The sequence below is a fragment of the Lycium barbarum genome, chromosome 4 (assembly GCF_019175385.1).
Source record: "Lycium barbarum isolate Lr01 chromosome 4, ASM1917538v2, whole genome shotgun sequence".
NCBI lineage: Eukaryota > Viridiplantae > Streptophyta > Magnoliopsida > Solanales > Solanaceae > Lycium > Lycium barbarum.
The window spans coordinates 39,485,591-39,629,769 of record NC_083340.1 but is presented as its reverse complement, the minus strand read 5'-3'; the positions used below and the strand labels follow the sequence as shown (position 1 = coordinate 39,629,769).

Sequence of the window (144,179 nt, the reverse complement as noted above, 5' to 3'; positions counted from 1 at the left end):
GTGAGGATGGATGGATCAAACGGGTCCACAAACTTACTGAAGAATTCTGGCGGATGGTCTGCTATTCTGGATGGACTAGCTCCTGATGAGCTTGCAAGCATGAAAATGCTGCTAGTTAGCCGCTTCTGCAGCTTGGCTTGAAATCTATTTGAAAACTCATCTGGCCTGAATAGGAAATCCGCTAGAATATTATCTTTCCCTTTGAGGTGCTTTACTTGGAATTTGTACGGGGAGAACCATTGTGCCTATCTGAGAATCTGTGGATTTGGGATAATCTTTGGATTTATGTGGATCATCTTCGGGAAAGCCTTCATATCCATCTCGATAAGAAATTCTGTGTGAATTAAAAAGAAATTAAACTTTTTAATGCCATTTTTGACGGCAAGAATTTCCTTGAATGTGGAATGGTAATGTTGTTCAGCATCTTTGAACTTTCCACTTGCATATCCACATATTTTCAGTTGGTCATCTTCAACTTCAAAAAGTACAGCACTGCAATATTCGTTGCTGGCATATGTCTGCAATATCTTTTTCCCATCTGATGGAATATGGAGGGCTTTAACCTCTTTTGAGATTTCTTTTATCTTCTGAACTGCTTCATCCTGTTCCTTTCCCCAACCTTGGGCATTCTTTTTGAGCATTTTTGTAAGTGGAGCAATGTATGTAGAGACATTAGGGATAAAATCTCTAACATAATTAATCACACCTAAAAACTGTTGGAGCTGCTTCGTTGTAAAATTGGTGTCTGGGAATTTGAGCAGTTCTTGACAAATATGTGGCCCTGGGATGTATGCTCCATGAACAAAATGCATCCCCAGAAAATCAATTTCCTTCCTAGCAAGAATCATCTTTTTCTGTGAGTGCATGATTTCATTTTTCTCCACTAGGTCATGGAATTGTTGCAGCAACGTGAGGTGTTCTTCCATAGTGTCACTAAAGAGTAAGATGTCATCAATATAGACTAGTGATGTATGGAGGATGGGTTGAAATAATTTTATCATGGCCTTTTGGAACAATGAGGGTGCCGTTTTCAACCCAAAGGGCATGACCTTTCATTGAAAGTGGTGATCGGGTATACAAAACCCTAATTTTTGGTCTATCTCCTGGCTGTATTCCCAATTGCCAAAACCCCGATTTAAGGTCAAACTTGGAAAAGTATTTAGCTTTGGCTAAGTGTGAAAAAAGGGTGAGTTTATTTGGGATAGGGAATTCATCATCTTGGAGGAAATAGTTAAGAGGTTGATAGTTTATGACTAATCTGAGTTTACCTCTTGTTTGTTCTGCCCGTTTATTGACATAGAATGCCTCGCATGCCCATTGTGAATTAGAGGGCTCGATAAGTCCAAACTCCAAGAACTCTTCGCATTCTCTTTTCGCAAGCTGAAGATGATCTGGATTCATGCCAGAGTGACTTGCCTTCGTTGGATTAATGCTTTCATTCTTCTTGAAGGGGAGTTTAATGAAAAACTCCTCATTTAGCCATAGAGGCTTTTTGCATTTGCCCATAAACTCCTTGTGAGAATCCGCACATGAATGCTCCACTAACTGCTTTTCTATCTCCTTGATCTGTTCAGCATCTGTTATTTGGAATAATCGTAAAACATCTGTATATGGATTGAATTGTTTTTTTAACGTTATTCCATGGGATTTGATCTGGAGCTGATCTTTTAAGTTGGCTGAAGATGTCAAATCCGACAATGAGATCTTTTCTTGGGACATCTGATCCAATCAGCTTTGTTTGAAACTTCAACAATGGGAAGAATTCAATTGTGACTGGATGCTTTGTGATGACTGTGGTGGTTAGGACTTCAGTCCCAGCAGTGTTGAAATCTTTGAAATGTGGAATCCATTGATCCTCAGGAAGGACGGCTGGGTTCATCAATGAACATGCCGCTCTAGTGTCCATGAAGGCAATAACTTGGATTGGTTTATCCCATTTGGATGGATAAACTTTAAGCTGGACCTGCGGGATCACCATGATGATGTTGGTATCTTCTTGAGCCCTTCCCTCTGGTTCTGAAATTTAGTAATATTCATCGCCATATTCTTCGTACACATCTATGGAAAAGAGGGTCTTCTCTGTGGGTTCGTCCTCTAATGAGAGTACAGATTCAAGATCTCCATCTTCATCTAGATGGATACCAGTGTAGTCCTCTATTTCAGTAAGAAGCTTGATCGATCTTCTGGATTGGGGACAATTTTTTGCATAATGCCCAATCTTGTTGCAGATGAAGCATCTATCATTTTTTCGGGACTTACCTGGGCTCTTCCTCCTGAAATATTTAGTGCGCCTCCTAAACTGGGATCTTTCTCGTGAAGGCCTTGGCCATTTGAATCGCTTGAACCTTCCCTTTCGTCTGGGGACATGGCACGAATAGCTTGACCCAGTAATTAGGTCAGACTTTCCGCAAGCTTTATCAAGGGCTGGATTGTTTTGCATGATCTGCTTCAAAACAGATCTGTTTGTGCAGATATCATCCAACGCTAGAAATATGGCTTGCCTGATGTAGCTGATTGGTGGGATCGTTATTGATTGAAACTTCTCCTCGACGATCGTCATGGTCCGGCTTGCTAACATCTTCGGAAGTGATGAAACAAAGGCTTGCTTGAGACTAGCTTCTCCGCCTAACTCAAAGAACATTTTAGCCATCTTCTGAAAATGGATATCGATGGCATCTCTGTCAAATGCTACGCATTTCATTTCAAAGAAATGTCTCCTTAGTTTTTCTTGCCTTTGGCCGGTATCTCCACAAAATACCTCTTGGAGTATTTTGATGTTGTAAGCAAAGTCTTGGGATGTGAGGAACATATTCTTGTTTTGTGTCCCAAGTGAATTCCACCAGTCTCGGAGAACTCCAGAGAACCTTGAAGTGAATTCTGACAGGAACATATACTTTTCACGTTCGACAAGGTTCTTTGTCACCATCCAAGTGAAGAAATCTTGGATCCTTTGGGGCCATCTTGATACTTTGACATCATCCAGACTGAAAGTATGGAATCCAGTCCTAACGAATTTTGCTGTTGTTGGTTCTGGCCTTCTTTCTGGAATCGGCTCATCTGTCATCCCGTCCCGATCATCAACTACTTCAGAGATTTCTGGTTCTCTGGGGTGATTCATGAATATTGGCGGGTTATTTCTTCCGAAGAGTCAACTGAGGAATCTTCGCTTGTCTCAACGCTTGCTTCCGTAGGATCAGTATCACATGAATCTTAGTCACTGGATCCTAGGGTATCATCCTCCTCTACATCCTTTGTGGGTCGGGTCACGTAGAGGTTAGGAATATTATGGGCCGAGATCATCAAGTTTTCCAGCTTGGGTTCTTTTGAACCTTCCCCGAGTTCTTTATTTCGTTTGGACTACTTTTGGGCCGCCATAGAGTCTTTCCTTTCCCAAACCATTTTTGCAATGTCAAACGCAGGTTCATTATTTTGTTTTTGGGCAAAAGGCATAGGGTCTCGCTTTGTGGATGGGAGCATAGTGAAAGAATGGTCAAACTTTGGTAGTGAGTATGTTTGTGAGGACATGGGGGAAAGAGGTGGCTTTTGATGGGCAGCTTTGTGTTTTTTGTGGTTCAAGGTGACCATATCTCAGTAGCTGTATTTGTTCTTTAAGGTCAGCCATTTCATTTTGTTGTTGGTTAAAGAAATGGAAAAGGGAAGTGCCTGGTGGACAAATCTCATACTGCATGTTTGTCATTCGCAATTCCAGGGCTTTGATCAGTCCAGCATGCTGAGAAGATGCTTGTTCCACCTTCTTCTCAATTGTCTCCACCTTGCTCATCATCTTATTCTGTGTGTGAGAAACATTTCTGATGGAAGTACTAATATTAGTTAATACTTTGTTTTGGCAAATGGCATTTTCGGATTGCCAATTGATTGTCGCTTCCACTTCACTTGTTGGTGGCTTTTCTCCCGTGGGTAGCATAACATTTTGCCTTGGAATTTTTGGGGCATGGCTTGCACCATCCTTTTCAAAAGGTTGTTGTGGAGGAAATTCAGTGGTGTGACAGGAGCTGGAGGGGTTCATCATGAATATTTCTGGCTTTGGGATACTTGGGTTTGAAGGTTTGTGATGTAAATTTTGGTTAGGGAGAGATGGCCAATTTTGGGGTTTGTACGAAACAAGGAATTCATATTTTCCTGGACGGCTCAGTGAACCGATAGATGAGTCTCCTTCTCCATACCTTGTTCGGAACTTTCTTTCAGAGTTTCCCCCATTTTTCTTTGATTTGGCTCTTCTTGTAAGGTGTTCATCCCATTCAATTTCATCGTCAAGACATTCTTGACAGTCACATTGGATATCCCATGGGCAGTGTCCTGTGAAAGGACATTTGAACCACCATACTCCATGACCTTCATTAATGCGCTGCTTTATCCAGTCATGTTCGCTCATGATACTTGGGAGATGGTAAGCGAATGTTTCAAGGTCATCTTGGCGTGCTTGGTTATGAGTGGGTTGGTACATCTGGAAAGAGAAGGTTGTTTTGTTGGGTTTTTTAAGGTGAGAGTGGTCAAAGCTTATGGCGACTGTTTTATCGGGTTTTTTGGAAAAGGTGGGTTCAGATGATTGGAGAGGTTCAACAGGTTCTCTCAACTTTTCATAATTCGTGACCCATGTATCTGGAAGGACTTTGATAAGTTCTTCTCTAGAAAGCTGTTTTGGGATTTGGGTGCACATGGTAGTTCCGTTGGTGGCATCCACTTTTAAGAGCAAAGCATTTTCTCCACCTGGAAGAGAGATATCCATAGCATGTTTCTGAACTCGCCAAGCTATTTGGTAGTGTAAAGTAGCCTGAATAGCATTTTTAGCTTGTGGAGCACCTTGAATTTGGACTTGGAGCTTTAAAGCCTCTTTTAGATATGGATCATACAGGGACATGTTAAAATTTGGAAATATAGTGACAAAAACTTTCCCAGCATTTAGTGTGACTTCTGTGGTACCCAAATTCGCATGTTGGTACTCGTTATATCTGGTATCAAGAAGGGCAAGGCGAGTAACAACTGGTTGGACCTTTCGTCCATGATATGTTAATGCAATTGTAATAGCACCAAAATGGACATGGGTGAAACCATGATGTTTCCACTGTCTAGGAAAATCATCTGGAATCTGCAGAGTGATGAATTGTTCCTCCTGAGTTGCTAGAATATGGTGTTAGTCAAGTTTTGAGGCACCAACATATTCTTTGGCTTCTTTGGGCTTTTGTTAGACCAGGGAACGGATTTGTGACCACGGGGAACATGTCGTTTTAGCAAAAGCAGAGTATGGGTTTATGAGGGGTAGGTCGGTGGGAGACACTTTGTTTCCGTCAGGTAAAATATCAACTTCGTAAAGGTAGTCATATTTCCAAGAAAGGGTTTTATACAGAGTAGGAGACATATTTATTTTTGCTAAGGACTTACAAGGGTTGGACGCAGATGGTAACGACTCAGACATATTTTTACTGAACTGCTCCTCTCTCCGAAAGAGATGGACTGACTCAAACATATTTTTACTAGAATATTATCTTTCCCTTTGAGGTGCTTTACTTCAGTTGCTAGATATACGATCCACTTTTACGGATCGTAAATATTATACGGTCCGTATAACCTATCCGTAAAATCCTCTTCCCTTTAAGACTTCACTGGAACGAATCTATGGTGGGATTTACGGACCGTAAATACTATACGGTCCATACTTCTGCCTTGACTTCCTCTTCAGGTCTGAGGCCTTACTGTTAGCGTCTACGATGGCTTTTACGGACCATGAATATTCTACGGTCCGTATGTTTCTCCGTATAAGTCAGGCTTCAGTTATTTTTCTTTCTTTTAACATCTTTTTACTCCTGCAATACGTTAAACACCTGCAACATGTCACAAACACATCAAAAAGACCAAAACTTGCTCAAAAATAAGTAAAACTTATAGCCAAAGAGCATTGAGTGTGCCATAATTTCACGGTACATCAATCGCCTCTGACGTAAGTTCAAGTCCTTCTGCTTAAAGATATACTGAAGGCTCTTATGGTCGGTATAGATATCAACATGAACAATGTATAAATAGTGCCTCGACATTTTCAAGGCATAGATCACTGCAGCTAACTCAAGATCACGGGTTGGATAATTCTTTTCGTGCTTCTTCAGCTGTCTAGAAGCATAAACAACAACCTTACTGTGTTGCATCAATACACACCCCAACCCAATACCTGAAGCATCACAATAAATCACATCGCCATCTGTTCCCTCTAGAAGAGTCAAGATGGGTGTTGACGTTAACTTGTCCTTCAATATCTGAAAACTTCGCTCACACGCTTCCGTGCACTAGATCTTAGCTGATTTCTGAGTCAGCTTGGTTAACGGGGCTGAAAGAGAAGAAAATCCCTCTACAAACCTCCTGTAATATCCTCCCAAACCCAAGAAACTACATATCTCTATTGCTGTCATGGGCTTTGGCCAATTCGTCACAACTTCAATCTTCTGAGTATCCACCCTAATGCCTTCATCTGAAATAATATGACCAAGAAAAGCGACCGAGTTCAGCCAGAACTCACACTTAGAAAACTTCGCATATAACTCTCTATCTCGAAGAACTCTAAGCAATACGCGTAGATGATCTACATGTTCGGCCACTGACGGTGAATAAACCAGAATATCATCTATAAACATAATCACAAACAGATCTAGAAAGGGTTTGAATACACGATTCATCAAATCCATGAATACAACTGGAGCATTAGTTAACCCGAATGACATAACACGAAACTCATAGTGCCCATATCTAGTCTTGAATGCCGTCTTCGGTATGTCCTCCTCCTTTACCTTGACCTGATGATATCCGAATATTAAATATATCTTTGAAAAATATCTGGTACCCTGCAGCTGGTCAAATCAATCATCAATCCTCGAAAGCAGATACTTATTCTTTATAGTCACTTTATTCAACTGCCTATAATCAATATACATTCGCAAAAATCCATCATTCTTTCTTACAAATAATATCGGCACTCCCCACGGCGATGTACTAGGTCTAATAAAGCCCTTCTCGGGTAAATCCCTCAGTTGCTCCTTCAATTATTTCAGCTCTACAGGTGCCATTCTATAAGGAGGAATGGATATTGGCCGAGTATGTGGTAATAGATCGATAGTGAAATCAATCTCCCTCTCTGGCGGAGTGCCTAAAAGCTCACCTGGAAACACCTCTGGGAACTCGTTGACTATAGGGATAGACTTAAGGGTCGGAGACTCTGCTTGCACATATTGAACCCTAACTAGGTGAAAAATATACCCTTTTTTGATCATCTTGCTTGCTTTAATGTAGGAAATAAACCTACCCCTCGGCGAAGCAGCATTACCTTTCCACTATAAAACTGGCTCATCTGGAAACTGGAACCAGACCACTTTCATTCTACAATTAATATTACCATAGCAAGAAGCCAACCAATCCATTCCTATAATAACATCAAAATCAATCATATCTAACTCAATCAAATCTGCTATGGTGTGGCAATTGCAAACTATGACTACACAACCTCGATATGCTCGCCTAGCTATGACTAGGTCACCAACTGGCATAGACACCTGAAAAGGTTTAATCGATTCAGGCTTTATCCCAAACTTGCCAGCAACAAATGGAGTAACATATGATAAGGTGGAACCCGGGTCAATCAGTGCGTATACATCATAAGAGGAAACTGATAATATACCTGTAACAACATGAGGAGAAGACTCACAATCCTGTCTACCAGCTAATGCATAGACGCGGTTCTGAGGACTGCTCGAATTAAATGCTCTGCCCCTTCCTCTACCACGTCTTGCTGGTGCCTGAGAATAGTGCCCTGAAGAGCGTACAGATAAAGAAGAACCAGCTACGGACCCTGTAGGCTAAACAATACCTATATCACCCCTCGATGGACACTCCCTCATCGCATGACCTGGCTGGCCACAAGCGCAACAAGTATCTGATCCCAATCGACACTGTCCAGCGTGTAATCTACCACACTGGGAACATTGTGGCAAAGATGGTCTCACCTGGCCTGATTTCGATCTGTACTGAGAACCCGAAGCTCTAGAACTCTGACCCCCTCTAGAAGTCTTTCCAAGAGGGTCTAGGGACCCAAGTGAACCTTAGTACGGCATTTCACCCGCAGACTGATGGACAAGCCGAGCGTACCATTCAGACTCTTGAAGATATATTGCGGGCATGTATGATAGATTTTAGAGGAAATTGGGATGATCATTTGCCACTCATTGAATTTGCTTACAATAACAGTTATCATTCTAGCATTCAAATGGCACCGTATGAAGCTTTATATGGGCGAAAGTGTAGATCCCCAATCGGGTGGTTTGAAACAGGAGAGGCTAAATTGATAGGGCCAGATTTGGTCCAGCAAGCTGTAAAGAAAGTTAAGCTCATACAAGATCGGTTGTTAGCAGCCCAAAGTCGCCAAAAGTCCTATGCGGATAATCATCGAATATACTTGGAGTTCAAAGTGAAAGACTGGGTATTCTTAAAAGTGTCGCCTATGAAGGGTGTAATGAGATTTGGCAAAAAGAGGAAGCTTAGCCCCCGATACATTGGGCCGTATGAGATTGTACGAAAAGTGGGCAAGGTAACCTATGAATTAGATCTACCTCCGGATTTGGAGTCAGTCCATCCAGTTTTCCATGTCTCGATGCTACGGAAGTGTGTAGGAGATCCTACTAAGATCGCGCCAATAAGTGATGTACATGTGACAGAAAAGTTATCTTATGAAGAGATACCCATTTCCATAATAGATAGGTAAGTACGGAGGCTTAGAAACAAAGAAGTGGCCTCAGTTAAGGTTTTATGAAGAAGCAGCAAACGAGAGGAAATGACATGGGAAGTGGAAGAAAGTATGCGATCCAGATACCCGCAGTTATTTCAGCCCGTGGAAGAAATCCAAGATGAGATGTGAAGATTTTAAGGTATATATGTTTTCCTTTTATGCTTTTTGGGTCGTGCGTGGCCAAATTTGAATGCTATTGTGTTGTGGCCCTGTGAGGCATCGCTATTATGGGTTGTTGTGACAGGATGGTAGTGCCATATCATAGGGGAAACTCTGGCGAAATTTTTATAGGATTCCAGAAAACTTTAACATTCGAGGATGAATGTTCTTAAGGGGGGAGAATGTTACACCTCGAAAAAAATATTCCTTTGTTTCTCAATGAATGAACTAGTGAGGAGTACGAGTATCCGATGTTTTCCTGAGTAAGAAATAACATTTGACGACCCTAAGTAAGATTCCGAAGGCAATTGCAATAAGAGATAGGTTATGCTCCATAATGAATAATTATAGGTTTTGGAAATGTGAAAAGTTGCAAGTTTGCATTCTGGCCAGTTGGTCGTAAAATGAAATACGGACTGTAAAGTGATATACGGTCCGTAAATTGCCATGTCGTATTTTGGCTTCCAAAACTTCAACTTTCTGCCAAATGAGCAAATGGTTAAATACGACCCAAAATACGGACCGTAAAGTGGTTTACGGCCCGTAAACTGCGTCCGTAAATCACCACATCTCAGTTTGAGTTTCTGGTTCTGATATGATTAAATACGACCACGAAGGACAGTCCGTAAACTGGAATACGGACCGTAAACCAAGTTTACGACCACTGTGCACTTCAAATCAGATTTTTAAGTCATTAAATAAGGGGACCAAGGCTTATTTCATTTCACTTCTACATCACACCCCTCTCTCTAGAACGTCTCTCTACATATATTCCACAAGAATTCAAGGATATTTGGTGATCAACAACATAAATCAAGGGAATCAAGTGTAAGAAAACCATTAAGATCATCCAAGGTCAAGAAATCCAATTGGAGATAAACTAGGGTTTTGCTCAAAGTGGAGTATTATCAACTAAAGCTTGTTCCTACAACATTTAAGGTAAGATTCATGATATTTATATGTTGTTTAAGGTAGTTAAGAGTTGAAATACATGGATTGTAGAAGAGTATAGAAAAATGAGTCATGAATATGGAATAGTGTCATTTTGAGAAATAGTATGAATTGAGCTATGGGTCTTGATGTATTGTGATGTAAATACGATATAAATGATGTTGAGAACATGAGATGAACAATGTATGTAAATGGACGTCGTGTGTGTTATGGCCATGGTTATGGATGAATTGAATGTAAGTCTAGAAATATGGATAATGTGAATGAGTAATGGCTATTGTTATGGCATCGTGAATTTATTATTGACGTTTGGGAGTTGAGATACGTTATGGAGGAGATGCTGTCCGATTTTTTCTAGCTTTAGTCATACATGCTAGCTATCGATTCTAACGATAGTTTGACTTCAATGAAGGTAGAAACGCTAGCATTGGAGGAGAACGCGCAAGTGTAGAGTAATGCAACGGAAAGGTATGTAAGGCTAATCCTTCTTTCATGAGGCATGGTTCTTTGGCCAATCATCTAAATCTTCTACGAGCTTATGATGTTCTCCAAATGCTTCTACCTTCAAAGCTACTAAGCTTATGATTCTCGATATGCTACGATTGTACTAAATTCCTCGTATGACGAGTAGGCCTATTAAGGAAAATGTGACGAATGACGATAATAGTGATGATGATATCGATGAAGATAATGATGACAATGATGATAATGATGTTAATAAAAATGATGCTTATGAGCTAGTATATGTATGACTATTATGGAACCCCGAGCTTATGAGGCTGGGCACGATATGTAAATAAGCATGTATACGATTACGAAACGCGCTCACACCTCTGCAGATGGTACGGATAACCCTGACGCCTTGGTAGGGCCAGGTAGATGTAACCCTGAAGCCCTGGGTAGGGCCAGGTATGAGTAAACTTGAGCCTTGGTTGGCCAAGTATGTATGAAACACTGATCCTACGTGGTCGGGTATGCTATGTAAATGCTATGTATATGATATGATTATGTATATGACGTGAATATGAATATGATATGACTATGTATATGAATGTGAATAAGGGCATGTATACGAATCTGAGCACAAATATGGTACGAGTACTATTATGGAATACGGATAATGATGTATGTACACAAATACGTATTAGCAACGGAAAGTTCCTATGAAAGACAAGTAAGTGCATATGACGATGATATTGCCATCTCCCATTCTATGCTATTTCTTGTGTTGCTATTTATGCTTCTATATTGATATTGATCATGCTTTACATACTCAGTACATTCTTCGTACTGACGTCCTTTTGTTTGTGGACGCTGCGTCATGCCCGCAGGTGCACAGGGAGACAGGCTTGATCCATAGCTGCTTTCTCAGAGATTACATAGCAGAGCTCCATTTCATTCGGAGCCATAGCTTTTGGGTACTTATTCTTTTGTGTACATAATTATGGGCATAGCGGGGTCCTGTCCCGCTCATGTGATATGTTATACTCTTCTTAGAGGCTCGTAGTCACGTGTATATGGTTAGATATGTCCGGCCTTGTCGGCCTATATTTTGTATATCTTTTGATAACCTCGTCGGCTTATGTACATTGATGTGGCATAGATGTCAATGATGATTTAAAGATGTTGCTGTCCAATGGGACTAGCGTGATTAATGAAAGGAAATGTATGTTTAATCGTATGGCTCACCTAGATGTAAGTATATGTGTAAGCCAAGGGTGCTCGGGTGGGCTAGCACCGGGTGCTCGTCGCGGCCCTCTAGACGGGTCGTGACAAAAGTGGTATCAGAGCAGTTCAGTCCTATGGTGCGTCTACGAGCCGTGTCTAGAAGAGTCTTGATTATGGGTGTGTTGCGCGCCATACTTATAAACAAGAAGCTGCGAACATTTTAGGAATAAATGACGTTTTTTCTTCGTAAGAATCGTGTGATAGAGCTATGATGTAAGAAATTCTTGTTCCTTAATCGTGTGTTATGTATTTCAGAAATGCCTGTAAAGAGAAAGGCTACAGCAGCCCAAAAGGGCAAGACGGTGGCAGAAAAGCGGGCTGAAAGAGCACCGCCACCGGTAGTAGAGGAAAGTGAGTCCCAGAGTGCGGCTCAATCCCAGTCCTCCCGTTCAGTGCCTATATTAGAGGAGCGTGAGGGAGCCTTAGCCCTAGCTCCAGCACCTCCAGCTCCTCCATCGGATGCTTCGGGCCAAGATGTGAAAGAGGCCATTAATTTGCTGACTCAGTTGGTTGCGGTCCAGACTCAGAGGCAAAGTTCAGGGCAAGGTGATAGGGCTGTTAGTGCAAGGGTCCGTGACTTCATTACTTTAAACCCTCCGAATTTTTTTGGGTCAAACCCGGAAGAGGACCCTCAGGATTTCATTGATGGTATGTTGAGGACGCTTCGATTGATACATGCTTCGGACACCGAATCGGTGGAGTTAGCGTCATATAGATTGAGAGATGTCTTGATCCAATGGTATACAATCTGGATGGCTTCACGGGGAGCCAATGCACCTCCCCCGGTATGGCAAGAATTTGTTGATAGTTTTCTCCGACATTACATGCCTCCAGAAGTTCGGCGAGCTAGAGCCGATAAGTTCTTAAATTTGAGGCAAGGTAGCATGAGTGCTCTAGAGTATAGTCTCCGTTTCAATTCCTTAGCTAGGTATGCTTCGGCCATGGTAGAGGATATGGGTGACCGGGTACACCGATTTGTGAAAGGCCTAGGGCCACATTTGATGGATAGATGCTTGACTGCGTCCTTTCAGGACGATATGGATATTGCGCGCATTCAGGCCCATGCTCAGAACTTAGAAGAAAGCTTGCAACAGCAAAGAAGTGAACGTGAGCAAGATAGGGTCCATAGCAAGAGGGCCAGATCTTCAGGCCCGATGAGTGAGTTTAGGGGTGGACACAGGCAGCAGATGTCCAGGCACTCAGGCTATTCTATGTCTAGCGTGCCTCCACGGTTTTCAGGTCAGGGATTCGACAGATCTACTCGTTCCGGGCCGAGTCAGAGTTATTTGGGGTCTCAGTTCAGAGATGATTCGGGTCAGGCAAGGCCACCCGCACTACGATGTTCCCAGTGTGGGAAGTTGCATTGGGGTCGATGCCGATTGGGTTCAGATGTTTGCTATTCATGTGGTCGACCAGGCCATATCATCGTGATTGCTCCTCAGTACATGGTAGAGGTAGGACCCAGCCATTAAGGTCGGTAGCTGGATCTTCAGCATCTGCACGCCTTACGGGGCCAGGTTCACATGCGCCAGTAGGCCATGGTAGAGGTAGAGGGAGAGCTCCCAATTCTAGTGGTCCTCAGCACCGTGTTTATGCTTTGGCTGGACGGCAAGATCTTGAGTCTTCTCCTGACGTGGTTACAGGTCTATTATCGGTATTCTCTCATGATATATATGCTTTGATTGATCCGGGCTCTACATTGTCATATGTTACTCCATATATTGCGGGTCGATTTAGAGTTGAGCAAGAGTCGATCAAACCTTTTGAGGTGTCTACACCCGTGGGTGAATCGGTAATAGCTAGCCGAGTATATAGAAATTGTATAATTATGATTTGTGATCGTCGTACCATGATTGATTTGCATGAGATAGAAATGGTGGATTTTGATGTTATTATGGGCATGGACTGGTTGGCTTCTTGTTATGCCAATGTTGATTGTAGAATGAAAATGGTTCGTTTCCAATTTCCGGGAGAACCAGTTTTTAAATGGAAAGGGAATACGGCGTCACCAAAAGGTAGGTTTATTTCCTATCTAAAGGCAATAAAAATGATCACAAAAGGTTGCATTTATCATCTAGTTCGGGTTCAAGATGTAGAAGCTGAATCGCCGACTCTTAAGTCAGTTCCCGTAGTAAATGAATTTCCGGATGTATTCCCGGAAGAGCTTCCAGGCCTTCCTCCCGAGTGGGAGATTGATTTTGCTATTGATGTGTTGCCGGGCACTAAGCTGATATCTATTCCTCCTTATAGAATGGCTCCCGCAGAATTGAAAGAGTTGAAGGAGCAATTGAAAGACCTGCTTGATAAAGGCTTCATTAGGCCTAGTTCATCCCCATGGGGAGCACCAGTATTGTTTGTCCGAAAGAAAGATGGCTCTTTGAGAATGTGCATTGATTATCGACAATTGAACATGGTGACGATTAAGAATAAATATCCTCTTCCGAGGATTGATGACTTATTTGATCAATTTCAAGGTGCCAAGTGGTTTTCAAAGATTGATTTGAGGTCCGGGTATCATCAAGTTAGAGTTAGGGAGAAAGATATCCCTAAGATGGACTTTAGAACAAGGTATTGTCATTTTGAGTTCCGGATGATGTCATTTGGGCTAACTAATGCGCCGGCGGCATTTATGGATCTGATGAATAATGTGTTCAGGCCTTTTCTGGATTTATTTGTGATCGTATTTATCGACGATATCTTGGTGTATTCTAGATCCGAGGCTGAACATGCGGATCATTTGCGTACTGTCCTCGGAGTTCTTCAGACTCGAGAGTTGTTTGCAAAGTTTTCCAAATGCGAGTTTTGGTTGAACTCAGTTGCATTTCTGGGGCATATTGTTGCAGCCGATGGTATTCGAGTGGATAGTCAAAAGATTGAGGCCGTGCAGACTTGGCCAAGGCCCACAACTCCTACGGAGGTTCGTAGCTTTCTGCGCTTAGCAAGTTATTACAGGAGGTTTGTTGAAGGCTTTTCTTCTATTTCTGCACCGCTCACAAAGTTGACCCAGAAATCAGCTAAGTTCCAATGGACAGATGCTTGTGAACGTAGTTTCCAAGAGTTGAAAGATAGATTGACTTTTGCCCCAGTCTTGACACTCCCAGAGGGATTGGAAGGATATGTTGTTTATTGTGATGCTTCAGGTGTTGGGCTAGGCTGTGTATTGATGCAACATGGTAAAGTGGTTGCGTATGCTTCAAGGCAATTGCGGAAACATGAGAAGAGTTATTTGACCCATGATCTAGAATTGGCCGCAGTGGTTCATGCGTTAAAGATATGGAGACATTATTTATATGGTGTCCATGTGGATATCTACACAGATCATAAGAGTCTCCAGTACATCTTCAAGCAGAAAGAGTTGAATTTGCGACAACGACGATGGTTGGAACTGCTAAAGGATTATGATGTCGATATTTTGTATCACCCTGGAAAGGCAAATGTTGTAGCTGATGCTCTTAGCCGCAGATCGATGGGAAGTTTATGTGATGTATGACCAGAGAAGAGGGGAATGGCCCGTGAGCTCCAGCAGTTAGCTTGCCTAGGAGTTCGAGTGGTGGACTCAGGTAGCAGGGGAGCTACTATTCAGAATTCAACAGTCTCGTCGTTAGTAGCAGAAGTGAAAGAGTGACAATACGAAGATTCCATGCTAATGTAGTATAGAGATACACTCCCCCAGAAAGAGGAGTCATCATTTGATATTTCAGGAGACGGAGTTCTCCGCTGTCAAGGCAGGTTATGTGTTCTCGATGTGGCAGAGTTACGCCACCAAATAATGAGGGAAGCCCATTGTTTCCGCTACTCTATCCACCCCGGAGCGACGAAAATGTATCATGACCTTAAGTCTATATATTGGTGGAAGGGAATGAAGAAAGATATAGCGGAATTCGTAGCTCAATGTCCAAATTGCCAGCAAGTGAAAATCGAGCACCAAAAGCCGGGTGGATTGTTGCAAGCTGTAGAAATCCCGACTTGGAAATGGGAAGTGATTAACATGGACTTCATTTCAGGCTTACCCCGTTCTCGACGTAAGTATGATTCCATATGGGTTATTGTGGATAGACTCACAAAGTCAGCTCATTTCTTACTGGTCAGAAGGATGTACGTGGCAGAAGATTATGCAAAGCTTTATCTTGAAGAGATAGTAAGACTCCATGGTGTTACAGTATCTATTATCTAAGACAGAGGAACTCAGTTTACAGCTAACTTTTGGAAGTCTTTCCAAGAGGGTCTAGGGACCCAAGTGAACCTTAGTACGGCATTTCACCCGCAGACTGATGGACAAGCCGAGCGTACCATTCAGACTCTTGAAGATATGTTGCGGGCATGTATGATAGATTTTGGAGGAAATTGGGATGATCATTTGCCACTCATTTAATTTACTTACAATAACAGTTATCATTCTAGCATTCAAATGGCACCGTATGAAGCTTTATATGGGCGAAAGTGTAGATCCCCAATCGGGTTGTTTGAAACAGGAGAGGCTAAATTGATAGGGCCAGATTTGGTCCAGCAAGTTGTAAAGAAAGTTAAGCTCATACAAGATCGGTTGTTAGCAGCCCAAAGTCGCCAAAAGTCCTATGCAGATAATCGTCGAAGAGACTTGGAGTTCAAAGTGAAAGACTGGGTATTCTTGAAAGTGTCGCCTATGAAGGGTGTAATGAGATTTGGCAAAAAGGGGACGCTTAGTCCCCGATACATTGGGCCTTATGAGATTGTACGAAAAGTGGGCAAAGTAGCCTATGAATTAGATCTACCTCCGGATTTGGAGTCAGTCCATCCAGTTTTCCATGTCTCGATGCTTCGGAAGTGTGTAGGAGATCCTACTAAGATCGCGCCAATAAGTGATGTACATGTGACAGAAAAGTTATCTTATGAAGAGATACCCATTGCCATAATAGATAGGAAAGTACGAAGGCTTAGCAACAAAGAAGTGGCCTTAGTTAAGGTTCTATGGAGAAGCAGCAAACAAGAGGAAATGACATGGGAAGCGGAAGAAAGTATACGATCCAGATACCCGCAGTTATTTCAGCCCGTGGAAGAAATCCAAGATGAGAAGTCAAGATTTTAAGGTATGTATGTTTTCCTTTTATGCTTTTTGGGTCGTGCGTGGCCAAATTTGTATGCTATTGTGTTGTGGCCCTGTGAGGCATCGCTATTATGGGTTGTTGTGACAGGATGGTAGTGCCATATCATAGGGGAAACTCTGGCGAAATTTTTATAGAATTCCAGAAGACTTTAACATTCGAGGACGAATGTTCTTATGGGGGGGGGGGGGGGGGGGGGGGAATGTTACACCTCGAAAAAAATATTCCTTTGTTGCTCAATGAATGAACTAGTGAAGAGTACGAGTATCCGATGTTTTCCTGAGTAAGAAATAACATTTGACGACCCTAAGTAAGATTCCGAAGGCAATTGCAATAAGAGATAGGCTATGCTCCATAATGAATAATTATAGGTTTTGGAAATGTGAAAAGTTGCAAGTTTGCATTCTGGCCAGTTGGTCGTAAAATGAAATACGGACCGTAAAGTGGTATACGGTCCGTAAACTGCCATGTCGTATTTTGGCTTCCAAAACATCAACTTTCTGCCAAATGAGCAAATGGTTAAATACGACCCAAAATACGGACCGTAAAGTGGTTTACGGCCCGTAAACTGCGTCCGTAAATCACCACATCTCAGTTTGCGTTTCTGGTTCTGATATGATTAAATACGACCACGAAGGACGGTCCGTAAATTGGAATACGGACCGTAAACTGGAATACGGACCGTAAACCGGAATACGGATCGTAAACCAAGTTTACGACCACTGTGCACTTCAAATCAGATTTTAAAGTCATTAAATAAGGGGACCAAGGCTTATTTCATTTCACTTCTACATCACACCCCTCTCTCTAGAACATCTCTCTACATTTATTCCACAAGAATTCAAGGATATTTTGTGATCAACAACATAAATCAAGGGAATCAAGTGTAAGAAAACCATCAAGATCATCCAAGGTCAAGAAATCCAACTGGAGATAAACTAAGGTTTTGCTCAAAGTGGAGTATTATCAACTAAAGCTTGTTCCTACAACATTTAAGGTAAGATTCATGATATTTCTATGTTGTTTAAGGTAGTTAAGAGTTGAAATACTTGGATTGTAGAAGAGTATAGAAAAATGAGTCATGAATATGGAATAGTGTCATTTTGAGAAATAGTATGAATTGAGCTATGGGTCTTGATGTATTGTGATGTAAATACGATATAAATGATGTTGAGAACATGAGATGAACAATGTATGTAAATGGACGTCGTGTGTGTTATGGCCATGGGTATGGATGAATTGAATGTAAGTCTAGAAATATGGATAATGTGAATGAGTAATGGCTATTGTTATGGCATCGTGAATTTATTATTGACGTTTGGGAGTTGAGATACGTTATGGAGGAGATGCTGTCCGATTTTCTCTAGCTTTAGTCATACATGCTAGCTATCGATTCTAATGATAGTATGACTTCAATGAAGGTAGAAACGCTAGCATTGGAGGAGAATGCGTAAGTGTAGAGTAGTGCAACAGAAAGGTATGTAAGGCTAACCCTTCTTTCATGAGGCATGGTTCTTTGGCCAATCATCTAAATCTTCTACGAGCTTATGATGTTCTCCAAATGCTTCTACCTTCAAAGCTACTAAGCTTATGATTCTCGATATGCTACGATTGTACTAAATTCCTCGTAGGACGAGTAGGCCTATTAAGGCAAATGTGACGAATGACGATAATAGTGATGATGATATCGATGACGATAATGATGACAATGATGATAATGATGTTAATAAAAATGATGCTTATGAGCTAGTATATGTATGACTATTATGGAACCCCGAGCTTATGAGGCTGGGCATGAAATGTAAATAAGCATGTATACGATTACGAAACGCGCTCACACCTCTGCAGATGGTACGGATAACCCTGACGCCTTGGTAGGGCCAGGTAGATGTAACCCTGAAGCCCTGGGTAGGGCCAGGTATGAGTAACCTTGAGCCTTGGTTGGCCAAGTATGTATGAAACACTGATCCTACGTGGTCGGGTATGCTATGTAAATGCTATGTATATGATATGATTATGTATATGACGTGAATATGAATATGATATGACTATGTATATGAATGTGAATAAGGGCATGTATACGAATCCGAGCACAAATATGGTACGAGTACTATTATGGAATACGGATAATGATGTATGTACACAAATACGTATTAGCAACGGAAAGTTCCTATGAAAGACAAGTAAGTGCATATGACGATGATATTGCCATCTCCCATTCTATGCTATTTCTTGTGTTGCTATTTATGCTTCTATATTGATATTGATCATGCTTTACATACTCAGTACATTCTTCGTACTGACGTCCTTTTGTTTGTGGACGCTGCGTCATGCCCGCAGGTGCACAGGGAGACAGGCTTGATCCATAGCTGCTTTCTCAGAGATTACATAGCAGAGCTCCATTTCATTCGGAGCCATAGCTTTTGGGTACTTATTCTTTTGTATACATAATTATGGGCATAGCGGGGTCCTGTCCTGCTCATGTGATATGTTATACTCTTCTTAGAGGCTCGTAGTCACGCGTATATGGTTAGATATGTCCGGCCTTGTCGGCCTATATTTTGTATATCTTTTGATAACCTCGTCGGCTTATGTACATTGATGTGGCATAGATGTCAATGATGATTTAAAGATCTTGCCGTCCAATGGGACTAGCGTGATTGATGAAAGGAAATGTTTGTTTAATCGTATGGCTCACCTAGATGTAAGTATATGTGTAAGCCAAGGGTGCCCGGGTGGGCTATTACCGGGTGCTCGTCGCGGCCCTCTAGACGAGTCGTGACAGAAGCCAACTATACTGACTCAACGTCATTAGCATGCATAACTCTCAGAGGCCTTTGCATGCTATTAATAAAGTCATGGGGGTCTTTATTCTCCCTTAACACGGGGAACTCTGGGGGATCTAAACCAAGAAAATGCTTAACCCTCGTACTACTAGCTTGGTCTACCTGATCAACACCAACTCCCTGACGCTGAGCCAGAACGGCTACCAATCTAGTTAACAACTTATCGCATCCCGCATATCCTGACCCGGTGCATCTGGCTGAGGGACAGGGGGCACTGGGGCAGATGTTGGAGGCGGGATATTCAAAGTCTGAGATAGGGTCTCATTCTGAGACTCGCCTAGAGCCCTGGTAGTCCGCGAAGTATGGCTAGTAGTCTCACCAGCCACTCCCTTGCCCTTCTGGGCAGTTGTACCTTTCTTTTGATGCATCATTGAAATCAGAACAAATTATTAGAAAGTGAACTCTTAACACACGGCTCTATGCACGATCTAATAGAGAAAGAATGACAACATCCTGAATGTCCCATAGCCTCCTATCTACGAGTGTGGTGCACAACACACCCATAAATAAGACTCTACTAGACACGGTTTGTAGACAACCCTAGGACGAAACTAATCTGACACAACTTCTGTCACGATCCAAATCGATGAGTCGTGACGACTTCCTGACCTCTATTGACCAAGCACCCCTATACTCGTACCTGGAGCTCACATAAAGATAGGGTGGCCCATATATGACTTATAACTGAACCATATTGACTTGAAAGGATGACATTATGAACTCTGTATCAAGAACTCTCAACCATCTCTCTCTCTCTCTCTCTCTCTCTCTCTCTCTCTCTCTCTCTCTCTCTCTCTCTCTCTCTCTCTCTCTCTCTCTCTCTCTCTCTATATATATATATATATATATATATATATATATATATATATAGTGCAAGCTGACTAGGCCGCTACATATGTTGTACACAAAAAGAATAGAAGCCGACAAGGCTACATCTATACGACTGTCTACAGACATCTAATGGAGTACAAAACTATAGAAAGGATGGGACAGGGCCCCATCATACCCATATATGCATGTCAGAAATAGCATACAAAAAATGAATTGCAGCTCCGGACCAAGTGAAGTGCACTGACGATCGCTGAGTGATAGTCCTAGTGAGCTGGACTGCCTGTCAGTCTACCTGAACCTGCGGTCATGAATGCAGCCTCCCGAGCAATAGGGGAGTCAGTACGGATCATGTACCGAGTATGTAAGGCATAAGAACAACAAGCACATCAGAATCATAAAAGAAATCTGAAACATGAAAGCTAATCTCAATATCTGAAAGTGCCTTTACGGCGTATAATATGCATGCTCTCTTTAAAAATCATATACATATATATACTGTTAGTGCTGAGGAACATAAAATCCGATCCATGAATGTTAGTACTGCGGAACGTACAGCCCGATCCATATATCATGTCATCCCGCGTCCGAGGTAAACTCATAATCTGCCCACTGCAGTGGTGTGCACATCTACGTGCCTACCCGGCCGACTATAGTGCGGCGCGGTTTGAGAGAATAGCTATACATATATATAAATGCATGAAGGACTCATGAAAGGATACTCTGGAAGCTGTAGATATGAAACACATGAAGTCAATGATACAATGAATCCTATACCATGTAGGAGTAGAGTCTTTGGAACTCGCTCGCTTACTTCTTTCGTTCATATGATAAGGATCATGCCAAAATAATAGAAGGGATAGCCTTAACATACCTTGGAGCGTAACTAATCATCCAACGTCTACTTCTCGAACTCGTAAGTCTACAATCAAGATAATATATGTCACCATTAGACTATTTACCTCACTTACTAACCAATTCAAGTACGAAAATAGCTTAACGAATTTCGCACAACATTTCCTTCGTAAACCTAACAATCCCTTAGTTTCCAATTCATCCCAAACATCAACAACAACATCAACAAAAACAACAACATCTTATGTTAACATAAACAAGTAAGAACCTCACCAAAAAACCTAATCAAAATCAGGCCACAAGGCAACCATACTAACAAACTATTTTATACCTCCATAACACCACCTCCTTCACCTTAAATCACTACAACTCTTGATAATTAACTCAATAATAAAGATAAGAATCATTTACATACTTTGAAGGAACTAGGACTTCCAAAATCAAACTTTAATTCCAACTCCTAAGCTCAACAACTTCAATAAAACCCTGGGAACAACATTTCCTTCACAAGCTTGGGTTCACGAGGCTCGAATCTTGCTAAAACTTCACCGACATATAGGAAAATGTTGAGAGGAAATATCTTAGGGTTTTCCCTGATTGGGGAAGTGAAAAATGAGGAAATAAAACGTGAGGGGTGTATATATATATATAAGTTGAACAAAAAGTTCCTGCGGTGCGGGTTGACGAAAGGACTGCTTGTCGACATATCGATAGCCTGTCCCTTTGCACCGTCGATGCGGACTGGTTTCTACAGATTCCCTGAGTCGTTCTGACTCACGTCGATTCTATTCGCTTCACTTATAAAACTATTTTATTGCAAGGAACATATACTTGTACTTTGGTATAAGCGAGGGAAGGCACTTAATATCTCAAAAACTCGGGTATGAATCTCCGTTCTAAGGGTATCAACCACTAAGAAGCAATGGACTTTCTTACGACAAAAACGAGAGGCGTAACAAAATCATAACAACAATACATAACAATAGATAAGTACGGTAGGTAGCAAATTAGGCAAAAATAAGTAGAATAGTAAAGGGAAAAAGGGAAACCCCACCAGCACCTGAACCACAAGAACAACCAACTAAATCAACTCTAACATCACACCGTTACACCCGCACTCTCTAAGGAATAATCTACCCACACCAACCATAATAAGGCAAGCTTCTACACAAATGGACCCCAACCAAAAATAGGCCTCTTCGCCATCTAACACTCACAGACACTACCTTAACTTCTGCCACAAAACCAATGCAAAGTAATACTACCCTCCCCTATAGAATGCACAACTCCTATTCACGTACTACTAATCCTTCTAACAACAATCTAGCTACACCGTCCCAATCAACCAATCAAGACGTCACTAGGGCACACTTAATGTCATGGTTTCCTCACTACCCAGAAGTTAAGACTAAGCCAAAGTCCCAAGTACAGTCTACCTACTCCATAACCATTAAGACACCAGCAAATAACCCAAGCATCAAATAAAGTCCAAAAATTATGATAGCGGTACCTATTCCAACATCTCACCCCAAATCCTTAAAAATCTGGAACGTAGCCATAATAATCACTTTTTAGCTTAGAACATCATTGATATGCCAATACCAATCCACACCAACAATATGAGAATGTGATATGGATGCAAATGCAATGATACACACACGCTGCGGGCGGACGATGTCTACGCTCCGACAGTCATAACCCATAGGGGACTGCTAAGTCCATGTACCTGCTGTGGTGCAAAACCTGATCCAATAGTCAGTGTTGCGGCGCACAGCCCGATCCAAATATATAAGAGCCACTGAGCAGATTCATGATAATAATTACAGCATGGATAAATGAATGAATGTTCGTGCCACACATAGACACATATCATGACAACGACAACAACATCAATATCATAACTTTCCTTTCCTTCTAACTAGTCTCCCATAATGTATAGAATCCTCCAAATCCTATATTAATCATTAAGCAGGATTCCTAGAGTACTAACAGGCCACAGGCCCAAACACAGAAGGCCACAATATCACATAGAACACAACAAGGAGACAAGCCACAATCAACAGTACCAACCTAAGAATTTCACCCCAACATCTTACCCGAAGCTGCACATGATGCCTCTTAATTGAACTACAATCTTAAGCACAAATACGAACCTAAAATAACAGTCCCAATTCCTTGTCTGAAAACCTAGGCATGCTTTCTCTATCACTTTCTATTGCAGAATTATGAAATACTAACCGGAGTCTACTTAAGTAAGCCGTAATATACCTCGAGGCCGAGCCGGTGCCATGAACATCCTACTGATCTTTAACTTCGTATTTTTGAATCGTGGCCCATAATGAAGAGTCTTGGAATATCAAGGAACCCCAAAGAACAAGAGTTAATATTATGGAGATCTATTCAGGCCTTGGGTTTTGCAAGGAAAGATTGGATTTTATTCTCAACTAGATTTGCTAGGTATCCATGAACTAATAATTCGGGTTTTATTGTTAACTAAGTCACCTAAGTCATAAAAATATTCCACCTCTTATAAAAATCCCAATTTCAAGAACTAAAGTTGAGGCCCATTTACAAAATAGAGGAAAGATTAGAAAATAAGGGTTGGTTAATCTTCCTAGAGTAAGAATTTGAAGGATTCTTTCAAGAATAACCAAGGTTTAAGCTTGGAAAATCTATTTTATCATCTTAGACTTGAATAGTTAAGAAACCTCCATTTTTATTATCTTAGAAGATGAATTCTTACTGAAATGGAACATTTAATAAAAGGAGAGATGAAACAAATGAGATAGAAGGTTACCTTCTTTATGAAACCATGAAATTTGCTGTCCAAATTCCTTAGGTGGCGCCTATGATTTAGGGTTTTGAGAAATAGGGGGTCAAGTCCCGAAATGAAATTTAAATACTAGGTAAAATCTACGATGTCCACCGCAGCAGTCGCACTATGGCGGAGAAGGAGGCCGATGTGGCGGGCTTTGGGAAAACAGACAAACCGCTATAGCGATTGAGAAGGCAGCTATAGCGATCATGCCATGGCTATCTTTTAGCCCACTATGGCGCATCACTGGCCCCAATGTCCCTTTTCGATTTTAATTCTTTCCAACATGGTTCTAGATTGGTTTTACTAGGACAATTTTCCCGCATGACTAGGTTGCACTGATCAAAGAAGTTTTGGGACGCGAAACTCAAGAAAATTAAGGTAACATCTCGACGGGTCACTTACGGTCTGTAAAACCTATCGTACTTCACAATCAGAGATGGCCTGATTCTGTTGCTTATTTACGGTGAAGAAGATATACCGTAAACCCATGTCCATAAAAACTACCGTAAAACCACACTTGTGGTTACTTTTGAAAATCTAAAAATGCCACTTTTGGGCATATTTGTAATAATTATTCTAAGACTATAAATAGTTGGGAATAACCCTTTAGTGCTTAGTTTATGTTGAACATTGATTATACTCTTTTGAGATCTTGCGAGTGCTTGTTGAAGCCTTTGGTTTAATCTTTTTTTGGAAAGGTGGGTTGCTTGGGAATCCAATTCCCTTGAGGTCTTCCTAATAGGTTAGGTGCTTTGTATGGTTAATTCAATTGAGGTACTTAGTTTAATATAATTTGGGTTGCTTTTGATTCAATCCCTTGTGTCTTTCCTTTTACGCGAGTGCTATTTTGGCTTGACCGCTGGGGAGGTCCAGTTACCGCTATAGCTGTGACGGGCAGTGACTGTTTATTTAATAAGTCTTAAATGAGTCTTAGACCCTCATTATTTCATATCTCGATGTTGGGGCTAGGGAAAGCTGTTCTTGGAGACAAATTGATTGGAGACAAATTGAAGGAAATCTTAGAGGTAAAACCTTGTCTAATCCTTTACTTCTCTTTAATCAGAATCATCTTAGACTTTTTCCCCTTCCCTTTTCAATCCATTAGAAATGGAATTTGAATGAGGGTTTTGGGAGATTTTTCTCTAAGAGTATACTTGATAAATTGACGATGTTAATGTTAAAATGTGATGAATCTAAGCTTAGTAATCATATATCATTCACTTTTAACGTTGAATTTCGGATTTGGAGAATTAAGGTTCATACCTAATTTGGGGGGTTTTTACTAGAAATCAGATTAGGGGATAATTCTTGAGCTAACTCAATAATTAATAATGGGGTTATGATTACCTAGGATTCAATTTGGTATTTTACCCGTGAATTTTCCGTTTCCCCCTTGTGGGCCCGTTCCCCCAATTTCTAGGGTTAAAATAGACCTAATTGATATCATAGCAATATTAGTATCATTATTCATGATTTCTAATTTAGAATTCGATTATGCTTAGATTACTTTGGTTCTGAGCTTTAGAGAAAGGGAAAGGCGATAGGGTGACTTGTTAGTGTTGCAGTTCGGCAGTCCAGGTAGGTTATGATTTACCTTTGGTGAGACTTAGTATAGTGAATCAATTTAGATTATGATGTCGGAGACAACATGTGATCCTTCGAGTGTGAAGTTGAGATGGACATTGTCTTAGGTTTGGTCCTGATCTGTGTTGGGACTAGCCACCCCGTTATATGTGTTTGATTATTTAATTGTGCTGGCTTGATGCCATGTGTAGTTGGTAGATAGTGGATGTCGTTTGTTGTGTTGATTCGGATAGGATTGACATACCCGTTGTTGGTATTTGTACTTTGATACATTATTAGCGTACCCACTGTTGGTACTTGAGTTATTGATCTATATATATATATATATATATATATATTAGCGTACCCACTATTGGTACTTGAGTTATTGATGTATGTTGGCATACCCACTGTTGGTATTGTGCTGTGATACATTGTTGGCGTACCGCGTTGAGGTTCTTGTGATATTGAGCTTGCTTGTTGATGATTGACATATGCATTGCACACATTCTCTCATATTATCATGCATGGACGATATCCGGTGATGATCCGGTATCGTTAATTGAGCGAAACTGATATTTGATAAACTCTTTTACTTGAGTGATTGTGAAAAAGGCCAATGTCCGAAGATCCATTTCGGAATCGTTGTTTGTATGAAACTGATACTTGATAAACTCTTTTACTTGAGTGATTGTGAGGAGGCTGATGTTCGAGCTTCAATTTCGAAATCGTTGATTTATGAAACTGATAGTTGACAACTCTTTTGAGTGATTGTGAGGATACCGATGTCCGATGATTATATTTAGGCATCGTTATTGCATGGCCGATTCCGATGTTATTCCGGAATCGATTGTAGTGCATGGGCTCCACAGGCCCCCCAGAGTGGTGCCGATGAGACTCCCTCTGTGAGCAATTAGCCAAGGTCCCGTCTGTCTGTTTGGCAAAAATCCGGGATGGGTGACACTAAGAATTCGCGAGTCACACTGGGTTGTACTGCTGAGACGTCGATATTTCCGTCTGGAGTACATGTGTACATCTCATTTGTATAGCATGGCATGGAATCACATTAAGTGTGGGGGAGGGGAAGAACCAATTCAGTTCTAAGATGACCTACAATATTCCCAAGCTCAAAAGAGGGTAATGTACTGGCTTGAAGGAGCCAACATTCGAGATGAACCAATATATCAAGAATGCGCTAAATTGATATCTGACTGTTATCTCTTCTCTCATAGATGGTGAGGATTCAAGCTACTTTGGCCCGAGGTCAGGTGCCAGTGCTCGCAGCTACGGCTGGCACCTGAGGGCGTGCTATAGTCAGAGGACGCGACAGAGCAAGAGGCCTCAGTGATGCCCCAGCCAGGGGTAGAGCTCCGAAGGTGGGCCAGCGATGAGAGAGGTCGCCATCTCAAGAGTCCGAGTACCAGCTGGGTAGATACCATACTGTAGGGGATGGCATGACCCTAGCACGGACACAACCGAAGGTTACTTCTGACCAGACCGTGCATGACATTATGGCCAAGATCATACTTCATCTTGATGCCCAGCAGGTGGCCGCCGGTGTTACTACTCCCGGCGGGGGTTCACAAACTAGGGTTGGGGCATTGACCCCTGAGCAGGGATCCACACGGGTAGCACATCTCGCTGTAGCTATGGCTCCCCGCATTGATACTATACCCGCCCCTGGTAAGGATATTAGGCCCATGGATGGTGCCGTTATGATTGCTGCTAATTGGGACCTAGTGGGGAGGTTCAGGAAGTTAGAGCCACTGAGGTTCTCTGGTACTTCGCCTGAGGATACCTATGAGTTTATTCTTGATATGCATGAGTTTCTGCACCGTATGGGGATAGTGGAGACCCACGGGATTGATTATGTATCCTACCAGTTTTGCGGCCACGCGAAGACATGGTTGAGGTATTTCGTGTCGTGCAGGCCTGAGAGTTCTACTCCGTTGACATGGACTCAGTTCTACCGGGCCTTCCTTGAGAAGTATGTGCCCCGGTCTTTGAGAGAGGCTCGTAGGGAGCATTTTCTACACCTTGAGCAGAGGGGCATGTCCTTGGAGTCTTATGTGGCCCGTTTCCTCTATTTGGCCTGATACTCTACTCCGTTGATTCCTACCGAGGGTGATAGGATCAGGCGCTTTGTTAGAGGACTAGTGGGCTCTTTACAGATTCCTTGCCATCAGATGGAGACTATGGGGGCTTCCTTCTAGTCCATTATTGAGCATGCTTCGATGGTTGAGGGCGCCTATTACACCTTTCACTTTCAGAGCATGAGCATGCTCTGTACTTCACCATATTAATGGAGTATCGGAGACGTCCCATGAGGTTTTGGAAGGTACAAGCCATGGGAAGTACGTAACAATGAAGTAAAGGATGAATTACGATCTCGTAAGTCGTAACCGGGAAGGACAACCTTGGAACCAAAGGAAATGACCATTATGAAGTATGATTAATGATAAATATCATGTATGGCGAGTTTCGGAAGATTCCGGGACCAAGCAAATCGAAGAAAATAAGTTTGTCGAAAATTTGAAAAAAGTTGGCAGAAGTTTGGGTAAAATTTGGAGGGGTATATCTCCGGGTATATCAGGATTTTTAGGGTGTTTCAAAATCCTAAAATGAAGTTCATCGAGTCTAATTTTCAATGCAATAAACCGTTTATCAATACAACATCGGAGTAGGGAGTTATGAGCATTTTAAAATGGACAGTCAGAGGAATACGGACCTGAGCGGAAAATTCGGAAAACTCACTTAAAAGCGCACTGATGTGGTGGCCTAGCCCAATCCGAGTTTGGGACCTATAAAAGGCCTCTGCATTTCATTTTATTCATTTTTCTTCAACTCCACCACTCTCTAGAAATCTCCTAACATCTCCCTACCTCTCTAGAACTTCCTACACTTCTCTTTCCATTATAAAAGTGTTCTTGAAGGTCCTCCACCATTCCAAAACATTTTGTACCATCACAAAAGATAATCAAATTCCAAAACCCCAAGCTAATTCATGGAGAAGGATTGTTCTTGTCTCTACTTAATGTTGTGATGAATTTGGTCTTGGAAGAAGTTGAGTGGGGTGGAGTTATTCTAGTGTAAGGTATGTTCTCCATCCTATTTCTCATGATTAAGTTAATTTGAAGGTTTAGCAAGTCCTATAAAAGAAGAGAATCATAGTAGAGAAGTTCCAAAGTTTTAAAGTGAAGATGATGACTATGGAATGAATTTGAAAGGAGATTTTGGATTAATTTGAGATTAAATTGAATATAATTCTTTGATTATGGTATTGTGGATATTGTTATAGTTTGTTGAGAAATTGGGAAAAACATCGTGTGGATATTTTATGGAGTATATTTGTTTTGATGATAATGTTGTTGATATTAGCATTGCTATTGTTGTTGTTTTGTTGGTATTGTGATTTCGGGCTAGAGATTAAATAGGAGAGATGCTGCCCGAATTTTGGCAGATCCTAAAGGAGTTTAGTTGAAGGCTTAAGATAGGCATATGACAATAAGCCTAACAGTAGTATGATTTCTCTTGAATGTAGATTTACGAGTTTGGGAGGATAAGCGTTTATTAGTAGGAGACCAAAAAGGTATGTTAAGGCTAGTGCCTTTCTTTCTAAAGGCATGATTCTTTTCTTATAAATCCACACATGTTTTTCATAATATCCTTATTTCCAAAAAGCTAGAATTTCGTGATTCTCAAAGTTCTTATGATGCTAAAGATAGATGTTTTCTATGATGATAATAAGGATGAAGATGATTCCATTCTTGGAGATTCCAAAGCTTATGGATTTGATGCTAATACGAGATTATTGAGCTTATTTCATGATTTCCTTGATTTTACCCTTTGTTGTTGATCTTACCTCAAAATACTTGTTCCTTCGAGGTGAGATATAGCGACGATGATACTCTCATGACACTATTGATCTCATCTTATGATAGTTGATCCTCTAAGGAAAGATAAGGTGATAATGAGATTTATGATGATGATGTGCTTTTATTATGTACCCTTATGTATGTATGTATATATATATATATATATATATATATATATGACCGAGTCCCTAAAGGTCCGGGTACGGATATGATCGAGTCCCGAAAGGGTCGGGTACGGGTATGGCCGAGTCCCGAAAGGGCCGGGTACGGATATTGCTGAGCCTTACTATGGCCGGGTACGGATATTACCGAGCCTTACTATGGTCGGGTACGGATACTACCGAACCTTACTATGGTCGGGTACAGATAATACCGAGCCTATATGGCCGGGTACTGTATGTGTGGTATTGTATTGTATTATATTGTATTGTATGGGTACATATGTGGATATATGAAATGTTTCTTTTAAAAAAAGGTTAGGTAGGCATGATGAATGTCTTAAAAGGTACCATGAGGTATAAACAGTTCTTTTATCTTTCGTTATTTTTCGTGCTTTTATTGTCACACCCTAATCCCGCTAGGGTGTGATGGGCACCCGACCCCATATCTGAAGCCGAGCGAACCCACAGACTCTTATCTTACACATAATATCCTCGGACTCTGAAATTAAATAGTAGTGAAATATATAGTAAGCTTTCAAATCTTTCTTTCATCAATGTTTTCGAATCAGACAAAATATGTAATCCTACAGAGTGTTTCACATAATACAAAATAACATATCGGCTGATGGAGCCGCTTACAAAACTGACATACTATACCCACAACTCTGTCTGCAAAGTCTCTAACTTCGAACAAACATCACAGCACATATACTCTGACTCGGCAACGGTCCAGGAGCGAATGGAGTTGCCAATCCAGCTGAAGCATCTTCTAGCAAAGTCCTGTACTCATCTGGGTGTACCTGCGTGGCATGAAACGCAGCCCCCGAAGAACAGGGGGTCAGTACGGAATATGTACTGAGTATGTAAAGCATGGAATGCAGCAAACAGTATTATAATCGAAAGAAACGATACAAAAGTAAGTACACTTTCAGAATACCAAAATACTTATTCTTCAGAATGCAAATCGTGTATACTGATGCCATATGTCAGAAGAAGTACAGAAAGTAAGTAAGTCATCCAGAGTATCAAAATGTGCATTTTCCAAACACAGACCGCGCGTTCCAGCAGCGTATGTCATCATATATGTTTACACATAACTGATTCATATGTAACATGATAATGCCGAGGAATGTACGGCCCGATCCACATATATAACATATTAGTGCCGAGGAACGTTCGGCCCGATCCACAAATGTATTTGCTGCGGAACGTGCAGCCCGATCCATATACACATATTATATTGCTGTGGCACGTGCAGAAGGTTAGTACAGACATTAAGCACGATATGCAGAATAACAAAACACTTACTGGGAACACGAATCATGCATGCCAAGAATGGTATCCGACCCCTTACGGGACCCGGGGAAACGTGGCGCCACCCTGCCTTTGGCGCCACACACATCATACTCCAGAAGGTTTGCTCCGTAATCTCCGTCACACATCATAATATCATATCATAAGATTAGAACATACATATACACATATATGGTTCGGCGAACCATGAACACATCATAACACCGTAACACATCATACTCCGGAATACATATATGGCACCCGGCCCTCAAGCAAGGGACCTGGCGAACCATGCGCACGATATATACCGGCCCGGGACTCGGCGAAAGAAGTGGGAAACTAAATGCACATAAATCAAGACTCGATATATACGTACCTATACCGACCTTTGAAGGATCATGAACATGTTTCAAGTCAATCGGAGTTAGAATGTGAAAGTTACGGACATTTTTACCACAGAAACTATTACGAACGTTTCAAAGCAAATCCAATATCTTTTACAAAAGTTAGGGACATTAAAATTTTCAGAACTTTTTGAACGTTTCAGAAGCTTTCCTTTGAGAATCAAAACAATAGTCATATCAAGAGCTTTTCGCATCTCATTATGGATCAAACCAGATAGGTCTTTTGGAGCCATACATACGTATCAAACATAGAAGACTATTTCCAAAAGTTGAGCACATTGATTCCTACAGAATTCCTTTAAGAACATGTCAAAAGTGCACACGAATCATAAACAAGCTCGGAATCACAGAATAGAGTAACCCCAATGTACATATCAATATCTTACCTTACTTGGCTCTAGGACATGCCAAAGAAAGAAAGGGTAAACCTTACATACCTGTCCCACGACCACTAGCTACACTTATTTGTCCAAACTTGCTAATCTACATTCAAGAAAATTGACATAATTATTAGACTCGTCGACATACACTTGTCTTAGTCTTTCAAATGAATTCATTTATACTCTACCGAAATTTCGGCAGCATTTCCCCTGTAAATACACCATCCCCGAGAATCTAACTCGGCCAAAAATACAACAACCAATCCGAGAATTTAACTCAGCCAAAAATACAACAACCAATCCGAGAATTTAACTCGGCCAAAATATCAACAACAATACCAACCATCATACTAACAATTTCAACAATCAATTCAAAATATATTCTAATATTAACAACTCTAGTCGCATCATTCCACGACATTTTATCTATATTCAAGTCCATCACATATATTCAAGGATACTTCAAACAATTCAACTAATATTCCAAACAACCCAACCAACATACCAATTCACCCAAAGCTTTCCAAATTCAACAAGAACACTAACTACACTTCTTTCTTCCAATTTCACAAACTATACCAACAATTCACACACTAACAACATTATTTTTCATAAGTGCAAGAACACTATATTCAATTCACATTAGCTTCTAAAACAATTTTTCCAACAATTGCAACTTGAACTAGAATTATTAAACTTCCATTTCTCATCATAGATTCCATTACAACAACAATTGAAATACTAGATAAAATTAGCTCATCGTCCCTACACACTACAACACCTATACACGGCCACACACACACTACACATCCTTATTTTCACAAACGATTACAACTTCATTTTCAACCATTAAATCCTCATTTGTACATCATAGAATCCACAACACAACAACAATCAAATTACTAAATAAAATAATTGGTTTACCATTCTTACACACACACCTATTCGGCCAAGCACCAACACCCATAATTTCATGAATTTCATCCATTTCCACACTCCACAACATACATAATCACCCACAACATATAAGAAAAGGATTAAACCTTACCTTTTTCTCTTGATTTTTCACTTGGCTAGAATTTGTAACTTGTATGAATATATGTTTTTCTTGCTCCGCTAACCACTTCACTTTGCTAAGGACCCTTCAATGGATTGTTTAGCTAGAAGAGAATAATTTTTTGATAAAAATTTTCCAAGGTTCTTGTTGGATTTATCATGGCCGAATGGCCTTGGTTCTTTTTCTCCTTCTCTTTTGTTCTTTAGTCTTCTTGAAATTTCTAGGAAGGGAATGAATAAGATGACTAATAAGTCATCTTTTGGACTTATAAATTTTGTCCCCATATGGGCTTTGGCCCATCTATTATGGACGGCCCAATGGCCCCCTTTAATTTCCAAACCCATTTTTTTTTTTTTGTTTTGCACTTCATGATTTTTTTTTTAAATTCCAAATTTTCCCTTCGCCTTCCTCCATATTTCCACGAGTCATTTTGCGAATTTCCCTTTTTACCCTTTGCCTTTCTTAATATTTTCACATCAAACATTTTCATAAACAACTCATTCACTAAAATAATTTTGGAAAATAGTCCTGACTTTAATTTCTCGCAATCATCTTGAATTATCCGAATGTACGAAATGCAGGATATAACATTTATCATGTTACTATTTATGCCTTACATACTCAGTACATTGCTCGTACTGACGTCCCTTCTTGTAAACGCTGCGTTCATGCCCGCAGGTAGACATGTTGACGGATCTGACCCATAGGATCTTCATCAGCGGAATCTCAGGAGTGCTCCATTTGCTTTGGAGCTGCAGTCTATTGGTGTTGGTCCTTATGGTCACTTGTATTCTATGTAAAGGCTCATAGACATGTGTGTACAGTTAGATGTTTCATAACCCTACCGGTTCATATAGTTGTATAATATTTTAGTAGCCTTGTCGGCTGGTGACGATAGGCATAATTGTTGAAGATTATATAGAGATGTGCCATTATGTTGTGATATATGTGTCCTTACGGATTATGATATCCATGATCTATCTTTATGGTCCACCTAGAAATGTTTATAAAATGTATGTTTAGAGGTGCTCGGTGTGTTAGCTCCGGGTGCCCGTCATGGCCCTCCAGTTGGGTCGTGACAAAAGTGGTATCAGAGTAGTTCGGCTTAGGGAGTGTCTACGAGCCGTGTCCAGTAGAGTCTTGTTTATGGGTGTGAAGCGCGCCACACTTATAAACAAGAGGCTGCAGGGCATTTAGGAATGATTGAACTTTCTTTCTTATCTTAGACCGTGCCGTAGAGCTAAATTATATGATGCGATGTCCCTTGTTCTAATCCTAAATGTTTTGATTGTGGATGAGCAGTTGATTATGCCGTTATGAGGTAATTTATTAGAATTGAAGTTGTTACTCCGAACGGTATGTTTCCTGCCTTATCGATATTGATAGACCTTGATATAAGAACTTGAGCTAGATGTTACGGGTAATTGTGATCGCCTTGTGAGGCATTGGATGTGTTTTCTGGGCTGTGTGCTGGAATGAGGCAGTAAGAAGTCTAGAAGAAACTCTGCCAAAATTTTTACAAATTGAATTGTTTGAATGTCTATGCTATAGAGAAAGAAAGAAGGGAAAATGTGACAATCGAATGTTTGGTAAGTCATGATTGAATGAACCATTATGAGATGCTTTCAAAGAGAAGGTTATGATATCATGAAGGGGAGAGAAACTTGGACAAGGAAAACATATAGCCATTGAGGATCAAGTAATATATATTCATTTATGTGGGGAAAAGTTTAAGATGAAAGCAGGAAAGCAGACGATAAGATCAAATTTAAATAAATCAACGGGAGATAGAGTAATGTTGTACGTGATAAAGGATGAATGCGAGGACCCCAGAACCAACTTATGCATTTTCATAACCAGAACCAAGAAGGTTGTAAACAATGGACAAAGATGCATCCTTGAGAAGAAATAAACAGGTCTTATTAGAGCGACGAGGAAATTTTAAACTCCTGAGATTTAACCACGAGAATGGATGTGAACCCGTGATTGGTATACCTATTTAAGGGAAGAAAGTACCTCAAGAAGAGATTTTCAGCGTCAAAAGGGATTCACACTTGTAACAAAGCACTCCAAAGTCTTCTAAGCTAAGAGTAAAGAATGACTAATGGAAACAGGCGTTTTACAAGTAAAAGAAAGCAAAAGAAACTATGAGGACTAAAGGAAGGAGGAGGTGTTAACGAAATGGTTAAAGGGAATTATGTGGCCGCCTACAACAAAGAGAAGGTTAATGAGGCAGTAGGCTTGCCCAAAGGAAAACAAATTGAAATTATAAGACAATGGTTGTGTGAAAGATGCGATCATGAAGAAAACCAAGAAAATTCGAGATATAAGTCTATTTATGTGTGTATAAGTTGTAGCATCATAAAGGAAGATGAAGACTCGACGAAAGAAGAAAGGAAAGGGTGTACTTATGTAAGATTTCCTGATCAGAACAAAAATCTACAGAACACTAGAAGGACTATGATGCATTGTTGTGATGCAAATAAGTAGTTAAGAAGAATTACGGGACAAAATGAGCTAAGCTAATGAAAGGACGAGTCGTGGGAATGGATGGTATGGAATATCAACTTTTAATGGTATAGTACAGACATAAATCAGAATTGGGAATCTAGAGCAAGGAGAATTTCAATGATATTAAGAAGATAGTCGTGGAGGAAGACTAAGGCTAAAGGAGTGTGGTATAGTGGGACACTCCATAAGGGGCTTAATGAATTTTAATTCATTAGCCTAGAGGATTACTAGTCATGAAAAGTAGAAGTGAAAACACAATAAAGAGCAAATCTGAATTGTATCAGGTATGTATAAGCATTTTGATTTGATACAAGAACTCAACTAGCAAAAAGGAAAATAAGTTAAACTATGCGATGAAAAGAACTCCGGCATTATAAGGTATAGAGGAGTTGAAGGATCGCTAAGGCCGGCTAGATGACTTACACGACGGTTAATACTCGAAGGTTACTAGTATATGAGAACATCCTTTAAGGGAGGGGGTGGGGGAGGGGAAGAACCAATTCAGTTCTAAGATGAACTACAATATTCCCAAGCTCAAAAGAGGGTAATGTACTGGCTTGAAGGAGCCAACATTCGAGATGAACCAATATATCAGAAATGCGCTAAAGAAAAAGTGATAATGGACTAAATGCAAGTATATTATGAGACAAATGTGAAAAGGAAGGAATGACAAGATGATGAAGGTTTAGCGAATCAAAGAGAATAAGTTTCACCAATGCGATACATTGTATTCCGGAATATAGCTCGAATCACTCGCGCTGATTTTTAGGTACATTTAGATATGCAGTAAAGTACTCCAAGGGGTAGCAGAAAGAGTAATAAAGGTTGCATGTCACCAGGGATAATTATAAGGGACAATCGGGTTACAAAAAAAAAAGAACTTGTAGCACTATAAGAGATGAAAGCTTTAGAAGAGGAATATTTATAGGAAGTTCAATAATCTTCAGAGGAAAGGAAGATAGTGTGCCTATAAAACAAGACAGTAGTATTGCCTGACATTAGGGAGTACCTCGTAAGTCATGAAATTCCACACTGCTGGTTATATCAATTGTGAGAGTGCATGACATAGAACCATATAAACAATCGCCATGATGAAATGGCTAACAGAATGGTGCAAGGATGACGATAAGGAGCCGAAGAAGAATGGAGGTTAGTTTAAGTCTCAATTAGTAACTGGTATAAGAGAGCCAAGGACTTTAGGAGGGAAGCATACTCGTATTGGGAGGGAATATGATTAACTTGGATTTTATCTCATTTTCATGTTCATGAGTTTATTTTGTAATTATGCAAAAACTGAGGGGAATAAATTAGAGGAAAAGTCAAATATGAACATGATGATATTGTAAGGAATTAAGGGGAGTCCGACTAAGGAATTAAACGGAGATGACATGGTATGTATATAAGATCGACTAGTATAAAAAGGAATAATCTAAGATAGCACCAAAGAAGCAAGCAAGGAAAGGTTCCATATCTGAACAAGAGAATTTGTTTACTAGTAGATAAATAAGGAGCAAGGCAAAAGAGTACAACAATTAAGGGTTCTCACAAATCTGCAGGGAGCTGTAGCAATCATGACTTAAGACCATCTTAATGGCAACAGGTCCCAGGATGGTAGCTAGGTATCAGTTGACCACTGGGTACATACATAAGAACATGAGGATATAGAACTAATGAATGAGTTTGAAAAAGAATTGGGAGAATATGAAAGAAGATAATGATCCCATAGTATAATAGCATGGAGATCAGGAACTTAAGGAGGACAACCATTTCAAGAAACTAATGAAAGCGTCGTAAGCTCGCAAGCTACAAATTTTGAGGACGAATGTTTCTAAGAGGGGAAGGATGTTACACCTCGCACTTTCAGAGCATGAGCATGCTACGTACTTCACCGTATTAATGGAGTATCAGAGACATCCCATGAAGTTTTGGAAGGTACAAGCCATGAGAAGTACGTAATAATGAAGTAAAGCATGAATTATGACCTCGTAAGTCGTAACCGGGAAGGAGAACCTTGGAACCAAAGGACTTTACCACTATCCAGTATGATTAATGATAAATATCATGTATGGAGAGTTTTGAAAGATTTTGGGACCAAGAAAATCGAAGAAAATAGGTTTGTCGAAAATTTGGAAAAAGTTGGCAGAATTTTGGGTCAAATTTGGAGGAGTATATCTCCGAGTATACCAGGAGTTGTAGAGTGTTTCAAAATCCTAAAATGAAGTTCTTCGAGTCTATTTTTAAACGCAATAAACCGTTTATCAATACCACATCGGAGTAGGGAGTTATGAGCATTTTAAAATGGACAGTCAGAGGAATACGGACCTGGGCGGAACATCCAGAAAACTCACTTAAAAGCCCACTGATGTGGTGGCCCAGCCCAATTCGATTTTGGCACCTATAAAAGGGCCTCTACATTTCATTTTATTCATTTTTCTTTAACTCCACCACCCTCTAGAAATCTCCTAACATCTTCCCATCTCTCTAGAACTTCCCACACTTCTCTCTCTATTATAAGAGTGTTCTTGAAGGTTCTCCACCATTCCAATATATTCCATATCGTCACAAAAGAGGATCAGACTCCAAAACCCCAAGCTAATTCATGGAGAAGGATTTTTCTTGTCTCTACTTAATGTTGTGATGAATTTATTCTCGGAAGAAGTTGAGTGGGGTGAAGTTCTTCTAGTGCAAGGTATGTTCTCCATCCTATTTGTCTTTATTAAGTTGATTTGAAGGTTTAGCAAGTCCTATAAAAGAAGAAAATCATAGTAGAGAAGTTCCAAAGTTTTAAAGTGAAGATGATGACTATGGAATGAATTTGAAAGGAGATTTTGGATTAATTTGAGATTAAATTGAATATAATTCTGTTATTATTGTATTGTGAATATTGTTATGGTTAGTTGAGAAATTGGAAAAAACATCGTGTGGGATGTTTTAGGGAGTATATTGGTGTTGATGATGATGTTGTTGATATTAGTATTGCTATTGTTATTTTGTTGGTATTGTGATTTCGGGCTAGGGATATAAACATGAGAGATGCTGCCCGAATTTTGGCATATTCTAAAGGAGTTTAGTTGAAGTCTTAAGATAGGCATATAGCGATAAGCCTAACAGTAGTATGATTTTTCTTGAATGTAGATTTACGAGCTTGGGAGGATAAACGTTAATTAGTAGGAGACTAAAAAGGTGTGTTAAGGCTAGTCCCTTTCTTTCTAAAGGCATGATTCTTTTTTTATGAATCCACACATGTTTTCCATAATATCCTTATTTCCAAAAAGCTAGAAGTTTATGATTCTCAAAGTGCCTATGATGCTAAAGATAGATGTTTTCTATGATGATAATAAGGATGAAGATGATTTCGTTCTTGGAGATTCGAAAACTTATGGATTTGATGCTAATACAAGATATTGAGTTTATTTCATGATTTCCTTGATTTTACCCATTGTTTTCGATCTCACCTCAAAATACTTGTTCCTTCGAGGTGAGATATAGAGACGATGATAGTTCTATTTCTAATGCTATCCAAGTTCATCATTCTTGATACTCTCATGACACTATTGATCTCATCTTATGATAGTTGATCCTCTAAGAAAAGATATGGTCATAATGAGATTGATGATAACGATGTGATTTTATTTATGTACTCTTATGTATGTATATATATAGTCATATATGATCGAGTCTCAAAAGGGCCGGGTATAGATATGACCGAGTCCCGAAGGTGCCGGGTACGGATATGACGGAGTCTCGAAAGGGCCGGGTATAGATATTACTGAGCCTTACTATGGCCGGGTATGGATATTACCAAGCCTTACAATAGCCGTGTACGGATATTACCCAGTCTTACAATGGCCGGGTACGAATACTACCGAACCTTACTATGGTCGGGTACGGATAATACCGAGACTATATGGCCGGGTACGGTATTGTGTGGTATTGTATTATATTGTATGGGTACGTATGTGGATATATGAAATGTTTCTTTTAAAAAATGGTTAGGTAGGCATGATGAATGTCGTAAAAGGTACCATGAGGTATAAAGAGCTCTTTTATCTTTAGTTATTTTCGCACTTTTATCATGTTACTATTCATGTCTTACATACTCAGTACATTGCTCATACTGATGTCCATTTTTGTGGACGCTGCGTTCATGCCCGCAGGTAGACAGGTAGACAGATCTGACCCATAGGATCTTCATCAGCGGAATCTCAGGAGCGCTCCATTTGCTTCGGAGCTGCAGTCTATTGGTGTTGGTCCTTATGGTCACTTGTATTCTATATAGAGGCTCTTAGACATGTGTATACAGTTAGACGTTTCATAACCCTACCGGTTCATATAGTTGTATTTTATTTTAGTAGCCTTGTCGGCTGGTGACGATAGACATAATTGTTCAAGATTATATAGAAATATGCCGTTATGTTGTGATATATGTGTCCTTATGGATTATGATATCCATGAGCTATCTTTATGGTCCACCTAGAAATGTTTATGAGATGTATGTTTAGAGGTGCTCGGTGTGTTAGTTTTGGGCGCCCGTCACGGCCCTCTGGTTGGGTCGTAATAGCGCCAAGGCCCGTGCTTTTAGTGGTGGTGACAAGCGGACATATCAGACTGGCAGCTTTGGGGGTTCTGGTAAAAGGGGCGCCGGTCAGTTTTCGAGGCCACCTCAGCCCTATTCCGGTCGTCCAGTGAGCCACCTAGACAGAGAGCTCCTGAGAGCTCATTTTCTAGACCAGTGGACAGGACGACTTCATCCGGGTCTTCAATTTCCGTGTTTCAGCATTCAACTCCTCTTACATGTTTCTCTTATTGGGAGGTTAGCACATTGCTAAGAGATATCCCCGACCTAGGTGAGATTATCAAACGCTGAGGACTCCTGTATTATCCGGTGGTCAAGGAGGGACTTCTCAGAGTGGCAGTGCTCAGTCAGGCTGCAGTACTTCCCATGGTTCTAGAGGTAGGTCCCAGCCAGCTAGAGGTAGTACTCAGAGTTCGAGAGGGGGATCCCAGACTAGGTGTGGTGGAGCTCGTTGTTACTCATTTTCTGGTATGCCCGAGGCAGAGGCCTCAGATGCTGTGATCTCAAATACTATTTCTGTCTATCATATAGCAGCATCTGTGTTATTGATCTTAGATTCACTTACTCATATGTATATGCATTTCATGCCGTTGGTTGGGATTTACCCTATGATAGGATAGATATACATGTTCATGTGTCTACTCCGATCGGAGATTCTGTGGCTGTTGATCGAGTTTACCGGTCTTGTTTAGGTACTTTTATGGGGTATAACACCTGGGTAGATTTGATGATTCTAGATATGGTGGACTTTGATATTATATTGGGTATGTCCTGGCTTTCTCCTTACCATGCGATCTTGGACTGTCACGCCAAGACAATCACTTTAGCTATGCCAGACATCCCTAGGCTTGAGTGGAGAGGTACTCCTAGTCCCGCTCCGAAGAAGATTATTTCCTTCCCTCGGGCGAAGAAATTAGTAAGTAAGGGGTGTTTAGTGTATTTGGCGCATATTCGTGATACGATTATTGCATCTCCACCCCTTGAGTCTATTCCTATTATGAGCGAGTTCGCGGAGGTATTTCCGTCAGATTTGCCTGGTATGCCACCCGATCATGACATTGATTTCTGTATCGATGTGGACTCGGGTACTCGTCCTATTTTCATTCCACTATATTGGATGGCACCTGCAGAGTTGAGAGAACTTAAGGAATAATTGCAGGATTTATTGAGCAAGGGGTTCATTAGATCGAGCGTCTCCCCTTGGGGTGCTCCAGTGTTATTTTTGAAGATGAAAGATGGGACCATAAGGATGTACATTGATTACCGCCAGGTTAACAAGGCCACTATCTGGAACAATTGCCCTATGCCTCGTATTGATGATCTATTTGACTAGCTTCAGGGTGCTGCATTGTTTTTTAAGACTGATTTGCGTTCCCTCTATCATCAGTTGAAGATTAGGGCGGAAGATATTTCAAAGACAGCATTTCAGACGAGATATGGCCACTATGAGTTTCTAGTGATGTCTTTCGGGCTTACCAATGCCCCAGCTGCATTTATGACCTTGATGAATGGCATCTTTAGGCCATTCCGTGATTCTTTGGTGATTATGTTTAATGATGACATCGTGGTGTATTCCAAGAGTAAAGTGGAGCATGAGAGCCATCTTCGTACCGTCCTTGGGTTATTGAAGAAACATAGCCTATTTGCGAAATTTTCTAAGTGTGAGTTCTGGTTAGAGTCTGTGGCATTCTTGGGTCATGTGGTGTCCAAAGAGGGAATTATGGTTGACCCACAGAAGATTGAGGCTGTGAGGGGTTGGGCGAGGCCCACTACTGTTACCCGGATCCGTAGTTTTGTGGGTTTGGCCAGTTATTATCGTCACTTGTGAAGGGTTTTGCTGCCATTGCTTCGTCCTTGACCAGATTGACTCAATAGGATGTTCCCTTCCAGTGGACGGATGATTGTGAGGAGAGATTTCAAAAGCTCAAGCTTCTTTTGACCATAGCCCCGATCCTAGCCTTACATGTGGAGGGAAAGGACTTTGCGGTCTATTGTGATGCTTATCGTATCGGTTTAGGTGTGATGTTAATGAGGAGGGTAGAATGATAGCTTATGCTTCCCGTCAGTTGAAAGTTCACGAGAAGAATTACCCTACCCATGATTTGGAGTTGTTGGTCGTAGTCTTCTCTTTGAAGCTTTAGAGGCATTACTTGTACGGTTTCCATTGTAAGGTTTTTACCGATCATCGTAGCCTTCAGCATGTGTTTTCCCAGAGAGATCTTAATTCTAGGTAGTGCCAATGGATGGAACTCCTGAAGGATTATGACATCTCTATTCTGTATCACCCTGGTAAAGCCAATATGGTGGCCGAAGCCTTGAGTCGCAGCGCAGTGAGTATGGGGAGTTTAGCTCGATTGGTTGTCTCTGAGCGCCCGTTGGCCATGGAGGTTCAGACTTTGGCCAACAGTTTCGTCCGTCTCGACATCTCAACCCAGGGCAGGATTTTGGCTTGTATAGAGGCGAGATCATCGTTATTGGATCGGATCAAGGCTCATCAGTTTGAGGATTCTCAGTTGAGCAAGATCCGAGATAGGGTGTCGAGAGGTAAGGCCAAGGAGGCCGTGATTGATTCTGAGGGAATTTTGAGGATTAGAGGATGCGTATGCATTCCTCGTGTTGGTGACCTGATTCGGTTGATCTTATCTGAGGCCCACAGCTCTCGCTATTCCATTAATCTGACAGTGACTAAGATGTACCGTGACTTGAGACAGCACTATTGGTGGCGCCGTATGAAGAGGGATATAGTTGATTTTATGGCTAAGTGTGAAAATTGTCAACAGGTAAAGTATGAGCACCGGCGACCCGGTGGGGTGTTTCAAAGGATGCCCATTCCCGAGTGGAAGTGGAAGAGAATTACCATAGATTTTGTCACGAGTCTTTTGAAGACCCTTGGCAAGTTTGATTCTATTTGGGTGATAGTGGATCGATTGACTAAGTCCGCTCACTTTGTTCCGGTTTAGGTTTCTTATACCGCGGAGAAGTTAGCCAAGATGTATATTCGGGATATTGTGAGATTACATGGGATCCCTATTTCTGTTGTATCCGATCGGGGTACTATCTTCACTTCCTGATTTTGGAGAGCATTTCATGACGAGTTGGGTACCCGATTGGACTTTAGTACAGTTTTTCATCCCCATACTGATGGACAGTCCGAGCGGACTACTCAGGTGCTCGAGGACATGTTGAGAGCGTGCTTTATCGACTTTGGAGGTCACTGGGATCAACACTTGCCCGTGGTGGAGTTTGCATACAACAAGAATTATCATTCGAGTATTGGTATGGCACCTTTTGAGGCCTTATATGGTAGGAGATGTAGATCTTTGATTGGTTGGTTCGATGGGTTTGAGGCTCGACCTGGGAGCACGGATCTATTGAGAGAGTCCCTTGATAGAGTGAGAGTTATTCAGGCCAGACTCATGGCGGCTCAGAGCCGGCAGAAGATGTATGCGGACCGAAAGGTTCGGGATTTGAAGTTTGCTATTGGTGATCAGGTTCTATTGAAGGTTTCACCCATGAAGGGTGTTACGAGCTTTGGTAAGAGGGGCAAGTTGAGCCCTAGATACAGTCGCTCGTTTGATATCGTGGATTGTATAGGTGATATAGCTTATGAGTTAGCATTGCCGCCAGGCTTGGCGGGAGTTCACACAATCTTTCATGTTTCGATGCTAAAGAAATACCATGCTGACGATACCTACATTACACGCCTGTCGTTGATTTTTACGACAAGGTTAACGGATCGTAAACTTTTTGACGGTCCGTCAAAAGTGTCGTCAAAAGTCCTCAATAGACATGATGTATTGGTATAATTTGACGGTAGGTTTGACAGACCGCAGAAAATTCTGCGGAGCGTCAAACTTCATCGTCAAATGATTGAACACAAACTAGTTCACTGTAACCATTTGACGGTAGGTTTGATGGACCGCAAAAATTATACGGAGCATCAAACTTCATCGTCAAATGGTTAGTTGTAAAAGTGTCGACAGTTCCCATTTGACGACCAATTGTGCGACTAGTAAAAATTTATACAGCCCGTCAAAACATTTGACGCTTTATTTCTGTGTAGAAAATACATTACATTTAAAACATAATTTGAAGGTGATACTGACATGCTTTCCATAGGTAAGCCTCCCAAGGTTCGAGGAGGTTCTCCAACTACTTCCAGAGGTAGAGGTAGGGACAGACCGTAAGGTCGCAGGGCGCTCCATGATGAGCTTGAACAAGGGACCACTGGCACAGGGGATGACGAGCCGCTGGCAGCAAGAGTCACCCAAGCTAGGGGTGCTACTCAAGTACAAGTATCCTCCCAGTCTGAAGAGAGGAGCACTTCTACATCCTCTAGCAGCTCGGAAGATGAAGTGGAAGCTGCTAGGCTGCAGGAAATCCGAATGAAAGAAAGATCCGAGCATAGCGTCAGCTTTTCTGTGTTAGGCTCCAAAGAAATATATGATCAGGGGCTTGAAGAGAAAGAGGGGGGGGGGGGGGGGGGGGGGTCTGAATAAAAACATCCTTGAGGAGAAAAGAATCAGTCTAGACAAACTGGAGGGTTTCCCACGAATTCTTGCTATTATTGACCACCATAAGTAGAACTTCATTAGCTACCCTCCAGGTGAATACATCTCGTTTCTAGTGCGGGAATTCTATGCTAATTATGCTGCGGAGGTCAAAAATGCCTACAAGACGGTTCAGCTTAAAAAGAAGAAACCACCCCCATTGGAAGAAGTGACAATCCGAGACCGGAGAATTAATATTTCTAGCTAGACAATCAATTGTTTCTACTTTGGCCCCGACTATGTACCACCACCAAACACAGATGAGCTTAAATACAGGTTGGGTGGTGATCGGAAAGACAAACTGTCTGAGTTATCTTGGGTTGCTTCAGTGATAGCAAGGGGTTCCCCTGAGTGGAGTAGAAACACCTCGTTACTGGTGAAGAAAAAGGATTTGTCAGCTGAAGGAAAATTTGGTGGAGTGTGTTGATCCACATGTTGTTCCCCACTCAGTTAGATAACACGTTGCCAGTTGAGCAGGCCAGACTCGTAGCTGCCATCATGTCGAGGTACAACATAAATTTGGGGGAGTTGGTGGTCCAACAAATTCATCAGAGAGAATTGACCAAGAAGTTGTCACTCGGATATCCTACCTCATTACAGCATTATGCTTACGGGAAGATATTGATCACTATGCACAACGGGATCATCGGTTACCAGCCAGGAGTGTGTATGATCTCTGGAAGAGCAAAGATGGGGATATTCATACTGTTACAGATGCTCCAACAGAGCTCACAGCTGGACAGCCTGCTCCAGCATCCCAGGGGAATGAGCAAGTAGCCCTCGAGACATCGCAGGAAGGGCCGACCGACACAGGTACAACAACTCAGTCCATTTCAGGCACCCTGATTACATCTATATGGCCCTCTACCCATGCTGCTCGGGTTGTTCACAACACTCCGACCTCTCAGAGCAGCCATGTGGCCCCAACATCTACAGCCTTTCCTGGAGGCGTTATGATACAGTTTAATGCTCAGAACTTCCATGGTGCGTTTGTGAAAGCAGTCAGAGCAGACCACCAAGTTGCTAACTTGATGGTTCTGCTGCTGGGATATATAGATAAAAGTGTGGCAGCAGCCTTGGAGCCCGGCAGGAAGAAGTGGGAGGATTCCCATAACCTTATCCATTCTCAGATTGATGGACTTGAGCGGCGGATTCTTGAGCTTGAGAAGGTAAGCCCCGCAGTTAATTTGGAGACGATGCAAACAGAGTTGATGCAGTTGAAGACAGATGTGCTAGCATTTAAGGTTAAAGAGGGACTTGCGTTTGCAAACTCGCCACAAGCACAGACTTTTGACTTGGCCTCTCTGTTGCCAGTTGTTAATTTGCTGGGAGATGATTCCCCCACCCCGGGTGACAAGCAAAAGGCCTAGGGAGGCAGGAGAGGATGATGATGAGGAGGAGGACAGTGAGGAGGCCGGGCAATTTAGAAAGGTTCAGCGACGCTCTCTTGAGGAGACCCATTGTACGGGGGCATTATCCAGGCATGCCTCTTCTGTTGAGATGACAGTGTCTAGTGTCGTGATACCGGCAGAGGCTAGTACCACGAGTCTCGAGGAGGAACCGCGCTCTCAGAGTGAGATAGAGCCATCTGTTGGTACCACAGTTGCAGCAGCAGAGCTGACACTGGATACCACCACTGAGGCGATCATACCTCAGGACGTGCAGAATGCCTAGAGTATTTCAAGTAGCCCTATCCCTTTGCTTTGCTTATTTTCATGCATAGCGGACAATGCATGCTCTTTAGTGGGGGGCGAGCTATGTGTTTCTTGTGAATATTGTATATATGTGTTTAGGACCCCCTCGGCTTTTCTTTGCCAAAGTTCTTTTCCTGAGAGGCGTCATTTTGTTAAAACGGGCATGTTTAGGATGTTGCTTAGGTTGAATAGAGTAGTTTTGACTTATTTGGTATTGTTCTGTAACTGATAGCATGTCGTTATCATTTGTTGGAAATGTTGCACCACTCAAAAATCTGAAAAATGCATACTTAGAACAGTTATTGGTTGACATAATTGATTCTTTGTATGACATTATGATTTTTGGGGCATTGTGTATGACTTAGGAGGTTACATGGCTACTCTGAGAGGTTGGAGTGATGTGAACAACCAGAGCAGCATGGGTAGAGGGCCTTGTAATTGTAACTGGGGTGCCTGAAATGGACTGAGCTGCTGTGCTCGTGTTAGTTGGCCCTTTCTGCGATGTCTCAGGGGCTACTTGCTTATTCCCCTGGGATGCTGGAGCAGGCTGCCCAGCTGTGAGCTCTGTTGGAGCATCTGTAGCAGTATGAATATCCCCATCTTTGCTCTTCCAGAGATCATACACACTCATGGCTGGTAACCAATGATCTCGATGTGCATAGTGATCAATATTTTCCCGTAAGCATAACACTGTAATGAGGCAAGGATATGCGAGTGAGAACTCCTTGGTCAATGCTCTCTGATGAATTTGTTGGACCACCAACTCCCCCAAATTTATGTTGTACCTCAACATGATGGCAGCTACGAGTATGGCCCGCTCAACTGGCAACGTGTTATCTGACTGAGTGGGGAACAACCTGTGGATCAACACACTCCACCAAAATTTTCCTTCAACTGACAAATCCGCTTTCTTCACCGGTAACGAGGTGTTTCTACTCCACTCAGGGGAACCCCTTGCTATCGCTGAAGCAACCCACGGCAACTCAGACTGCTTGTATTTCCGATCACCACCCAACCTGTATTTAAGCTCATCTGTGTTTGGAGGTAGTACATAGTCGGGGCCAAAGTTGAAACAATTGATTGTCTCGCTAGAAATATTAATTTTCCGGCCTCGGACTGTCATTTTTTCCAATGGGGGTGGTTTTTTCTTTTTATGCTGAACCGGGTTGTACGTATTCTTGACCTCCGCAGCATAATTAGCATAGAATTCCCGCACTAGAGACGAGATGTATTCACCTGGAGGGTGGCTAATGAAGTTCCACTTATGGTGGTCAATAGTAGCAGGAATTCGTGGAAAACCATCCAGTCTGTCTAGGCCGATTCTTTTCTCATCGTGGATGTTTTCTTCGGACCAACCCCCTCTTTGTCTTCAAGCCCTGATCATATATTTCATTAGAGCCTGACACAGAAAATATGACGCTATGCTCAGATCTTTCTTTCATCCAGATTTCTCGCAGCCTAGCAGCTTCCATTTCATCTTCCGAGCTGCTAGAGGATGTAGAAGTTCTACTCTCTTCAGACTGGGAGGACACTTGTACTTGAGTAGCACCCCTAGCTCGGGTGACTCTTGCTGCCAGTGGCTCGTCATCCTCTGCGCTAGGAGCCCCTTGTTCAGGCTCATCACAGAGCCCCCAGCGACCTTGTGCTCTGTCCCAACCTCTACCTCTTGATGTAGTTGCAGCACCTCCTCGAACCTTGGGCGGCATACCTGTGGAAAGCATGTCAGTATCACCTTCAAATTATGTTTTAAATGCAATGTATTGTTTTCACAGAAATAAAGCATCAAATGTTTTGACGGGCCGTATAAATTTGTACGGGTCGCACAATTGGCCGTCAAATGGGAACTGTCGACACTTTTACAACAAACCATTTGACGATGAAGTTTGACGCTCCGTAGAATTTTCTTCGATCCGTCAAACCTACCGTCAAATGGTTACAGTGAACTAGTTTGTGTTGAATCATTTGATGATGAAGTTTGACGTTTCGCAGAATTTTCTGCGGTCCGTCAAACCTACCGCCATATTGTACCAATACGTCATGTCTATTGAGGACTTTTGGCGACACTTTTGATGGACCGTCAAAAAGTTTACGGTTCATCAACCTTGTCGTCAAAATCCCCGACTTAGTTCTTGTCTTTCAGTGTCTCACTTTACTCCTTATGAGTTCACACCCATTTGTAGAACTCATATAAAGCCGGGTTACTCAGCCTTCACCGTTTTTTCAATTTTTATGATTGAGGCATTTCACCGAACAGTTGGCGGGCATAACAATGTTTGATTCCAAAAACATGTACACAGCCAATGGAATGCCCTCCAACCTATCATACCGTCATTATGAGTTCATCAATATCCAACTTTTTCCACAAACCTCACCCCCAACGTAGATTATCAATAATGGAATACAAATCCCATTGATAGATCATGGGAAATATATCATCAACCCATACTTTAGCAAATTGAATAAGACCATGGGAATACAGAATCACATACCTTACTTTCTTGTTGGAGTGGAGAGTTAAGCACAAACAATACAGACTTCTTGAGATAGGGATCTTGTTCTCCCTTTTCTCTCTCTCTCTCTCTCTCTCTCTCTCTCTCTCTCTCTCTCTCTCTCTCTCTATATATATATATATATATATATATATATATATATATATATATATATATATATATATTTATTTATTTATTTTTATGCTATCTGAGACGGTTGGGGATTTTGGGTAAGGGAAGGAGAGAGTTATACATGGAAGGGAGTAGTGAGGGTTAGTGGGGCGTGATTATAGGGGATGGATGGGAGGAGTTTTAGGGATATACGTTTGAGTGGGAAAGGGAAAGGTGAAGGATTTATGTTAGAGAGTTTAAGTTGGAAACAGTTTCTCAAGTTTTAAACCCATCCACCTTTTATTTATTATACTATGGAAGAAACAAATTACAAGACCTACCGTTAAATATTCTTACGGGCAATAGAAAGTTCTACGGATCTTTCTACGGTCTGGGTACTTACCTGGGATATTGAACTAGAAACCTTCAAACTATGACACTTTTACGCTTCGTTTGACGGACTGTATAAATTTTTACGGTCGTCAAATGTTAGCATAGACGCGTCCGTATAATGTAACGTATAATAGTAACAGTAAGTAATATTTGCTAACTTAATTCTGTGCTTCCTTTTACGGTCCGCATAAATTTTTACGGATCGTAAAATATGGCGTAGAATTTGCATCGGCGTTTTTTTTTTTTTTCCTAACTTTTTCATATCCTGCACCAAAACAAACATTCCCCTATATTTTTTAACAAAAAAAAAATAAAGAAGAAAATAACCTAATACTTGGGTTGCCTCCCAAGAAGCGTTTGAGTTAGTGTCGTGGCATGACAGTGGTATTCATTCACTCCTTATCAGCGAACACCGGGTCAGCCTTCGTTTCGAGGTGCTTCAACCGGTATCGGTCAACAGTTCTATCTCCTAAAACTATCCCGCGATAGTGCTTCACCCTCTGCCCATTCACCTTAAATGTCCGAGTTCTATCTCCGGACTTCAGCTCAATCGCCCCATGGGGTGAAACACCTACCACCTTAAACGGACCAGATCACCTTGACTTTAGATTTCCCTGTAGAAACTTCAACCGAGGGTTAAACAGCAAGACAGGATCACCCTTGTAGAATTCTCGCTTTAGGATTTTCTTGTCATGATATTGCTTCATCCTCTCTTTATACAGTGTTGCGCTCTCATATGCCTGGTACCGAAACTCATCCATCTCATTGAGTTGAAACAACATGAGCTTGGTCATCTCTTCCCAATCCATATTCAAATTCTTCAAAGCCCACATAGCCTTGTGTTCAAGTTCAACCGGCAAGTGACAAGCTTTTCCGAATACGAGCTTGAAGGGTGAAGTCCCAATCGAAGTCTTGAAGGCAGTCCGGTATGCCCATAGAGCATCATCGAGCTTGCGGGCCCAATCAGTCCTATTTGCATTCACCGTTTTAGCTAGAATACTCTTGATCTCGCGATTGGATACTTTAACTTGCTCACTTGTCTAAGGATGATAAGGTGTTGCCACCCTATGTTTTACGCCATATTTCTCCATCAATCCCGCGAAAGCTCTATTGCAAAAGTGGGAACCACCATCATTGATAATAGCCCTCGGGGTACCAAAATGAGTAAATATGTTCTTCTTAAGGAACCCCATGACACTCTTGGCCTCATTGTTAGGTAAAGCCACCGCTTTTACCCATTTCGACACATAGTCCACAACCACCAAGATATATTTCATTCCACTAGAACTCACAAAGGGTCCCATAAAGTCAATCCCCCAAACGTCGAACACTTCTACCTCCATTACAAAATTTATAGGCATCTTTTGCCTTCTGCCTATATTCCCTTGCCTCTGACATTGATCACATGACCGCACCAAGAGATTTGTATCATGAAAGATAGTCGGCCAGTAATAACCGCATTCAAGCACCTTAGCCGCAGTCCGGTTACAACTATGATGACCCCCAACAGGAGAGTCATGGCACACCTTTAGAATCTCCATCACTTCACTTTCGGGAACACAACGCCGAATGATGTTGTCAGCGCATGTTTGGAACAAATACGACTCGTCCCAATATATTGATGAGAATCCCGTAAGAACTTCTTCTTTTGGTAAGCTTTAATATCTTCTGGAACTATGCCTGTTACCAAATAATTAGTAATGTCAGCATAACACGGCTCCATTTCCATTGACACAGCCAACACCCTCTCTGGAAACACATCATCTATGTCTAGCTCATCAGAAGGTCTCCCAGCTTTTTCAAGCCGAGAGAGATGGTCTGCAACCTGATTCTCAGTGCCTTTGCAGTCCTTCACCTCAAAATCAAACTCTTGCAGCAATAGCACCCATCAGATCAGTCATGGCTTTGCTTCCTTCTTCGATATAAGGTATCTCAATGCTGCACGATTAGTGTATACTATGACTTTGGACCCCAATAAATAGGCCCAAAGCTTCTCAAAAGAAAAAACTATGGCAAGCAGCTCTTGCTCCGTCACTGTGTAGTTCATCTGGGCAGCATTCAGTGTTCTGCTTACATAATAGATCAGGTGCATAATTTTATTTTGTCTTTGGCCAAGCACAACACCTATCATGAACCCATTAGTGTTACACATCAGTTGAAAGGGCAAACACCAATCAGGAGCAGTAGTGAGGCGCTCCCTTAACTCATTAAACACATTTTGGCACTTGTCATCAAACACAAACTTAGCCTCTTTTTCAAAAAGCTTGCACATCGGGTTAGCAATCTTGGAGAAATCTTTGATGAAGCGCCTGTAGAACCCAGCATGTCCCAGGAAACTTCGGACACCTTTGATAGAGATAGGTGGAGAAAGTTTTGCAATCACATCTATTTTCGCTTGATCGACCTCAATTCCCTTTTCAGAGATTTTGTGACCGAGGATGATCCCTTCCTTCACCATAAAGTGGAAATTCTCCCAATTTATCTCGAGATTTGTCTCCTCACATCTTTTAAGTACTTGACCCAGATAACCAAGACAATCTTCAAACGAATCACCCACAACAGAGAAGTCATCCATAAACACTTCCAAGAAGTGCTCTACTATGTCAGAGAAGTCATCTATGAAAACTTCCAAGAAGTGATCTACCATGTCAGAGAAGATTGACATCATGCACCTCTGAAAAGTGGCTGGTGTATTACACAAACCAAAGGGCATCCGGCTGAATGCAAATGTCCCATAAGGACAAGTAAAAGTAGTCTTTTCTTGATCTTCAAAAGCAATATTAATCTGATTGTTGCCCGAATAACCATCAAGAAAGCAATAGTAGTAACGCCCCGCTAGCCGATCAAGCATTTGATCAATAAAAAGCATAGGAAAATGGTCCTTGCATGTGGAAATGTTGAGCATGCGATAGTCCATGAAAACTCTCCATCCGGTGACAGTTCTTGTTGGGATCAGCTCATTCTTTGCATTCGGCACAACTGTGATGCCGCCTTTCTTAGGAACACATTCAGCAATCAGGTAAACCACTCCCGCATCTAACCATTTGATGATTTATTTCTTGACGACCTCTTGCATATTCTCGTTCAGTCTCCTCTGATGCTCTATACTCGGCTTGCTATCCTCCTCCAACTTGATTTCATGCTCACAGATCTTAGATGTAATACCCCGAATGTCTGTTATGGTCCAACCAATAGCACGCTTATATTCCCGCAATACCTCCAAAAGCTGAAAAATTTGCTCCTCAGTCATTAGGGCTGAAACAATCACTAGAAATGCATTGTTCGGACCAATGAACTGGTGCTTCAGATGTGATGGGAGCTGCTTAAGCTCCAACTTAGGTGGCTCAATGATCGAAGGCTTTGCTCTAAGAGTTGTTCTATTTTCCAAATCAGGATTTAGTTTCTTTGGGTAGTAAGAATATGACCCCAACCCAACAAGTGAATTAACTGTATCCACATAACCCTCCATGTCCTCAGCGTCAAAGTTCGGAATAGTGTCACTCGAAAGTCCTTCCTTTTTAGGAGGATGCTGCTCTCTAGATATATCCCTCATCTGCGACTCAAGCTTCTGAATAGCTGCTGCATGGGAAACCACTGTCTCTGTCAGCCTAGATAAAGTCCTTTCAGACTTAGACTGATTTGCCAGAATATTCTCAAGCATTGATTCAACCTTCGAACTACCTTGCTCTGTTGACTGCCCTTTCAGTGATATATAACGATTGGAACTCTTGTTCCCAAAATTGTTACTGTTGTTGTAGCTCTCTTGGTTCGCACCACTATAATTATTGTTGTAGTTCCCTGAGTTGTTATAAGCACCTTGACCTTGCTGAGGTCTCCATTGATTCTGATTCTGGTAACCACCTTGGTAGTTTTGTCTTTGATAACCCCCTTGAGAGTTATTCACATAGTTAGCATCTTCAACCTGCATATGAGGCCCATCATGAAATGGACCATCTTGAGTCTGGTACATCCCTTTTGGCATAACTGTATCATCCTCACAAATATTTACCTTCTTAACCTGGGTTTCATCAAACTTCTTTGTTAGCAAGGAAATATTTTTTGCAAGATCTTCCAATCATTACTGGGTATCTATATTCTCCTTTACCATATTCTGGATCATAACACTACTATAAGGTACAACATCAGCATTGTTTGAGTGCCAAGCCTGATAGTGAGTAGTCAGTTTGTCAAGTATGTTGGTTAATCGTCGATAAGATTTGTTAATAAAACAACCATCAGCTGCATTATTAGTGACTGGCTGCGTCATTGGATGTAGCCCTCGGTAGAACTTCTCCATTAATATGTGCTCCGGAAAACTATGATTCAGACTCTTCTGCAAATACTCCTTGAATCTCTCCCAAGCTTCATAAAGTTGTTCCCTCAGTCGCTGCTTAAATTCATAGATCTTGTCACGAATTTCAGCCTTCTCGCTAGGAGGGTACCATTTCTTGAGAAAAGCAGTCACCATCTCAACCCATGTAGTAATCGAATTTCAGGGCAGCTTCTCAAACTATGTTCTTGCATCTCCAGCTAAGGAATATTTGAATAACCTTAGCCGAATAGCATCTTGTGAAACATTGTTTTAGATGTGATTAGCACACACATCCACAAAATTCTGCAAATAACCTTGAGGGTCATTCTCGGTAGAGTTCTGAAAATATCCCTCAAGCTTCAACAACTAGTATAGAGAGGAGTCAATTTTCACGCTAGCAGCTCCAACTCGAGGATGAACAATAGTAGATGCATAGTCCTCCTCCGGAACAAGATCAGCGAAAACATTCTCATCATCTGATTCATTCGCCTAATTATTCAATCGATTCCCCTGGTTACCAGCACATTGATTTTGCTGATTCTGATTCATGTTCACATGTTTTACAAAGAATAGCAAACAAGGTGTGATGGACTAAGAAAAAGACTTCAATCAAAACAAACACTATTTAGTAATTTCAAAACCGTATTCCCCGACAACGTCGCCAAAATTTGATACGTTCAAATTATACCTATTAATGGTATACGCGGACGTTGTCAAATATAGGAACCCAACAAGGTTAGGGTCGAATCCCACAGGGAATATGGTGTGAAAAGGTTACTGAAGTCGTAGGATGCTTAATTTTGGTCTAATGTCTTAATCCGATGATTTTGGTAAAAGTTGGTTTTTTATGACTAATTGCTAACTAATTGCTTTGGGTGATAATTTATGGTAAAAGAAACTAAAGTTGTGTCCCCTTTAGATGAGGTGTATGATCATGAGTATTGATCTCGATATACTTCTAATGGATTGCTATATGAATGCACTTAACACTAAGTGAATCTCTACTATTTTTCAATAAATAAAGATTATTTCTTTCTATGATTTTCCTAAATATAAGAAAGTGATATGAAGAACGGTTAATTATGCCAAGTAAATTCGTCTTATTCCTAAGTGAACCTATTAAACAAAGTTTAAAGCTTTGAGTCCTTGTTATTTATTCTTACCAACCCTAATTTGTTTCCAAATAAATTAAGGTTTATGGCTTTAATCAATGTTTGCAACCACTAACTATGAATAAAGAATGAAGAATAAATAAACTCTAATAATCCATTATGCATATATCAATCATAAGCCCAATCACAAAACACCCATCAATGGGTTCAAAACCCTAGTAAGGAAATTTAGCTACTCATAGAAAATGAAGAACAATTAGAAATAGTTGAGATCATAATGCTTACGAATTAATTGCTTGGTATTGAGGAGAAAGTAATTGCAATTGTTTGTAATCCAAAAGACTTCCAAAACTATGAGTATTTAGTGCTAAGAAGAATAAAAACTAAAATTGGATGTCTATTATACAAGAAACCTATCTTAGGTATTTATATGACCCTAACTTGTGAGAAGTGCTAAAACAAAATTGCCCGTCGGGTCCATTCTACGGGCCGTAAAACCGTTATACGGCCCGTCAAATTACTGTCCTTCAACCGTCAAACAGTCTCCTGCGTCATTCTATGCTACACTTTAACAGACCGTCAAATATTATGCGGTCAGTATAATTGTTCCACAGGATGGATCTTCGATGCACTGCTTATTGTAACCATTATACGGTCAATTTGATGCTCCACAGAATGTTTTGCGACCCGTCTAATTGCTCCGTCAAACTGCCTCTTCAGTGAACTGTTATTTTCTCCACTTTTTTTGCATTTTCACCTAATTCTCCAACTTTTTCCATCAAAACACATAATACCTAAAATCCAATAAAAAAACACGTAAAATCACAAACTTGCGTAAAAACAAGTAAAACTTATAGCCGAAAAGCATCGATTGTGGCGTAAAATCACGCCGCATCAACATTGTCCGTTGGGATTCTATATTAGTTGATGAGAATTTGACTTATGAGGAGGAGCCTATCGTGATCTTGGATAGGTAGGTTCGAAAGTTGAGGTCTAAGGAGATTACTTCTGTGAAAGTGCAATGGAAGCACGGTCCTATGGAAGAGGCTACTTGGGAGACGAAGTCTGATATACGTAGCCGATATCCCCAGTTGTTCGCTGATTCATCTATTTCCTACTTTCCTTCTTTTCTTTGCTCGAGGACGAGCAACGGTTCAATTGGTATCTGATGTAATGACCTGTTTGGTCATTATAGTTCTTTTGGCACTTTCGCCCGCTCCCGAGCACTAATTAGCTCCTTTTGACTCGAGAGGAATATTGACACACTTCCCGAGGTGTTTAGACTGGATTCGGGTAACTTTGGTGAAAATATAGGCTTAAAAGTGAAAGTGGTGGACCCGAAGTTGACTTTTTGACAAACGAACTTTTTTTAAAATTTTCTCAATTTCGAGAGGTTCGGGTAGTCATTAAGAACTTGTGTGCACATTTGGTTCAGTTCCCAATGCATTTGGATGCACTTCGGGACATTGGATGGGAAATGGAAATTAAGGCATCGGTGGTTGACTCGGTCAATGAGACCTCCGTTGGGAATTTCGAGGCCAAAGACGCATTCGTAGCATTTTTTATGTGGGATAGGGTATCTGGTATGTGAGCAGATGGCCTCGGGAGTAAGATCGTAAAATCAGATCGAAACGAAAAACTTAGGCCAAGATACTGGTGTCTGGTGTCCGCTTTGGCAGCACCAGCCTTGCAGCAGTGGCACATCTGGGGCGGTAGCCCTGTTGCTGAAGCGGTCCCAGCCATTTTGTCTTGATCGCTGAAGCGGTAAGGTGGCCGCTGGGGCGGCGCTGGCTGTCTAGTTACCGCTACAGCGGCGACGGGCAGTGACTGTTCATTTAATGAGTCTTAAATAAGTCTTTGACCCTCATTATTTCATATCTTGATATTGGGGCTTGGGAAAACTGTTCTTGGAGACAAATTGAAGGAAATCTTCAAGGTAAAACCTTGTCTAATCCTTTACTTCTCTTTAATCACAATCATCTTAGACTTCCCCCTTCCATTTTCAATCGCTTAGAAATGGAATTTGATGAAGGATTTTGGAAGATTTTTCTCTAAGAGTATACTTGATGATGTTAATGTTAAAATGTGATGAATATAAGCTTTGTAATCATATATCTTTCACTTTTAACGTTGTATTTCAGATTTGGAGGATTAGAGTTCATACCCAATTTGGGGCTCTTGAACTAAATCAATAATTAATGATGGGGTTATGATTACCTAGGGTTCAATTTGATATGTTACTCGTGAATTTCCCATTTCGCCCTTGTTGGCCCGTTTTCCCAATTTGTAGGGTTAAAATGGACCTAATTGATATTATAGCAATATTAGTAGCATTATTCATGATTTCTAATTTAGAATTAGATTGTGCTTAGACTACTTTGGTTCTGAGCTTCAAAGAAAGGGCAAGGCGATAAAGTGACTTGTTGGTGTTGCAGTTCGGCAATCCAGGTAGGTTATGGTTTACCTTTGGTGAGACTTAGTATAGTGAATCACATATTTGGATTATGATGTCAGAGACTGCATGTGAACCTTCGGGTGTGAAGTTGGGATGGACATTGTCTTAGGTTGGGCCCTGATGCGTGTTGGGACTAGCCACCCCATTATATGTGTTTGATTTTTATTTGTGTTGGCTTGATGCCATATATAGTTGGTAGATAACGAATGTCGCTTGTTGTCTTGATTCGGATAGGATTGACATACTCGTTGTTGGTATTTATACTTTGATACATTATTGGCGTATCCACTGTTGGTACTTAAGTTATTGATATATATATATATATTGGCGTACCCACTGTTGGTAATTGGGTTATTGATATATGTTGGCATACCTACTGTTGGTATTGTGTGTGACACGTTGTTGGCGTATCCTGTTGAGGTACTTGTGATACTGAGCTTGCTTGTTGATGATTGACATATGCATCGCAGAGATTCTCTCGTATTATCATGCATGGCCGATATCCGGTGATGATCCGGTATCGTTGATTGAGCGAAACTGATATTTGATAAAATCTTTTACTTGTGTGATTGTGAAAAAGGCCGATGTCTGAAGATCCATTCCGTTGTTTATATGAAACTGATACTTGATAAACTCTTTTACTTGAGTGATTGTGAGGAGGCCGATGTCCGATGTTCAATTCCGGAATCATTGATTTATGAAACTGATATTTGACAACACTTTTGAGTGATTGTGAGGAGGCCGATGTCCGATGGTTATATTCAAGCATCATTGTTGCATGGCCGATTCCGATGTTATTCCGGAATCGATTGTAGTGCATGGGCTCCGCGGGCCCCCTATAGTGATGCCGGTGAGACTCCCCTTATGAGCAATTAGCTAGAGTTCCGTCTGTCTGTTTGGAAAAGATCCCGGACTGGTGGCACTCAGAATTCGCGAGTCACACTGGGTTGTGCTGCCGAGACGTCGATATTTCCGTCCAAAGTACATGTGTACATCTCATTTGCATAGCATGGCATGGCATCACATTCATACCATTATTGCATTGCATTGCCTTATGACTTGAGTGAGATGTCGTGATGACTGTATTGTGATGGATTGTGTTGTTGATTCTGTTGTGTTGATTGTTCCAGGATTAGATATACTCAGACTTGTTATATTGGGGTTAGATACTTACATAGGTGTTGATGGATACTCGGTTACGATTATATTGTTCCATGCGTGATTGGTTTACTTGTTTATGTCACGACCCAACCCCGTAGGCCGTGACTGGTGCCCGACCTGGACACCCGTATACATGTTCTTTAGCTATATGTTCTTTTCACAACAAACTCAATATGGATCTTATAACGACCAACCATGGTCTCAGATTTGTCGCATAATTATACATATAAAAGCAAGCCGACAAGGCTGCCATCACATATCAATATCATATGCAAGCCAACAAGGCTGCCATTATAGACGAATATCATACCACAGCACATCGTATAGACACAGCTGAACAGAACCCATACACAACCCACACATATGTCCACAGACATCTAAGAGTTTCAACAGTAAATATGACGGGACAGGGCCCCGTCGTACCCTTAGTCAACATATGCATATATTTAGATTAGAAAGGATCTATACCAAATCTGGGCTCCGGAACAACGGAACTCTCCAAAATAGCAGAAAGGGAATATTAAGTTGTCGGATCACCAAAGCGAGTATCTGCACCTGCGGGCATGAAACGCAGCCCCCCGAAGAAAGGGGGTCAGTACGGAATATGTACCGATCATGTAAAGCATGAAATACAGTAAACGGGATCATAACTGAAATAAGAGGTACAAAAAATGAGTACAATAACCAGAATACCAAGTACTTGCTTTTGAAATATAACTCATGCACATCTATATCATATGTCAAATCTGGCCCCATTATGGGACTCGGTGAACATGGTCGCCACCCCGTCTCTGGCGCCATAACACAGCATACTCCAGAATATAATATAACTCCGTAACACAGCATAACTCCATAACACAGCATAACTCCGTAACACAGCATAACATCATAACACAGCATATATATATATATATATATATATATATATATATATATATATATATATATATATATATATTGTACCCGGCCCTTTAATGAGGGACTCGACGAACAATGCAGTGGAAGTGTGCACGATAACATACCCGGCCCGAGACTCGGTGAAAGATATATTGAGGTATGCACGAGCAGAGTAGTGAGAAACTATATGCAAGTCAAAATGGAACCATCGTTCACAATTTCAAATAATAGTCATACCATATACCTTTCGGATGTCCCTGTGGATCATATCAAAATGGAACTTTGAAATCATGTGTACATATCAATATATATAAAACAAAACATAAGTTATGGGAATCAAGATCAATATCCATCCTAGTGGCTCTAAGAATAGGAATTTCCTTTGGAATCGTATATATATCGGATATTCATTTCACAACGATCATGCCAAAAAGAAAGAAGGGTTAGCTTCACATACCTTTAGCGCTTATTCGTCACACAATACGTATACGCTGCCCAATAATACTTCAACCTATATTAAGATGCCAACAACTACGTTTAAGTTACGGGGAGATTCAAAACGTATTCTAACGTTAGTAACTCCTTTCTAGATGTTTAGACGACGTTTTCTCTTGTATCCAAACCAACCACATACAACCAATCCAACATCAATAATTATGTGTTCAATACCAATCCGGACAGCCCACACAATATCCCAGACAGCCCACATTCACAACATGCAATAACGATTCACATACGGCTACTACATTCTCAAGTTACTTCTAATAGTTCGTAGCCTTAACGTTTGCATGTAACAACTTATAACAGCCTATCCAACACAATGCATAATCTTAATTATCATTAATCTCACAAGCTCAATAAGAATAACAACAACATGTCAAAACAGTCCGCACATTACAACACCCAATAATAGTCTACATGCGATTATGACACGTCCAATTTATTCTTGTTAGTCTATAGTCATAACATTTCGTCGAAACGATTCTATAACATCCCAAACACTATGACAACATGATGTATATTCTTAACTATAATTAGTTTTTCCAAATTAGCCAAAACAACACGTCCAAAACAGTCCCTAACCAACAACATGTCCAAAACAGTCCCTAACCGACAACATAAAAATGTTCGGAATTCTTGCAAACGTTTACGAACATACTAAGCAAACCACATATGATTCTTACACATTATGTCATGTCTTCTTTTCATATAATTTCAGTAAGTTATGACCAGCTATCCACACGACAAGTACAACATCAATTCATACGCAACTAAGCTACATCGTCATCTCTATAATCCTTACAACAACTCACAAACGACTTTGGTTTCAACTCCAACCATTAAACACCTTCATTTCCATCATAAAATTCATGACAATAACAATCAAAATATCAAGTAAAATCAGTTCACTAACTTCTTACAAAAACAGTCCATACACGGTTTCAACATGCTTCAACATCACTCACATAAAATCATAGATTCAATTATTTTCATACTAACACAACTTCACTTTTAACCTTCCAATTCTTTTCATTCCTTTTTACCATGAGATCTATGATAGTAACAACCATATTATTTAAAGAAAATTAGTTCATTAATTCCACCAAAACAGTCCCCTCGGCAACATAGTCATTCCAACACCAACATTCATGATTTTATGCATGTGATTCATGTTCATCAAGTTACAACCATACTTCAACATCAACACCTATAACCTCATGGTTACTATCATGTTACTACATAAACACACCTTATTTCATGCATACAACTTATATTTACACATCTACATCACCCTTAATACATGAAAAAGAAAGTTAGATCTTACCTTGACAACTTGACTTCTCAACTTGGCTAGAGTTTGTGAATTGAAATGAAAAATGGTTCTTGTTTCTCCAATGACTATATTCACGTTTATATGGACCTTCTAAAGGGTTGAAACACCTTGGAAAATAATTTTTGGATCAAGACTCAAGAGCTCAAAAATCAGCCATTGTGGCCGAGAGCTTTCTCTTTCTAGGTTTAGGTTTTCTTTCTTTGTGTTGTGTAGTGTAGTTGAAATGAATGTATTTGCTGATCTCCTTAGTCCTTATTTGGTTAAACTAAGATGCCTACAAGGTTGCCACATGCTCCACTCATGACATTGAGCCACTCAAATAAACTTTACACTAAAATTCTAATTCTTTCCCTTCAACTTTCGGCTAGCCTCTTGGCCGAGCCCCCCCCCCCCCCCCCCCTGTCTCTCCTTTCTTCTTTCTTTTCAATTGTTTACAAGACAATTGCATGTGTGGTGGATGATTCATACACTACCCTTTGTCCATTGCAATCATACAAGATGAATGGTCAATATTTAAATATGAAATGATTCCTCCAACATGTTATGTCTTCATAAAATAATGCATGCCTTCATTATTCAATTGCATACTTCAACTTTTCTCCTCCAATTTTCAGCCATCTTGGTCGAGTATCACATGTATATTTCTTCCAATTTTATTGTCCACAATATAATGAAAGTGTAGTGGATGAATCAACATTAAATGCATATGTGTATGTCTTCCATAATAGCCTTGTTTTAGATGACTTTGAGTCATCTTTTGTGTATTGCACGTTGGTGTTCCTTCTTGGTTCATGGTTGTCACAAAATTTTAATTAACACCATAATTAAGTAGTTCCTAATCTCCAATAACCTTTTTATACTAAGTAAAATTTATAACCGATTAGTTCTAATTTAGAAATTAAAAATCCGAGGTTTCTATCTCACGTCGATTCCTTCGCGAATAACTCGACGTATAAAATACGGGGTCTAACAATTTATCTACATTATTTTATGAATTGTGTTAACTATACTTAGTCAGCCTATGATGCCTACCAGTACTGTTGTTTGTACTGACCTGCACTTGCTGCATTCTTTTATAGATGCAGAGTATCAGGCCGGGTCTACTTCTCTGACTCATGGCTGATTGACTCCTCAGCTTCTAGTTGAGTTTTCCAGGGTGAGCATGGTGTCCGCTAACCTCGAAGACTCTTCTATAGCTTATGTCTTACTTTTCTTTTAAGACATGATCTGAATAACTCTGGTCTGAATAATAATACATAAAATGTCTTAAATCATGTCTTGAAAGAAAAGTAAGACATACGCAATAATCATCAAACGAAGAAAAAAAACTCAAAGAGTTGTTTGGTTTTCATTAGGACCTGATACTATCAGCCACACGTCACGGAAGTGGATCCGACCTGATACTCTGCATTCATAAAAGAATGCAGCAAGTGCAGGTCAGTACAAGACAACAGTACTGGTAGGCATCATCGGGCAACTAAGCATAGCTAACACAACTCAGATAATAAAGCAGATAAATCAACTAGTATAAGCCAAATGTAATCATTCCAAGTACTCGTCATTGCCTAAGTAAGCATCTAATCCCAATTGTGCCAAGTCGGAATATATCAAGTCCAATCCAACATCACAAGTATATTACAAAACATCTCAAAATCATGCCATAATGCAATGCAATGCAATGCTATGCAAATTCGTTGTACACATGTACTCCAGATGGAAATTTTGACGTCTCGGTAGCACAACCCAGTGCGACTCGCGAAGTCTAAGTGCCACCCGTCCCGAATTTCATCCAGCAGATAGACGGGACCCCAGATCTTTGCCCATAGGGGGTTCTCACCGGCACTACTCTAGGGGACCCGCAGAGTCCATGACCATCCACGATTCCGGAATGAACATCGGATATGTGACTCACGTCACTCAAGTAAAATTGCGTTTTCATCAAATATTAATTCACTCAATCCACGATTCCGGGACAAACATCGGACATCGGACTGTCACGTCACTCAAGTAAAAATTGAGCCTAGCTCATCACAGTGTTTCATTAAGGATCATCAAGGTATCAACAGTGTATCATGAATGGATGAGAATGCGTGCAATGCATGTATCAACATCAATAATCTGATATATATCACAAGTACCAACACGGGTACACCAACAATATAATCAATGTCACAAGTACCAACATAGGTACGCCAATAACATATCAAAGTCACAAGTACCAACATGGGTATGCCAATAATATAATCGAATAATAACTACCAACAGTGGATACGCCAAATATATCATAATCAAGAGGATAACAAAGAATCCAATATTTACCAACGACTCGTGGCATCAAGTGTCACGACCCAACCTAGGGCCATGACGAGTGATCGAGCTTAACCTGCCCGATAACCCAACTTATGTTACCTGTACTCAAACATAGCATTCAATAAGGTTTATTTAACTAAGTTTGAAAGTTGTAAATAGATTACCAAAATCGACCTGTAACTCAAAACACCCCAAAACACATTTATATATATACGTAACGTATCACAATGCAAGCCAACGAGGCTGTCGATACTTCTGTACAACAAAACAATGGTCAGCAAGACCAAACAGTATCCATGACACCCACGCTGTTCGCAGACTACAAGAAGAGTATGACCGTGCATAAGTGACGGGACAGGGCCCCGTCGTGCCCATAATGTATACACACAAAATTATACCAAAACAGGATCAGTCTCCGAAGCAAGTGGAGCTGTCTGACTCTCAAAGCTGACTCCTCCTAGGTGGCTGGATGGTCGAGCCGCGTCCCTGAACCTGCGGGCATGAAACGCAGCCCCCCGAAGAAAGGGGGTCAGTACGGAATATGTACTGAATATGTAAAGCATTACTGAATCATACACAAGGAAAAGTGTAACAGTAAACAAGTTGAGAAAGCAACCCGGGAGTAACCTGGAACAACCTTTTGAACCATGCCATATGGTACCTTACACAAATTCTAGCATACACAATATAAATATAGCATACACAAATTCTAGAATACACAATATAAATATAGTATCACAATAGTCCCTTCGGACAGCCGCTTCCGGCTAATAACACAATAGTCCCTTCGGACAGCCGCTTCCGGCTAACAACACAATAGTCCCTTCGGACAGCCGCTTCCGGCTAACAACACAATAGTCCCTTCGGACAGCCGCTTCCGGCTAACTAAACAATAGTCCTTTCGGGCAGCTGCTTCCGGCTAATAACACAATAGTCCCTTCGGACAGCCGCTTCCGGCTAACAAAACAATAGTCTCTTCGGACAGCCGCTTCCGGCATAATAATGATGGCCCCTTCGGGCAGTCGCTTCCGGCTTAATAATGATGGCCCCTTCGGGCAGCCGCTTCCGGCTTAATATCACAATCATGTCAACACAAATTTAATCCACAAATATCAATACAAAGAGATGATGCTATGGAATGTAAACATAAATCGTAAATGAAATGAAATAGAAAAATCTCGCACCCCCTTCGGAGTGGTTTTGAAAATCAACTTTATGTTTCTTTTAGTATAAAACTAATTTCCTCGAAGTCATTAGTAAAACCATATACACAACTCAACTGGCACCTTATGGGTGTTCCTTTCGGAACAGAATAGGAGCTTATATATATGTCGACTATTATCCATCGTATAGGAAACTGAAGAGGGGAGCTCAATCACATAAGAGTTCTAACATCAAGAAGTGAATAAGAATCATGAGTCACACCCAAAGCTTGTGAATAGAATTAACCCAAGGTTCATATCATTCATCGCTTAGACCGAAGACATGCCAAAAGAGAGAAGGGACAACTTTACATACCTGTTAGCGACTATTCGTGAATCCTTTTGCCTCATCACTCTTTTAGCCTATTTAATATAAGAGTAACGTTATCGTTAGTAACTATATTTCCTAATTCACAAATCTATCGCCCATTTCTTATAGAACCTATATTTTAGCTTATATATTCTCGCTTAGGGTTTTCTATTAGCTAAAGACTTTAACGAAAATCGGGCAGCACATCCCCTATATATTCGCCTATCCCGAATTTCCAATTGCTCCCCTGTTGACACAGAAATACCAACAACAACATATGGACATAATCATATTTTTAATTCCTTCAATTCCATAAGGATAACAACATGTTCATATCAACACAACTTCAACCTTAACTTTCTAATTCTTTTCATTCCTTCACCATATAATCCATGACAACAACAACAACAACTATAATGCAACTTAAAATTACTTTACCATGTCTAATTAAATCAGCCCCCTACACGGCTAAATTTACATTTTAACATCAACATCTACAACTTCTCACATTCATCACAATTTACCAATTTATACAAGTTTAATCACCTCCAAAACGTGCTAAAAAAAGATTAAATCATACCTTGACAAACTTGGCTCCTTAATATTGCTAATCACTTGAATATTTACAACACCTTGAGACATTAATTTCTCTTCATCACCTTCTCAATACTCGGCTAAAGCAGCCATGGCCGAGAGTTTTTTTTTTGTTCCTTCAATTCAAAATTTGTGTTCTTGTTTTCAGTTCAATTACAAAGTGAAACGATGATTCATTTGGGTGATATACATATGTGATCCTCCTAGGCCCTACACGTGCCCCCCCCCCCCCCCTTATGTGTCACTTGTTTTTTTTTTAATAATTCGGGTGGGGCCCACTCCATTAATTAACTTTAATTAATTTTAATTAATTACTAATTCCCACTTAATAATCTAATCACAATTAATTAATTCCTAATCTCCAATAATAATATTTTTTACACTAAATACAATTTATAAACAATTTATGTTCTAATTTAGAAATTAAAAATTAAGGGTTTCTATTCCGTGTCCGAGAATGATCCCGTCTTTTAACTTGAGTCGATTCTCTTGCGAATAACTTGACGTATAAAAATACGGGGTATAACATCAAGCCTGCATAATAAAACAATCAAATTGCAACATAACGGGGTGGCTAGCCCTAAGCACACAACAAGGCCCAACCTAAGGCAATATCCAACCCAACTTCATACCCGAAGGTTCACATGCTATCTCTAACAATATAATCTAAATGATGTGCTTCGCTATACGAAGTCTCACCAAAGGTAAGTCACAACCTACCTGGATGGCCGAACCCCAACACTAACAACTCACTCTTTTGCCTTGCCTTTTCGCTAAACCTCAGAACCAAAGTAGTCTAAACATAATCGAATTCTAAATTAGAAATTATAAAGAATGATGCTAATATTGCTACTATACAAATTAGGTCAATTCTAGCCCTATAAATTGGGGAAACGGGCCCACAAGGGCAAAACGGGGAAATTCGAAAGCAAACTATCAAATTAAGCACTAGGTGATGATAACCCAACCACTAATTGCTGATTTAACTCAAAGATTAGTCTAATTTTTTATTTCAAGCAAAACCACTAATTTGGGTATAAAACCTAGCTCTTTGATTTCGAAATTCAGCACTAGAAATGGAAGATATATGATTAACAAGATTAGATTCATCAAAAGCTAACCTAAACATCATCAATTTCCTCATTAATGAGCCTAAGGAAAAGTTCATCAAAACCCTCTTTCAACTTCCATCACTTAAGGGTTATTAAAAGGAGGGGGAAATCTAAGATGATAATGATTAAAGGAAGAGTAAAGGAACAAGTAAGATTTACCTCAAAGAATATCTCCAAGAGGTGTTCCCCAAGGCTCTAATTCTAAAATGAGAAATAATGAGGGTCTAAGTGTTTTTAACACTTTATTAATTTTACAAACTGCCCGTCACCGACTTTAGCGGCATTGGGACCACCCCAGCAGCGTCGCTTCAGCGGTTACACGACCGTTTTAGCAATCAAGGCAAAAGGCCTTAGACCGCTCCAACGGCAGGGCTACCGCTCCAGTGGTGTCGCTGCCGCAGTGCTGGTGTAGCCAAAGCAGGCACCAGACACTAGAAAATCTCCCAAGCATCACAATTTGATCGGATTTTTTGACTAATTCCCGAGGCCATCTGCTCACATGCCACACATAGACAAACATAAAAATGCACTACGAACGCGTCCGTAGCCTCAAAATTTCCATCGGAGGTCTCGTTGACCGAGTCAACCCCCGATGCCTTAATTCCAATTTCCCAACCTAAGTCCCAAAATGCATCCGAGTGCATTGTGAACTAAACCAAATACACTCACAAGTTCTAAACAACCATCCGGACCCCTCAGCATCGACGAAATTTCGAAAAAGGTCCATTTACCCAAAAGTCAACTTTGGGTCGACTATTTTTCACTTTAAGGCCATATTTAACAAAAGTTGCCCGAATCCGATCAAGACACCTTGAGAAGCGTGCCAAAGTTCTCCTTGTTCGAAATGAGCTGATCAATGCTCGAAAAAGGGCCACAATGCTTGTCATTACATCAGATACCAATTGAACCGTCGCTCTTCCTCGAGCGAAGAAAAGAAAGAAAGCGGGGAAATACCTGAATCAGTAAACAACTGAGGATATCAGCTATGCATGTCGGACTCAGTCTCCCAAGTTGCCTCCTCAACAGGACGGTGCTTCCATTGCACCTTAACGAAAGAAATCTCCTTTGACCTCAACTTTCGAACCTGGCTATCCAATATCGCGATAGGCTCCTCCTCGTAAGTCAAATTCTCATCAAGAAATATACAATCCCAACGGACAATATAGGTACCGTCTGCATGGTACTTCTTCAGCATTGAAACATGAAAAACTGGATGAACTCCTGCCAAGCCTGGTGGCTATGCCAACTCATAAGCTACATCACCGATACAGTCCACAATCTCAAAATGACTAATATACTTGGGGCTTAACTTGCCCCTCTTACCAAACCTCATTACACCCTTCATGGGTGAAACCTTCAACATAACCTGGTCACCAATAGCAAACTTCAAATCCCGGACCTTTCGATCAGCATACATCTTTTGCCAACTCTGAGCTGCCAAAGCTTGGCCTGAATAACTCACTCAACAAATCTGTACTCCAAGTCTAAGCCTCGAACCTATCAAACTAACCGATCGAAGATCTATATTCCTACCATACAAAGCCTCAAAAGGCGCCATACCAATACTCGAATGATAGCTATTATTGTACGCAAACTCTACCAAAGGCAAGTGTTGGTCCCAATGACAACCAAAATCAATAACACACGCTCTCAACATGCCCTCGAGCACCTGAATTGTTCGCTCGGACTGGCCATCGGTCTGGGGATGAAAAGTGGTACTAAGATCTAATCGGGTACCCAACTCCTCATCAAACGTCCTCCAAAAACGGGAAGTAAAAACAGTACCCCGATCAGATACAACAGAAATAGGGACCCCATGCAATCTCACAATATCCCAAATATATATCTTGGCTAACTTCTCTGCGGTATAGGAAACCTGAACTGGAACGAAGTGAGCGGACTTAGTCAATCGATCCACTATCATCCAAATAGAATCAAACTTGCCAAGGGTCTTCGGAAGACCCGTGACAAAATCCATGACAATCCTCTCCCACTTCCACTCGAGAATGGGCATCCTCTGAAGCACCCCAACGGGTCGCTAGTGCTCGTACTTTACCTGCTGACAATTCCCAGACCTAGCCACAAAATCAACTATATCTCTCCTCATCCGATGCCACCAATAGTGCTGTCTCAAATCGCGATACATCTTAGTTATCCCCGGATAAATGGAATAGCGAGAGCTATGAGCCTCAGACAAGATCAACTGAACCAAATCACCAACACGAGGAACGCACACACGTCCTCTTATCCTCAGAATGCCCTCAGAATCAATCACGGCCTCCTTAGCCTCACCTCTCAAAACTCTATCTCGAATCTTGCTCAACCGAGGATCTTCAAACTGATGAGTTCTGATCTGATCCAATAAAGACGATCTCCCCTCTATACAAGCCAAAATCCTGCCCGGAGCTGAAATATCAAGACGAACAAAACTGTTGGCCAGAGTCTAAACCTCTATGGCCAACGGACGCTAAAAATAATCAATCAAGCTAAACTCTCAATACTCACTGCCTTGCGACTCAAGGCATCAGCCACCACATCGGGTTTTTCAAGATGATACAGAATAGAGATATCATAGTCCTTCAGGAGCACCATCCATCGGCGCTGCCTGGAATTAAGATCTCTTTAGGTAAACACATGCTGAAGACCACGGTGATCAGTGAAAAACTCACAATGATCACCGTACAGATAATGCCTCCAAATCTTCAAAGCGAAGACCATGGCCAACAACTTCAAATCATGGGTAGGGTAATTCTTCTCATGAACCTTCAACTGACGGGAAGCATAAGTTATCACTCTACCCTCCTGCATCAACGTAGCACCCAAACCCTGACGTGAGGCATCACAATAGACACCGAAGACCTTACCCTCCACGGGTAATGCTAAGATCGGGGCTGTAGTCAAAAGAAGCTTGAGCTTTTGAAAGCTCTCCTCACAAACATCTGTCCGAATAGTGACCTTGTTCAATTGGCGATAATCAATACACATCCTCATGATTCCATCTTTCTTCTTCATGAATAACACAGGGGCACCAAAAAGGGAGACGTTCGGTCTAATGAACCGGCTTGCTCAACAAATCATGGAGCTGCTCCTTAAGCTCCCTCAACTCAGCAAGTGCTATCCGATATGGTGGAATAGAATTAGGACGAGTACCCGGATCCACGCCAATAGAGAAATTAATGTCGCGATCAGATGGCATACCTGGCAGATCCGACAGACTATAGGGATAGACTCAAGGGGTGGAGATGCGACTGTCGTATCACGAAAATGAGCAAAATAAGCTAGACACCCCTTACTTACTAACTTCTTCGCCCGAAGGAAGAAAATGATCTTCTTCGGGGCGGGACTAGGAGTACCCCTCCACTCAAGCCTAGTAATGCCCAGCATGACTAGGGTGACTGTCTTGGCGTGACAGTCCAAGATCGCATAATAAGGAGAAAGCCAGGACATACCAAATAGAATATTAAAGTCCACCATATCGAGAATCATCAAATCTACCCAAGTGTCATGTCCCATAAATGTCACGACCCGGCTAGGGGGCTGTGACGAGCACCCGGTGCTACCCCACCCGAGCACCCCTTATCATACATAACATAACATCTAGGTGAACCATAAGTCAATTCGTGCTTTTCTTATCGTTAATCATATTGATCCCATTAGACGACCATCATCATTTAACATATCATAGGCATCTGTGCCACATCATAAGTACAAGGCCGACGTGGCTAACAAAAGATATACAAAACATGGGCCGACATGGCCGAACATCTCTACCCACATACACGTGACTACGAGCCTCTAAGAGTATGACATATCGTTGAGCGGGACAGGACCCCGCTATGCCCATAATTATATACGCAAAAGAATAAGTACCCAAAAGCTACGGCACCGAAAGAAATGGAGCTCTGCTATGCAATCTCTGAATAAGCAGCTGTGGATCAAGTCTGTCTCCCTGTGCACCTGCGGGCATGACGCAGCGTCCACAAACAAAAGGACGTCAGTACGAAGAATGTACTGAGTATGTAAAGCATGATCAACATCAATATAAAAGCATAATAAATATCGTATGAAAATAGCATAGGAGGGGAGACAGTAATATCATCATCATCATGTCGCTTACTTGCATACATCGTCGTTCGTATCCCATACTAATACTCGTACCATACTTGTGCTCATATTCGTATACATGTCCTTATTCGTATTCTTATACATAGTATTATCACATTCAAATTCATATTATATACATAGTCGTTTCATATACATAGCATTTACATAGCATACCCGACCACATAGGATCGGTGTCTTATACATGCTTGGCCAAACAAGGCTCAAGGTCATACATACCTGGCCCTACCAAGGCATCAGGGTTATCCGTACCATCTGCAGAGGTGTGCGCGCGTTTTGTAATCGTATACATACTTTATACATAGTCATATACATAGCTCGGGGTCTTATCATAGCCCTTCATAGGCATACATATACATATATCATAGCTCGTAAGCATCTCTAATCTCATTTTACTCTCATCATCATTACTATCCTCATCGTTATCGGTACATATACATTATGGAATTACTCGTCATACGGGGAACATAGTATAATCATAGTACATATCAAGGGTCGTGAGCTTATGAGCTCGGAACGTCAACCATGTGAAGACAACATACTCATATAGAGGAATTAGGAATTTGGCCAAGAACCATGCCTTATGAAAGAAGGGTTAGCCTTACATACCTTTCCTTCGAACTATTCTACACTTGCACGTTCCCTTCCAATGCTAGCGTTTATACCTTCATTAATATCATAACAATGGCCATTAGTCATTCACATTATCCACATTATCTAGATTCCTCAATTTGCCTCTAATTCACCCACATTCATCGTCATAACACCCATCTTCGTCCATTCGTCTAAAGTGTTTAGTTCATGATCTTAATACCATTTATAACACATTCATATCGCAACACAACAACATTCATAACTCAATTCAAACTATTTCTCAAAATGTCACTATTCATCATTCATGACCTAGTTGACCACATTTTCTACAATCCATGTATTTTAATTCTCCAATACCTTAAACATCTTGTAAAAATCATGAATCTTACCTTAGAAGTTGTAGGAACAAGGTTTGGTTGATAATACACCTCTTTGAGCAAAACCCTAGTTTTTCTCCATTTGGATTTCTTGACTTGGATGATCCTTGATGATTCCCTTATCCTTGATTCACTTGTCTTAATGTTATTGATGGCTTATAATCCTTGAAAACTCATATAATAAATGTAGAGAGAAGTTCTAGAGAGAAGTGGTGTAATGTTGTAATGAAATAAAATAAGTTTTGATCCTCATATTTAATGAATTGGAAAATCTGTGCTGGGTGAACAGTGGTCGTCCATGGAGGTTTACGGACCGTATTCCACTATACGGCTCGTCCTCCATGGGCGTATTTAGCCATTTCCAGAACCAGAAGCTAGGCTGCCTTCATGGTGGTTTACGACAATGGTTTACGGGCCGTAAATCACTTTACGGTCCATCCACCTGGTCATATTTAACTATTTCCTCGGCTGGTAGAAAGTTGAAGTTTGGCATGCCAGTTTACGACCTGGCAGTTTACGGACCATATACCAGTTTACGGTCCGTATTTTCACTGTACGACCACTGGCAGAAAGCTGAAGCTTTTGCATGGCAGTTTACGACTGCCAGTTTACGGACCGTATTGCACTTTACGGTCCGTATTTTGCAATATACGACCACTGGGCAGTTTTGCCAACTTTCAATCTTTCTCATTTCTCCCCTTTTCATTCTAGTCATCCACATCCCTTTACATACATTTCCCATGAAACATAATACACTCGCACTCCTCGCACACATCATTAGTTCATTTACTTGCGTACCAACGGGAAATTTTCTGAGGTGTAACATTCTACCCCCCTTAGGAACATTCGTCCTCGAATGTTAAAGGCTTGGGGAATCCTATAAAAATTTTGCCAGAGTTCCCTCTGTAATGTGGCACTACCACCCTGCCACAACAACCCACAATAACAATGCCTCACAGGGCAATAATACAACAGCACTAGAAATTTGGCCACAAACGACCCGAATGTGTAAAAGGAAAACATGCATACCTTATGATTTTGACGTCTCATCTTGGACTTCTTCCAAGGGCTGAAATAAATGTGGGTATTTGGATCGCATATTCTCTTCCGCTTCCCATGTCATTTCCTCTCGATTGTTATTTCTCCACAGAACTTTAATTGAGGCCACATCTTTGTTTCTAAGCCTCCGTACTTGCCTATCTAATATGGCAATGGGTATTTCATCATAAGTTAACTTTTCTGTCACTTGAATATCATTCACTGGGACGATCCTCGTAGGATCTCCAACGCACTTCCGAAGCATCGAGACATGAAATACTGGATGGACTGACTCCAAATCTGGAGGTAGATCTAGCTCATAGGCCACTTTGCCTATTTTGCGCACAATTTCGTATGGCCCAATATACCGGGGACTGAGCTTCCCCTTTTTGCCAAATCTCATAACGCCTTTCATCGGCGACACTTTCAAGAATACCCAATCTTTCACTTTGAACTCTAAGTCTCTTCGACGATTATCCGCATAGGACTTCTGACGACTTTGAGCCGCTAGCAACCTATATTGTATGAGTTTAACTTTCTCTATTGCTTGCTGAACCAAGTCTGGCCCTATCAACTTAGCTTCTTCGGTTTCAAACCACCCAATTGGGGATCTACACTTTAGCCCATATAGAGCTTCATACGGTGCCATTTGAATGCTAGAATGATAACTGTTATTGTAAGCAAACTCAATGAGTGGCAAATGGTCATCCCAATTTCCTCCAAAATCTATCATATATGCCCGTAACATATCTTCAAGATTCTGAATAGTACGTTCAGCTTGCCCATCGGTCTGGGGGTGAAATGTTATGCTTAGGCGCACTTGGGTCCCTAAACCTTCTTGGAAAGACCCCTAAAACTTGGCTGCAAACTGAGTTCCTCTATCGGAGATAATAGATACCGGAACGCCATGGAGTCTCACTATCTCTTTAAGATAAAGCTTTGCATAATCTTCTGCCACATAGGTCGTCCTGACCGGTAAGAAATGAGCTGACTTTGTGAGTCTATCCACAATCACCCATATGGAATCATACTTACGTCGAGAACGGGGTAACCCTGTAATGAAATCCATATTAATCACTTCCCACTTCCAAGTTGGGATTTCTATAGCTTGCAATAAGCCACCCGACTTTTGGTGTTCTATCTTCACTTGTTGGCAATTAGGACACTGAGCTACGAATTCCGCTACGTCTTTCTTCATCCCATTCCACCAATATATGGTCTTAAGATCATGATACATTTTCGTCGCTCCGGGGTGAATGGAGTAACGGGAACAATGAGCTTCTCTCAAGATCTGATGGCGTAGACCTGCCACATCTGGAACACATAACCTGCCTCGACATCGGAGAACTCCGTCTTCCGAAATGTCAAATGATGACTCCTCCTTCTGAGGGAGTGTATCTCTGTACTGCATTAGCATGGGATCCTCATATTGTCGCTCTTTTACTTCCGCTACTAACGATGAAACTGCTGAATTCTGAATAGTAGCTCCGCTGCTACCTGAGTCCACCACTCGGACTCCTAGGCTAGCTAACTGCTGAAGATCACGGGCCATCTCTTTCTTTTCTGGTCGTACATCACTTAGACTTCCCATCGACCTACGGCTAAGAGCATCAGCCACAACATTTGCCTTTCCGGGGTGGTACAAGATTTCAACATCATAGTCTTTTAGCAACTCCAGCCATCGTCGTTGCCGCAAGTTCAACTCTTTCTGCTTGAAGATGTACTGGAGACTCTTATGATCTGTATAAATATCCACGCGGACACCATATAAGTAATGTCTCCATATCTTTAAAGCATGGACCACCGCGGCCAATTCTAAGTCATGGGTAGGATAATTCTGCTCATATTTCCGTAATTGTCTAGAAGAATACGCAATCACCTTACCATTTTGCATCAATACACAGCCTAGCCCGACGCCTGAAGCATCACAATAAATAACATATCCTTCCAATCCCTCTGGAAGTGTCAAGACTGGGGCTGAAGTCAGTCGGTCTTTCAACTCTTGGAAACTACGGTCGCAAGCATCTGTCCATTGAAACTTAGCTGACTTCTGAGTCAACTTGGTGAGCGGTGCAGAAATAGAAGAGAAACCCTCAACAAATCTTCTGTAATAACCTGCTAAGCCCAAAAAGCTACGAACCTCCGTAGGGGTCGTGGGCCTTGGCCAAGTCTTCACTGCCTCAATCTTTTGGCTATCCACTCGAATACCGTCAGCTGCAACAATGTGGCCCAGAAATGCCACTGAGTTCAACCAAAACTCGCATTTGGAAAACTTCGCGAATAACTCTCGGGTTCGAAGAACTCCAAGGACAATACGTAAGTGATCCGCATGTTCTACCTCGGATCTAGAATACACTAGGATATCATCGATGAATACAATCACGAATAGATCCAGAAAAGGCCTGAATACATTGTTCATTAAGTCCATAAACACTGTCGGTGCATTAGTTAGCCCAAATGACATTACTTGGAACTCGAAATGGCCATATCTTGTTCTGAAAGCTGTCTTAGGGATATCATTCTCCCTAACTCTTACTTGGTGATACCCGGACCTCAAATTAATCTTTGAAAACCATTTGGAACCTTGCAATTGATCAAATAAATCATCAATCCTCGGGAGGGGATACTTGTTCTTTATTTTCACCTTATTCAATTGCCGATAATCAATGCACATTAAGGAGCCATCCTTCTTCCGGACGAACAATATGGGTGCTCCCCACGGGGATGAACTAGGCCTAAGGAAGCCTTTTTCAAGCAAGTCTTTTAATTGCTCCTTCAACTCTTTCAACTCTGCGGGTGCCATCCTATAGGGAGGGATAGATATGGGATTAGTGTCTGGCAACACATCAATCGCAAAATCGATATCTCGCTCGGAAGGAAGGCCTGGAAGCTCTTCCGGGAACACATCTGGAAATTCATTCACTATCGGAACTGACTGAAGAGTTGGCGACTCAGCTTCTACATCTTTAACTCGTACTAGGTGATAAATGCACCCTTTCGTGATCATCTTCCTTGCCTTTAGATAGGAAATAAACCTACCTTTTGGTGACGCCGTATTTCCTTTCCATTCTAAGACTGGTTCTCCCGGAAACTGGAAGCGAACCATTTTCATTCTACAATCAACATTGGCGTAGCAAGAAGCCAACCAATCCATGCCCATAATGACATCAAAATCTACCATCTTTAGTTCATGCAAGTCAGCTATAGTACGGTGGTCACATATCACGACTACACAATCTCTATACACTCGGCTAGCTATCACCGATTCGCCAACGGGCGTAGACACCTGAAAAGGTTTGATCGACTCCGGCTCGACTATAAACCGACCCGCAATATATGGAGTAACATAAGACAATGTGGAGCCCGGGTCAATCAAAGTATATACATCATGAGAGAATACCGATAATATATCTGTGACTACGTCGGGAGAAGACTCAAGATCTTGGCGTCCAGCCAAAGCATAAATACGGTGCTGAGAGCCGCTAGTACTGGGATATCTCCATCTGCCTCTACCATGGCCAGCTGGCGCATGTGAACCTGGCCCCGTAGGGCGTACAGATGCCGAAGATCCGGCTACCGACCCTGATGGCTGGGTCCTACCTCTACCATGTACTGAGGGGCAATCACGCATAATATGGCCTGGCCGACCACATGAATAGCAATCATCTGAACCAAATTGGCATCGACCCCAATGCATCTTCCCACACTGGGAACATGGTGGTACGGGTGGCCTTGACTGGCCCAAATCACCTCTGAACTGAGGTCCTGTATAACTCGGACTCGGCCCTGAACGAGCAGATCTATCAAGGCCCTGGCCTGAAAACCGTGGAGGTGGACTGGTCATAGAATAGCCTGAATGGCTGGGAAGCTGCTGTCTGTGTCCACCCCTGGACTCGCTCCTCGAACTTGAAGGTCTAGCTCTCTTGCTATGTCCCCTATCTTGCTCACGTTTATTTCTCCACTGTTGTAGGTGTTTCTCTAATTCCTGAGCATGTACCTGAATGCGTGCAATATCCATGCCATCCTGAAGGGACGCAGTTAAGCATTTATCCATCAAGTGTGGCCCTAGGCCTTTCACAAACCGGGCACCCGATCGCCCATATCCGCTACCATGGCCGAAGCATACTTGGCCAAGGAGTTAAAGCAGAGACTATACTCTGTAGCACTCATGTTACCTTGCCTCAAATTCAAGAATTTATCGACCCTAGCTCGCCGAACTTCTGGAGGCATGTAGTGACGGAGAAAAGCATCGACAAACTCTTGCCATACCGGCGGAGGTGCATTGGCTCCCCGCAAAGCCATCCATACTGTATACCACTGGATCGAGATATCTCTCAATCTATATGACGCTAGCTCCACCGATTCGGTGTCTGAAGCATGTATCAACCGGAGCGTCCTTAGCATACCATCAATAAAGTCCTGGGGATCCTCCTCCCGTTTTGACCCAAAGAATTCCGGGGGTTTCAAAGCAATGAAGTCACGGGCCCTTGCACTAACAGCCCTGTCACGTTGCCCTGCGCTTGGCCTCTGAGTCTGGGCCGCAACCAACTGAGTCAACAAATTAATGGCCTCTCTCACGTCTTGGCCCGAAGCATTCGGTGGAGGAGCTGGAGCTGGGGCTGAGGCTCCCACGTGCTCCTCGGTAATAGGCACTGTTTGGGAGGACTGAGATTGAGCCGCACTCTGGGACTCATCTTCCTCTACTACTAGTGGCGGTGCTCTTTCGGCCCACTTTTCTGCCACCGTCTTGCCCTTTTGGTCCGCTGTAGCCTTTTTCTTTTTAGGCATCTCTGAAATACACAACACACGATTTAGGAACAAGAATTTCTTACATCATAGCTCTATCGCACGATTCTTATGAAGAAAGAAGGTCATATATTCCTAAAATGTCCGCAGCTTCTCGTTTATAAGTGTGGCGCGCAACACACCCATAACGAAGACTCTACTAGACACGGCTCGTAGACACATCCTAGGACTGAACTGCTCTGATACCACTTTTGTCACGACTCGGCTAGGGGGCCGCGATGGGCACCCGGTGCTACCCCACCCGAGCACCCCCTTATCGTACATAACATAACATCTAGGTGAACCATAAGTCAATTGGTGCTTTTCTTATCGTTAATCATATTGATCCCATTAGACGACCATCATCATTTAACATATCATAGGCATCTATGCCACATCGTAAGTACAAGGCCGACGTGGCTAACAAAAGATATACAAAACATGGGCCGACATGGCCGAACATCTCTACCCACATACACGTGACTACGAGCCTCTAAGAGTATGACATATCGTATGAGCGGGACAGGACCCCGCTATGCCCATAATTATATACGCAAAAGAATAAGTACCCAAAAGCTATGGCTCCGAAAGAAATGGAGCTCTGCTATGCAATCTCTGAATAAGCAGCTGTGGATCAAGTCTGTCTCCCTGTGCACCTGCGGGCATGACGCATCGTCCACAAACAAAAGGACGTCAGTACGAAGAATGTACTGAGTATGTAAAGCATGATCAACATCAATATAGAAGCATAATAAATATCGTATGAAAATAGCATAGGAGGGGAGACAGTAATATCATCATCATTATGTCGCTTACTTGCATACATCGTCGTTCGTATCCCATACTAATACTCGTACCATTCTTGTGCTCATATTCGTATACATGTCCTTATTCGTATTCTTATACATAGTCTTATCACATTCATATTCATATTATATACATAGTCGTTTCATATAAATAGCATTTACATAGCATACCCGACCTCATAGGATCGGTGTCTTATACATGCTTGGCCAACCAAGGCTCAAGGTCATACATACCTAGCCCTACCAAGGCATCAGGGTTATCCGTTCCATCTGCAGAGGTGTGCGCACGTTTCGTAATCGTATACATACTTTATACATAGTCATATACATATAGTCTTACCCGGCATCATAAGCTCGGGGTCTTATCATAGCCCTTCATAGGCATACATATACATATATCATAGCTCGTAAGCATCTCTAATCTCATTTTACTCTCATCATCATTACTATCCTCATCGTTATCGTTACATCTACATTATGGACTTACTCGTCATACGAGGAACATAGTATAATCATAGTACATATCAAGGGTCGTGAGCTTATGAGCTCGGAATGTCAACCATGTGAAGACAACATACTCATATAGAGAAATTAGGAATTTAGCCAAGAACCATGCCTTATGAAATAAGGGTTAGCCTTACATATCTTTCCGTTGAACTATTCTACACTTGCACGTTCCCTTCCAATGCTAGCGTTTATACCTTCATTAATATCATAACAATGGCCATTAGTCATTCACATTATCCACATTATCTAGATTCCTCAATTTGCCTCTAATTCACCCACATTCATGGTCATAACACCCATCTTCGTCCATTCGTCTAAAGTGTTTAGTTCATGATCTTAATACCATTTATAACACATTCATATCACAACACAACAACATTCATAACTCAATTCAAATTATTTCTCAAAATGTCACTATTCATCATTCATGACCTAGTTGACCACACTTTCTACAATCCATGTATTTTAATTTTCCAATACCTTAAACATCTTGTAAAAATCATGAATCTTACCTTAGAAGTTGTAGGAACAAGGTTTGGTTGATAATACTCCTCTTTGAGCAAAACCCTAGTTTTTCTCCATTTGGATTTCTTGACTTGGATGATCCTTGATGATTCCCTTATCCTTGATTCACTTGTCTTAATGTTATTGATGGCTTATAATCCTTGAAAACTCATATAATAAATGTAGAGAGAAGTTCTAGAGAGAAGTGGTGTAATGTTGTAATGAAATAAAATAAGTCTTGATCCTCATATTTAATGAATTGGAAAATCTGTGCTGGGTGAACAGTGGTCGTCCTTGGAGGTTTACGGACCGTATTCCACTATACGGCTCGTCCTCCATGGGCGTATTTAGCCATTTCCAGAACCAGAAGCTGGGCTGCCTTCATGGTGGTTTACGACCATGGTTTACGGGCCGTAAATCACTTTACGGTCCGTCCACCTGGTCGTATTTAACCATTTTCTCGGCTGGCAGAAAGTTGAAGTTTGGCATGCCAGTTTACGACCTGGCAGTTTACGGACCGTATACCAGTTTACGGTCCGTATTAGCACTTTACGACCACTGGCAGAAAGTTGAAGCTTTTGCATGGCAGTTTACGACTGCCAGTTTACGGACCGTATTGCACTTTACGGTCCGTATTTTGCAATATACGACCACTGGGCAGTTTTGCCAACTTTCAATCTTTCTCATTTCTCGACTTTTCATTCTAGTCATCCACATCCCTTTACATACATTTCCCATGAAACATAATACACTCGCACTCCTCGCACACATCATTAGTTCATTTACTTGCGTACCAACGGGAAATTTTCCGAGGTGTAACAATAAAAGTAACCAAACAAGACCGGTAAACTCGATCAACAATCACAGAATCTCCGACCGGAGTAGACACATGAACAGGTATATATATGCTATCACAAGGCAAATCCTAACCAACGGCATGAAATGCAGATATACACGAATAATTGGATTCAGGATCAAATAACACAGATACTACTCTATGATGGACCAAAATGGTACCTGAAATCATAGCATCTGAGTCCTTTTCCTTGGGCCTACTAGGAAATGAGTAATAATGGGCTCCACCTCGGCCAGTCTGAGATCCCCCTCTCATACTCTGGGCACCACCTCTAGCTGACTGGGAACCACCTATAGAACCATGGGAAGTACCGCGGCCTGACTGAGCACCGCGTCTCTGAAAAGTCCCATCTTGACCCACCAGATGATACAGGAGTCCTCAGCGGCTGATAATCCCGCCTGGGTCGGGTACATCTCCTAGAAACATGCCCAACCTCCCCACAAGAAAAACAGGTAAGAGGAGTCGAAAATGCTGAGACACGAAAACTGAAGACCCGGATAAAGCAGCCTTGTCTGCCGGTCTGGAGAATGAAATCTCATGAGCTCTCTGCCTGGGTGGATCACTAGGGGAAGCCTGTAATGTTGAATACACAGGACGGTTGGAATATGGCTGATGCGGCCTCGAAACCTGACCGACACCCCTCTAACTAGAACCCCCAAAACTGCCAGTCTGACGTGGCTTCTTGTCACCACCACCAAAAGCACGGGCCTTATCTCCCCCAACCATAGAAGCATGCTCGATAATGAACAGGAAGGAATCCCTCATAGACTCCATCTGAAGAGAAAGAATCTGTAGAGAGCCCATTAGTCCTCCCACAAAGCGCTTGATCCTATCGGCCTCAGTAGGGATCAACGGAGTAGAATAACTGGCCAAATAAAGGAGATGAGTCGCATAGGACTCCAGAGATATGGCCCTATGCTCAAGGTGTAAAAACTGCTCCCTACACGCCTCTCTCAAAGACCGGGGCACATACTTCTCGAGGAAGGCCTGGTAGAACTGAGTCCAAGTCAAAGGAGGGGAACCCTCAGGTCTACACGCCATGAAATACCTCTACCACGTCTTTGCATTGCCGTGAAGCTGGTAGGATACATAATCAATGCCGTGGGTCTCCACTATCCTCATATTGTGCAACAACTCATGTATATCAAGAATAAACTCGTAGGCATCCTCAGACGAATTACCAGAGAACCTTGTTGGCTCTAAATTCCTGAATCTCCCAACAGGGTCCTAATTAGAAGTCGTCATAACAGCGCCCTCTATGGGCCTAATCTCATCACCAGGAGCAGGTATCATATCAATGCGAGGAGCCATAGCTGCAGCGGGATGTGCTACCGGCGTAAGTCCCTGCTCAAGGGTCTGCGCCCCAACCCTAATATATGAACCCCCGCAGGGTGTAGTAACATCGGCTGCCACCTGCTGGGCATCAAGATGAAGTAACACGATGGCCATAGTATCATGCATGTCCTGATCAGTAGTAAACTCAGGTTGTGTCTTAGCTGGAGCAACATCCTCTGGCTCAGGAGATGGAGATCTCTCTCTTCGCTGTCCTACTACTGGAGCTCTACCCCTGGCTGGGGCAGCCCCGCGGCCTCTCGCTCTACTGCGCCCTCTAACTGTCGCTCACCCTCGGTTCCATTCATAGCTGCAGGCTCTGCCATCTAACCTCGGGCCATAGTAGCTCGAGTTCTCACCATTTGTGAGAGAAGAGATAAAAGTCAGATACCAATTTAATCTTTTCAGATACTAATTTGAATAAGGTGGCATGAAAGAAAGAAAGAAAGAAAGTGAGATTTCCTAAATGTCCTATAGTCTTTCGCAGATAAGTACGGAGCTCATTATCCCGATCCACGAGACGCTACTAGATATGATCTGGTATTAAAGATCGGGTAACCTAGGGCTCTGATACCAACTTGTCACGACCTATTATGCCTAAGTTGTGCGGGCACTTACCTTCCCATCGGTAAGCGAACCCTCGAGCTAACAATGTGTAAATACACAAAAGAACGAAATTATGCAACGAAATAGAATAAATACATAAGTCTCACGATATAGCTATAGAAGTAGTAAAATAATGCAGAATAATAACAACTCTCCCAGGGTCTAGTCTGAATAACACAAGATTTGGAATACTAATACATAAGTATCTATGTCTCTGAAGAAAATAAGACATAAAGATAGAAAAGTCTTCAAGGCAGCAGACAGCCATGCTCACCCTGGAAACTCAAAGAGGAAGCTGAAGCGACTATCAACCACGCGTCAAGGAAGTGGATGTGACCTGATACTCTGCATTCATAAAAGAATGCAGCAAGTGCGGGCCAGTATAAGACAATAGTACTGGTAGACATCATCGACCGACTAAGCATAGCTAACACAACTCAGATAATAAAGCAGATAAACCAATAAGTATAAGTCAAACATAATCAATCCAAGTACTCGTCATTGCCTAAGTAAGCATTTAATCCTAATTGCGCCATGTCTGAATATATCAAGTCCAATCCAACATCACAAGTACATCACCAAATATCTTAAAATCAAGCCATAATGCAATGCAATGCAATGCTGTATGAATGCAATGCAATACCATGCAAATGTTATGTACACATGTAGCCCGGACGGAAATATTGACGTCTCGGTAGCACAACCCAGTGTGACTCGCGAAGTCTAAGTGCCACCTATCCCGAATCTTTGCCCAACAGACAGACGAGACCCCGAATTTTTGCCCACGCGGGGCTCTCACCGGTACCACTCTTGGGGACCCACGGAATCTATGCACTCATTCCATCCACGATTCCAGAATGAACATCAGATATCGGACTCTCACGTCACTCAAGTAAAACTAGGTTTTTGTCACGACCCGACTACGGGGCCATAACCGGTACACGGAGCTGACTACCGAGCACCACTCATTACGCTAATCATCATACCCATCCTGGACACACATAATCTCCAAGGAAATACATAAGCCCTCACGGCTGCAAAAATGATATACAAAGATATACATTGATGTATCTATGAGACTACTACTATCCACACATACATATCTACGAGCCTCTACTAAAGTGCTAAGACATAAGGATAGGACAGGCCCTCGTCGTGCCCAAATATGTACTGAAAAGAATGTATCAAAAAATGGCACCTCCGGAGTAGTGGAGTGCTCCTGTGAATCTACTGAGTAGCTCTTAAGAATCTGGGCCGGTCCCTGCCTACTTGTAGGCATGAATACAGCGTCCAAAAAGAAAGAACATCAGTACGAACAATGTACTAAGTATGTAAGGCATATATGATAACATGATAAGGAAATATAGAAAGCGTAAGAAGAAAGTATTAATACAACTGCTTGCCTCTTGTTTAGAATCATGCATGCTCACTTGTTACCTTTTAAAACAAATCCCACATATATATATGTATACACTATCCGAACCAATAACATCATTAGCCCACGTCCGGGTACTAATATCACGCCGCCCACTAGTGGTGCTGTCTTCTTCCATAAGCCGCCCGCCTTAGCGGTGTTGCCCGGCCATATAGGTCCGGTGTAATCTCATTATAAAATACTTATCATAAAGCATGCATAAGAACTCAAGCGAAAGCTACAATTCTATCGGGGTGACATAAGGTCGAGAACCCCCGATTCCATTATAGACTAGTCATGATCATCATGTCTCACCTTGAAGGAACTAGCATTATAAGGTGAGCCTAACAACAATGAATAACATCAAGGAATCATACAAGGATCATTAGTTTCATAAGATTATCATATCATAAACTTTAGAGTCTCTAGACGTGGATTCATCATCATCATCATTGTCACATACATAACACATCTCTTATCCGTATCTCATGGGAGGTTCTCAACAATCATAGACTCAACGTTTTCGGAACATAAGAGAGTCATAAAAAGATAAAGGAAGTCATGTTGTAGGAATCATGACTTCAAAAAGAAGGGACTAGCCTTACATACCTTTACGTCGCTCTAACATTCCCATCTAAGTGCTCCCCACTGATACTCACAATTCAACATTCAAGAGAATTCGTACAAAAATTAGATAACCGGTAACATACTTGAAGCTAAACTAAGGCGACTAAGGGCTAACGAAAATTGGGCAGCACTTCCTTTGTTTCTACAACTTTCTCCATATAATATAACAACTCCCGAACATCAACAACAACATCCACAATATCATGATCAATAAACTTGTTAAGTTAGATATTATTCAATTCTCAAAACTCCCTCTTCAATGCCGTATTCATTCACATATAATGATTACTCAACACTCTTAATATCATTCATAACAATATTATACTCACAACATGTCAAGAACTATGATTCAAATCAAATTACCACTCAAGAATTCCACTATTCTCATATTTGTACTCCATTTTCTACTTCCTTGCATAATCCAAGTCTTTTAACCATTCAATACTCTTAATAGCATGAAATGAACATAAAAATCACCTTTGATTGTGTAGAAATGGGTTTTGGATGGAAATGCTTCACTTGGAGAAAACCCTAACTTCAATTCCAAAGAAATTTATAGCTTCCATCAACCCTAGTTAGCATTCTTGCACTTGATTTTACTAGTTTTTGGTATTTGATCTTTGATTTCCCTTGAATTTGTATTAATAGGAGGTATAGAGAGTTCTAGAGATTTGAAGAAGTGAGGAGGAGGTGAGAAATGAAAATAATAACTTTCGGTCTTAAATTTATAAAATGGACAAAGCTGCCCGACGTGAATTATACGGACACTTATACGGTCCGTATAAGTGATATTATAATGATTCCAGTGATCACCCCTCACTGTGACTGTTATACGGACTATTATACGGACCGTATAATGGGTCGTATAACTCACCCTTTTTTCGCACTTGTTTTTGTCGTTTCGTTTGATCTCCAATCCTTATGTAACCTTCTTAGCACGTGTTTAACACTTCATTAACAATCAAAGGAGTGTTATAACTCTTTCTCAAGACATTATAAAATCAAATTTAGCTCGGTACTTTGCAAAATCCTTCGAAAACATGACTTATACCTTGTCTTCCTCTACGAACTTTCTTCTCTTGCCTCAAATGTCTTTGGAATCTTAATTAGAATCGCTAAGTAACCTTTCTTACTTGTAGGGAAATCGTATACATCTCACTCTGCGTTAGTCTATCTACCACATGACGACTTGATATTTTTCGAGGTGTAACACTCTTCCCCCCTTTAAAAACATTTGTCCTCGAATGTTAAGCTCTCAGGAATTCTACCAAAATTTCGCCAGAGTTTCCCCTGTAATATGGCACTACCACCCTGTCACAACAACCCACAATAACATCGCCTCACCGGGCTACAACACAATGGGAAGAAAAATATGTCCATACACGACTAAAACATTAAAAGAAAGCATTATATACCTTATGATAATGGCGTCTCATCTTGGACCTCTTCCGGGGGTTGAAACAATTGCGGGTACTTGGACTTCATGCCTTCTTCCGCTTCTCATGTCATTTCCTCTCGGTTGTTATTTCGCCACAAGACCTTAACTGAGGCTACCTCTTTATTTCTATGTTTCCATACTTGTCTATATAGTATGGCAATGGGTAGCTCTTCATAGGCCAACTTCTCCGTAACTGGATCATCATCTATAGGCAGGATTCTAGTAGGATCTCCGACGCACTTACGGAGCATTGATACATGGAAAACTGGATGTACTGATTTATGTTCTGGAGGTAAGTCCAGTTCATAAGCCACTTGGCCTATCTTGCGGACTACCTTATAAGGTCCAATATACCAGGGACTTAATTTTCCCTTCTTACCAAATCTCATCACGTCCTTCATCGGTGATACCTTCAGGAATATCCAATTATTAACTTAGAATTCTAAGTCTCGCCAACAGCTATCCGCATAAGATTTCTGGTTACTTTGGGCTGTCAACAATCGATCTCGGATAGCCTTGATCTTTCCCACTGCTTGTTGAATCAATTCTGGACCTATCAATTGTGTCTCTCCGACTTCAAACCATCCAAATGGCAACCTGCACTTCCTTCCATACAAAGCTTCATACGGAGCCATCTGGATACTAGAATGTAACTATTATTATAAGCAAATTCGATAAGTGGGAAAATTTTCATCCCATTTTTCTCCGAAGTCTAATATACATGCCCGTAACATGTCCTCCAAGGTCTGAATAGTGCGTTCAGCTTGCCCATCAGTTTGTGGATGAAACGTTGTGCTGAGTCTTACTTGAGTTCCCAAACCTTCTTGGAATGACTTCCAGAATTTAGCAGTAAATTGTGCTCCTCGGTCCGCGATAATAGACACTGGGACACTATGGGGTCGCACTATCTCCTTAAGATACAACCTTGCATAATTCTCTACTGAATATGTGGTTCTGATTGGAAGAAAATGAGCTGATTTCGTGAGACTGTCAACAATCACCCATATGGAGCCATACTTGCGCCGGGAACAAGGAAAACCTACAATGAAATCCATGTTGATCACTTCCTATTTCCAGGCTGGAATTTCCATGGCTTGTAACAATCCTCCTAGCTTTTGATGCTCAATTTTCACTTATTGGCAATTTGGACATTGAGTTATAAATTCTGCTATGTCCTTCTTCATTCCATCCCACCAATATATTAGCTTAAGATCGTGATACATCTTTGTCTCTCCTGGGTGAATAGAATACCAAGAGTAATGGGCTTCTTCTAGAATTCGATGACATAGTTTTGCAATATCTGGAACACATAGCCTGTCACGATACCTAAGAACTCCATTTGCAGAAACCTCAAATGGTGACTTCTCTTTTTGAGGAAATGTATCTCGATAGTGACTCAACTGGGGATCTTCATATTGGCTCTCTCTCACCTCCATAGCTAAGGATGAAACAGCTGGGTTGTGAATACCAACTCCTGCATTGCCTGAATCAATTAGACGAATTCTGAGGTTAGCTAGCTGGTGGAGCTCATAGACTAGTTCTTTCTTCTCCTGAGGGACCTCACATAGGCTACCCATTGATTTGTGGCTAAGTGCATCAGCTACTACATTCGCCTTCCCGGGGTGGTATAAAATACTCACATCATAATTTTTTAGTAGTTCAAACCACCGCCTCTGCTGAAGATTCAACTCCTTCTGTTTGAAAATATATTGGAGACTCTTATGATCTGTATAAATATCAACATGTACACCATACAAGTAATATCTCCACATTTTTAGAGCATGAATAACCGCAGCCAATTCAAGATCATGGGTTGGGTAATTCTTCTCATGCTTCGGCAACTGCCTGGAAGCGTAGGCAATGATTTTACCGTGCTGCATCAACACACAGCCTAACCTAACACCACGAGCATCACAATACAGAACATAACTGTCTGGTCCTTCCGGGAGTGTCAGGACTGGAGCTGAAGTTAATTTGTCCTTCAATTCCTGAAAACTGCTTTCACAAGCATCAATCCACTGGAATTTTGATGATTTTTGAGTTAGCTTCGTTAATGGTACAAAAATAGAAGAAAATCCTTCCACAAATCTTCTATGATAGCCTACTAATCCCAAAAAGCTACGGACTTCTGTAGTCGTTGTAGGCTTCGGCCAAGTGTTCACAACCTCAATCTTTTGAGTATCAACTCGAATGCCGTCAGCTGAAATGATATGGCCCAGAAAAGTTACCGAATTTAGCCAAAATTCGCATTTCGAAAATTTAGCATATAGCTCACGAGTTCTAAGAATTATAAGAACAGTACACAAGTGATCTGCATGCTCTGTTTCTGATCGAGAATACACCAAAATGTCATCGATAAACATGATCACAAATATATCTAGAAAGGGCCTGAATACATTATTCATCAAATTCATAAACACTTTCGGGGCATTAGTTAACCGAAATGACATCACCCGAAATTCATAATGGCCATATCTAGTTCTGAAAGCCATTTTGGGAATGTCTTTCTCTCTAACCCTCACTTGATGATACCTCGATCTTAGGTCAATTTTGGAAAACCACTTGGCACCCTGTAATGGATCAAACAAATCATCGATTCTCGAGAGTGGATATTTATTCTTTATCGTCACCTTGTTCAACTACCTGTAGTCGATGCACATTCGCAAAGATCCATCTTTCTTTATTACGAACAAGACAGGTGCTCCCCACGGCGATGAACTGGGTCTAATTAATCCCTTCTCGAGCAAGTCTTTCAATTGCGCCTTTAGCTCTTTCAATTCTGCAAGTGCCATTCTGTAGGGAGGAATAGATATAGGTTTGGTGTCCGGCAACACATCAATAGCAAATTCAATCTCTCTCTCCGGTGGAAGGCCTGGAAGTTCATCTAGAAATACATCCGAAAATTCATTTACTACTGGGACGGATTGAAAAGTCAGCATTTTTGCTTCGGTATCATGAACTCGAACTAAATAATTAATATAGCCTTTAGCGATCATCTTTCTTGCCTTAAGGTAGGAAATAAACCTACCTCTTGGAGACGCTGCATTACCTTTCCATTCAAGCATGGGTTCTTCCAGGAATTGGAATCGAGCTATTTTCATTCTGCAATCAACATTAGCATAACAAGAGGCCAACAAATACATGCCCATAATCACATCAAAATCTAACATTTCCAGCTCAACCAAATCAACTTTAGTTTGACGATCACATACCACAATCACACAATGTTTATATACTTGTCTAGCTATTACTGGATCACCAACCGGAGTAGATACCTCAAAAGGCTTAATTGGCTCGGGTTTCATCCCAATGCGGCCAGCAATATAAGGAGTAATATAAGACAGTGTAGAACCCGGATCAATCAATGCATAAACTTCATGAGAGAATATGGATAGTATACCTATAACCACATCCGGGGAAGACTCAAGATCCTGACATCCGGCTAAAGCATAAATACGGGGCTGGGTGCCACCTGAACTGGATGCTCCCCCTCTGCCCTTACCGAGGGCCTGCTGGAGTCTAGAGAGTCTGCCCTACTGGGCGAATAGACGAGGAAGAACCAGCTGCGGATCCTATAGGCTGAGCCCCAACTCTACCACCTATAGACGGGCAATCACGGTTCATGTGCCCCACCTGACCACAGGCACAACAAGCATTGAGCCTTGATGACATGGACCCAAGTGTAACCTCCTACACTGGCTGCATCATGGAACCGGTGGTCTCCTCTGACTAAAATCACCTCCAAACTGGGGACTCGAAACTCTCGAGCTCTGACCCTGTCCTGAGTAAATGGGGTGGTCAAATCTACCTGCCTGCGAACCGAGGAGGTGCACTAGTTGCCGACTGCCCTGAATACCCAGAGTATGACTGCCTCGATCCCCATCTATACTCGCTACTAGCACCAATGGATCTAGCCCTCTTACTGTGCCGTCTATCAATATCATGCTTACCTCAGCACGACTGTTGCTTCTCCTCTAAGTTCTGGGCATGAGCTTGAATACGGGAAATGTCCATCCCCTCCTGTAGTGAAGCCGTTAAACAATCCTTGAACAAGTGTGGCCCTAAGCCCTTTGCTTGAGATTCAAGAATTTATCAGCTTTGGCTCGACGGACCTCGGGTGGCAAATAATGACAAATAAAAGCTTTCACGAACTCTTCCCAAATTTGGGGAGGTGCATCCTCTCCTCTTGAAGAAATTCAATTATTGTACCAAAGGATCGCTACACCCCGGAGTCTATAAGATGCTAACTCCACAGATTCAGTATCGGAGGCATGGATAATTCTCAACGTCCCCAACATTTCATCTATAAAACCTTGCGGGTCTCCATCCGGCTTCGACCCAAAAAATTCTGAAGGATTTAAACTCATGAAATCAGGGCCCTTACACTCGTGGCTCTATCACCGGTACCCGCACTTTGCAGTTGAGCTTGAGCAGCAACTAACTGAGTCAATAACTGAATGGCCTCAGTCATCTGTTGACCTGAAGCACCCGGTGGAGGAATTGGAGGCATAGGAGCCAGAGTAGAGACCTCTCCTTGTTCTTCTAGAATAGGCGGAGTGTGAAAGGTATTGGATAGAGCCTCATTATGGGATTCACCTTCTTCTACATTCATTGGTGGCTCCCTTTCCATTCACCTTTCTGTTGAAGCCTTGCCCTTTTGGGAGGCTGTGGCTTTTCCCTTTAACGGCATCGCTGAAATAATAACAGATGATTAGAGAAAAGGAAATCTTATAACACGGCTTTATCGCACGATCTAATAAGAAGAAGGATGGTAATTGTTCCTAGATGTGTCGCAGCCTCTTGTTTCTAAGTGTGGCTCGCTTTACACCCATAAACGAGATTCTGCTGAACATGGCTCGTAGACACCCTAGGACGGAACTGCTCTGATACCACGTTTTTCACGACCCAACTAGAGGGCCATGACGGGTACCCGGAGCTGTACCGAGCACCACTCATTACGCTAATCATCATACCCATCCTAGACGCACACAATCTCCAAGGCAATACATATATATATATACATAAGCCCTCGTGGCTACAAAAATGATATACAAAAATATACATTGATGTATCTATGAGACAACTACTACCCACACATATGTATTTACTAGCCTCTACTAAAGTGTTGCACTTGATTCTCTTGGTTTGATGTAGTTGTTCACTAATATCCCTTGAATTCTTGTGGGAGAGGTGTAGAGAGATGTTCTAGAGAGAAGGGGAGTGAAGGGGAAATGAAATGAAATAACTTGGACCCCTTATTAATAATACTCAAATCTGTCCTGACCAAATTCAACGGACCAACATACAGTCCGTATAAATTATACTGACCGTATGGCTGGCCGTAGATTTGGTCTAGTGATGTTGGCAAATCTGGGCTGAATATACGGCCTAACATAAAACCAGTATATTTTATACGGCCAGTATGTTGGGCCGTATAATGCCCAGTTTCTCCGAACTCGTTCACGTCGACTCGTTTGATCTGCAATCCTTATAGAACCTTCTTGACACTTGTTTATCACGTCATTAACGATCTAAGGGATGTTATAAATCTTCTCCAAAGCATCATTAGTTCATCATTAACTTATTACTCGTAAATCCTTTCCTATACATATCATATGCCTTGCCTTCTTTTGGCAAACTTTCTCCTCTTACCTCGAATGTCTTTAAAATCTTAATTAGGGTCATCAAATGTCGTTCCTTACTTATTGAAATACCGTATACTTCGTACTCTTCGTTAGTTTATTCACTGTGCATCAATGGAAAAATTTTCGAGGTGTAACATTCTTCCCCCCTTAAGAACATTCGTCCTCAAATGTTAAGTCCTCGAGGATTCTACAAAAATATCTCCAGAGTTTCCCCCGTAATATGGCACTACCATCCTGTCACAACAGCCCGTAATAACAATGCCTCTCAGGGCCACAACATAATAGCAATAGAGTTTGGCCACACACGACCCAAATGCATAAAAAGGAAATCATACATACCTTAAGATCGTGATGTCTCATCTTGGATCCCTTCCGGGGGCTGAAATAAGTGCGGGTACTTGGATTTCATAATTTCTTCCGCTTCCCATGTCATTTCTTCTCGGTTATTGTTTCTCCACAAAACCTTAACTGAGACCATTTCTTTGTTTCGAAGCCTCCGTACTTGCCTATCTAATATGGTAATGGGTTTCTCTTCATAAATCAACTCTTCTGTCACTTGAACATCATTTACTGGCACGATCCTAGTAGGATCTCCAACACATTTATGAAGCATCGAAACATGGAAAACTGGGTGAACTGACTCCAAATCAGGAGGTAGATCTAACTTGTAAGCCACTTTGCCTACCTTGCGCATAATCTCATAAGACCCAATGTACCGGGGACTTAACTTCCCCTTTTTGCCAAATCTCATAACGCCCTTCATCGGCGACACCTTTAAGAATACCTAATCTTTAACTTGGAACTCTAAGTCCCTTCGACGATTATCCGCATAGGACTTTTGACGACTTTGGGCTGCTAATAGTCGACCTTGTATGAGCTTACCTTTTTCTATGCCTTGCTGGACCAAGTCTGGCCCTATCTATTTAGTCTCTCCTGCTTCAAACCACCCAATTGGGGATCTACACTTTCGCCCATATAAAGCCTCATACGGTGCCATTTGGATGCTAGAATGATAACTATTATTATAAGAAAATTCAATAAGGGGTAAGTGGTCATCCCAATTTCATCTGAAATCCAACATACATGCCCGTAACATATCCTCAAGAGTCTGAATGGTACGTTCAGTTTGTCCATCAGTCTGCGGATAAAATGCCGTGCTAAGGCTCACATGAGTCCCCAAACCCTCTTCGAAGGACTTCCAAAAATTAGCTGTAAATTGAGTTCCTCTATCTAAGATAATAGATACTGGAACACCATGGAGTCGCACTATCTCTTTAACATAAAGCTTTGCATAATCTTCTGCCACATATGTAGTTCTGACTGGTAAGAAATGAGTTGACTTCGTGAGTCTATCCACAATCACCCATATTAAATCATACTTATGTCGAGAACAGGGTAAGCTTGTAATGAAGTCCATGTTAATTACTTCCCACTTCCAAGTAGGAATTTCTATAGCTTGCAACAATCCGCCCGACTTTTGGTGCTCGATTTTCACTTGTTGACAGTTGGGACATTGAGCTACGAATTCCGCTATATCTTTCTTCATCCCATTCCACCAATATATAGATTTAAGATCATGGTACATTTTCGTTGCTCCGGGGTGGACAGAGTAGCGGGAGCAATGGGCTTCCCTCAATATTTGGTGGCGTAATCCTGCCACATCAGGAACACATAATCTGCCTCGGCATCGGAGAACTCCGTCTCCTGCAATCTCAAATGATGACTTATCCTTCTGAGGGGGTGTATCTCTGTAATGCATTAGCATGGGATCTTCGTATTGTCGCTCTTTCACTTCCATTACTAGCGATGAGACTGCTGAATTCTGAATGGTAGTTCCTCTGCTACCTGAGTACACTACTCGAACTCCTAGGCTAGCTAACTGCTGGAGCTCACGAGACATTTCTCCTTTCTCTGGTCGTACATCACACAAACTTCCCATGGATCTACGGCTAAGAGCATCAGCCACAACATTTGCCTTTCCGGGGTGATATAGGTATCAACAAGGTAATCTTTTAGCAATTCCAACCATCGTCGTTGCCGCAAATTCAACTCATTTTTCTTGAAGATATACTGAAGGCTCTTATGATCTGTGTAAATATCCACATGAACACCATACAAGTAATGTCTCCACATCTTTAATGCATGCATCACTGCAGCCAATTCAAGGTCATGGGTTGGATAAATTTTTCTCATGTTTTCGTAATTGCCTTGAAGCATACGCAATCACCTTACCATGTTGCATCAACACACAGCCTAGCCAAATGCCTGAAGCATCGCAATAAACAACATAACCTTCCAATCCCTCTGGAAGTGTCAGGATTGGGGCAGAAGTCAATCTATCTTTTAGCTCTTGGAAACTACGTTCACAAGCATTTGTCCATTAAAACTCTGCCGATTTCTGGGTCAGCTTTGTGAGTGGTGCAGAAATAGAAGAAAAACCTTCAACAAATCTCCTGTAATAACCTGCTAAGCCCAGAAAGCTACGAACCTCCGTAGGAGTTGTGGGCCTTGGCCAAGTCTTCACGGCCTCAGTCTTTTGGCTAAATACCCGAATACCATCGGCTGAAACAATGTGCCCCAAAAATGTCACTGAGTTCAACCAAAACTCACCCTTAGAAAATTTTGCAAACAACTCTCGAGTTTGAAGAACTCTAAGGACAGTATGCAAATGATCTGCATGTTCTGTCTCGGATCTAGAATACACCAAGATATCGTCGATGAATACAATCACAAATAAATCTAGGAAGGGCCTGAACACATCGTTCATCAAATCCATAAATACTGCCGGTGCATTAGTAAGCCCAAATGACATTACGCGGAACTCAAAATGGCCATATCTTATTCTGAAGGCTGTCTTAGGGATATCTATCTTTCTCCCTAACTCTCACCTGATGATACCGGGACCTCAAATCTATCTTGGAAAACCATTTGGCACCTTGTAATTGATCAAATAAGTCATCAATCCTCGGAAGAGGATATTTATTCTTAATCGTCAACTTATTCAGTTGCCGATAGTCAATGCACATTCGCAAGGAGCCATCTTTCTTTCGGACAAACAATACAGGTGCTCCCCACGGGGATGAACTAGGCCTAATAAAGCCTTTCTCAAGCAAGTCTTTCAATTCCTCCTTCAACTCTTTCAACTCTGCGGGAGCCCTTCTATAAGGTGGAATAGATATAGGCTTGGTGTCTGGAAACACATCAATAGCAAAATCAATCTCCCGCTTGGGAGGGAGGCTTGGAATCTCTTCCAGGAATACATCCTGAAACGCATTCACTACAGGAACTGACTGAAGAGTTGGCGGTTCAGCTTCTATATCTTAAACCCGCACTAGACGATAAATGCAACCTTTTGTGATCATTTTCCTTGCTTTAAGATAGGAAATAATCCTACCTTTTGGTGACACAGTATTCCCTTTCCATTCTAAAATTGGTTCTCCCGGAAACTGGAAACGAACCATTTTCATCCTACAATCAACATTGTCATAACAAGAAGCCAACCAATCTGTGACGACCCGCCTAGGGGCCGTGACGGGTACCCGGGGCTAACCACCGAGCACCACTCATTCTACTACTCATCATACTCATTAAGCATTCTTTTATCCAATTCATACTCAAATCATAAGAAAATCATTTTTCTTTTGAGAACATAAATACTTTTATATACATAAGCCTTTCGGCTATCAAAATAATATATGTATACATGCAGCAGTGACCTTGTGAGACTATGTAACCCACACTGCGTATCTACGAGCCTCTAATAGAGTGCTAGACATAGAGACGGGACAGGACCCCGTCGTGCCCAAAATATACATATATGTGCACAAAAGAATAATCAAAGGCACCTCCGAAACAATGGAGTGCTCTCAAATCAGCTAACAGCTCCTACGAGTCTGGATCAAGATCACCTCCCTGTCTACCTGTGGGCATGAACACAGTGTCCACAGAAAACGGACGTCAGTACGAACATTGTACTGAGTATGAGAGGCATAAGTAATGAAAATACGTAAATGAGATAAAGGAAGCATCAATGAGGGAGCAACTGTATATGGCTGTCACTTATAAAAGAAATAACACATGCTGTCTTACTTCACAATCATCATCATATCATTTATGCATAAATGTATAAGCTGCCCGTCCATATCGGATCGGTGTGATAATCATTAGCCTGCGTCCAGTCCTCCGGCGTCCGGGGTACCATCTCATGCCGCCCACTAGTGGTGTATGCCCATGTCACCTAGACATGGTGTATACATATAGCTGCCCGCCTTAGCGGTGTCTGCCCGGCCATATAGGCGCGGTGTAATATCATCAACATGTACTCATCATAATGCATGCATAGAAATTCAAGATAGCTATACTTTATCGAGGTGACATAAGGTCGTGAACCCCCAATTCCATTATGGACATTTATAAGTATTTTGCCTCACCTTGAAGGGAATAGTATATAAGGTGAGTGTATACGATAAACGACATCATTAACTTTATAGGAACATCATATCATGAACTCTAGAATCTTTAGTCTTAAACTCATCATCATCATTATTGGGCTCATAATATATCTCTTGTCTCATGTAGCTATTTATGAACATAAACTTTTAGTTTTCCGGAATATAGGAGAATCATGAAGAGGAAAGAAAAGTCATGCTATAGGATTCATGCCATAGAAAGAAAGGACTAGCCTCACATACCTTTTTCGTTTAACTAATCTATCGCTTGTTTGTTCTCCTTCAATGCCCAGGTTTCTACCTTCAAGAGAAGTCGCATGAACATTAGCTAATCAATTACTTAAACGTGCTTACTAAAGCTAAAGAAAATTGGGCAGCATTTCCTTTGTTTATACAACTTTCCCCGTATTATATATCAACTCCCAAACGTTCACAACCACATTCACAATATCACACACAACAATCATCATTTATCTACATTACCCACATTTCGTAGTTTCACTCCCATTTTTCCATAATCATGGTCATTGTTCGTTACTGCATTTTCTCACATATAATACTTATTCCATGTTCTAAATGTCGTTCACAACATACTTACAATCATAACATACCAATATTCATAATTCACCCCAAACTACTACTCAACAATGACACTATTCACACATTCATGACCCATTTTCTATATCTTTATACAATCCAAGTGTCTTAGCTTTCCAATACCTTAAACAACATGGAATGATCATAAAACTCACCTTAGATAATGGATGAACAACCCTTGAGTGGAACTTCTGTTCTTGCACCAAAACCCTAACTCACTTCCCTTGAGTTTTCTTGGTGTAGATGAACTTTTACTAGGCTTCATACACTTGATTTCGTGGATTTGGTATAGTTGATCATGGTTTTCCCTTAGTTTCTTGTGGATGAATAATGGAGAGAGTTCTATAGGTTTCTTGGTGTGTGGAGAAGTGGAATTAAATGAAATAAAATGAGAGAGTGTCCTTATATTAAATATTTAAATCAGTCCCGACCGAGATATACGGTACGATCGATGAAGCATTGATCAGATCGACGGAGCGTCGATCTGACCGTCGAAGTCGTGAAATTTCCAGTGAGCAACCTTTCGTTTCCTTTCATTCCACAGAGAGAAGGAGGTCCGTCGAACTGATCGACGGAGCGTCGATCTGCTCCGTCGAATGGTTTTCGCACTAACTCAATTCTACGGCACAATCGACAAAGCGTCGACCCGTCCGATGGTACAAAGAACGACCGTCGAACCCCCCTTTCGCAGAACTGCAGTGAAGTTTCATTTGACGAACTTTCTTCCCTTGCCTCAAATGTATTTAGAATCTTAATTAGAATCATTAAGCAGCCCTTCTTACTTGTAGGGACATTATGTACACCTTAACTTACGTTAGTCCATTCATCGCTCAGCAACCCGAAAATTCCGAGGTGTAACACAATCCATGCCCATAATAACATCAAAATCCACCATTTTTGACTCATGCAAGTCAATCATAGTACGATGGTCACAAATCACAACTATACAACTTCAATATACTCGGCTAGCTATTACCGATTCACCAACGGGTGTAGACACTTCAAAAGGTTTAATCGACTCCGGTTTGACTCTAAACCGACCCTCAATATATGGAGTAACATATGACAATGTGGAGCCCGGATCTATCAAAGCATATACATCATGAGAAAATACCGATAATATACATGTGACCACATCAGGAGAAGACTCAAGATCTTGGCGTCCAGCCAAAGCATAAATACGGTGCTGAGGACCGCTAGAACTGGGGACTCTCCCTCTGCCTCTACCATAGCCGATTGGCGCATGTGAACCTGGCCGTATAGGGCTTATAGATGATGAAGATTCGACTACCGACCCCGAAGGCTGGGTCATACCTCTACCACCAACTGAGGGGAAATTACGCATAATATGGCCTGGCCGGCCACATAGCAAACCTCTGAACCCAATCGGCACTGACCCCAATGTAACTTCCCACACTGGGAACATCATGGCACGGGTGGCCTCGCCTGACCCGAATCGCCTCTAAACTGAGAACTGAAAAAACTCTGACTCGGCCCGGAATGAGTAGATCTATCAAATCTCTGACCTAAAAACCATGGAGGCGCACTAGTCATAGAATAGCCTGAATGCCTAGAAAACTGCTGTCTATGCCCGCCTCTAAACTCACTCATCGGACCCGAAGATCTAGCCCTCTTGTTGTACCCTCTATCATGCTCACGCTCACTCTTTTGTTGTTGTTGGCTTTCTTTTAAATTATGGGCATGGGCCTGAATGCGCGAAATATCCATGTTGTCCTGAAGGGACGCAGTCAAGCACCTATCCATTAAATGTGGCCCTAGGCCTTTAGAAAATCGGTGCACTCAGTCACCCATATCCGCTACCATGGCCGAAGCATACCCAGCCAAGGAATTGAAGCGGAGACTATACTCTAAAGAACTTATGCTTCCTTGCTTCAAATTCAAGAACTTATCGGCTCTAACTCGCCGAACTTCTGGAGGCAGGTAATGTTGGAGGAAAGCATCTACAAATTCTTGCCATACCGGGGGAGGCGCATTGGCTCCCCGTGAAGCCATCCAAATCGTGTACCAGTGAACCGCATGCTAACTCCACCAATTCGGTTCCGAGGCATGTATCAACCGAAGTGTCCTCAACATTCCATCAATAAAATTCTGAGGGTCCTCATCCGGCTTTGAGCCAAAGAATTCTGGAGGGTTCAAGCTAATAAAATCACGGGCCCTTGCACTAATAGCCCTGTCACCTTGCCCTGTACTTTGCCGCTGAGTCTGGGCAGCAACCAATTGAGTAAGGAAATGAATGGCCTCTTTCATATCTTGGCTCGAAGCATCCGGTGGAGGAGCCGGATGTGCTGGAGCTAGGGCTGAAGCTCCCTCACGCTCCTCAGAAATAGGCACTGAATTGGAGAACTGAGAGTGAGCCGCATTCTAGGACTCACTTTCCTCTACAACCGTTGGCGGTGCTCTTTCAGCCCGCTTTTCTTCTGTTGTCTTGCCCTTTTGGGCTGCCGTTGTCTTTCTCTTTACAGGCATCTCTGAAATACATAAACACGGTTAAGGAGAAGGAAGTTCTTATAGCATAGCTCTATCGCACGATCTTACGAAGAAAGAAGGTCATTCATTCCTAAAATGCCCGCAGCCTCTTGTTTATAAGTGTGGCGCGCAACACACCCATAACCAAGACTCTACTGGACACGGCTCGTAGACACACCCTAGGACAGAACTGCTCTAATACCACTTTTGTCACGACCCAACCGTAGGGCCGCAACGGGCACCCGGTGCTAACCCACCCGGGCACCTCTTATCATACTTTCACATTTACATCTAGGTGAGCCACATAGCGAAATCGTACTTTCTATGCATTATTCATACTAATTTCATTGGGCAACAATACATATATATCATCGTCAATAACAATGCCCATATAGATGTACATAAGCCGACGATGCTAACAAAATGATATCCAAAATATAGGCCGACAAGGCCAAACACATCTAACCATATACACATGTCTACGAGCCTCTAAGGAGAGTATGTCATATCATATAGGCGGGACAGGACCCCGCTATGCCCATAAATATGTACACAAAAGAATGAATACTAAAAGCTATAGCTCCGAATGAAATGGAGCTCCGCTATGTAGTCACTGAGTAATAAAGTTATGGATCAAGCGTGTTTCCCTGGCCACCTGCGGGCATGACGTAGTGTCCACAAATAAAAGGACGTCAGTATGAAGAATGTACTGAGTATGTAAAGCATGATCAAAATCATTATGAAAGCATAATAGACAACATAAGAAATAGCATAGGATGGGAGATAGTAGTATCATCGTCATAAACACTTACTTGCTTTTCATAAGGAATTTCCATTTCTAATGCGTGATTGTGTACATACATCCGTATCCGTTTCCGTACGCATTTTCATTTCGTATCCATTTTCGTATTCATATACATATTCATATTCATACACATATCCATATTCATATACATATCATTTACATAGCATACCTGACCATGAAGGTTCGGTGTTTCACATACCTGGCCCTACCAAGGCTCAGGGTTGTCCTTACCCAACTGCAGTGGTGCGCACGCAATCTCTCTCTCTCTCTCTATCCCCCTATATATATATATATATATATATATATATATATATATATATATGTATATATTCTACCCGGCCTTATAAGCTCGGGATTTCATAATAGCCATACATCGGTACATATACATAAAAGCCCATAAACATCTTTAGCATCATTACTATCGTCATTCACTACATCTATCCCTAGACGATTACTCATCATAGGAGGGATTTAGTACAATCGTATCATATCGAGAATCATGAGCTTAGTAACTCTTAAAGATAGAATCATTTGGAGGACATCATAGGCTCATAGAAGATTAGATATTTGGCCAAGGAACCATGCCGTATGAAAGAAGGGTTAGCCTTACATACCTTTCCGTTCAACTATTCTATCACTTGCACGTTCTCCTTCAATGCTCACGTTTCTACCCTCATTAGAGTTATACTACCATTAGAAAATCGATAGCTTAGCATACATGACTAAAGCTAGAGAAAATTGGATAGCATCTCCTTTATTCATACTACTTCCTCCATATCATATATCAACTCCCAAACATCAATAATAACATTCACAATATCATAACAATTCTCTTTATTCACATACATTATCCTTACTTCTCAATTCACTTCCAATCATCCATATCCATGGTCATAGCACACGATTACATTCATTCATATACAATGTCTATCCCATGTTCTTAACATCATTTATAACATAACTATAATCACAACACATCAATAATCATGACTCAATCCAAGCTATTACTCAAAAATGACACTATTCCCACATTCATGACCCATTTCCTATATCCTTCTACAATCCAAGTGTTTCAACTTTTCAATACCTTAAACAACATGGAAATACCATAAAACGTACCTTAGATAGTGTACGAATGAACCTTGGGTGGAAACACTTCACTTGAGCAAAACCCTAGTTTTACCTTCACTTGGATTCCTTGTCTTGGATGAACTTTAATAGGTTTCTTACACTTGATTCTCTTGGTTTGATGTAGTTGTTCACTAATATCCCTTGAATTCTTGTAGGAGAGGTGTAGAGAGATGTTCTAGAGAGAAGGGGAGTGAAAGGGAAATGAAATGAAATAACTTGGACCCCCTTATTAATAATACTCAAATCTGTCCGGACCAGATTCTACGAACCAACATACGGTTCGTATAAATTATACTGACCGTATGTCTGGCCGTAGATTTGGTTCAGTGATGTTGGAAAATCTGGGCTGAATATACGGCCTAACATACGGCCAGTATGTTGGGCCGTATAATGCCCAGTTTCTCCGAACTCGTTCTCGTCGACTCGTTTGATCTCCAATCCTTATAGAACCTTCTTGACACTTGTTTGTCACCTCATTAACGATCTAAGGGAAGTTATAACTCTTCTCTAAAGTATCATTAGATCATCATTAACTTATTACTCGTAAATACTTTCCTATACATATCATATGCCTTGCCTTCTCTTGGCAAACTTTCTACTCTTACCTCGAATGTCTTTAAAATTTTATTTAGGGTCATCAAATGTCGTTCCTTACTTATTGAAATACCGTATAATTCGTACTCTTCGTTAGTTTATTCGCTGTGCATCAACGGAAAATTTTCTGAGGTGTAAGATTTGATTATGAAATTCAATACTAGAAATGGAAGATATATGATTAACAAGCTTAGATTCATCAAAATCTAACCTAAACATCATAAATTTCCTCATTAATGAGCTGAAGGAAAAGTTCATCAAAACCCTCTTTTAACTTCCATTACTAAGGGGTTATTAAAGAGAGGGGGAAATCTAAGATGATAATGATTAAAAGAAGAGGAAAGGAACAAGTAAGATTTACCTCCAAGAATATCTCCAAGAACTATTCCCCAAAGCTCTAATTTCAAAATGGGAAAATAATGAGGGTCTAAGGGTCTTTAACACTTCATTAATTTTACAAACTGTCCGTCACCCGCTTTAGCGGCACTGGGACCGCTTCAACGGCGCCGCTTCAGCGGTCACACGACCACTTCAGTGGCAGGGCTACCTGTCCAGCGGTGCTGGTGCCGCCAAAGCGGGAACTAGACACCAGAAAATCTCCCAAGTATCACCATTTGATCTGATTTTCTAACTAATTCTTGAGGTCATCTGCTCACATACCATTCACATAGACACACATAAAAACTCGCTACCAATGTGCCCGTGGCCTAGGAATTTCCATCGAAGGTCTCGTTGACCGAGTCAACCCCCGATGCCTTAATTCCAATTTCCCAACCTAAGTCCCAAAATGCATCCAAGTGCATTGGAAACCGAACCAAATACACTCACAAGTTCTAAACAACCGTCCAGACCTCTCGGAATTGACGAAATTCTGGAAAAGGCCCATTTATCCAAAAGTCAACTTTTGGTCAACTATTTTTCATTTTAAGGCCATATTTCACAAAAATTGCACAAATTCAGTCTATACACCTCAGGAAGCATGCCAGCAGTCCCCTTGGGTCGAAATGAGCTGATCAATACTCGAAAAGGGCAAAAATACGGGAAAGACTATAACAACCAAATGGGTCATTACAAACTATCCTCGTCTCAACAACAGGTAAGGTGCTACAATATCATCATCAAGATATATCACTAGTCACCTATATCTAATATCTCACATGGCAACGAGCCAACAATAAATAGAACAAGATAAGTAACAACACAACGGGTGGCACGCCCCAAATCATACAAAAAGGCCCAATATAAGGCAATATCCAAACCAACTTCATACCCGAAGGTTTACATGCAGTCTTCGAAAATATCATCTAAATATATGCTTCGCTAATCGAAGTCTCATCATACGGTAACCGTAACCAACTTGAAAGGCCGAACAACAAAGTCTTTGACAATCACACCTTAGTCGTTTCTTTCCTTTGAGCCTCGAGATAATGAAACTCTAAACATATCCGAACCATGAAATTAGAGTCAAGAAGAACATCAATCAAACCCTAATTCTCTTCAAGACCCATTTTAGAATCACGCAGGCACCTACCCTTCCCACCTCGGTAGGCGAACCCTCAACTCAATCAAAACAAACATTTTGGAATAAAGGACGTGATTTTATAATATTTCAAGAATTATAATAATAAAAAAAATAGAAGTCAACCAATACATTCATACGAAATAGCGGAAGTTGTTACAACAATTAATAAATGCATCGACTCAGTTCCCCAAGACTTGGCTTAGACTAGTACAAGAGAGACTAAGATTGAAACAGATTACAATAATAAATTTAAGACTCGACCTCCATCTCGGAATGAAAATTATGAAGGCCTTCAAGATAGGCACCGTACATCTTCCAGAAACTCTAACATCAATAACCTGAAAACTCTACACCCCAAAACGGGATGTAGTAAGAGTAGTGTCAGTACAACACTAGTACTGATTAGTATCATAGGTCGACAATGGTTAGAAGAACATATCAGTAGAAGAGTTCACAAATAAGCATGGTAGATAAAACTAGGTCAACAGTGCACATTCCTACCGCTCGTCATTACAATAAAGACTCTTATCCTCGTCAACTCCCCCTACTGATCTGATTGCATAACTCACGTTATACTCCCTTCTATCTCATCTAACATACAATAGACAAATTCACTCAAGTATCACAAGTCAACTACCATTACACTATTCATTCTTAGCATCGGGAGGTCATTCTATCATTCTGATACTCATTATTCACCTAATTTTAGGAAGCCAAATATACAACTGAGCCAATGAAAAGCAACAAAGGTAATCCAAGATCATGGCCTATGGTTATAGCAACTAAGCCCAACTGTGTAAAGTCTAAATTCATCCAATCCGAATTCCTGTATCACAACTAATCTCATAAGAATATAACAAGAATATCATAAGAAGCCAAAGGATACAATGCAATGCAATGATGTATGAATATGAATGCAATGCATAACCTGTATACACATGTACTCCGATGATGGACTATCATGGGGGACCCGCGAAGCCTATGTACCTCACGGTTCCGACAACAACCTCGGCAACCACTACCTCACGATTCCGACAACAACCTCGGTAATCGCTATACACAACCTCGATTCCAGGACAACCATTGGATATCGATCCTCACGTCACTCTCATCCAACTGATCCAGCGCATAACAATATTTCCTCAAGTATCATTAATGTCAATAGTATATCATGAAGGATGAGAATGCGTGCAATATATGAGTTCAACGTCAATAATTAAATCAATATCACAATACCACACATGGCCACATCAACAATATCATGAAAAGGCTACACAATAAGCCATAATAGAATCTCTTTCCTCGTATCAAACGTCAACACGTAAGATACTACAAAATCATAATCAGGATATATAAATAGTCTCCAATAATCACACGGACAAGTCAAAATAAAAATATTACCTCATTCCTTTATTGCTTAACGACATCAATACATGAAAAATACCCTTTCCACTTATGAAGTCACCACTAAACATTCATTCTACAATCACTTCATGCTCTCTTGAAACGTCTATCAATTTCAATACCAATTTATAATTCATTATTAAATAACACAGGACATGTTATGCACATCATGCGGGAGCTCCTCATCACTGGGACATAGTAAACTAAGTTCTAAACAACTAATCTCCCAAGTGACATGAAGTCCACCAATACTCAAGGGAAAATCAAGAGAAGAACCTATGGAATCTACAGGCCACAAGCCCGAACACACAAATCGCATAACAGTACCATCCTAAGAATCCATCCCAATCTCCGAAATCCTTTACGTGCATTCTCCGTTGCATCTAATACACAAATATGTAAATCTATCCAGAGTCTACCAAGAAAGGAAGCTGTAACCTACCTCAAGGCCGAACAGGAGCGCGAACATCCACTTGGATTCCATCTTCCATCTTTGTAAGGAACCCGTAGATCCGAGAGAATAGGAATGATGGACACATTTACGTAAGCAACGCTTGAAGAATTCGCGGTCATATGGGTAACATCGACATTACTAAAATAATTGACCAAGGTTCTTGATTATGCAAATCTCACCTCTTTATGGAACACAAGGTTAATCTAGGTCAAACTTACCCAATTAATTCTCATAAGGCATTATTATCCTCTAGCAACTTTAACCGATTTGGGAAAAATAGACGATTTAGGAAACAACCCTCATTTAAGCTTTACCATAAAAATAAAGGGTGTAAGAAGAGAAGGGGAAATTAAAGGAGAAGAAATGAGGAATTTATGGAGATTACCTTCTCAACATTTTGGTCTCAAGGAGCAGAAATGTCTCCAAATGCGGCTGGAACTTGGAAAAATAAATGCTAGGTCAAGTCAAGAAATGCGATTTTAAATAGGGAAATAACTGCTTGTCACCCGTCATGGCGGTCTAAGGGCCACTGTGGCAGCACTGCTTCAGCGGTAGCCTAACCGCTGTGGCAGCACTGCTTCAGCGGTAGCCTAACCGCTGGGGCAGTCCATCAGTAATATTGCATCTCCGCTCCGGTAGAGTACCCTGCTGCTGGGGCGGCAGGTCTACCGCTATAGCGGCATAACCGGGCCCAATTTCAATATTTTGCATGCGACTTGCATGATTGGTCCGATCAAGTTAGCGATTTAAGGGCGTGGAGATCTAGAGGTGTTTTTAAGGGGTCGATGATGCGAATTTCCCGGAAGTCATAGTAACGACGAAACGGGTCGTTACACCTAAATTCCCAACCATTGGAATAGGGTTTATGAACTAGAAAGGTGCAATAAGGAATCTATAGGTATCAACATGAAATTAATGTTCTAGGTAATCAATTCCCATCAATTATAAGCTAGAAGAAACAATAATTTACTTAAATTCGGATTCTAGGAAAAAACCCCCAAATTTGGTATAAATCCTAACTTCCAATTCCATAATTTAGCCACTAATTAGGAAGAAATCATGCAATAATAGATTCTAGTCATCAATTCCATGCTTAAAGATGCTAACCTAATCAATAAATCAAGATTACAAAGCCTAGAAAGAAGAACTTATTTAACCCTCATTTAAATCTTAAACTCTTAGTGAACTAGCACGATAATGGAATCCTAAGGTGATTATAGAAAATGGAATAGCAAAGAAGATAGAAGGACTTATGTCACGACCCAACCCATGGGTCATACGGGCACCTATCATATGACAGGCTAGTAGGCGAACCCTTACCAATAAAACCCAACAATTAAAAAAACCTGTGACATTCATCTTTTAAAAATAATAAAATGAAACCTAGACATTTGTTAGAGACTCGTTTCAATATAAATAAATCCGAAATAAAAACCTCGGGATCTAGTCTAGAAGGGTACAAGAGCTCTTACAATACAAAAAGACAAGATAATTGACACAGCCTCCGCAGGGAGTGAAAGAGATGAAGTTGGAGGAGAATATCCGATAGACCCATGCGATGAAACTTCAGCTAAATCATGTAACATATCTACACCCAAAAAGGGTGTAGCAAGAGTAATGTCAGCACACCACACGTACTAGTAAGCACCATAAGTCGACTAAAATTAGTTTACGCAATACAATATACAGTTAATAGGGTAAACAGATAAGTCAAGGCCCTCAGGAATTCTAGATAAGGACCATTACCATACCGCCCCCATACCTCTTTACTCCCGATGCTCGCTACTTTTATTTCCCAACCATAAGGAATTATGCTAAATTCCAACCTAGCAACTTCTGTGTTCACATTGGTCGTATACTGTGCCTTTGCACTTATTATTTTAAAGAGTCCACCCATTCACCTTGCTACTGTGATACGATGTATCCAGGGCAATAGATCACTATCTAACGCACAACACTACACTTGCCTTGAGTAACCCCTTCCCCACCAGGCTCTCGGCATCACACGCGGTTTAATGGACCACGTTGACGACAGTTATACACACATGTATACAATAAATTATGAGAATGCAATGCAATACAAATGCAAATGTGATACAAGACCCGAGACATTGTACATACACGCTATCTGATGTCTTTGCTCAGTAGCCATGACCTGCAGGGGACCCGTGGTGTCTATGTACCACTTGTTCTGGAATACTTCTCGGACCCCAGCACAAACCTCCGCTCCGGAAAGAGCCTCGTATGCGGTCCACATTAATTCGTATGCATATATGTAATCCAAGTACTCGATCCCACGGCCACAATGCCAGATAACACAATACGATACTCATGCCTTGGCTATTTACCTGTATTTCAACCTGAGCACGGCAGTTGTAATGCACAAAACTACCTGACAAATCTATCATAATCACAGCCCTTGATTGGCGCAATGCAAAACAACTTGATATAATTCAATTAATACGAACTCCTAATTTAAAGGAAATAACCATATGAACGATCAGCAATAAGGTATACACACGGAATTTACCTCCTAGGGTAGCATTAATTAATTACGAGGTATCTCCATAGCGACCACATCACTTCTTCTTAAGCTAAATTCTTATTATCATAGTCCTAATTTTACCCTATTTTAATCATATTACAAGTACGCCTCTCCAAACTCCGGTGCCCTAAGACCTAAGCATGCATTCTCCCATCAACTCTAACGTATATATGATTAGCTAATCAAAGTCAAACTAAAGTAAACCGTAACCTACCTCGTTGGCAAAAAGATATTTGATTCTCTATAAATTGCTCATCTTCTTAACCTCCATCTGAATCCACAAGCAGGTATCTTTCGTAGGGATAGGTGGAAGAAGGGATTAGAAGGGTTTTATTTTTCTTGGGGGCCATGGTTTTTCTTTCATGAGGAACCCTAGGAGCAGCCCTTAGGAGTCTTAGGTTTGAAAATAGAGAGAAAATAGACTAAGTACACGATTTTCGATCACTATTTCTGCGTGGACCGCTGCGGCGGTCCTCAGGCCGCTATAGCGGTGCCGCTACGGCAATCCTCTGATCGCTATAGCGGTCCGCCTTTAAATTCTGGCCCGACATTTTCTAAACCCTTTCGAAATTAATTTTTCCCACTCCTACCTCTTAAAATATTTATGAAGGTTATTAACTACAACCCTAGACTTAAGTTGGGCATGGTTTCGCAAAATATTAAATAATGACCGGACGGGTCGTTACAGCAGATACCAATTAAACTACCGTTCGTCCCCAAATGGGGTGGGATGAAGTACGGGTTGATGTCCTGGGGCTTATGTCGGGTGAAACAGGTTCTCGGACCATCGTTATGGAAAAAGAAGGAACGACAAAGCAGAATGAAACAAAAATGGAAAATGTCTAGTTGCCACTGCTATAGCGGTACCGCTGCAGTGGTCCATGCACCACCGCAGCGGTCATCGGGCAGATTTAAAAAAATAAAGGTGGGGGGGGGGGGGGGGGGAACTTAGTTCACCCCTCCCCTTTCCCTCACCCCCATAACTGAAAACCTTCCCCCTTCTCACGAAAATTTCTCTCCCCCCCCCCCTCGAACACTTTTCAGCCCCTCATCTCCCTCCCCACTTCCTTATAACCACTCTACCTTTTACCATAACCCAAACCCCTGGCAGAATAAAAAAAAAAGGAAGTTCCCTTCCACAACAAAAAAATTATTTTTCTTTTGCCTGGCTTGCAGATCTTCCTAAATTTCAAGGTTAATGCTCTTCTTTACTATCCTATAAATTGTATATGGTTTTTTATTTCGAAAATCTCATGCTTAACTTACTAGTCTAGGAAGGGAAATTTAGTTTCCTAGAAAAGAGGGAAAAGAGGGTTTTGGTCCTTGGGGCGGGTAGTTTCTTGGATCATAGCGGGTTAATTTACGTTCATAATGCCCTAGCAACACTTTATACTGCAGATTTGCTGATCAGGGCTAGTCCTTTTATGTTGGGGGTGGGGGTCTCGCTCTGGTCCAATTGTTGGTGTTCTTGTTCAAAATTTTGGTAATTGTGTTAGTTGAAATCGGGTAGGACACGTTGTAAAAATCATGCATGCTATCTTACTACTTGATTCTCTACTAAACATAAAATCATGGTAAAAAATTTGGGTTTGGAACAAGGTTGGGGCAACAGATTCACGGATTGGAGAGGATGGACAGCTGCAACGGTCCTTCCATCGCTACAGCGCCACCGCTATAGCGATGAGGTCGTCGCTGGGAGGGGTCCAACAGGTCTGGAAATAGACCACTATAGTGGTGACCTGCCCACTATAGCGATCCCGTTACAGATACAAGGAACCACGATAGCGACGCCTTAGTGGCCCACTTACCGCTGCAGCGGCTAGCCCACCGCTGCAGCAGAGATGCTTCAGGTATAATCAATTTTTGGGATTTTTTTCCTATTTCATGCATGGCCTATCCCCATAAATTCTCTACGCTGCACTACTATAACTCTGTTTTTCACCTTGCAAGTTAACTCTATCACCTAAACATGACGGATCAACAACAATTTCAACAACAAGGAGGACAACAACCATCGGCTTCTCCTGAATATATCATGTTCCCCAACAATGCTTGCAAGAGGTGTTTTATGGAGTAGCAGACCAAGGGCATGCTTCATGAGAAGGCTCTTTTTATGGACCGGGTCGAAGAAATGGCCTCAGAATTTTACCAGACCCTACACCGTATTAGTTGGGCCAAATTAGCTGAGTAGCCCGGTGATGTCAACAGCAATTGGGTCAGGAATTTTTATGTTATGCTCCCCACTGTGGATTAGACTGCCCTGCAGCCGCAGATTACTATTCGGAGAGTTGCAGTGACGTTGAGTGTCGAGGCCATCAATGTTGTTCATGGGCTGCCCCATCCACCGCATGATGAGTTTCGGGCCAAGGATGTTGACGGTAACGGACATTGGCTGGTACGGATGTTGGTACCAAAATCAAAGAGGAAGAAGGTTACTTGGGCTGTGTCGCGATTCGCTATTAAGAGCCGGTACTTTACTACTGAGGCCCGGAGGTGGCTAAACCTCATTGCCCAACGGGTTCGCCTTACGAGCAATACTACTGATGTCACTTACCCGTAGGCCTTTGTGGTGGCTTGCATTCTGGATGGTGTACCTGTGTACATGGGTATGCAGGTTATTGAGGAGTGGCGGAGTTTTATGGCCAAAGCTGGCCCGAGCTTAATGTTTCCCTCCCTGATTACCCATCTCTACCGTAATGTCGGGGTACCTACAGAGCCTGGGGATCGTATTGTGGAGTGTGATGTTGCTATTGACCCACTGAAGGTCAAAGGGTCACAGGGTAGGAGCAAAAGGAAGAGGAGGGGCTCGGATGACAGCGAGGACAGTGGTAGTCCACCCGGTGGGAGTGGTCAGTCACAGGCCCCAGGTACTTTAGAGCGCATGAAGGCTGATATTGCTGCGTTGAGGGCGGCCATGATGGGATTTGCATGGCCTTCCACGGAGGCCAGGTCGTTTAGCAGCGCTGCGGGTACAGGCTACTTCACACTTGTGCAGATGAAAGCTTACATAGAGACCCAGACTAAGACAGGAGAGGTTGTGCATACCTTACAAGGCACCTATGGATCTTTGGCTCAAGCTCATGTAGATCTTCGTGAAGATTTGGACAAGGAGAAGACGAAGAACCTGGCTAGAGACAAGCTATTCGTGAGGATATGGAAGGGTGTAAAAAGTCTTCTGAAAGCCATGGTTCTGAAGGTGAAGCCTCCAAAAGTGACTACCAGAGATGCCTCCCAGTTCTCTTTTCTCAGCGAGTCCGGACTTGGTAGCAAGGACTCTAGTAACTAGGATGGTGGCAATGAGGCGACTAGCCATGTAATGGCTTAGAGATTTCTCTCCCCCCCCCCCCCCCCCTATTTTATCTGCTTTGCTTAGTATTTGCCCGTGTTGGGCTTGGATGTTCAAACAATTTACAGCTTTGGTTATGTTTTCATTTGTTTGGATAATCTTTGTTTTGGTCGGTTTGACGTGAGTGCCCCGGTTTAAGGGTGCTCGTAAGACAATTGCCCTTATTGGGCGGATGTTCTTATGCATGTGTCTGCTTTTAGAGATTGATTTATTCTTGGTTTATGGATGGACTACAAAACTTGAAAGAACAGGGGATGGAAAGGGAGGCTACTGGTACAGCTATGGCGGTAGGAACGCTGCTATAGCGGTACTGGCAAGAATCTATGGCCCGATGTGGCGGTCCTTTGCCTGCTATAGTGATCCTGCTGTAGCGGTCCCCATACAGCTACAGCGGTGTTACAGTGCCAGTGACTGAAACTTTTTGTTTTTCCAGTACGTTAGCTCGATCGCGTAGGGGTTTACTCAGTCATTTAGCACGTAAATAGGAATACACTATTAACTTCGATAATGGCCCCAGGATAATCACCCAGTCTATCACATAACATTACTACAGAACTTTTACTTGGTCACACAATTAATTACACACCTCCATATGGAAGGTCTTCCTTGAATCGAATTAGAGGAACACCAATTGGAATCGACAGGTACCAATTTGCCCGTCAAGATACCAATTGAAATCGACCAGATACCAATTGGGTCCAACCGGGGGATGACGTATTGGGGTAGCAGGATGGAATGAACGAAGGGAAACTTCTAGATGTCCTATAGCTTCTTGCGGACGGGTAGGGACGTCATCATACCATTCCGTAAGGCTCTACATGACATTTGCTCTTGTACTCGTGAGATTGGTAACCTAGGGCTCTGACACCAACTGTCACGACCCAACCCACGAGTTGTGCAGGCACCTATCATATGACAAACTAGTAGGCAAACCCTTACCAATAAAACCCAACAATTAAAAAACCTGTGACATTCATCTTTTAAAAATAATAAAATTAAACGAAGACATTTGTTACAGACTCGTTTCAATATAAATAAATCCAAAATAAAAACCTCGGGATCTAGTCTAGACAGGTATAAGAGCTCCTACAATACAAGAAGACAAGATAATTGACACAGCCTCCGCCGGGAGTGAAATAGACAAAGCTAGAGGAGAATATCCGATAGACCCATGTGACGAAACTTCAGCTAAAACGTGCAACACATTTACACCCAAAAAGGGTGTAGCAAGTGTAGTATTAGCACACCACACGTACTGGTAAGCATCATAGGTCTACTAATATTAGTTCACTCAATATAATATACAGTTAATAGGGTAAACAGATAAGTCAAGGACCTCAAGAATTCTAGATAAGGACCATTACCATACCGCCCCCTTACTTCTTTACTCCCAGTGCTCGCTACTTTTATTGCCCAACCATAAGGTATTCTGCTAAATTCCAACCTAGCAACTTTCATGTTCACATTGGTCGCATAATGTGCCTTTACACTTATTGTTTTAAAGAGTCCACCTATTCACCTTGCTACTGCGATACAATGTATCTAGGGTAATAGATCACTATCTAACGCACAACACTACACTTGCCTTGAGTAACCCCTCCCCCACCAGGCTCTCAGCATCACATGCGGTTTAATGGACAACGTTGACGACATTAATACACACATTTATAATAATAAGTTATGAGAATGCAATGCAATGCAAATGCAAATGTGATGCAAGACCTGACGCACTGTACATACACGCTATCTGATGTCTTTGCTCAGTAGCCATGACCTGCAGGGGACCCATGGTGTCCATGTACTACTCTTTACGGAGTACTCCGCGGACTCGAGCACAAACCACTGCTCTGGAAAGAGCCTCGGACGCGGGCCACATTAATTTGTATACACATATGTAATCCAAGTACTCGATCCCACGACCACAAGGCCGGATAACACAATGTGATACTCATGCCTTGCCTATTTACCTATATACTACCTGAACACGGCAGTTGCAATGCAAAAAACTACCTAACAAATCAATCATAATCCCAGCCCTTGATGAGCGCAATGCAAAACAACTTCATATAATTCAATTAATACGACCTCCCAATTTCAAGGAAATAACCATATGAACTATCAGCAATAAGGTATACGCATAGAATTTACTCCCCCTCCTAAGGTAACATTAAGTAATTACGAGGTATCTCCGTAGTGACCACATCACTTCCTCTTAAGCTAAATTCTTATTATCATAGTCCTGATTTTACCCTATTTTAATCATATTACAAGTACCTCTCTCCAAACTCTGGTGCCCGAAGACCTAAGAATGCATTCTCCCATCAACTATAATGTATATATGATTAGCTAATCAAAGTCTAACAAAAGTAAATCATAAACTACCTCTTTGGCGAACAAATATTTGATGAATTGCTCGTCTTCTTAATCTCCATCCGAATCCATGAGCGGGTATCTTTCGTAGGGATAGGTGGAAGAAGGGATTAGAAAGGTTTTATTTTTCTTGGGGGCCATGGTTTTTGTTTCATGAGGAACCCTAGGAGCAGCCCCTGGGAGTCTTAGGTTTGAAAAAGGAGAGAAAATAGACTAAGTACATGATTTTCGGTCACTATTTCTGCGTGGACCGCTGCGGCGGTCCTCAGGCCGCTATAGCGGTGCCACTGCGGCGGTCCTCAAGCCGCTGTAGCGGTGCCGCTACGGCAATCCACTGACCGCTATAGCGGTCCTCCTTTAAATTCTGGCCTGACATTTTCTAAACCCTTCTGAAATTGATTTTTCCCACTCCTAACTCTTAAAACATATTATGAAGCTTATTAACTACAACCCTAGACTTAAGTTGGGCATGGTTTCGCAAAATATTAAATAAAGACCGGATGGGTCGTTACAACTTACAACAAATATTTCCCCCCAAGAATCACCTTCAAATGCTCCCAAAAGCTCTATTTTCGAAGTGAGTAATGAATAAAAGACTTACGGCTTTTAAATAGAAAATATGGTCCGTCAGCTTCTATTGTGGTCAAACTAGTGCTATAGCGCTACCCTACTGCTATAGCGGTCACCTCACTGCTATAAGGCTACCACCATAGCGGTCACCCCACCGCTATATCGCTCACCAGACACCATCAATTTCTGGTATCTTTTAAACTTGGAATCAACACTCGGAACCATCCCGAAACCTCCCGGACGTAAACCAAACATGTGGATATACATAGAAATGCACTACAAACACACTTATGGCCTCAGAATTCCCATCAGAGGTCTCGTTGACCAAGACAACCCCCGATACCTCAAAATCAACTTTCCAACCCAAGTCCCAAAATGCACCCGGGTGCATTGGGAATCAAACCGATATACGCACACGTTCTAAAAGACCCTCTAGACCTCTCAGAATCAACTGATTCCAGAAAAAGGTCCATTTATCCAAAAGTCAACTATGAGTCAAATGATTTTTTACTTAAAATCCAATTTTCCCAAAACTTACCCAAATCAAGTCCGATGACCTCGAAAAGTGTGCCAACAGTCCCCATAGGTCAAATATGAGCTAATAAAGCTCAGAAAGGGTTTAAAAGGGTCAGGAACGTAATAACGACCAAACAGATCATTACGGCAAAGTTTAAAAAAGGAGAAAAATATAGATAGGATGCTTGGCCAAAGAGAGGTGTCACCTCACCTCTTCTATGCCAAACGCCAGCTTGGCTCAGCGGGCAAACAAACAGGACCATCAGCCTGAGTTTAGACAGTCTGTCTGGGTTATTCTCTACCTGACCTCAGTACCATCTTTTGTGAATCGTAGCTAATTAAAGCATTAATACTTAGTAGTATAGTATGATATAGTTCAACACTAGGTGTTTAGCTTGTCATTTAGACTACATATGAAAATGAAATTAAAATTTAAAACAAAATAAAACAAAAATTACCTAAACTTGTAGGTTGTGCTCAGAAGAAGTCAAGATGCTGTAAACTGCAAACTTTTATTATATTTGAGAGTATTTTACAAAGGGAGAGAGAAAGTGGTTCTAAAACCTATCTTTCTTAATAATCTAATGATCCTTTATATAGAGGATCGATACAACAAACATCAAAAATAAAAAACAGTAAAATGGCCGACAATTTTACATAATTGGTCGACAAAAGAAAAAGATAATGGCACAATAATGCAGATGCCTTTTGAAAAACAAACAAAAAACTTATTAATTTTGATTCCTCTATTATTAAAGGTCGTCCACTATTTTTTAGCAAGACTTGATATGATGTTGTTGGGTCCCTTATCTTTTTCTTTCCCCTTGTTTTTTGCAGAGGTGGAAGATTCTTCCAGCTGGCTTTGAAATTTCTTCAAATATTCTTCAATATCTTCGTTATGATCGAAGGACTGAAATTATCCTGCTAAACAATTATTGTCTTCATCATCATTATTTGTAGTATTAACTGATGCCATTAATATAACTAAAGTTGTTCTATATCCAGATTTGCATTAAAAAAAATTAACTTCTTCCATGTAAGAAGATATAATCTCTTATTTGGACAAGCCCTTTCTTCATCTGGATCCATTTTGCAATATGCTTGAATGGGCAATGAGCTTCCTTCTGCTGCTTTCTTTGTATTAATTATTTATAATGGGCTATAGTAGCATTGATTTGATCAATTTCCTGACCATGGATATGACCATTGTCTGACTTTTGGGTGAGCTTCTTCCATAATTTTGTAAAAAAAATTCTATGAAGAAAAGGAATATTTTGAGGGTATAACCCACTTTCACAGACCATTTCCTGATCCAAGGAATTGAAAATTCGATGAAAAATACATATTAGCAATTCCCTCAATAAATGTATTATCTTGTATTAAAACTCAAACCCTACACGAGAGCTTCTCTCACTAGGCGACTTGGCGACCTAGTGAGAGAGTGCAAGTGTCAGGCCATTCATGGCCTCTCAGGCCACCATGTAGCCTCCACAAGAGGCTGCGCCACCCACGCAACCGCAAACAACTACTATGCAAACCCTAGACTATTCAAAAATATTAAAAACTATAACTTTGAATGCTTGTGACCCTCAACGGTCGACTTCCATGATTGCTTTGCCTATACCAATGAAGCTTATCATGTACCATCATGGTGAGCTAACTATATAATATACCATGGAAGAGATTTAGAGAATGATAGTTCATGAAAACTTACAATATGCAGTAATAGGTAAATTTAGCTATGGCTTGCCAGATTTGCATGCACTACATACATCGCTCCCAAAACAATGTGAACTAGAGAGTACTGCTACCATTGGACTACTATGCAATAGGCATGTTTTGATCAGATGTGAATTATTTGAAGATTATGTTGCACTCTTGTCAAAACCTGCATTTTGGATTAAGGAGAGTGGATGGTATTATCCCATGAGGACACTTAAATGGGATCCTTGGTTTAATCTTGAGGAAGGGACTTCTATTGCCATTGCTTGGATATCTTTTCCTACACTAGCACCAAATTACTTTGGCTAATCCCAGCTATTTTCAATGGCCTCAGCAGTTGGAAAACCTTTGACTTTGGACGTGGAAACCATAAATAAAATAAGGACAAGTTGTGCACATGTGAAAGTTGAAGTCGATTTATTGGCTGACCATCCTAAGAGGTTCAAATTCAGGCTGTGCATAGTAAAACTGGTGATGTCAAGTTAAGGTGGGTGAGAATTCACTATGACTTCATGCCCAAGTACTGTAAGGAATGCTGCTTGCAAGGTCATGATGAGAAAGGATGTTGGAAGTTACATCCTGATTTGTTGCCAGATAAGGAGAGTAAAGAAGAGATTGAAAGTGATGAGGGAGAGAAGGGAAAGCATGCTGCAGTTCCTATCAATGAGAAAGAAGCAGTAAAAGTTACAACTAAGGCAAAAAAGGCTAACAATAATCAGGAAAAGCATGCAAGGAATAGAAATCCAAAGAAGGTGATCAAGGTGTTAGAGAGTGGTAAGGTGGTTGGAGATGTCCAGGATCTATATAGGTGGAAGACTCAAAAAGAAAATAAGCAGGTAGAGATTGACAACAACACTCAAAAGCAGGTTGCTTTGCCAATAGAAAGGGAGAATGGTGGTACAAGTCAGCAAGGAGAAATTCTGAAATCAGGTGCTTTTCAAACAATTAATAAGTTTGCAGCATTGGAAAATGATGATGGTCTGTAAGAAGGTATGTTGATGGTCAAGAATAGTCAGGTGCAAGCACAACCAGCTAATGCAGAAGTGGGGAATGCAAGTGACAACTCCTATAAGCAGTTGGTTATGGCATCTGGTGTTCATGAGGGTGAGATTGTTGTTTATGATGCTGAGAAGACTTTGCATGGCAATGCACCTATGTTTACTCTTGTAAGGAAGAAATCTTCACCCTCTAAGACTAAATAGTGGGTTGAAGCAAATTTCAGATCAGGGGTGGACAAGGTTACCACTAATCAGGCTTGTCGTGAGATTCTTTCAACTACTTTTGTTGAGGATAAAGGCATTAGTAGTAACAAGAAATTATGGAGTGAACAGGTTGAGGAAGATGGGGAAGAGGGTGAGATAATAGGAGGCAAAATATCTGTTAGTAGGCAGTCTATTGACTCTATTTCATCCTCACAAGAAATACACAATATGTTTGAAAAAGTTGCTGATGAAGGGAAGGTAGCTAATGGCATTCAGAAGCAGCAGGATCAAGTTAATAAGGTGAATAAGGGATAAGAATTTGTTTCAATGTTTGAGAAAGATTCTAATGATGGTGTGGGTGACGTGAATAGTGGAGATGATCAACAGGAGGTACAGACCAAGGAGGCGACTCAAATCACACTAAAGTCACAGAGGAAAGCTGATATGAATATGCAGGAAACTGTAAAAGACCAATGTACTGATAGCATGCAGAAGTATACTGGTGAACCTAATGAAACTTCTAAATTTAGACAGCATTCTCAAAGTAAGTAAGGAAGTCCAGTAGCTGGGAGCAATGCTAAGAAAATTATAGATGCTACTAGTCAAGGGAAGCAAAGTGGGAAGGAGAATAAAGATACTTGTAGACTCAGTAACAGCAGAGTGGTAAGGGTCATGGAAAAATGAAGAAGCAAAGTAATCAAGCTCTCTATGCAAATTTGTCAGCACTAAGTGGTTCTCTACAAGTTCAGATGCAACAAGCTTCTAAGTTGCAAAAGCAGACACAACTTGCATTGGTAGATAATGGGAATTTGCAAGTAGCAGTAATTGGTGGTAAGGAAGTAAAATTTGACATAGATGAGGAATCCACAGCTCAAAACTTCATGAATGCTGCAAGAGATGGAGATTTATCTCCTAAACAAGTTGAAAAGGTAATTGGCAAAAATAGGAGGAAAATGCCAAGGAGAATAATGTACCTCACTTTTTAGGGGTACACACAAGGAGAACTGCATCTAAATCCTAACATTAGTGATGAATGCACTAATTTGGAATATAAGATCAGTTGAAACTAAGAAGGCATTTAGGAGACTTCTCACAATGCATAACAAATACATATTCTTTCTTATAGGTTTGAAGGAACCTTTCTAACAAGCCTGTAAGTTGGAAAGTTATAGAAGAAGGCTGGGATTGGAATTTGCAATGAGTAATGTGTCTGGTAAGATTTAGGCATTTGTTTCTGATGAATTTGAGGTGGATGTTCTAATAGATAGTGTGCATCAACTCACTTTGAGACTATCTAATTGGCATGGAGATGACTGTCACTTTAGTTTATGCTAAGTGTGACAGTATTGAAAGAATTGAGTTGTGAGATTCCTTGTACAACTTAGCATTAGATATGAATACACCATGGCTTGTTGGTGGTGATTTCAATGTGATCACAGATGAGCATGAAAAGTATGGTGGACAACCTGTCTCTTTGAATGAGGTGGAGGATTTTAGGCACTGCATCAACACATGCAATTTAACAGATTTGGGATACAAAGGTAGTGTGTATACCTGGTGGAATGGAAGAGGTGTTGGGGACTGTATATTTAAGTGATTGGATAGATGCCTTGGTAACTTTGAATTTCAATAGTTGTTTCCAGGCTTGGAGATCACACACTTGATCAAAAATAGTTCTGCTCACTCTCCTCTATTGTTAGAATGCAAAGAAGAAGCAGTTCAAATTAGGAATTCATTCAAATTTCTTAACTTTTGGGTGAAACATGAGACTTTCCTTGATGTTATGGGAGTAAATTGGAATACTAATGTGCTAGCAAACTCTTTCATGTCCTTTAACTTGAAACTGAAGAAAATGAAGAAAGTGTTGTCACAATGGAGTAGAGCAACATATGGGGATATATTTCAGCAGGTTACAAATCTTGAAGAGGTCATTAAAGCTCATAAACAATAGTTTGAAGCATATCCATCTTTACTCAATAGAGAAAAGCTGCAGAAGGTACAAGCTGAATTGATTAGAGTGTATGCATTGGAGGAGTAGTATTGAAAAAAAAAAGGCTGGCTTGCAATGGTTCCAAGAAGGTGATAAGAACTCAAAATTCTTCCATGCATATATGAATGGAAGAAGGAAATTTCTGCAGCTTTGAAGAATTCAGGATTCTCAAGGAACTTGGCTGGAAACAGATGAAGAAATTGCTGAGGAGGCTATTAGATTTTATCATGCTTAATTCCATGAAACTAATGTGCCTACTCAGTTTGATATTTTGCAGCAGGTTCCTAGAATGATCACACCTAAACAAAATGCAAAATTGATTGCTAATCCTACTAAAGATAAAGTCAAGCATGCAGTGTTTGGTTTGAATAATGCAAGTGCAGGTGGACCTGATGGATACACAGGCATGTTTTTCCAAGCATATTAGGATATCATTAGAGATGATATATTCAATATGGTATGGGATTTCTTTGGAGGTAAGCAACTGCCTAGGTACATAACTCACACTAATCTTGTCTTGTTGCCCAAAAAGCAGAATCCTCAGACATTTAGTGACATGAGACCTATAAGCTTAAGCAACTTTGTTAATAAGATTTTCTCTAGAGTTATTCATGAAAGGATGGTTAACTTGTTACCAGACTTGATTTCTCAAAATCAAGTTGGTTTTTTTAGGGGTAGAACTATAGTGGAGAACATCTTATTAACTCAAGAGATTATATCTGATACTAGGCTCAGAACTAATCAAGGAAAGAAAAATGGAAATCAAACAGTCCTTAATGTTGTAATGAAGCTTGACATGACAAAAGCATATGACAGATTGTCATGGCTTTTTCTCACAAATGTCATGAGAAGAATGGGATTTTCTAAGAGGTTCATCGGTTACATTTATGAGTTGGTTGGAAATAACTGGTATTCTGTGCTCATTAATGGATAGCCATATGGTTTCTTTCATTCAACTAGAAGGGTAAAGCAAGGTGATCCATTGTCACCTACTTTGTTCATTCTAGCAGCTGAAGTTTTGTCTAGAGCACTGAGTTCATTAAATGATAATGTGTGGTATACTGGTTAGGGGATGCCAAAGTGGAGTCCTTCTATTAATCATCTTGAATATGCAGATGATACTATCAACTTTGCATTATCTTGTGATATCTCTTTAAGACTGATTATGCAGGTTTTGGGTGCATATGAAGCAGCTTCTGGTCAGTTGATAAATAAAGCAAAAAGTTCAGTTTACTTGCATGATAGGGTGGATGAAGAGGTGTTTCAAAGAGTAGAAAGAATTACTGGCATTACTAGACAAGCATTTCCAATGATGTATCTTGGCTGTCCTATTTACTATAGCAAGAGCAAGATGTGTTTTTACTCAGAATTGCTTGCTAGAGTAAGAAATAAATTACAAGGATGGAAAGGAAAACTTCTTTCCTTTGGAGGAACCATGGTTGCTGCTACTACAGTAGGATTCTTCGAAATCTGATGTCATCCATGGACCAACAAATTCCTCGACTCCATTGTCCCCCACCGCTATAAAAGCTCCTCAAACAGCCAGTAAATCTCCTTGGTGCGCCGCTGTTGACACCCAATTTTTGACCTCCAAAAATTCAAATTAACTAGTCAAGCTTCTTGAATTTCAAATAGAGTAAAATAATTATTCAGAAAATCAAAAAATGCTTTCTAAACTACTTTTGGCGATATTTTGCCATTCCATTTGGCAAAATACCATAATATATATATATATATATATATATATATATATTTGCAATTATCAAGTTTTAAGTCATTCATGACTTAATTACTATAATAAATCTCTTTTGCCATTAAATATTTTACTTTGTCAAACCAAGAATCTTAATTAGTTAATTGGATGATTATTTTATCTCAATCTTATTTCAACTTAGTCAAATTTTAAAGAGTGGATTTGATTTGAAATTGGTTGATTTCAACTTGAGTTCAAATTGGCTATGTTGACAATAGAATGGCTACAATTGTGCCATGTTTTAACTATCAAAAACAACCTTCCTTTTGATCAAATTTTGGACCAAAGGATCAGGCCCAAAATAACCAGCCAAGTCACAGCCCAAAATTACTAAAACCCGACCCATTTCCTCTTTAAAGAGCCAACATCCTAATTCTCTTTCATTTTCACTTCATCACACAGCAAAAAAAAAAAACAAAAGAACCCCACACGAATTCAACCGGAAATAGAAAAATCTCGCATGCTTTTTTTTATTCCAGAGCTTGTTCACCCATTTTGGGCAAAATCTTCAATGTGTTTTGGCATTTTACTCCCAGCAAGAGGAATCCTAACGGTAACATTTTCTTTTTCCCCCTTTACCATTTCTTTTGAGTTTTCTTTCTGCCTTCTAAGAGAAGATTCGTATTTCAAATGCAAACTAAACGAATTTCAAGCCTTTACATTGTCCCACATCGGTTGAACTCAAAAAATTGGGGCTTTTGGGGTTCTGTAAATATAACTCATTCTCTTCATTCTTAGGAGGAAGTTCTGAGATCAAAAATTGTCTTTCACACCAATAGTGGGCTTTTCACAACCCCAAGAGTGAGAATACTCAGAATGCCGGCTAAGCCGTGAGTTTCGAGAACATTCTCGCTCATGTTTAATTTTTGGAACTCGTTTCCATTCGTCGAAAATCAATTCAGGTGAAAGGAAGTTCGTCGTCAACCCTCGTCACCCCCGTCGCTGCTCGACAAAAAGTGATACACAATTGACGCATTTATGTTCGCCTAAAAGAAGATTGGTTGATTTGTTTTAAGGACCATATTGGGACCATTGTTGTTGTTTCATTGTAAAATGGTTGTTGTACCTTGAAATCTAGCCGATGTCTTATTCTAAATAGCATCTGTGGCATTTGAGACACACTTTGGCGATGTTGCTACACTTTCAAGCCAAATGGTTGCTGCATTTTGAGGGAAAAATAGACCCCTACGCCCGAGTTGCTCCCACATTTGGTGCAAATAATTGTAACTTGAATGTGGGATATTTTCCAAATTTAAAGGACTGAGTTCCTGCTGCATTTTGAGCTGAGTTTTTTTGCTGCATTTTGGGGTGAACTATTCCAGTTCCTTAAGCCAAATGACTGCTGGTTCTGGCCATTTGTTGCTGCTCTTTAAGGGTAGATTGTTGCTGCAATTTTTCGCCCGAATATTGCGGAATGTTGAGTACTTTGATTTGAGTTGTGTCACCAAGTCAATTGCTGCATTTTTGGGCAAATGTGTTGTACGTTTGAGGCTGAAAGGAGCTACAATTGTGGGACAATTTTTTGGCCAGATTGTTGCTCCATGTTTAGTTTCCATTTGAGCATAGTGACCGGTTCGTCTTGAAAGGTTTGGCCGATGTATTTTTGAGAGGATAATTATGCACCACGGCTGGGTTGAATAGCTATTATCTCAGCATGATTTGATGAGGTAGCCACAATAGACTGCTTTGTAGATCGCCAAGATATGGCAGCGCCCCCACAAATAAATACATAGCCTGTTTGAGATCTAGCTTTGTGTGGGTCAGATAAATACCCTGCATCGGCATAACCAACAAGATCGGGACTGCAATTGCTAGAATAAAATAAGCCCAAAATCGATAGTCTCCTTTAGATACCTCAATATGTGTTTAATTCCGTTCCAGTGTCTCCTTGTAGGAGCACAACTATGTCTCGCTTACACATTAACTGAAAATGCTATGTCAGGCCTTGTGGTATTGGCAAGATACATTAGTGCACCAATTGCACTAAGTTATGGTACTTCTGGAACAAGAATTTCCTCATTCTTTTCTTGAGGTCGGAACGGATCTTTATTCGCATCAAGTGATCGAACAACCATCGGAGTACTTAATGGATGTGCTTCATATATATAAAATCGTTTCAACACTTTCTCTGTATAGGCAGATTGATGGACAAAAATGCCATTTGTTAAATGTTCAATTTGCAAACCAAGGAATAATTTTGTCTTTCCAAGATCTTTCATCTCAAATTCCTTCTTTAAATAATCAATTGCCTTTTTAAGCTCTGCAGGAGTTCCAATAAGGTTTATGTCGTCAACATATACAGCAAGTACAACAAACTCCGATATTACTTTCTTTATAAAAACAAATGGGCAAATTGCATCATTTGTATAGCCTTCCTTTAACAAATATTCACTAAGGCGGTTATACCACATGCGCCCGGATTGCTTCAAACCATACAATGATCTTTGTAATCTGATTGAATACATTCCCGAGACTTTGAACTACATGCTTCAGGCATCTTAAATCCTTCAGGGATTTTCATGTATATTTCATTTTCAAGTGATTCATATAGGTTGTGACAACATCTATTTCTATCTAAATATGTGACATCTTCTGGTGTCCGGACAACAGGTCCAATAAGCTTTACGCTTACCAAGATGCGTCATTTCACTTGATAATAATTTCTACATTAGCATGCTTTAATAGACGTAGAATTTAGATCCTCACAATCTTTTACAATATTGCGCTATATTGTATCAAAAATATCATCGACGGTATATCATTTATATCGGTTCGCAATGTGACATAACTTATTGAGATCTCATCACTTCCATTATTTTTAGGTACCTAAACCTCTCATGAGGTTTCATGAAGTATTATGTCGTAGGCTCTTCAAGAGCACATTGCCTCTTTATAATGATCATTCACCATTTGCTCCTCTTTCTTTTCAATGATTATTGCGTTTGGAACCGATTAGTCTACTACGCTTCATGCATGCTGTAGACTATGTCCTTCAGGGACATGAATTTAATAGGAGCATTTTGCAGCTGAAATTAGAAATTAATTTTGGGTCAGCAAATGCTTCTAGCATTTGAGTTGAATTATCCTTTTAATGAGGATCACACTAATGATAATTCATAACATATTCCTCAACTTCTTATTCTCTCCCCCTTATGTTAGAAAAACTAACATATATCCCATCTTCTTTTGGGGAATCCATCTTTGTGCATTATGGTAGATTCATTAATCATATACCACACATAAAAAACTGTTAGATGGAAACATTTGGTTCCTAACCCTGAACCAATTGTGAGGAGAGAATTTATCATAATTTATTGGTCTGAAGCATACAAGTGATGTTGTATACAATATATCATATTTCAGATCACCACATAAAGCTTTGTTCTCATAAGTAATGGTTTAGCTATTTAGTAAAGGCATTTAACGGCAAACCAGCTTGGATATAAACCAGCATTAACAAGATGAATTCTCTTGATTACATAATCTGAAAATTGTGCTCTCAACTCAATTATTTTGAGCAAGTAACTTTGCATATGTCAAACTGCGGGTTGACAATAAAAGCACATGTGACCGTCTTATCGATGCATCTATTTAAGACATCACATAACAGGTGAACGGGCCCATATTCACCTTTTATATTTTTTCAGAATTTAGGAAACTTAATCCCAACTTTAGCCAGTATAATCAACTTATCATGAGAACAAGCAACAACAATAAATTCTTGAAGAATCTTCTAGTTCTTCAATATATGTCAGATACTCAATCTGCACATCATATTTGAATCGGGATGATCGAACCGCTCATGCCGACTAATAAAATTATTTATACTAGTAAACTTCAGGTTTACCATACCATGTGTTATATGTTTTAGTAAACTTCTGGTTTACTATGAAATGAATTATTATTTTCACCAATAAACTTCTGGTTTACCATGTGATTCATCATGCTTATATTTGTATAGTACAATTTGGAGAATAAAGAGGGTAACCATTCATATACATATTTCTTACCCATTATAATTTTCAAGATATTTAATCCTCTAATCATTTATAGCTTCAATATGATAACCATTTACTTTAGTAAACTTTAGGTTTACTACTTGAGTTTCAATCATAAGAACTTTGTGTATTACAATCTACAACGAATGAAATAATACTATATAAGCTCTTCAGGAGCCTTTAATTTATTCTCCATAATCACATATATTGGACACTACTAGTGCCATGATCTTCTAGATAAATAAGTAGCTCTTCTGGAGCCCTTAATTAATTTTGTACGATCAAATATTGCTTAGACACTGCTGGTGTCATGAAAGAAAATTTGATTAGATCTTTCCGATGTCATATAAGAAATTAGTAAACGAATTTACATTTAAAGATAATAAATTCATAAATAATGAAAAGTAAATATTATGCTCTAAACTTCAATATTTTAAATATCTCCTTCAGGGAGATTCACTACTAACATCTGAATATTCTGTTTCTTAGCGGTAAGCACATAAATATTACATCCTTGATCAAGAAAAATACATGAATCTGTTATCTCCTTCAAGGAAATCAATAACAACTAATCATGCTATCAATGTGGTTATAATAAAAAAAACTGAAGAATCTATTTCATTTGCCTTGGAACGATATATAATAAAAGTATCCAAGATGATTTGACGTACAACAGGTACGTGCAACAATGAACTTCATACCACAAAATATAACATCTACATTCCTTGTATTTTATCCCTCCAGGAGATAAGTTGTGGTATTTGCTCATTCACTTCGGGGAATGAAACCTGATTATTTAAATGTGCTTGAAATACGACGCTCATCAATAGCTCGTTATTTTTCTCAAACACAAGAAGACATTGCTTCAGATATTTTGGTAATTCTTCAGAGTATTTCTCAGATATTTTGGTAATTCTTTCTGCTTCAGGAGTAAAGTTTCAAGTTTTACCACTTCGAGAGTAAAGTTTAAAGGTTGACTAATTCAGGAGTAAATTTCTGAATTCTATTACTTCAGGAGTAGATTTCAGAGTTGTACTATTTCAGGAGTAGAATTAAAAGTCTTACTACTTCAGGAGTAAAATACATAGGCTTACTACTTCTGGAGTAGAATTCAAAGTTTGCTACTCGTGGAGCAAAAATTATGAGTTTAGTACTTCGGGAGAAAAGCATATAATATTCAGAATATTTCTTCTCAATTATTCTACCTCTTCTGGAGATGAATCATGATATTTTTACAATCAAATGCACGTTTCATTCACTTCAGAGAATGAATTTGTATTTGCAACATTTATCAGAAGTTTTCATTCTTCAGGAATAAAACATAATTATCTGAACGTGCCTTAAAGCATATCAAATTGTGATAGCTTATAACCTCTTTTGAGATACTGCTACTTCAGGAGCAAATTGAGACATACATATTTAATGTAGAGAATTGTTTTTTTCTCTAACATATCTTCAATTGTAATCACAACAAATATATAAAAATATTGTCACTTCCGGTGAGTATATATTTCTTGCCAATTATCATTTAGCCATTAAGGGATATGAAATTAATATTATCATCCCTCTTAACATTATTATTCTTCAAGAACAAATTTGAGGCATGAATAGTTCAGAACCACTTAGGTTCCCATAGATCCAATCAAAACGTGCATGTGTAAGAATGACCATCTTTAAGTGATCATACCTATTTTTCTAGTTATTCCACAGCATAAGAGGATCTTTAACAGTGAGATATTACAACTTCAAGCCTTCATCAAGGAGCAGAAGAATATCATTGCTTTGGCATGATCTCTATTTAATGCCTGATTTTTATCTTTGATGGTGTCTGCCAGACCCAACACATCAAAATAAATTTTACCACCAATCACCCAAGACGACCTTTTGGAGGCATCATCACTTCCGGTGGTCATTATTATAAACACTATAGTCAAACGATCCTTTTAAAGTAACTCAGGACATAAGATATAAACATTGCTGTAATCCTTGAAAACAACAAAATGATTACGAATCTTTAAGATCAAAATCTTTATGGGAAAAGTTTCAACAAAAATATGTTTAAGCCGTGTGAAATTTAAAATGGCTAAAGCCATGTAAAATGAATCTTTACATATTCATTTTCTCAAAGTAATTGCATAAAGCGTACCAAGAACCGTTGTCCTCTATGTACAAGGAGGATCCCTTTTTTTTTTTTCTTTCAAAGTAGTTACCATAATTGACAAAATAACTGCTAAATAAATACATCAATATGGAAAAATGGGATACATACCTCATTGCAACTCACCTTTCGTAATGCCCAGTAGTTGAGTCATTTGATTCTAAATTGTTGAATATAATTCATAATGGTAGAGTCTCGTGCTGATAACGTGTTATAAAATGAAGCTAAAAGAGTAATAATATTAAAGGATGAAAACCATAGAAATAGAGTAACAAAAGAGGAGAGATTTTATTGTTCCTCAAAAATGTGTTACAAGTCACATCCATATGAAAACTTATGCCTCTATTTATAGTGCTACATATGCATTCAATATATGAGATAATGGAAGAACCATTAAGATGGTGGAAGATAATGGAAGAACCATTAAGATGGTGGAAGATAATGGAAGAGGCATTATATTTGTGTAGTAGAAGTGGAAATTTATTTCTAGAGTGGTGGACATCCACATTTAATATTTCATAACACTCCCCCTAGGATGTCCATGTCTTAATAGATGATGTGCCTCGTTAAAACCTTATTAGGAAAAAACCCCGTGGGAAAAAGTCCTAATGTAGGAAAAAGAGTACACATATCTAGTAATACGTTTTGAGAGCTGCCTCATTAAAAACCTTACCAAGAAAAACCCAATGGGACAAAACCTTGGTTAAGGGAAAAAGAGTACAACACGTATTTCACTCCCCCTGACGAAAACCAAAATTCAGATGTCGGAGTCTTCGCATTCCAATCTTGAATATCATCTTCTCAAGAGTTGAAGTTGGTAAAGATTTGGTGAACAAATCTGCAGGATTGTTACTTGAACGGATTTGTTGCACATCAATATCACCATTCTTCTGGAGATCATGTGTGAAGAATAACTTTGGTGAAATATGTTTCGTTCTATCTCGTTTTATGAAACCTCCTTTCAATTGGGCAATGCATGCTGCATTATCTTCATATAAGATTGTGGGTATTTTATCACATTTCAAATCACACTTTTCTCGAATGAGATGTATCATTGACCTCAGCCACACAACTTCACGGCTCGATTCATGAATAGCTATTATCTCAGCATGATTTGATGAGGTAGCCACAATAGACTGCTTTGTAGATCGCCAAGATATGGCATCGCCCCCACAAATAAATACATAGCTTGTTTGAGATCTAGCTTTGTGTGGGTCAGATAAATACCCTGCATCGGCATAACCAACAAGAAGAGCTAGTAATCTTTCCTGGATAAGCTTCACTTTATCAACAGGCTGCTGAATCATATCTGGGCCTATCAACTGGTTCATCTTGAAAGGTTTGGCCGATGTATTTTAGAGAGGATAATTATGCACCACAGCTGGGTTGCTTTCGATTAGTCTGATTGATCCTTTCTAAAGTCCCATCTTCTAGTGGAAATAGCCGTTGTTATGATTCTTGATGCATTGTTATTTTTTTCTTGAAAAAAAACAGGATGCTACACTTGATAAAATCATTGGTTTGAACACAATACTACACTTAGGCCAATGAAAACAAAAATGATTTTTAAGGCCATGCCTTGTCTGGAAAGGTAATACCTCAGTTTAGGAAACGATGATCTCACAGAGATATCACGAGGTAGGAACCAACATGCGCTTGGAAAGGCAACTAGAATGGCCACTTGTTTGCAGCCGTGACATGGTTCGAGTTCCTTTTCCATATTCGGAACCGTGAGTCTGAGCCTCCGTAATCAAAGCTCTCAAAGTTTGATATGAGTTTTAGGATATTATTATTTATGTTCCTAAACATCACCCTATGGGGTGGTGTATCATTTTGACTAACTATTTTCCTTTTCATTATGCGAGGTACCAATAAAAAAAGCTAGAAAAACAAAGCTTAAGGACAAAGTAAAAGGATCGGATGCTTAAAGCTTCGGACAAAGACTAGAAGAGTATGGGGATTTGGGCCCAAGGCCGGCAAAGCTAAACTTTCTTCCCTTCTTTATTTTTGTATAAAACATGCTTATTTTATATGTGTACATTCACTTTGTATGAACATGCTGTTTGTTGTAAATATTTGTATAGATATTGAAACCCATATGAGTTGGAACCTAGGATTCAGGTAGACGATATTTCAAATCATACCAAAGGGGAAAGAGTTGTATTCCATTTTATTAAAGTAACTAAACGTGAAAGAATGGTTTCTTGTACAAAAATATGATTATCTTTGAATATATTTTTAAAAGTACAGTTCATAATTTTAGAAACTTAAGAAAAGAAAGTAGAAAGAAATATTTGGGCTAGACCCAACCTAATGAATTCAAATGAATGAAATTTCTTTCAAAGCCCAAGTTTGGGAAAATAGTTCTGAGGATATGGTTGACAAATGAGATAAAATGTGGATTACATGATTTAATAAAAGACTATACATATATGTATACATATGTATTTTCTTACAAATATAATAAAAGACTATACATATATGTATACACATGTATTTTCTTACAAACAAAACACATGTCATTAGTTTCAGACGGGGCACACCCGATATTACTATCCTTAAAGGACAAACTATTTTTTACCCGGTTATTTTAAATCCGAACTCAAAGTACCCATACTTAAAGGGTATTTGTTTAACTCTTTTAAAGCCAAAATGATATGCCATGACAGCATTTTTATACGGGAAACTAAACAAAGCATAAGCAGTTCATACAAAATCACACATTGAAGCTCGAAGGTCAACCTATGCTACAGATCCTTAATACTAGGGTGCCTAACACCTTCCCTAGGGGATAACCAGAACCCTTACCTAGAACTCTGGATTACGAAGGATTTTTTACTGTATTTGAATAAATCCTTCACCACCGGTTTTCCTAATTTCCTAAAAATTAGGTGGCGACTCTTTTTCAAAACAAGTTCGAAAGAGCACCAACAAGTTCTTAGTAGCTTTCCAAGCGCTAACCCCGCCTGCGAAATGTGAACTGTAACATATGGCGACTCTGCGGGGGACTTTAGGTTCTAACTATAAGGGTATCAATACAATGTGATTATTTGTATAAACTGCTTATTTGTTTACTTTCCTATATATATAAACTGTCATCGTTTGCATATCAGCCCGTTTTTGTTAAATAAGGGCCCGAATAAGAAGTTGTTTTGTGCCCATAAGGGTTCTTTTTCTGGGACTACTTAACAAAGCCTAAATGTCAAATGATCAATGCCTTAGGATAAGAGGGTAGACTATTAAATGAATCCTTAAACAACAGAATAGTATGGTTTAAAGGTAATAATAAACTCATCCTAGTTCTCGAGGTTTCTAGTGGTTGCCATTTGGCTGTGGGATAGGATAAAGGGTTGAGAGTGCTTCAAGGGAGTAAAAGGAAGGTCATGACATAGGCTGGGGTGATGACCAGTTTGGCCTTGCCTCCTTTTTACTAAAGAAGAGGTCTAGGAAAGGGTTTGGGGTAATGACCCACCATGTACTGCTTCTTCTCTAGGGCTTTGAAGTTATTATCCCTTGAGTTTCATTCCTATGACCATGGGAATCACGGAAGCCCTTTAGTTGACTAGGAAGCGGTTAATAAGAACTTGGAGGGATTTTGCTAAAACTGTGACACTAAAATCAAAATAGATTAATCAAATAGGATCCTTTTAGGTTCAGTTGGCTAAAGATAGGTCAGAATAATCTACTTGAAGACTTTAAGTTAATTTGGTTCGAAAAATTAAGCTGTCTCACCTTTACGGATAGTAGGATTGATTAATGATAGGATGAGAGGCTCATGAGTGCAGGTATGCAAGTTGTGAACCACTTGGCAAAGGGAAGTCTTTTAAAAGACACCTTGGAGAGGAGATTGGGAAAGAACCAAGTCTAACTTGATTCATAATATCATTCTCCCAAATAAATGGTTGTTACGACATGCCCTATAAGTCTATGGGGTAATACTTGTCATATGTACACATTTGACCTTCATTTCCTATCATTAAATCAAGAATTGGTTAAAGTGAATTCGATCTTGCATAAAATAGCTACTTTAGACTGAAAATGGACCTGTTATTATAGTTTTAGTGAGTTCACTTAGTGCTCATACTTTCTGGAACTTGAGAAAGGGAAAAGGGTGAAGCAAAAACCTTAGATGAGTTTGTCCTTAGTCTCAACAAATCTTGAGTAGGTTTGGGGACCTTATTGTTTATGGCCAACCTCGTAGACAACTTTAGTTCAGTAATTTTTTTCCTTGCACTATCCAGTTTTTAAATGAACTACTTGTATTGATTATGAATGTTTAAATTCCATTTGATACCTATTTGGATTGCGTGAAGCTGAGTATCCTTCTGTTGTAGGTTTGATAAATGATGAATGATTGTGTTGCTAAGATTAAGTCTAGATTTGCCTTAGAATTAGTTTGAGAACCACATTTCCTAAAAAGGAAATTAATTAGGTGGTTAATAGAGTCAAAGACTTAAGGGAAGATTGGAAAGACTTAGAGTTGCTTGCAACCTAGTTTAGTACAGTCAACTTAATTTGGTGACTAATAATCCTAATTGAACCATAAGACTAAGGTGGCACTTGGAGGATTAAGATTTGCTTGCAACCAGGTCTGGTATGGTGTCACCAATAGAAAAGAGGGAGAGGTTTCAAAGATTAAGCTTGGAAAGATCGGAGTTATTTCAACCCAACCCAGTACCGCTTAATCATAATAATAAAACGAATTAGAATTTAGATGGCTGGAAAAAGGCATTAGTGAAAACTGCTTAAGTTAAAAAGAAGTGTATACATGGTCTGTATGCATATGTCTTAATAAGAGGTGATCATGTTAGATGTATACAAGGTATATACACTTGATATACGTGTCAAAGTGTATATCGAGTGGTATACCATGTGTATATAGAAGTACATCAGACAATAGATGAGTATATATCAAGTCAAAATGGGACAGTAGGCTTTAATACTTAGTGATTAAATGGCTTGCGGTACGAACCTAAGTGTTCCGACCCATCAAAATAAGTATAAGAAGGCCCATTTCAGCCTTAAGCTAATATAAGAGATAAGTCCGGGCCTGGGTAGGAATTGTTAAGGCATTTGTGTGATTGGGTTTTCCAGGCCCATTTCCTGGGTTTCTTTGGTGCTATCCTAATCTAGTATCACTGTATGTGCATATATTTGATGATACGCATGTATGCTTAGCAACATACGACCAGTCAATCGCAAGCCTGATGGTTTCGTTATCTGTCAGATGGTCAAAATCCTCTCCATTCAGTTAGATCCTTAGGTCGTCTTCGAAAATCTTCCATTTCGATCGAACCCTGGACTATTTTGCCTTAGGCAAAACGACTACTTTGCTCATTATAACTGATGGACTAATACAGTTTCCCCATTGAGATTTTTTGATTGACTCGTGTGGACCACTGAAAGTATTTCTTTTACAAAAAACTAAAATCACGATCCCTTTTAGCCCACACATGCGCTACGCTATAAATGTCAAAACATTCAAAAATCTCCATTCGTCATTTGTCCAGACGCTACCAGTCTCCACCCACCCTCCCTGCTATCGAGCGTGCCTTAGCCTTAGTTTACAAGTTTCAGTTGTGAACTACGCATACCTAATTCTTGCTCCAGCAAGATACGTAGGCAATCCTACATAAGGGTATGGTCTTCCACTGTTTCAAACTACGGACCCTCAGAAAGGATCTGGGGTTCGTCTTTGAATCAATCAAACTCCGTAAATTTTCATTCACGAACATTTTGAATCAAGTACCCTAAGGACTGGAAACTGAGGTAACTTGTTCAAAATGTTCTACAACTTTGTTCAAACTCCGAAATGACCTAGTCAAAGAAGCAACTCCTTTCACGGAAATTAAAATAAATGGGGACGTGCGTTATGTGACATCCCTAAATCGGCTATTTAGCCCTCGACTCTCTTAACATTTCTTCCAGGGTTTATATTCTCGTCACCACCAGCCTATCATGACAATTTCAATGGGATCAACAGGAGTCAATCATTATGCCGTTAAGGAAATTTTCTGTGAGCGCAAGGACAAGAAAGCTACCGGGCGACGAGCCTCAAGTCAGAAAGGACAAGAAAGCTACAGGACAACGATCCTCAAGTCAGCAAGGACATGAAAGCTACAAGGCGACAAGCCTCGAAACAATAAGGACAAGAAAGCTACAAGGCGACGAGCCTCAAATCAACATCAAGAACTAACTTAGCATGCTAAAGAGGGATATAGAACTCCCTAACAAAGTCAAAACCTGTGTCGGCCCCATCCATGCCAGAAGACGAATAGTGTGCTCTCCTTTAAAAAATCGTCCCTTTTCCGGATCACATGCTTAAGAACACAAGTGTCTGGTGCAAATTTAATTCAACACTATGATGATTTCAATCCTCTTTCTTTCAGTGATCAAGGTGACAACGTCCTCAAAGCAATGTGAAAACTATATTCATGTAAAGTCTCACTTATGAATGTGTCGTCGGCCACATTTATAATCAAGAGGTTAAAAGCCTCTTTTCCCTATGCTTGAATCATGAACATCACATGTCTCTATATTCGGCTTAAGTCTTTGGGGTACATATGGACAACTCAAATCCACCCGAACCCATCGCAACTCATGGCTTTCTGAAATTATTCTTATTCATAAACACTGTCCCAGTCTAGAACATAATTTTGACACTGGGCTAAAGAGAGTCATTTTTTATCTCACTACATGAACTATGCAGTGACCTAACTTCCCGAGATGGGATACAAGGGTAGTCCTTATAGGACTCGGTCACATCTTTAGGAAAAACACCATTTACCCTATCTGAACTACGTTCAAACTGATTCCTACTGCAGCAGGATACGTAGGCGCTTTCGAGCTCGATCGTGTCACAACCCAACTAGGGGCAATGACGGGTACCCGGAACTAACTATTGAGCACCACTCATTAGACTAATCATCGTACTCAACCTGAACATATATAATCTCCAAAGCAATAAAAATATATATACATAAGCCCTCACGGTTTCAAAAATGATATACATAAGTACAATGTAGTCATCATGGGACATCTATTACCCATACGTACGAATCTACGAGCCTCTACTACAGTACTAGACATAATGACGGGACAGGGCCCCATCGTGCCCAAACATATACACAAAATAATAAATCAAAATGGCACCTCCAGAACAGTGGAGTGCTCCTGTAAGTCTACTAATCAGCTCCGATGAATCTGGGTCACCTCCCTATCTACCTATGGGCATGAACACAACGTCCAAAAAGAAAGACGTCAGTACGAACATTGTACTGAGTATGTAAGGCATGAATAACACTACCATAATAAAGAAATCATGAAACATGAGGCGAAGATACAATCTGCTTAACCTTTAAAAGAAAACACATGTTATGCATGTCACATATACTATCATCCTTAACCCGTATCCGGGTAACCATCACACGTCGCCCACCAGTAGTGTCATGTCCAGCCATCTAGGAACGGTGTAATCATATGCAGCTCACCTTCGCGGTGGCATGTCCGGCCATCCAGGCACGATGTAATCGCATGCAGCCCGCCTTCGCGGTGACATGTCCGGCCATCTAGGCACGGTGTAATCGTATGCAGCCCGCCTTCGCGGTGTCATGTCCGGCCCTCTAGGCGCGATGTAACCTCATCATCATATATTTATCATGAAGCATGCATAAGAAATTAATTAAATACTACAACTCTATCAGGGTGACGTAAGGTCGAGAACCCCCGATTCCATTAAGGAGTAGTCATAATCATTATACTCCACCTTGAAGGAACTAGCATCATGAGGTGGGTCTAGCAACAATGAATAACATCAAGGAATCGTATAAGGATCAATTTCTTTGTGGATATATCATATCATGAGCATTAGGATCTCTAGGCTTAGACTCATCATCATCATTATCATATTCATGACATATCTCTTATCTTTATCTCATAAGAAGCTCTTTATAAACATCGACTCATATTTTTCGGAATGTAAGAAGGTCATGGAAAGAGAAAGGAAGTCATGTTATAGGAATCATGCCTTAGAAAAGAAGGGAATAGCCTTATATACCTTTACGTCTCTTCCACTTTATCAATCAAACGCATTCCTCCAATGTTCACGATTCTACATTCAAGTGAATCAGTACTAGAATTAGATAATCGGAAACGAACTTAAACTTAAGCTAAAGATAACGAAAATTGGGCAGCATCTCCTTTGTTTGTACAACTTTGTCCATATAACGTAAAAATTCCCAAACATCAATAACACACCCACAATATCATAATCAATGAACCTTGTTAAATTAGTCATTATTCATTTCTCAAAATCTCCTCTTAAAGTCATCCATAGCCATGGTTATCACCCAACGTCGCATTCATTCACAGATAATGCTTCTCCAATATTCTTAATACCATTTATTGCACGATTCAACTCATAACATCTCAAGAACCATGGTTCATGTCAAACTATTGTTCAAGAATATCATTATCTCACATTTGAGTTCCACATTCTACTTTCTTCCATAATCTAAGTCTTTCAACCATTCAACATTCTAAATAACATGAAATGATCATAAAACTCACCTTTGATTGTGTAGGAATGGGTCTTAGATGGAAATTCTTCACTTGAAGAAAACCCTAGTTCCTCTTCCAAAGAAATTCTTGACTCCTAGCAACCCCAAAGAGCTTCCTTGCACTTGAAAATTAATTCAGCCCGTCGGGACTTATACGGACACCTTATACGGTCCGTATAACATTATACGGTCCATATAAGTGTCTGTATTTCACGATCAGGGAAAACATCTTTTTTGTTGGGTTATACGGACCCTTATACGGACCGTATAAGTGGTCATATAACTCCACTTTTCTGAAATTGTCTCCGTCGTTTCGTTTGATCTCCAATCCTTATGGAACCTTCTTAGCTCTTGTTTAGCACTTCATTAGCAATCTAAGGAGCGTTATATCTTTTCCTCAAGACATTATTAGATCAACATTGGCTCGGTACTTTGCAAACCCTTTTTCAAAACACGACTTATACTTTACATTCTTCAACGAACTTTCTTCTCTTACCTCAAATGTCTTTGAAATCTTAATTAGGATCGTTAAGTAACCTTTCTTACTTATATAAACATCACATACTTCTCACCCTACGTTAGTCTAGCTACCATGCGATGACATGAAATTTTCCGAGGTGTAACACTCTTCCCCCCTTTAAAAAAATTCGTCCTCGAATGTTAAGTTCTCGGGAATTCTGCAAAAATTTCGCCAGAGTTTCCCCCGTAATATGGCGCTACCATCCTGTCACAACAACAACGCCTCATAGGGCTACAATATAATGGCAAGAAAGTATGGCCACACATTACCAAAAACTTAAAAGAAAGAAATGCATACCTCATAATGTTGATGTATCATCTTGAATCTCTTCCGGGGGTTGAAGTGCGGGTACTTGGACTTCATGTTTTTTTCTGCTTTCTCTCGGTTATTGTTTCTTCATTAGATCGTGACTGAAGCTACTTCTTTGTTTCTAAGTCTCCGTACTTGCCTATCTAGTATGGCAATAGGTACCTCCTCATAAGTCAACTTTTCCGTAACTTGAACATCATCTACCGGTATGATTCTAGTGGGGTCTCCGACACACTTATGGAGCATTGATACATGGAAAATTGGATGGACTGATTCAAGTTCCGAGGGTAAGTCCAGTTCATAAGCTACTTCGCCTACCTTGCGGATAATCTTATAAGGTCCAATGTATCGAAGACTTAATTTTCCTCTCTTGCTAAATCTCATCACACCTTTCGTCGGTGATACCTTCAGGAATACCCAATCATCAATTTGAAATTCTAAGTCTCACCGACCGTTGTCTGCATAAGATTTCTAGCGACTTTGGGCCGTCAATAGTCGATCCTGAATATTCTTAATCTTTTCCACTGCTTGTTGGATCAACTCTGGGCCTATTAGCTGTACCTCTCCTACTTCAAACCACCTAATTGGGGATCTACACTTTTCCAAATTGGGGATCTACACTTTCTTCCATATAGGGCTTCATACGGGGTCATCTGAATACTGGAATGATAGCTATTGTTGTATGCAAACTCAATAAGAGGTAATTGGTCATCCTAAATACCACTGAAATCTAGCACACATGCCCGTAACATATTTTCCAAGGTCTGAATAGTGTGTTCGGCTTGCCCATCAATTTGTGGGTGAAACGCTATACTAAGCTTTACCTGAGTACCCAACCCTTCTTGGAAGGACTTCCAAAATTTAGCTATATATTGTGCTCCTCGATCTGTGATAATAGACATCGGGACACCATGGAGTCGCACTATCTCCTAAAGATATAACCTTGCATAATCTTTTGCTGAATATGTGGTTCTGATTGGAAGAAAATGAGCCAATTTCGTGAGTCTGTCCACGATCACCCATATAGAGTCATGCTTGCTTCGGGAACGAGGTAACCTTACAATGAAATCCATGTTGATCATTTTCGATTTCCAGGTTTGGATTTCCATTGCTTGCAATAATCCTCCTGGCTTTTGATGCTCAATTTTCACTTGTTGGCAATTTGGACACTGAGCTACAAATTGCGCTATGTCTTTCTGTATTCCACCCCACCAATACATTAGCTAAATATCGTGATACATCTTTGTCGCTCCTGGGTGAATATAATATCGAGAGTAGTGAGCTTCTTCTAGATTCCAACAACGTAGTCCCGCCACATTCGGAACACATAGCCTGTCTCGGTACCTAAGAACTCCATCGGTAAGAACTTCAAATGGTGACTTCCCTTTCTCATGGAATGTATCTCTATAATGACTCAACTGAGGGTCTTTATATTGGCGCTCTCTCACCCCCATATCTAAGGATGAAACAGTTAGGTTGTGAATATCAATTCCTGCATTGCCTGAATCAATTAAACTAACTCCGAGGCTGGCTAGCTAGTGCAGCTCACGGATTATTTCTTTCTTCTCCGGAGGGGCCACACATAGGCTACCCATTGATTTGCGGCTAAGTGCATCAGCTACTACATTCGCCTTCCCCGGATGATATAGAATACTCACATCATAATCTTTCAACAATTCTAACCACCGCCTCTGCCGTTGATTTAACTCCTTCTGCTTGAAACATATTGAAGACTCTTGTGATCTGTATAAATATCAATATAAATGCCATATAAATAGTGTCTCCACATCTTTAGTGCATGAATAACCGCAGCCAATGCAAGATCATGGGTCGGATAGTTCTTTTCATGCTTTCGCAACTGCCTTAAAGCATAAGCAACGACTTTACCGTGCTGCATCAACACACAGCCTAACTCAACACCAGAGGCATCAAAATACACAACATAACCATTTGGTCCTTCTGGAAGTGTCAGGACTGGGACTGAAGTTATTTTATCCTTCAATTCCTGGAAACTGCGATCACAAGCATCAGTCCATTGAAATTTTGCTGATTTCCGAGTTAGCTTCGTCAATGGTGCTGAAATAGAAGAAAACCCTTCCACAAATCTTCTATAGTAACCTGCCAGTCCTAGAAAACTATGGACTTCTGTAGATGTTGTAGGCCTTGGCCAAGTCTTCACAGCCTCAATTTTCTGAGTATCAACTCGAATGCCATCAGCTGAAATAATGTGGCCCAGGAAAGTCACAGAATTCAGCCAAAACTCGCATTTTGAAAATTTTGCATACAATTCACGAGCCCGAAGAATTCGAAGGACAATGCGTAAATGGTCTGCATGCTCTGCCTTTGTCCGAGAATATACTAGAATGTCATCAATGAACACGATCACGAACAGATCTAAAAGAGGCCTGAATACATTATTCATTAGATTCATAAACACCGACGGAGCATTAGTCAACCCAAATGACATCACCCGAAATTCATAGTAGCCATATCTCGTTCTGAAAGTTGTTTTAGGAATATCTTCTTCTCTAACTCTCACTTGGTGATACCCCAATCTTAGATCAATTTTGGAAAACCATTTGGCACCCTGTAATTGGTCAAACAAATTATCAATTCTTGGAAGCGGATATTTATTCTTTATCATCACCTTGTTCAACTGCCTATAGTCAATGCACATCCGTAGGGAACCATCTTTCTTTCTCACAGATAAGGCAGGTGCTCCTCACGGCGATGAGTTGGGCCTAATGAATCCTTTCTCAAGCAAATCTTTTAGTTGTGCCTTTAGCTCTTTCAATTTTGCAAGAGCCATTCAGTAAGGAAGGATAGATATAGGCTTGGTGTCCGGTAACACATCAATAGCAAAGTCAATCTCTCTTTCCGGAGGAAGACCTGGAAGTTCATCTGGAAATACATCCGGAAATTCATTCACTACCGAGACGGATTGAAAGGTTGGTGGTTTTGCTTCGGTGTCATGAACTTAGACTAGGTGATAAATATAGCCTTTAGCTATCATCTTCCTTGCCTTAAGGTATGAAATAAACCTACCTCTAGGAGACGTTGTATTACCTTTCCATTCTAGTACAGGTTCTCCCGGGAATTGAAATCGAACTACTTTCATTCTGCAATCGACATTAACATAACAAGAGACCATCCAATCCATACCCATAATCACATCAAAATCTAACATTTCCAGCTCAACTAAATCAACTTTAGTCTGACGATCATATACCACAATTACACAAGTCTTTTATACTTGTCTAGCTATTACGGGATCACCAACCGGAGTAGCTACCTCAAAAGGTTTAATTGGCTCGGGTTTCACCCCAATACGGCCAACAATGTAAGGAGTAGTAGAAGGCAACGTAGAACCTGGATCTATCAATGCATAAACGTCATGAGAGAATATGGATAATATACCTGTAACCATATCAGGGGAGGACTCCAGATCATGTCATCCAGCTAAAGCATAAATACGGGGCTGAGTACCGCCTGAACTGGATGCTCTCCCTCTGCCCCTATCACGGCCTCCTGGAATCTGGGGAGTCTGCCCTATCTGGCGCACAGACGAGGAAGAACTAGCTGCTAATTCTGTAGGCTGAACCCCACCTCTACCGTACCTCGAGGGACAATCACACATCACGTGCCCAGTCTGCCCACAAACATAACAAGAATCCGAACCTTGGCGACACGGGCCCGAATGTAACTTTCTACATTGACTACATCGTGGGACTGGTGGTCTCCTCTGACTATAACCACCTCCAAACTGGGAACCCGAAAACCTCAACCCTGAACCTATCCTGAATTAATGGGGCGGTCAAATATCCTACCCGCAAACCGAGGAGGTGCACTAGTCGCCGACTGGCCTGAATATCTAGAATATGACTGCCTCGATCCCCCTCTATAGGCGCTGCTGGCACCAACAGATATGGCCCTCTTACTCTGCCCTCTATCAATATCACACTCACTCCCCTGCGGATGCTGCTGCTCTTCTAAGTTCTGGGCATGGGCCTGAAAGAGGGAAATATCCATCCCTTCCTGCAATAAGGCTGTCAAGCAATCTTTGAACAAATGTGGCCCCAAGCCACTCACAAACCTATGTACTCTATCTCTCATGTCAGCCACTATAGTCGGAGCATATCTAGCCAATGAATTAAAGTGAAGGCTACACTCCCGAGCACTCATATTCCCTTGTTTTAGATTCAGAAACCTATCAGCTCGGGCCCTTCAAACCTCGGGTGGAAAATAGTGACGAAGGAAAGCATCCACAAATTCTTGCCAAATCGGGGGAGGTGCATTTTCCTTTCTTGAAGATATCCAGTTATTATACCAAAGAACCGCCACATCCCGGAGCCTATAAGATGCCAACTCCACAGATTCAGTATCGGAGGCATGAATGATTCTCAACATTCTCAGCATCTCATCAATAAAACCTTGCTGGTCCTCATCCGGCTTTTACCCGAAAAATTCTGGAGGATTTAAACTCATGAAATCACGGGCTCTGGCACTAGTCGCCCTGTCACCTGGACCCGTACTCTGTCGCTGTGCCTGAGCGGCAACTAGCTGCGTCAATAGCAGAATAGCTTCGGTCATTTGTTGATCCGAAGCACCCGGTGGAGGAACTGGAGGCATAAGAGCCGGAGCTGAAGCCCCCTCTTGTTCTTCTAGAATAGGCGGAATGGAAGAGGAATTGAATGGAGCCTCATTATGAGATTCACCTTCTTCTATATTTGTTGGTGGCTCCCTTTCCATCCACCTTTCTGTCGTAGCCTTGCCCTTCTGGACGGCTGTGGCTTTCCTCTTTACCGGCATCACTGAAATTATAACACATAATTAGGGCGGAGAAAATCATATAACATGGCTTTATGGCACGATCTAATAAGAAGAAGAATGGTCATTTTTCCTAAATGCCCTGCAGCCTCTTATTTATAAGTGTGGCGCACTTCACACCCATAAATGAGACTCTACTAGACACGGCTCATAGACATACCCTAGGACGGAACTGCTCTGATACCACTTTTGTTACGACCCGACTAGGGGCCATGACGGGTAACCGGAGCTGACTACCGAGCACCACTCATTAGAGTAATCATCATACTCAACCTGAACATATATAATCTCTAAAGCAACTCATATTTATATACATAAGCCCTCGCGGTTGCCAAAATGATATACAAAAGTACAATGTAGTCATCATAGGACATCTATTACCCACACGTACGTATCTATGAGCCTCTACTAAGGTACTAGACATAAAGACGGGACACGACCCCATCGTGCCAAAACATATACATAAAATAATAAATCAAAATGGCACCTCTGGAATAGTAGAGTACTCCTATAAGTCTGCTGATCAGCTCCTATGAATCTTGGTCACCTCCCTGTCTACCTGTGGGCATGAACACAGCGTCCAAAAAGAAAGACGTCAGTACGAACATTGTACTAAGTATGTAAGGCACGAATAATACTACCATAATAAAGAAATCATGAAACACGAGGCGAAGATATAACCCGCTTAACCTTTAAAAGAAAACACATGTTATGCATGTCACATATACCATTATCGTTAACCCGCGTCCAGGTAACCATCACACGCCGCCCACTAGTGGTGTCATGTCCGGCCATCCAGGCACGGTGTAATCCTATGCAGCCTGCCATTGCGGTGGCATGTTCGGCCATCCAGGCACGATGTAATCGTATGCAGCCCGCCTTCGCGGTGGCATGTTCGGCCATCCAAGCACGATGTAATCGTATGCAGCCCCCCTTCGCGGTGACATGTCTGGCCATCTAGGCACGGTGTAATCGTATGCAGCCAGCCTTCGCGGTGTCATGTCCGTCCCTCTAGGCACGATGTAACCTCATCATCATATATTTATCATGAAGCATGCATAAGAAATCAATTAAATACTACAACTCTATCGGGGTGACGTAAGGTCGAGAACCCCCGATTCCATTAAGGAGTAATCATAATCATTATACTCCACCTTGAAGGAACTAGCATCATGAGGTGGGTCTAGCAACAATGAATAACATCAAGGAATCGTATAAGAATCATTGGCTTCGTGGAAATATCATATCATGAGCTTTAGGATCTCTAGGCTTAGACTCATCATCATCAGTATCATATTCATGACATATCTCTTATCTTTATCTCATAAGAAGCTCTTTATAAACATTGACTCATATTTTTTGGAATGTAAGAAGGTCATGGAAAGATAAAGGAAGTCATGTTATAGGAATCATGCCTTAGAAAAGAAGGGACTAGCCTTACATACCTTTACATCTCTTCCACTTTATCAATCAAACGTGTTTCTCCAATGTTCACGATTCTACATTCAAGTGAATTCGTACTAGAATTAGATAATCAGAAACGTACTTAAATTTAAGATAAAGCTAACGAAAATTGGGCAGTATCTCCTTTGTTTATACAATTTTCTCCATATAGCGTAATAACTCCCAATCATCAACAACACACCCACAATATCATAATCAATGAACCTTGTTAAATTAGTCATTATTCATTTCTCAAAATCTCCTCTTAAAGTCATCCATAGCCATGGTTATCACCCAATGTCGCATTCATTCACAGATAATGCTTCTCCAATATTCTTAATACCATTTATTACATGATTCTACTCATAACATCTCAAGAACCATGGTTCATGTCAAACTATTGTTCAAGAATATCATTATCTCACATTTGAGTTCCATATTCTACTTTCTTCCATAATCTAAGTCTTTCAACCATTCAACATTCTAAATAACATGAAATGATCATAAAACTCACCTTTGATTGTGTAGGAATGGGTCTTAGATGGAAATTCTTCACTTGAAGAAAACCCTAGTTCCTCTTCCAAAGAAATTCTTGACTCCTAGCAACCCCAAAGAGCTTCCTTGCACTTGATTTATTTGGTTTGATGAATTCGATCTTTGATTTGCCTTGAATTTATGTTGATGAAATATGTAGAACCTTCTAGAGGTCTTGACAGAGATAGAGAAGTGGAAAGAATGAAAAATTAGAAATGGGAAAATGAATTTATACTTGAAAATTATTCAGCCCGTCGGGACTTATACGGACACCTTATACGGTCCGTATAACATTATACGGTCCATATAAGTGTCTGTATTTCACGATCAGGGAAAACATCTTTTCTGTTAGGTTATACGGACCCTTATACGAACCGTATAAGTGGTCATATAACTCCACTTTTCTGAAATTGTCTCCGTCATTTTGTTTGATCTCCAATCCTTATGGAACCTTCTTAGCTCTTCTTTAGCACTTCATTAGCAATCTAAGGAGCGTTATATCTTTTCCTCAAGACATTATTAGATCAACATTGGCTCGGTACTTTGCAAACCCTTTTTCAAAACACGACTTATACTTTAAATTCTTCAACGAACTTTCTTCTGTTACCTCAAATGTCTTTGAAATCTTAATTAGGATCATTAAGTAACCTTTCTTACTTATAGAAACATCACATACTTCTCACCCTGCGTTAGTCTAGCTACCATGCGACGACATGAAATTTTCCGAGGTGTAACACTCTTCCCCCCTTTAAAAAAATTTGTCCTCGAATGTTAAGTTCTCGGGAATTCTGCAAAAATTTCGCCAGAGTTTCCCCCGTAATATGGCGCTACCATCCTGTCACAACAACGCCGCCTCATAGGGCTACAACATAATGGCAAGAAAGTATGGCCACACATTACCAAAAACATAAAAGAAAGAATGACATACCTCCCAATGTTGATGTATCATCTTGAATCTCTTCCGGGGGTTGAAGTAAGTGCGGGTACTTGGACTTCATGTTTTCTTCTGCTTTCCAAGTCATTTCCTCTCGGTTATTATTTCTTCATAAGATCGTGACTGAAGCTACTTCTTTGTTTCTAAGTCTCCGTACTTGCCTATCTAGTATGGCAATAGGTACATCCTCATAAGTCAACTTTTTCGTAACTTGAACATCATCTGCCGGCACGATTCTAGTGGGGTATCTGACACACTTATGGAGCATTGATACATGGAAAATTGGATGGACTGATTAAAGTTCCAAGGGTAAGTCCAGTTCATAAGCTACTTGGCCTACCTTGCGGATAATCTTATAAGGTCCAATGTATCGAAGACTTAATTTTC

General features: G+C 40.8%; 1 non-coding gene across 1 annotated transcript; it reads left to right on the top strand.

Moving 5' to 3' along the window:
- The first annotated feature begins 53,418 nt into the window (after positions 1-53,418).
- LOC132638992 (small nucleolar RNA R71) lies at positions 53,419-53,525 on the top strand. The gene has a single exon (XR_009582042.1). It is a non-coding gene; the product is annotated as a small nucleolar RNA R71 (small nucleolar RNA).
- The last annotated feature ends 90,654 nt before the right edge of the window (positions 53,526-144,179 follow it).